General features: G+C 42.8%; 3 protein-coding genes and 1 long non-coding RNA gene across 4 annotated transcripts; 3 read left to right on the forward strand and 1 right to left on the reverse strand.

Moving 5' to 3' along the window:
- Positions 1–19,354: 19,354 nt before the first annotated feature.
- On the forward strand, positions 19,355–20,008 carry LOC117061414. The gene is made up of 3 exons (XR_004428090.1): positions 19,355–19,427; positions 19,552–19,624; positions 19,930–20,008. It is a non-coding gene; the product is annotated as an uncharacterized LOC117061414 (long non-coding RNA).
- An 18,398-nt stretch (positions 20,009–38,406) lies between these two features.
- ITM2B (integral membrane protein 2B) lies at positions 38,407–65,808 on the forward strand. The gene is made up of 7 exons (XM_033171592.1): positions 38,407–38,418; positions 38,465–38,596; positions 48,603–48,731; positions 50,851–51,057; positions 54,367–54,477; positions 57,529–57,679; positions 65,136–65,808. Exons 2-7 carry the CDS (start codon positions 38,477–38,479, stop codon positions 65,222–65,224), a joined length of 807 nt encoding a protein of 268 aa, XP_033027483.1. The 5' UTR covers positions 38,407–38,418; positions 38,465–38,476; the 3' UTR covers positions 65,225–65,808.
- A 2,434-nt stretch (positions 65,809–68,242) lies between these two features.
- On the forward strand, positions 68,243–117,011 carry RB1 (RB transcriptional corepressor 1). Its single transcript, XM_033171605.1, has 27 exons — positions 68,243–68,316; positions 72,165–72,279; positions 73,241–73,350; positions 74,149–74,283; positions 77,792–77,830; positions 78,273–78,334; positions 80,115–80,225; positions 83,353–83,495; positions 84,201–84,278; positions 85,364–85,473; positions 87,338–87,415; positions 89,101–89,188; positions 90,215–90,331; positions 91,267–91,323; positions 91,410–91,441; positions 91,531–91,607; positions 92,650–92,858; positions 102,868–102,986; positions 105,253–105,392; positions 107,448–107,593; positions 108,140–108,244; positions 110,046–110,159; positions 110,759–110,925; positions 111,635–111,665; positions 113,160–113,299; positions 113,933–113,982; positions 115,892–117,011. Exons 1-27 carry the CDS (start codon positions 68,255–68,257, stop codon positions 115,963–115,965), a joined length of 2,709 nt encoding a protein of 902 aa, XP_033027496.1. The 5' UTR covers positions 68,243–68,254; the 3' UTR covers positions 115,966–117,011.
- Positions 97,649–99,457, reverse strand: LPAR6 (lysophosphatidic acid receptor 6). The gene has a single exon (XM_033171658.1). It carries the CDS (start codon positions 98,901–98,903, stop codon positions 97,863–97,865), a length of 1,041 nt encoding a protein of 346 aa, XP_033027549.1. The 5' UTR covers positions 98,904–99,457; the 3' UTR covers positions 97,649–97,862.
- Positions 117,012–119,556: the final 2,545 nt, after the last annotated feature.

Consider the following 119,556-nt stretch of genomic DNA (forward strand, 5'->3'; position numbering starts at 1 on the left):
GTGCCACAGCCCAAAGTGTCACCCCTAGCAGGGTGCTGCCCAAGGCCCACCACTCCCCCTTGCTACGCCCCTGCCACAGCACGCTAGGCATGCCTATCCTTCACTGTCTCTCGCAGTTTGGCCAAACTCATGTTAGTAGCTTCGAGAACACTGTTCAACCATCTCATCCTCTGTCGTCCCCTTCTCCTTGTGCCCTCCATCTTTCCCAACATCAGGGTCTTTTCTAGGGAGTCTTCTCTTCTCATGAGGGTAGTCATCCAACTCTGGTTAAGTTATCCCTCTATAAAAGTAATACTTCATTTCCTCAGGTCATGTGTCCCCTGTGAAACTGGCATTGTGGAGGAGGTTGTCTCATATAATGGGGGGGGGGATTCTGCTTTATGGGAAAAAATAGGATTAAGCAAATAAGAGATCTAGGGAAGTATAGCCGTTAATGTTAAGAATGAGACCCAGGTTCAAATCCTTACTCAGCCAAGACCTTGGAACAGTTCTCTCTCAGCCTTGCCTAATACATTGCAAAATTACTAAAAGATGAAATGAAAAGCGTGTTTACTGTCTTGGACACCTTGGGGGAAATGGAGGAGTATAAATGTAGTAAAAAAAGAAAATAAATAAGGACTGTGTTACTTGAAAGGTGCCTTTTCCCAAGTCAAACCATTAGTCCATCTAGCTCAGTACCGCCTACACTGACTGGCAGCAGCTCTCCAGGGATTCAGGCAGGGGAGATTCCTCTCCGTACATGCAGATGCCAGGGAGGAAAACTCGGGTGCAAGGTGTTCTATCTAACCACTGAACTATGACCCTCCCCTTAAGACATACAGTGGTACCTCGGGTTACAGACGCTTCAGGTTACAGACTCCGCTAACCCAGAAATAAAGCTTCAGGTTAAGAACTTTGCTTCAGGATAAGAACAGAAATTGTGCTCCGGTGGCGCAGCGGCAGTGAGAGGCCACATTAGCTAAAGTGGAGTTTCAGGTTAAGCAGGGGCGGGGGGCGATCCGCCCTGGGGGGTGACACTCGCTGGTCCGCTCTGCGCCGAAAAAGCCCTTTTAAAAAGGAGGGGCGGCTGCTTTCCTCACCACCCTTTTTTTTTAAAGGGCTTTTTTCAGCGCTGGGGGGGAGGAAAGCAGCCGCTGGCAGAGCGGCTGGTTTCCTCCCCCCCCCTTTTATAAAGGGCTTTTTCGGTGCTCGGCTCTGCAGCCCAGTGCCGAAAAAGCCCTTTAAAAAGGGGGGGGGGAGGAAACCAGCCGCCGGCAAACAAGTGGCTGCTTTCCTTCTGTAGCGCTGGTGTGTCATGACGCACACTGCAGCCCCGGGGGGGGGGGTGCCTTCGGATTTGGCGCCCCTGGTGCTGCGGAGCCTTCCTCCGCCCCTGAGGTTAAGAACAGTTTCAGGTTAAGAACGGACCTCCAGAACGAATTAAGTTCTTAACCCGAGGTACCACTGTAGATACATTGGAAGCCACATTATGCAAAATCAAACTCTTGGTCCACCTAGCTCAGTATTGCCCACACTGACTGGCAGTGACTCTGCAGGAGTCTCTCCCAGCCATACCTGGAGATGCCAAGGATTGAAACTGGGACCTTCTGCATCTAAGCAGATGCTCTGGCACAGAGCTATGACTTCACCCCCCTGCTTTATTTGCAGATTAAATAAATAACTGGAATGTTGGGAATTAGAAAAAAATGAAACACCCAGTTATTCCTAACCTAGCTGCTGGTGGGGGGCACTCCAGCCATCCTTAGGGCCATTTGCCCCTCTACCCACCCAACTCAATTCCCCCTTCCCTACCTGGCTGGCTGGGGAGTGGGTTCCCCTGACAGAGGTTGGCACCCTCTTCCAACAGAGCCAAGCTTGCTCTAGTCTTCTCTTGTTTCCCCACCTGGCATTGGCCTGGGCTGGGAGGGATGAGATGGAGCTTTACTTCCCTCCTTCCCCTCCCTCTGATTCCAGGTTGTTGGGAGGGGGGTGTTTTCCCCAATGCATTGCCTTTTTAACCCTTCCCTGGCATTCTTGGAAATGGGTGGCCAGGAGGAAAGGAGGAAGGCAGAGAAAGAGATGGGGAAGTGCAGAGGAGACTCACATAGGTCCTCAAGGCAACCCTCCCACCTACATGGCCCATGTGTCCATGCTGAGTTTCGGCAGATCTTTTTCTAGAAAAACAGCACCGGGCCTAACACAAAGTCTGAATTGCAAGAAATCTTTTGTTTTGCAGTGCACTAGTTTCTGCCCTCGTTTGCCAGCCTTGACAGTGTAAGTCCTTAAACACCACTAGTACAGTTTTTCATCTCCGCACCTCCAAAACGTGGCTCTCAGCTGCACAGGAGACAAGATTTAATTGCAAGACATCTAACACAAAGCACACCAACAAATTTAAATGACACAAGTTCAGCTCATTGCCATTTTGAATTAGTACGGCTTATGAGCTTTAATTGTCACAATGATAAATGGTGTTTGTTGTGCTGCACTTTATACAAAGGCCCAGAGCCCTCTACGCACAAATGGTCATTCTCGTCTGAACAATTGCTTTGCCTTTTGGTTGTATCTAATAATTATCCCCTTCATGGATCACTGCCTTGTCGTGGCGAAGGGGCTTGAATTACTCAGGCAAGCTATGGACAGGTCAAGATGGACAGGTCATAGCGGAGAGACTCTTGAGAGTCCCATGGACTGCAAGAAGATCAAACCTATCCATTCTCAAAGAAATCAGCCCTGAGTACTCACTAGAAGGACAGATCCTGAAGTTGAGGCTCCAGTACTTTGGCCACCTCATGAGAAGAGAAGAATCCCTAGAAAAGACCCTGATGTTGGGAAAAATGGAGGGCACAAGGAGAAGGGGACGACAGAGGATGAGATGGTTGGACAGTGTTCTTGAAGCTACTAACATGAGTTTGGCCAAACTGCGAGAGGCAGTGAAGGATAGGCGTGCCTGGCGTGCTCTGGTCCATGGGGTCACGAAGAGTCGGACACGACTGAACGATTGAACAACAACAACAATAATTACAGATGTCTTGAAAACATGTACTTGATTGCAGCCATTTTTATTTAAACAGCTGCCAACTATTCTTTTCTCCATCAAATACAAAGTCATCTGCTGTCCAGTCCACAGAAAAAAAATTCAAACAGTGGCTTATCGGCTTGAAAGCAGAGGGTCCTCTTCATGCCGATTCATCTCGGGATCTCCTCCTGAGGCTTCAGGGTCCATAACAGTACATCCGGTTTTCTCCTGCTGTCTACTCAATAATGTCGTCAATTCAGCCTCTTTGCAGCGGAGCTGAGCTTCAAGGTCCTTCACACGAGCGACTGCCAGGCTTAAATCATTCTCAGTTTTAGAATTCCTGAGAACAAGCAGGTTGTGAGTGTAAACAGAAGGCTTTGCATCTCAACAGGTATGGCTGACATCTGAAGTCAGCCCTGTTTAGGGAAGCTTTTAATGTTTGGTGATTTTGATATTCTATTGGAAGCCGCCCAGAGTGGCTGGGGAAACCCAGCCAGATGGGCGGTTTATTATTATTAATAATAATAATAATTAATAATAATAATAATAAATAAATAACCATTTCTACTTTTAGTTAAGTATTTTTATTTAGTTACTTGATTTAGGAGGGGTGCAACTGCCCCTTCATCGGCTCCGTCCATGACCACATTTAACTTCAGAAAACTTGAAATCTATGGACTAACTGAAGAACCATAGTTTTAAGAAAGCCAGATGAAGGAAGGCGCGCCCTCTAGAGGCCCTCACCTGGCGAGCAGCTGCTAGTGCTCTTTGCGCAGGTTCTCCAGCTCGACCTGCAGATCTGCGCGCTCCAGGGCTTGCCTGTTGGTGGCTTCCATGCAGCTGCGGACGTGCTCGATGCAGACGGCTAGCTGGTCATTGAGCTGACTGAGATCCAGCGGTCTGTTCGGCGAAGCCACCGTAGCTCCAGCCAGGTATATATGCACCCATGCTTTGCAGTGCATTAGTTTGCCAGCCTTGACAGTGTAATTCCTTAAACATCACTACTGGTACAGTTTTTCATCTCCGCACCTCCAAAACGTGGCTCTCAGCTGCACATGAGACAAGATTTAATTGCAGGACATCTAACACAAAGCGCACCAACAAATTTAAATGACACAAGTTCAGCTCATTGCCATTTTGAATTAGTACGGCTTATGAGCTTCAATTGTCACAATGATAAATGGTGTTTGTTGTGCTGCGCTTTATACAGAGGCCCAGAGCCCTCTACCCACAAGTGGTCATTCTCTTCTAAACAACTGTTTTGCCTTCTGGTTGTATCTAATAATTACAGATGTCTTGAAAACATGTACTTGATTGCAGCCATTTTTATTTAAACAGCTGCCAACTATTCTTTTCTCCATCAGATACAAAGTCATCTGCTGTCCAGTCCACAGAAAAATTCCATGGTGGCTGGCATCGATCGCTACCCATGCAAAGTGACAGGCAGCATGGGCAAGTAGATTGCCAAGCGTTCCAAGGAGGTCTACAAAAAATAAATGTTTTTAAAAGCTTTTTTAAAAAAAAAATAATAATAATTAAAAGAATTTTTTTTCATAAACTTTAAAAATAAGTATTTTATTACATTAAAGAATAAATAATGAATAGCAAATTTCTGTTGAAACTAGTCATATTTCTAAAGTGTGGTGGCATAGAGATAAATTGAAACGTGTGTGGCTTTTCTGCGTGTTGTAGCAATTGTAACATGCTGAGATGTTAAAGATGTATGATCTTTAAGTGCATTTTTGTTTTTATTTATTTCATTGTACTACAGCTTGCATTCCATAGAACTCAAATAATACGATTAACTAAAATATGAGAAATAAAAGAAGCAACAAAAATTACAATTAAGAATTTAAGTGAATATTAAGGCAGACCACCTGAATGAACCTCACGGACCACAATTTAGCTATGCATATGAGGAAGCGCAGGACCCAGCAAATTCATAACTTTCTGGGATCCCGATTGCATGCTCTGCTGTGCCTGCCTTTTGCTTGCGTGTTGGGGTCGGCTAGCTGGTTGGCTGCAGAGAGTGAGTGAGAGAGAGCAGCCTTGCCCTCCCCCAGCCAGGCACAGTGGCCTGGCAGTCAGGCTGAGCCTTTTGCCAGCAACGGGGGGGGGGGGGGGAATCCATCTCCCCACTCCACCTTTGCACTGCTACTGCTGCTGCTGCAACAACAACAACAACAACAACAACAACAACTGGGAAGCGACAGGCGAGGCGGGGAGGAGTTTGGAGGGTTCCGCGCGAGGGTGTGGGGAGGTCAGGAGAGGAACGGCTCCAGAAGTATTCCTCCCCCCCCCCGCACACACCCCTTCTTGCCATTTGGACATGCACGTTGCACGCTATGCACCTCCGTGGGTACAAAACCAGCAGGAAGATCACGCAGTGGGATCCAAGTTGCTTTACACGGATCGCCTACTGCTCCTTGCCAGCAGCCACTTCCTCCAGCCTTCAGATCTGTGGCAGGGCCTGACCCAGCCGACTGGTGCATATACATAGAGCACATTCACACACAGATGGAATGAGAATCATGGGAACAGTAGTTTGATCAGTTGATGCTGCTGGTGGTAGCTCTGTGCAGCATAAACTACAGTTCCCAGGACTCTTGGTGGCAGTGTAGATGTGCATGGTGCTTTGGAGAGGGCTTCAACCCCAAATGGGCTTTCCCGCTGTATCCTCTTATGTTATGCTATACTGTGTTTGCTGGACATCCTACTTTCCTCTTTCTGCATTTCTCTCTCCTCCCACTTTTCTATTTCCTCCCCCTGAAACATTTTGCTTTTTCTGTCTTTAAAATAAACACACACACCCAAAATAAAACACTGGGTACTTGGATGGCGCTGCTGCATCTGCCACTCCCCCTGTAAATGCTTAATAACTTTGGGGATTCCTAAGGTCCTCTGACTGGAGAGAAGTGACTAGTGGGGTGCCACAGGGTTCTGTCTTGGGCCCAGTCTTATTCAACATCTTTATCAATGACTTGGATGATGGGCTTGAGGGCATCCTGATCAAGTTTGCAGATGACACCAAATTGGGAGGGGTGGCTAATACCCCAGAGGACAGTATCACACTTCAAAATTACCTTAACAGATTAGAGAACTGGTCCAAAGCAAACAAAATGAATTTTAACAGGGATAAATGTAAAGTACTACACTTGGGCAAAATAAATGAAAGGCACAAATACAGGATGGGTGACATCTGGCTTGAGAGCAGTACATGTGAAAAGGATCTAGGAGTCTTGGTAGACCACAAACTTGACATGAGTCAACAGTGTGATGCAGCAGCTAAAAAAGCCAATGCAATTCTGGGCTGCATCAATTGGAGTATAGCATCTTGATCAAGGGAAGTAATAGTACCACTGTATTCCGCTCTGGTCAGACCTCACCTGGAATACTGTGTCCAGTTCTGGGCACCACAGTTCAAGAAGGATACTGACAAGCTGGAACGTGTCCAGAAGAGGGCAACCAAAATGGTCCAAGGCCTGGAAACGATGCCTTATGAGGAACGGCTTAGGGAGCTGGGTATGTTTAGCCTGGAGAAGAGAAGGTTAAGGGGTGATATGATAGCCATATATAAAAGGATAAATTCACTCTGTTCATTTTTACACATGCTCATAAATAGCTATCATGTCCCAAACAATATCAGAATGGAGGGTCAATAATGGAGCAGAACTGGAGAAATCCACACACTCCTATGATTGACACCACCACCATGTCTTGGGTGCCTCTCAGGGTTGAGTCCTGCATTACCTTCCTTCCAGATGGTTCCTGGGCTCCATGTTCCAAGACAATGGCAAGCTGGTGCCAAGCGTATTGTTCTACTTTCATTTGGAGCACATCCTCAAGGCTGAGAGGGCACTGGTATCAGGATGCCAAGGATTTTCACTTTAATTCCTGAGATAATGGGAAGGTTCCCCCAACCCCTCCTTCCTTGCAGAGAAGCAGTTTATCAGTTTGGGAGTGAAAATTGGTGTGAGGCCTGTTTTTCCTGTGTTTGCTTGGTAAATTAATAATATATATTATATATATCAATAAAAGACCTTAAATTCTTACAACAAAGTAAAGGGACCCCTGACCATCAGGTCCAGTCGTGTCCGACTCTGGGGTTGCGGCGCTCATCTCGCTCTATAGGCCGAGGGAGCCAGCGTTTGTCTGCAAACAGCTTCCGGGTCATGTAGCCAGCATGACTAAGCCACTTCTGGCAAACCAGATCAGTGCACAGAAACACCGTTTACCTTCCCGCTGGAGCGGTCCCTATTTATCTACTTGCACTTTGAGGTGCTTTCGAACTGCTAGGTGGGCAGGAGCAGGGACCGAGCAACGGGAGCTCAACCCGTCGTGGGGATTTGAACCGCCGACCTGATCAGCAAGCCCTACACTCTGTGGTTTAACCCACAGCGCCAGGCCTCTGTGGTTTAACCCACTGCTAGGCCTCAGGAGGCAGCCAAGTCAGGGAAGGGCAAAAACCTTCAGGTGTTATTGTGACGTCCAGAGGTGACAAAAGGCAACGCAAATGGAGGGACACGGGAACCAATCTGTGTTTTAAAGGACAGGAGGCAACTCTCTTCCTTTCGCCCTACTGAGCCTGCTATTTCCCGATTTCAAATTGTATTATGTTGTTTGAAGGAATGGATTTTGTTAGAAAATGCAGATCTTCTAGATTTGGAAGGATCTGACAATAGATTTGGTTTGTACATATATTTATGGTATGACAAAACAAAAGTTCATAAAGGATTTGGAAACCACATATTCCGAAAATCTCTATATGAGGTTTGTGATAGGTATAAAAAACTATTAGAACAAAAAACACTATGGTGGCTGTCACCTTTGGAGGAAATGAGTGTGGAAAAAATAAATATGAGTAAAAATTGGGCCACCTATGAAAAGTGAGTGCAGGAGAAAGGTAACAATTGGAGAATAAAACTTTATGAAGAGGTTAAAGGATATGTAAATGATTGGTTGCAGTGCCGCCAAATCAATGAAATATTCAAAGAAGATTTAAAGAAAAATGGATTTGGTTATACTAAATAGAAATTTGAAATGGAAATGTTAAATAATAATGTTAAAATATTAGGCAGGCATGTCAGGGGAAGGCAAAAACCTTGAGGTGTTATTGTGACTTCCAAAGGTGACAAAAGGCAACCCAAATGGAGGGACAGGGGAACCAATCTTTGTGTTAATAAAGGACAGGAGGCAAATCACCATCAGCTCAAACCACGTGGTGCCAGAGAGCCACAGAGAGGTCAACACAGAGAAAAAATTAGGTAAAGGTAAAGGGACCCCTGACCATCAGGTCCAGTCGTGTCCGACTCTGGGGTTGCGGTGCTCATCTCGCTCTATAGGCCAAGGGAGCCGGCGTTTGTCCGCAGGCAGCTTCTGGGTCATGTGGCCAGCATGACAAAGCCGCTTCTGGCGAACCAGAGCAGCGCACGGAAACGCCGTTTACCTTCCCGCCGGAGCGGTCCCTATTTATCTACTTACACTATGAGGTGCTTTCGAACTGCTAGGTGGGCAGGAGCAGGGACCGAGCAACGGGAGCTCACCCCGTGGCAGGGATTTGAACCACCGACCTTCTGATAAGCAAGCCCTACACTCTGTGGTTTAACCCACAGCGTCACCTGGGTTCCAGAGAATAAATTAGGCAGGTCCAGAACCGGAGAAACAAAAGAAAAGCAGCCCCCCCCCCCAGCCCAAGAAAAAGACCGTTGTGTTAAATAAGAATAAGAAGAATGCAACTCCACGCTACAGTTAGTGGAGATAACAGCAAGAACAGTACAGTAATCCACAATACAAAGAAAAGGAACAGGCAGCAAGGGGTTAAGTCAGAAAGGACCATTGCCGCCCTCAAACAACATGGCGATCTTTACTTCAAATGAGTCACGTGGGACAGCTAAAATGGCCGGCCCTGCCACTTTGCCCTTAACTAAGATGGCGAGCAACGATTTGCCCTTACAGTAACAAAACCCACAACGATTTAAACCACCTTTAGCATGGCTTTAGCCTTGGAAAGATGCCTTACAAATAAAATGATTGATTGATTGATTGAGGAGTGTGCATAGCAGGCCCATGGAGAGCTCCGCCCACCCTAGAAGAGCTCTATTGGCCAGCCTGGAGCGTCAATCAGCTAGCTGCGGAGGGCGGGCTCAACTTCCCAGGAGCCTCACTGCTAGGCCTCAGGAGGCAGGGAAGTCAGGGAAGTCAGGGTATAAAAAACTGTTAGAACAAAAAACACTATGGTGGCTGTCACCTTTGGAGGAAATGAGTGTGGAAAAAATAAATATGAGTAAAAATTGGGCCACCTATGAAAAGTGAGTGCGGGAGAAAGGTAACAATTGGAGAATAAAACTTTATGAAGAGGTTAAAGGATATGTAAATGATTGGTTGCAGTGCCGCCAAATCAATGAAATATTCAAAGAAGATTTAAAGAAAAATGGATTTGGGTATACTAAATAGAAATTTGAAATGGAAATGTTAAATAATAATGTTAAAATATTAGGCAGGCATGTCAGGGGAAGGCAAAAACCTTGAGGTGTTATTGTGACGTCCAGAGGTGACAAAAGGCAACGCAAATGGAGGGACAGGGGAACCAATCTGTGTGTTAATAAAGGACAGGAGGCAACCCTCTTCCTTTCCCCCTTCTGAGCCTGCTATTCCCATCCCACCACCACCATTTTTGATGAATTTGAACCCGGGACATGTTGTGACAGGAAAGAAAGCCAGGTGAGGGCTTGAAAGGTTTGACATGCACTGATGTTTGCCTTTGGATGTATCGGACACAGGGATTATTGGTTTTGCTTTCCTTGTAATCAGGCTACTGCTTCTGTCCCAATTTCTCACATTTAAGTTTTGGAAATGGATATACCACCAGGTCACCCTCAATTTCATTTACACCAGTGGGTGTGACACGGTGGAATGTGGCCACGCTTTATGCGCGCATTTGCTTCTGTTCCCTCGTGATTCACTCACAAAAAAAGCAGGAAAGGCCTCTAGGCTGGAACAGCACCCCAAGAAAATTCACAGCATAAAACTCCCACGATTTTCTAGGTTAATAGGGTTGCAAATAGTGTGCCCCCCCCCCCCCGGAAGCAATTAAACGCAGAAATGATCTACATTTCAAAAAGTGGCTTTGACATTGTGTGGAAGATAAAAATATATGTGTGAGAATTAACACGTAAGAAAATGTCGGAGAAGGAATAATAAATCCATCGCAAAGAGGTATCTTTAAAGTCCACTCTTCCCAAAAACTTTGTATTCCATTGCTTTGGGGAGGTTAGGTAACGCAGATCCCGAAAAAAGGCTTAGAATATTGCCTCCCCTCCCCACCTTCCACCATTCAAGCAAAGCAGAAATTCGCATCTTTCATTCTTTCCACACCTTTCCAAAGAGATGATTTTTCTCCTTCAGCATAAATCAGGATCTTTTTCAATTATATCCAAATTCAAAGGTTTTCCCCCAATGAGCCCAGTGACCTCGCTCACAAACAGAAAAAGGCATTGATGGGTCCTGCCCTTTTGATACCCTGGAAAGGTTAGGGGAGACATGCCCCTTACCCCTTACCCCCATTAATCTCCATATGGGACCCTCAGGGGCACCAAGAGAGCTTCTGAGAGGGCGACCTACTGGGTTTGCGGCAAAACAGGAAGAATACAAAGGAAAGCCTGTGGGCTGGGAAGGTGGGCAGAGAGAAGTAGAAGTAACAGAAAGTGTTTTACAGGTAGGTTTAATAAGGAGACTTACACACAAACAACACACACACACAACACACTATTTTCCAGAAGCAATGAAGTAAGGATGGACAAACGATGGTGAAATAGTACTCTGAAAGCAAAAGATCAAAGGAAGGAATAAGGAAGAGAAAGGGGGTTTCTTACCGGTATGTCTCAAAAGGTTAAGGGGTTTCCTATCCATCTCTCTCTTACACACCCGTGTCAAAATCACATGAATTCAACCTCAAAAGCAGCTATCACCCCAGTAGCTCCCTACAGATCATTTAAAGGCCTGAAATAGTAATAATAGTATTAATAATAATAATAATCTCCACAGAACTGCGTAAGGAACTTCCTGGGGAGAATACCACCACGCAACTGCAGGATACTGTATATCCCATACCCAGCGTGGACAAATACCAACCGCCGAAGCTCCTTCAGGTGAGTAAATATCCTCTGCCTCCTCCTTTTTGCTATTGTTTTGGATGTTAGAGATATTATCAATTTATTCTTTATTAAATGTATATGCCGCCTTACACCCACAGGTCTCAGCGCAGTTCACAGGATAAAGTAAAAATATAAAACCACCAAAGGGCTAGGTGAGATGATTTTAAGCAGAGGCTGGATGGCCATCTGTCACAGATGCTTTGCAGGGGGTTGGACTAGATGACCCTTGGGGTACCTTCCAGCTCTAGACTTCTAGGATTCTATGGGATATATGTCATGTGGAAGAACAGCACCACCTAGCAATAAGGGCAAAATAGTTGCAGGGCACAACTCACATTACAAAACTGCGCTGATTTTTCGGTTTCTTGGAATTCCCAAGCAATGCCAGGCAGAGGGCTATGAGTTAAAATTAAGTCCACACTGGAGGACTCAGAATAATGTTTTCCTGCCTCTTTCCTGAGGCTTTCTTGATGGGTCTTTTTTGATTTGCCAGTACTTTCTTTATGGGTAGCAAAATGTTTTGGGGAAAATGAAGAGCTTTCTAAGGTTAGAATTGTATGCATATTTTTATATATTTCCTTGCAGTCTTTATAGGCTGCCCTCTGAGTTTTCAGGGCAGCGTACAATGAGAAATGCACAACAGTGTAGCATTGAGACACAGTAAATCCGCCTAAACATTACAGATGCGTAGAGTGGAAGTGGGCACACGGCTGCCATTTGTTCATACACAACACATTCTAAGTAAGCCACTATTCTTTAGATAGCCACCCTGGCTTCTTTAGGCACCTTCCATGTTTTCGTCTCATTGGTACTGCTTGAAGTTGTGCTTTTAATATCTCCTTTTTAACAAGCTCCCATCCATCATGAACTCCCTTCCCTTTTAGTATTACTGACCATGGGATCACACCCAGCATTTCCCTAAATTTTCTGGAGTCGGCTTTCTTAAAGTCTAGAATTTGAGTCTTAGTATGCTTGGTTGCTCCTTTCTGCTGTATAATAAATTCCAGAAAGCAAGGCAGATAGATATTTATTTTTCTGTTGCAACAGAGTTCCCTCCCCTCCTTGCAAGGAGGGAGAGACCCTGATTAAAAGTGCAGGAACCATTAAAGACTTTTGACATTGCCCAACCCCCTTAGCTAAAGACCACCGCAAAATCATCATACATACCGTACATCATAGGAGGTGGTCTACAGCAGAAATCCTGTCTGCCAGGATACCTGATAATTGTCACTGGTTGCATTAGCTGGGCAGCCTGGCAATTCTTTATTGATGGATACCAGTAATACTCTAGTTCTCAAATCCAGGTCACAGGCTCACCCTAGTCATACACAAATACCCCTTAAGACAGGATTAGTAAGCAAAAGGATAATGGGAAGACTTTCCCCATTTGCCTCCTTTACTGCAGAGGAATATTTGAGGTCATTGGGAGAGTCAAAAGGCTTCAGGATTGCTCTCCTGTACTCTTTCAGACACATGGTTTATATATTTAGATATGTGTGCATTTATGAATATTTATTCTATATTTGAGACCTTAAAATTATTATAACACAGTGTTTTGGAAGGAAACAATCACACATGCCTAAAAAAGCCATACTGGAACCTGCCTAGCAACTGGTACATAGTCAGGAAGGTAGTGCTGCCCAGTCATGGGCTTAGGATTTGTTCCTTGGCCCCCACAAACTGGGGGAGGAGCAAAGGAGTCAAGAAAGAAAGCAGGAAAAGGCAGGGTATACATAAGTGTATAAGAATAATAATACATAACTCAGGGACACAAAGGAAGATATAAACTGAGGGTGCAACAGCAAAGGAAAACCCAAGAGAAACCAAAGCACAGGAAGATAGTAAAAAAGAAGAAGGTAAAAGTACACCGTTATTTGGGGTGGGGTGAGGAGTAGAGCTTTATATTATTGTTGCTACCCGTCTGTCTCGAGAGACAATGGAATACACTTCCGAGGATCAAATCCAATTCCTGCGGTACCAACACCAAAGTGACCTCCCGGGGAGCAAGATGGCAGTGTGGATGGAGGTTCTGGGCTGCTCAGATGACAAGACCCCCCCCCTCGGCCTCAAGGATGTGCTCCAAATGAAAGTAGAACAACACGCTTGGCACCAGCTAGGCATTGTCTTGGAACACGGGGCCCAGGAACCACCTGGAAGGAAGGTGATGCTGGACTCAACCCTGAGAGGCACCCAAGACATGGTGGTGGTGTCAATCATAGCAGTGAGTGGACTTCTCCAGTTCTGCTCCATGATTGACTCTCCATTCTGATATTGTTTGGGACATGATAGCTATTGATGAATGTGTAAAAATGTAAGAGTGAATTTATCCTTCCTCTCTCATAACTACCAGTCCTACCTTGCTTTTCCTATCTATGCTCAGGACTGAAGCTCAGATCTTCACAGATACATTTCCCTTTTATAGTGAGCATCTGCTGACACCTCAGCAGACTGGAAAAGGCAAGCAGGAAACAGACAGCCATTGCTTCATAGCTGCTAATGCTCTACTATTCCCAGAGGCTGTGGTGTGAGCATTTTGCACCCAGGAAGGAGAGGTTTATGTCAGTTGCAGAAGCCTGCAAATACCTCTCCTCCTCTGCGCAGATTGGTTTTTGTCAACTCAAATGCTGATCACTTCTCCTGCCTGGGTTGTGCCTGGGTTACTGGCGACCTCCAGGCGCAAGTCAACTCAGCTGGTTCCCCAGCCTGTCCCTTGAAGTTTGGTGGCCCACCTGCTCCCCTCTAGGCTTCAGGGCAGAACTTGCAGAGCCCTTTAACAGGGGACCTGGAGATATCACACCTGCAGGAAGGAAAGAGAGTGATGCACCACTTCCCCCCTCCCAGAAAATAGACTCCAGGATTCAACCCAATGCTTTATCAACCCAAAGTTGTGGTGACTGATATGAGGAAGGCAAAAACCCTAAATGGGGCTACTATTATATGACCAATTTAGTTTATGACTATTAACATGCGACTAATTTCCAAATTTTTGAACCAACAAGTCAAAATTCACTAAATTTTTGGTCTCAAAATGTGAATTTTATTCATCCATACCACTGATGATACTGTTTCTGCACTCCTGAATTTTATAATTTCCTGTGTTCAATCAGTTTATTGCTGTTCACCATATAGAAGGTCCCAAAGTTTCCACTGTAATAAATATATATATATGAAGACCAATTACAATTGAAAATCCACTATGACAATACAGATTCAGGTCAAATCCCAGGGTAGGCTAAGCAACTCCTCCAAAGGCCCAGGCGAACAGATTCCCAGAGTCAGGGCACAATCACCTAGAAAGGGGGGTGGGTTGGGGGGTTGGTGACCATTCTGTAGATCAGCCCCCCCCCCACCTGCTGCCTTCCTGTTGTGCAGTCCGGGGGTTATGGGATCTGTGGTCCCCAACACCTGGAGGGCACCCAGTTGGGGATAGTTTGTCTGGCTTAGTTTGTCCAAAAATATATAGGAAGGAAAACAGGTCTGGCCTGGATTGAACTCAAGGCCCCATTGGCACAGAAGGCTGCTGCCCAGTTCAAAAAGGGTGAGGGTATGTGCTTTGTTGAACAGGAATTGTGGTGTGTTTGTGCTTTGACCAGAATGGGCACCTAAGCCCTGTCCTCGCGAGATCAAATCGCAGCGCTCAAGAACCGCATCTAGAACGCAAGGACCACTGGGCACCTGTGGAATGCGATGACATCAGACGACATCAGTTTAGAAAGAAGCACGGATCTTTTTCTTCAACTGTACTCCGTCCAAGTTCTTGTGCAGGTAGGTCATGGTACTGAGCTTGGGAAGGAAAGGGGGGCAGACCTGCCTCTGTGGGGAGGGGGTGCCACAACCCACAGGGACTGTCCTCTGCTGGGCCACCCTGCCGAGCTTCCGAGGACAGTGGAACTGCCAAGAGGGCTCCCTCTGCTGATCTCAACACCTGAGAGTTTCTGTAGAGAAGGAGGCGGTTGGGCAGATATTTGGAACCCGAGTCATTTCAGACTTTGAACACTAGTGTGAGCACCTTGAATTTGACCCAGAAACAAATTAGCAATGGCAACCAGGGCACCCATTTTAACACGGGGGTGAGTTGTAAGAGTTGTAAATAGAACCCGAGCCAGCAATCATTTCCTTCTTTTCTGAAACAATTCTGTATTCATTTAAAAAGAGAGGAACATGTGCCTGAGAGTCTGGCACTTTAATTATATATTTTTGTATTAGTACAGATTTTGTATTCCCTGGAAGGGATTCTCATATCCCCTTTAATCACACAGTCCTTTATATTCAAATGATATACAGTGGTGCCTCGCAAGACGAAATTAATTCGTTCTGCGAGTGCTGTCGTCTAGCGAAAATTTCGTCTTGCGAAGCACCAAGGGGGGAAGCGCGGTTTGACGGGGGGGAAACGCAAAATTTTTTCGTCTTGCGAGTCGCGCCCATAGGGAAATCCGCGTTGCGAGTCACCCTTTCGTTAGAGAATGCCTTTCATCTAGCGAGTTTTTCGTCTTGCGAGGTATTCGTCTTGCGAGGTACCACTGTAATGCTGACGTTTTATGCCCTTTCCAAATAAGTGTGTGTGTGTGTGTGTGTGTGTGTTTGTACTGTAAGTGTATATTTGCAAACACACATCTGGAGGGTGGGGTGCCAAACTGGGTGTTTGACCCAGGTGACAGAAAGCCTTGTATTGGCCCTGCTTTGTTATATCAGAATGCCTGTCTTCAAGTAGGTGCCAAACTCTCAGGCACATGTTTTCCTCTTTTTAAATAATTACAGAATCATTAAAATAAGTTATATTTTATAATGTTTTAGATAGTTTTTTCATAACTTTTTTTTCTATTACTGTAGACAAAGAAAAATGGAAGGCCGGAGGAAGATCAACAAACCAGCTGTGGAAGTAAGTAGAATTACCTATTTGGTCCCACATCTCCCGCCACTGACAGAATTAGGGTGTCTTGCTAAAGGCAAGATGGTTCTTTTAAAATTTAGATTCAGAAGCAATACAAATGCAATTGGGTAAGAAGATTAAAGATTTTATTCCAAACAACGTGTAAAAACATACATTACCAAGCAAAACACTCCAATCGGCCATTGAGGAGCCCTGAAATGGCAAAGCGACCCCTGGGTAGCCTTCTTTTGCACAGCACTCTGGCCACGAGTCTGTGCCAAACTCCTACTTGGCATGCTCCCCAACTAGATATTGTATAGACCTGGGTCCTATTGGATTAACTACTCTACATCAAAGGTTTTGCTGACCAGTTTCATCAACATGTCAAGGGCCTCTTCACCAAGGATATTGAAAGCAATAAGTAACCAGAGTCAGGAAAAGATAACCAGAGACAGGAAAGCTGACCATGCAAGATCACTGTCTCCTCGAAGTACAATAATCTTCCATGCTAAGTGTCCCATACACTCCACCCCTTGATCTTACATGGTCTGCTCTTCAGCCTAGGTAATTGTTGTGAAAAAATAAAGTTTATGGGACGGGATTTATTAAGGAAAGAAATCACTTCCCCTACTGCAGAGCCACCTCGAAAGTCCTGATGTGATCGCTGCAGGCTTCATTGACGACTGATAATATTCTCCAGGAAGTTGCAATAAAGTAAAAAACTGCGGTTCTGTAAATTCTCACCTGACAAGGGAAAACAAATATATCAACCTAAATAAAACTCAAGCGTTTTATTATATATCAAGAGTTTGATATATAAACTTGATCTTTTGCAGATACGTGGTAGGCAGTAAAATTGACATGGGAGTACCGGTAAGTATTTGTTATCTTAACATGCAATTTTTAAAACACCCAACTCTGTGCAGGGAAGAGCTAGACAGCTGGCTGTGTGTTTGCTGGTCACAAGCTTACACTGACCAACCCACAACCCCTGTATTAGTCATGGGTGCAGGACTGTTGAGAAGGATGAGAAAGGGTACATATAATGGATGAGTTCCTTGGATGAGATGAAGCAATTCCTTGTTTCCCAGTAAACTGAGACACTCTATGGCCATCAGGTTTGGCAGAGAGGTAGCCTCCAGTATTTTCAGACTGTAGCTAATTTGGACCATTTCTCCAGCATCCCTATATCCCTATTTATACTAAATGGAAATTTGAAATGGAAATGAAAGAGTTTGATATATAATCTTGATCTTTTGCAGATATGTGGTAGGAAGCAAGATTAACATGGAAGGAGCGGTAAGTATTCCTATAGCTCTCATGGCATTTGACCTATCATGTCACAGGGCAGGAGAGCAGAAGGCCCCTCTGTCAATACTGCAGCCTAGCCAGACCCCACCCCCTTCCAAGCCAGGTATGTAAAATTCATATTTTGTTAACTTCCTTGGGTTGGAATAGCTGCACCTAGCCTTAACCCTGACATGCTGACTTTAATTGTGAATAATTCTCAAAAATATCAACTCCTACAGACACAGATTTCCCACCTCAGTGAGACGTAGGTCTAAATTGTATCTAATTCTTGCAGAACTGATGTTGGTCTGAAAAGATGGCACCCAGCCTTAGAAAGGCTGTCTCCTCCTATAGTTCTCATGGCATTTGACCAACATGTCACAGGGCAGGAGAGCAGAAGACCCCTCTGTCAATACTGCAGCCTAGCCTGTGGCTTCAGGGCAGCTTCCCACAATGAAACCCAGTCACCCTTCTCCAGGTGCCTTGTTTCCCTAATCTCCGTGCCACTTTGTGACACAACAGTAGGTTAATCACCCTGTTCAGTCTGAATTCAATCCATGTCTTCTGAATCTGCATGAGACACTGAAACACAGGTGCTCCCTGGCACTATTTCACCTTGACTCACTTAGAGGCTAGTTCTTGGTCCTTGCTGAACCTTGCCCTTCCTTTCACTGACGTCTCAAATGGTGTCTTGGTGTGGGAACAAGGAAAGGATCTATTCTGACACTGAAGGCTAAATGAAACAGACAGGTAACAGTGCTCTTTCCTTTTCTTACTTTACAGCCAGTCCACCAGTTGAAAAACCTCTCAGACGAGTAAGTAAGAACAAATTCAAATGTTAGAATCATAGAGTTGGAAGGGATCCTGAGGGTCATCTGGTCCACCCCCCTGCAGTGCTATCCCATACAGGGATCAAACCAACTGACCAACTGAGCTTCCAGTTTATGCTCTTGGGACAGTTGCAATAGTATAACCCTCTAAGTGTCCTGATTTTCCAGGGACAGTCCCGGAATTACAAAAGCCATCCCGGCTTCTGATTTGATCCCTATTGGAGGGTGAGGGTGGAGGGTGAGCCAGCGCTTGTCCCGAGTGGCAGCAGAGAGGGAGAATCCCATGGCCGTAGGAACAGGTAGTGCAGAGTGTGTAACAGTATTTCGACTGGGCAGCTTCCTTGACCTTTGTTTGGAACTGCTAATACCAAGCAGAATGCGTGTTCTGGAAATGCCTCAGAACAAGATGAACGTTAAATTCAGCTATTTATTTAGGAGAACTATCAAGTGTAATTGTTGACTTTTTAAAATCCATGACTGAGCCAGGCCTCGCAAGGGCATCATTTGAAAGCCAAGGGTGGGTGGCAGATGTCTAGTTTGTTTATTACATTTTCACCCCACCTTTCTGCCAAGGAGAGAAGGCAGCACAGATGGTTGCTCCATCACCACCGATTTAGGGTGGGATCCTGAATTTAATTGTTGTGTGGAATAGGGGGTTCCTGGAGGGGCAGCTTGTCCTGGTCACTCCACCTTTTGCTGTGAGGTGTCTTTAGGCAGATGAAGTCTGAGGTTTCTGCATAATCACATTCATTTTTATTTTTTACTTTCAGGAGAGAAATTTCAAATTCCCCCAGATTGTAACATCTGGGGAAATTTTGGAAGTCGAGGGGAAGAAGATAGATTTATTATTTGAAATGGCAATGAAGGTGAGTCACATACATGTAAACACATATAACAGCTTAGCAATAGTACCTTCATAGGCCTACCGTGTTTCTCCTAAAATAAGACACCGTCTTATATTTTTTCCCCTCAACAAAACACAGTATGGCTTATTTTCAGGGGATGTCTTATTTTAACTGCGTCACATCGGTACGCTGCATAGCCACGCCTCTCCAGGCTGTTTTAATGGGAGGTGCTGTGTCACTATGGCTTATTTTCGGAGTATGGCTTATTTTCGGGGAACGGCTTATATTTCGCAAATGCATAGAAATCCTGCTATGACTTATTTTATGACTATGTCTTATTTTAGGAGAACCACAGTATATTCCCTCAACTGGCCTGATTGTGAACTGGTGCTCTTTTTCTACAGGAACAGAGGAAGAAGGAACCTCCGAAAGACTCTCCAGGTACGGTACCATCTTTTATGACAAAGTTGTACACTGAAAAGCCTCCAGCTGAAGGGGCCACAATCTGGTGTTGAAGCAAGACAAAATAATGCTTCTTCTCCCCCCACCATTTTGTTTCCAACAGCTCCCCCACCAGAGAAGGAAAAGAAAAAAGAGGATCCCTCTGTGTGGGAAAGATTGTCCAAGCCAAAAAGGAGGTAAGAGTAACAAAAACCTGTGCACTCTTTTTTGGTGATGCAAAAGCTGCTCCCCTCCCTGCCTAGGCAAGGGCATATCCTGCACTGCGCTGGTAGCTCTTCTAGATACCTTAATATGCACTGCTACCAGCTGAATAATGTTACATTTTCTCTCTCTGTTTCCTGACTTTAAGAAAACAAATTAGCCTTCCCCTAAATAAATTTTGTGGGTGGAAACAGATCCACGCTACAGCCATTTCTTAGCTTAGGTTTAAAACCTAGAGTGCTATATGTTCATTCAGAGCCATGTCCATGCTTGCCTTCAGATTTCAACCGAAGATAGAAATAGAAAAAAGACCACCGCAAACCGAAAAGAATACAGAACACGCCCATATTGAACCCGTCCCCTCCTTCCCCTCTGGTTATGTCCTTTCTTTCCTGCCTCCCCTTCCCCGGTAATCCCCCCCCCCCGCTGCCTACCTGTTTTTTGTTTTCCAGTTTGACGAAGAATTGTTCTGCAATGCCCTTTAAATGTTTTGGTTTTAGATTTTGAAAAATGATTTAAACTTTTTTTTTGAGTGTTCAACATTTTACAGCAAATATTCAATTGGCATTTGTTTTCTGTACTGTTTAAACCAGATCAAAATTATGTGTAGAGATTAAATGTATTTATTGCTACAATTTAGTTGACAAATTGATGTTACTGTAAAGCCATACGTTCTGTTAAGTCTTGTTTGCTGGAAACGCTAGAATATTTTTGAAGTGCACATGGCTTGTTGTGTATTTTAAGTGATTTTAACCCAAGATTCACCAAGATGTACTTTAATTCAGGGCATTATAAAGTTAAACAATTTTGGAACAATCTTCCTGAGTGATGGGCTGTGTTTTTGAAGTTGCGAACAAATCAACAAGGCGACTCTTTCCTCCTCCTCTCTCTCTATCTACCCCTCCTATCTTTCACATCTTCCCACTTAACTTTAAATCCTTTCTCACGTGGAAAGACACATTTGGGAAGCAATTTTGCCCTTTCGGCTCCTTTTCCCTGGAATTATAGTATTGCAGAGTGGGAAGGGACCCTGTTGAGGATCATCTAGTCCAGGCATGTCCAACTCACAAGAGACTGCGATCTACTCCCAGTATAAAAATTCTGGATGTGATCTACCCATGAAGGGGGTGTGTGAGAAGCCAAAGTTGTTGAATTTTTTTAAGGAGGGGCCAAGCCAATGTTGTTGAGCTCTTTTTAAGTGTGTGGGGGGGGAATTGCTCATTAAAAAACAACAGCACAGCGGTAACAACTACTTCTGTTTCCTAACTCATAGGCAAAATATGATTAAAGACCACCAATTTGACACAATGGAGGCACACAACGATGGAGGGGGTGGCGGGGACCTTCGCTACATTACTTTTCAATATCACCAATGAAGGGGAGGGAGAGAGAGAGAGAAACCGTGGTCAACCACAATCATCCAGGGATCCACCTGTCAGTCGCGGTAGACCTGTTGGACATCCCTGATCTAGTCCAACCCTCTGCAATGCAGGAATATGCAGCTGTCCCATCCTTTTTAAATTTGCTCTCAGCCCTCGTTTACCCTTCTCTTCCTTTGTAAATTTACATATCTCCCTCCCTACCACCCCCCCCTCACACATGGTTGCCTCAGATGCTAGTCCTACTCGGAGTAGACTCACTGAAATGAATTTAAAATCCAAACATTAATTTCAAAGGGTCTGCCCTAAGTAGGATTTAGTTGGATGTAGCCTGTTATTATGACCAAAGTATCTGACCCAAAAAGATCTGCACATACCAGTTTATCTGAGTGCATTATTCTCAGGGTGTGGGGACTCATTTATTTATAATCGCTTAATCATATGGGACTAAATTACAGTATGTTTTAAGGACCTTTCATAAAATTGTAGAGCTGGAAAGGACCCCAAGGGTCATCTAGTCCAACCCCCTGCAATGCAGGAATCTCAACTAAAGCCTCCCTGACAGATGGCCATTGACCTCCGACTGCAACCTTCCAAGGAAGGAGATTGCAATACCTCCCAAGAGAATCTGTTGCACGGTTGAAGGGCTCTTGCTGTCAGAAAAGTTATTCCTGATGTTTCATCAGTATCTCCTTTCATGTAACTTGAAGTCATTGTTTTGTGTCCTACCCTCCAGAGCGGGAGAAAACAAGCTTGTGCCATCTTCCATGTGGCAGCCCTTCAAATATTTGAAGGTGACTGTCCTATTTCCTCTCCGTCTCCTCGTTTCCAGGCTAAACATACCCAGCTCCTTCAAGCACTCCTCATAAGGCTTGCTTTCCAGACCCTTGATCATCTCGGTTGCCCTCCTCTGCACACGTTCCAGCTTGTCAATGTCCTTCTTGAATTGTGGCGCCCAGAACTGGACACAGTATTCCAGGTGTGGTCTGACCAAGGCAGAGTAGAGTGCTACTTGATCTAGAGACTACTGTTCATGCAGCCTAGAATAGCATTAGCTTCTTTTGCTGCAGCATCACAATGTTGACTCATATTGTGGTCTACTAAGACTCCTAGATCCTGTTAACATATACTGCTGGTAAACCAAGTGTCCCCCATCTCAGACTGGTGCAGCTGGTTATTTCTGCCTATGCTGACGGGGACTAGTGGGACTCAGAAGAACAGAAAGGAACATGCCTTCTAATGGGCTCCAGCGTCACTTGCTGCAATTGGGAGATTTTTTTGAAACATAGAATTTTGTAAAGCACTTACCTAGATTAGGGAAGGTTTAAGAAGGCAGTCCTCATCTGACCACACCACCCATAGGCACCAATTCCCTATGGCTGAGGGGACCTCAGACCACCCCACCCCCCACAAAATTGGGATGGGGCTAAGCCCACCCTTTCACCTTGAGGGGCCAGACCTCACTGTGGCGGATCTCGATGGCCTTCCCACGCCTGTGATCATCCCCATCGGGCTCTCCCATACCTGCATTACACTGGGCAGCACCCAGCACATGCTGTGCGCAGAGCAGCGTGGTCAATCAACCTCAGTGTTTCTCACACTGGCCGTCAGCCAGTACCACCTGTGTGCTGAGCAGCATGGTCAACCAAGCTCAGTTTTGCCAACACTGGTTGGAAGTCAGATCCACCCGTGTGCAGAGCAATCTGGTCAGCCAAGCTCCATAATCTCTACACTGGCCAGCAGCCAGTACCACCTGTGTGCAGAGCAGCATGGTCAAGCAAGCTCAGTAATGTCTACACTGGCCCAAAGCCAGCACCACCAGCGCCCCATGTAACGTGGCCAACCAAGCTCAGTATTGCCCACACTGGCGAACAGAGAATACCCCCTGTGCACAGACCAGAGTGGACAACCAAGGTCAGTATTGCCCACATTGGCCAGCAGCCAGCACCACATGTGCACAGAGCAGTGTTTTCCAGCCAAGCTCAGTAATGTCTGCACTGGCCATTAACCAGTAATTCCACTATGCAGAGCATTGCGGTCTACCTAGCTTTGTATTGTCCACACAGGCTGGCAGAGATCACCCCGTGTGCAGAGCAGCGTGGTCCACCAAGTTTAGTATTGCCCACACTGGCCGGCAGTCAGAACCATCTGTGTGCAGAGCAGTTTGGTCAACCAAGCTCAGTAATGGCTAACATTGGCCGGCAGCCATCACCAACTGTGCACAGTGCAGCGTGGTTAACCAACCTCTGTATTGCCCACACTGGCCGGCAGTCAGTACCACCTGCGCCCGGTGTAATGTGGTCACCCTCTGTGCGCAGAGCCGTGTGGTCAGCCAAGCTCAATATTGCCTACATTGGTTGGCAGCCAGCACCACCTGTCCCAGAGAATAAATTAGGCAGGTCCAGAACCAGAGAAACAAAAGAAAAGCAGCCCCCCCCCCCCGCCCAAGAAAAAGACCGTTGTGTTAAATAAGAATAAGAAGAATGCAACTCCACGCTACAGTTAGTGGAGATAACAGCAAGAACAGTACAGTAATCCACAATACAAAGAAAAGGAACAGGCAGCAAGGGGTTAAGTCAGAAAGGACCATTGCCGCCCTCAAACAACATGGCGATCTTTACTTCAAATGAGTCACGTGGGACAGCTAAAATGGCCGGCCCTGCCACATTGCCCTTAACTAAGATGGCGAGCAACGATTTGCCCTTACAGTAACAAAGCCCATAACGATTTAAACCACCTTTAGCATGGCTTTAGCCTTGGAAAGATGCCTTACAAATAAAATGATTGATTGATTGAGGAGTGTGCATAGCAGGCCCATGGAGAGCTCCGCCCACCCTAGAAGAGCTCTATTGGCCAGCCTGGAGCGTCAATCAGCCAGCTGCGGAGGGCGGGCTCAGCTTCCCAGGAGCCTCACTGCTAGGCCTCAGGAGGCAGGGAAGTCAGGGAAGTCAGGGTATAAAAAACTGTTAGAACAAAAAACACTATGGTGGCTGTCACCTTTGGAGGAAATGAGTGTGGAAAAAATAAATATGAGTAAAAATTGGGCCACCTATGAAAAGTGAGTGCGGGAGAAAGGTAACAATTGGAGAATAAAACTTTATGAAGAGGTTAAAGGATATGTAAATGATTGGTTGCAGTGCCGCCAAATCAATGAAATATTCAAAGAAGATTTAAAGAAAAATGGATTTGGGTATACTAAATAGAAATTTGAAATGGAAATGTTAAATAATAATGTTAAAATATTAGGCAGGCATGTCAGGGGAAGGCAAAAACCTTGAGGTGTTATTGTGACGTCCAGAGGTGACAAAAGGCAACGCAAATGGAGGGACAGGGGAACCAATCTGTGTGTTAATAAAGGACAGGAGGCAACCCTCTTCCTTTCCCCCTTCTGAGCCTGCTATTCCCCTCCCACCACCACCATTTTTGATGAATTTGAACCCGGAACATGTTGTGACAGGAAAGAGAGCCAGGTGAGGGCTTGAAAGGTTTGACATGCACAGGCCAGATTTCTTCTATTATAATTATAATTATTATAATTATAATTATAATATAATATTATATTTTTCATATGCCTCCATTCCATCTAGGTTGCCCCAATGCACCTCTTGGCAGCTCCCATAAAAATATTAATAACATAATGAACTATCAAATAACCGTTTTGCTCTTTTTCTATAGGAAATGAGAAAGGAGACAAAACAGGCTCCGAAAGAAGCACCAGATAAGGTACCATCTTGTATCAAGAAGATCTACATTGTGATCTACAGTGGAACCTCGCAAGCTGAATGTTGCACCCCCCAAACTCCGACAAACTAGAAATGAATGCTTCTATTTTCAAACGTGCCTCAAGGCATGTTTCTCTTTCTGAATGGGGCTTGCTGACCGCCCCATTGAGTCCCAGTTTTTGAACATTTTGGAAGCTGAACAGGCTTCCGGAATGCATTATCTGTAAATTTGACAGCCGGGGTTCCACTGTAAATAATAATAATAATAATAATAATAATAATCTGAAGAAGTGTGCATGCACACGAAAGCTCATACCAGGAACAAACTCAGTTGGTCTCTAAGGTGCTACTAGAAAGAATTTTCGATTTTGTTTTGACTATGGCAGACCAACACGGCTACCCACCTGTAATAATAATAATATATTTATACCCCGCCCATCTGGCTGGGTTTCCCCAGCCACTCTGGGAGGCTTCCAACAGAACATTAAAATGCAATAATCTATTAAACATTAAAAACCTCCCTAAACAGGGCTGCCTTCAGATGTCTTTTAAAAGTCTGGTAGTTGTTTTTCTCTTTGACATCTGGTGGGAGGGCGTTCCACAGGGCGGGCGCCACTACCGAGAAGGCCCTCTGCCTGGTTCCCTGTAACTTGGCTTCTCGTAGTGAGGGAACCGCCAGAAGGCCCTCACCACTGGACCTCAGAATGATGGGGGTGGAGACGCTCCTTCAGGCATACGGGGCCGAGGCCATTTAGGGCTTTAAAGGTCAGCACCAAAACTTTGAATTGTGCTCGAAAACGTATTGGGAGCCAATGTAGGTCTTTCAAGACCAGTGTTATGTGGTCTCGGTGGCTGCTCCCAGTCACCAGTCTAGCTGCCGCATTCTGGATTAGTTGTAGTTTCCGGGTCACCTTCAAAGGTAGCCCAACATAGAGCGCATTGCAGTAATCCAAGTGAGAGATGACTAGAGCATGCACCACTCTGGTGAGACAGTCTGCGGGCAGGTAGGGTCTCAGCCTGGATACAGAATTGACCTGCGCCTCCATGGACAGCTGTGAGTCCAGAATGACCCCCAGGCTGCACACCTGGTCCTTCAGGGGCACAGTTACCCCATTCAGGACCAGGGAGTCTTCCACCCCTGCCCGCCTCCTGCCCCCCCAAAACAGTACTTCTGTCTTGTCAGGATTCAACCTCAATGGTTCATATTAAAGAATACAAAGTGTTTGCTGCCTGCAGCTCTCTGGTCACATTAAAGTAGGACATCTAATTCATTTTCCTCTTTCACCGTCAACAGGCTGTTTAATCTGACCATTTTGTTTCCAACAGCCCCTCTGCCAGAAAAGGCAAAAAGTAAATTGGACCCCTCAATTTGGGATCGACTAGCACAACCAAAGAAGAGGTAAGAATAAACTGTCAAGTCTGCAGAAACACAGTAAAATCTACAGAAGGAAATGAATGTTGCATTCATGGGTTTCTCATTTTATAGCCCCTGGATATGGCTTACACAACTACCTGCAAAATACAGTGGTACCTTGGGTTACAAAGAAGAAGAAGAAGAAGAAGAAGAGTTTGGATTTGATATCCCGCTTTTCACTACCCAAAGGAGTCTCAAAGCGGCTAACATTCTCCTTTCCCTTCCTCCCCCACAACAAACACTCTGTGAGGTGAGTGGGGCTGAGAGACTTCAGAGAAGTGTGACTAGCCCAAGGTCACCCAGCAGCTGCATGTGGAGGAGTGCAGACACGAACCCGGTTCCCCAGATTACGAGTCTGCCGCTCCTAACCACTACACCAAACTGGCTCTCGGTAACTCTGGGTTACAGACTGCTAACCCAAAAGTACTACCTCGGGTTAAGAATTTTACTTCAGGATGAGAACAGAAATCGTGCAGTGCTGCGGCGGGAGGCCCCATTAGCTAAAGTGGTACCTTAGGTTAAGAACAGTTTCAGTTTAAGAACGGACCTCCGGAACGAATTAAGTTCTTAACCCGAGGTACCACTGTAACTACAAAGTTGATGCTCAGAAGTTCCCCCCGCTCCTGGCATCACTCAGCCTTGAATGTTGGATTGTTCTTCTGCTACCATAAATTTTAAAAGCGGAGAATGTAGTCCTTGGAGACAAATGAGCCAAGAGGAAAGTTATCAGAAGAAAGCCAAGATTAGGATACAATACCATAACAGGGATAAAAGATCTTGGTTTTCTGATTGAGCACGGTGATTCAAAGTTTTGTGTTTTAATCAGATAGGATTTAATACTTTTCTTGTAGTCTCCCAAACGTATCTCAAAGCAGAGCTGCTTTGCAGCAGCAACCCATAACAATATAGTGTGCTATATTGTGATTCTGAGCCATGTCCATGCTTGCCTTTCAGATTTCTACCAAAGATTGAAAAAAAACAAAAACTGTGCTGTGAGGTGTCCTTAGGCAGATGAAATCTGAGGTTTTAGCATAAGCAGATTCATTTTTCTTTTTTACTTTCAGGAAAGAAAATACAAATACCTGGAAATTGTGACATCTGAAGAAATTTTGGAAGTCCAGGGGAAAAAGATAGACCTCCTCTGGGAGATGGCCATGAAGGTGAGTCACATACATGTATAAGACGAGGTTTCTAATTATGTCCAGCTGAACATTGCTAGATGATTCCTAGAAACCTTTCTAGGCAAGATTAAAAGTTGGAAGGGGAGGAAATGTTGGGATAGGAGAGCAAACACCACAGGATGTTGGGGGTGGGGTGGTGCACGTGACCTGATATAGTTTTAAACCTCCCCATGTGTTCTTTGGGGTGAAGCATATCACAAAGATTCATAGATCCAATCAGTACAAACACCAAACTAAAAAGACACGTACAACAAAAAAACTTTAACAACACAAATTTTTATTGTGATTCTGAACATGGAGGTTACCACAGCTTAGCAATAGTACCTTCATAGGCCTAGATTCCCTCAACTGGCCTGATTGTAAACTGGTGCTCCTTTTGTACAGGAACAACCCAGAAAGGAAGAACAATTGGCCAAGGGCACTCCAGGTAAGGTACCATCTTGTATGAGGAAGTTGTACATTGAAAAGCCTCCAGCAGAAGGGGCCTCAATCTGGTGTTGAAGCATGACAAAATAATGTTTCTTCTCCCCCCACCATTTTGTTTCCAACAGCCCCACCACTGGCAAAACCAAAAAAGAAATAGGATCCCTCTGTATGGGAAAGGCTCTCAAAGCCGAAGAGGAGGCAAGAGTAACAAAAACCTGTGCACTCTTTTTTGATGATGCAAAAGCTGCTCCCCTCCCTGCCTAGGCAAGGGCATATCCTGCACTGCGCTGGTAGCTATTCTAGATACCTTAATATGCACCTCTACCAGCTGAATAATGTTACATTTTCTCTTTCTGTTTCCTGACTTTAAGAAAACAAATTAGCCTTCCCCTAATTAAATTTTGTAGGTGGAAACAGATCCACGCTACAGCCATTTCTTAGCTTAGGTTTAAAACGTACAGTGCTGTATGTTCTTTCTGAGCTATGTCCATGCTTGCCTTTCAGATTCTTTCCAACGGAAGAGAGGAAAAAAAGACCACAACCACACAAGAAAGAACAAAGAACAAGTGAAGATCGAACCCGTCCCCTCCTTCCCCTCTGGTTATGTCCTTTCCTTCCTGCCCCCCCTTCCCAGGTAATCCCCCCCCCCCGCTACCAACCCCTACCTTTGTTTTGTTTTTCAGTTGGCGAAGAATTGTTCTGTAATGCCCTTTAAATGTTTTGGTTTTAGATTTTGAAAAATGATTTTTAAAATTTTTTGAGTGTCCAACATTTTACAGCAGATTTTCAATTGGTATTTGTTTTCTGTACTGTTTAAACCAAATCAAAATGTAAGTCTATGTGTAGAGATTAAATGTATTTATTGCTACAATTTAGTTGACAAATTGATGTTACTGTAAAGCCATACGTTCTGTTAAGTCTTGTTTGCTGGAAACACTAGAATATTTTTGAAGTGCACATGGATTGTTGTGTGTTTTAAGTGATTCACCTTTTTTAACCCAAGATTCACCAAGATGTACTTTAATTCAGGGCATTGTAAAGTTAAACAATTTTGGAACAATCTTTGTATTTAAAACAATGTAATCCTTTTGACAAATAAACAAAATATAATGAAATGTCCATGCTGTTCATGTAATTACAGTTCATGTCTTTTAAAGATATATCTTTTAAATATCAAAATTGAGCATGTTAATTGTTACACTTTCACTGTTTTGATCTGTGTGATTGTGTGTGTGTGTGTGTGTGTGTGTGTAGTGACTATGGAAACTAATTGTAATTTATAATTTTCAATGTCATATAATTCCAACTGCCTTCTCAAACAAGCAATATAATGTATATTGCCACACTGTCTGGTGGAAATGTTAAAGTACTTCACCTCTTCCACTTTTAGATGCAAATCCATTTTTATTTCTTTTAATCAAAAGTTACTCATCTATTTTTACATCATTTGTTTTCCTGACCAGTATTTAAAAGCCAAAAGGATACTCTAAACAATGGCCAGTGACTTATTTTAGAAAGTGTCCCAAGCTACGTGCCTAATACTACATTGCATACAGAAATAAATACAAATGTATACTGGTAAAACAAACAAGCAAACAAACATTTACCAGGTTCAGTTCGTTCTTTGCAGGATAGAGCACCTGCCATGTTATCTCTGCAGAGCTTCTACTGGTGCATCATATTGTTACATTTCTCCAACCAGTCTTATCTGACCTCGGATCCTTCAGTTCCTTTACATTCTTCTCTCTCTATGTCCCATCAGCAAATGTACCTTTAAAAAGCATGCAGCAAGCAATGATATACAGAAGTAGATATTCAGCATGATTAATTAATTCTAATAAGCACAAATAATTGCTATTTCCAATTGATGTTCTAAACTTCCTTGGGGAGAGTCTACCTATTGGATAAGGTGAGCAAGGAAATGGTGGAAACAAGATCCTCTCCGCACCTTCCTCCTCTTCTTCCTTTCAGGTCGGCCTTCCGCTAGGCTGGGCCAGGCTGCGCCGCTTCTCCCAATGCCTCTCGGGTTGCCTTGCCAGCAGTGGTGAAGGAAGGGGGTGCAGTGGGGGTGGCACACCCTGGGTGTCATCCCTGAGGGGGGTGACATACGGCGCACCATTGCCCTGCGCTCCCAGCTGGAGGAGGCAGGCAGGTAGGGGAAGGGAAGGAGGCAGGCGAGCCAATGAACAACGGAGGGGAGCGGGGAGGGGAGAGGAAGGAAGCGGGATCAGTGGGCGCGCCTTTCATTCTGCCTGGAAGACGATAGCCTTCAGATGGAGTATCAAGTGGATTTAAAGGGTCACTTTGGGGGCGGCACTGCAAACGCAGAAGGGATCTTGCAGTATGTTGACACAGACCTACCGGGTTTAATAACACTCAGATAATTTAATATCTGATTGAAGCTGCCCAAAGGTTAACATTTTCTATATTCAAGGCAGATTAATTCCCTAAGCACAAAGGACACGTACTGAAAATCGGAATTTCATACTCCCTTGTAAGAAATTGTGGCACTACATAACCACAGCTGGCTGCACCACTGTAGCATGTGTTCTCTCTCTCACACACACACACAAACACAAGACACCACTCCCATAAACACAGTTTATGGGGCAAGTCTACCCTTGCCTGCTCAAAAGGAAGTCCCATTGTGTTGGGGACCTGGAAGGAGAGAAGCAACAGCTCCATCGACTCAGGACCCAAACCCTGGAACGCACAGGAGGAGAGGTGGAGTGTGAGGGAAGCGATGGATGCAGCCGGCGCTTAAAAGGGGAATAAAATGGTTGCTGCCTTTCTCTCCGTATGCTGACTCCCTGCCGGTTACGTTATGTGCGGGAAAACCGTGTCGGGTAGGTTCTTCTCTGTGTAAAGTCTTCACGCTGTGTCTGTGCGCACCTGCCTACACTCAGGTATTCATGGGTTTCTTTTCCTGAGTAATGGGCTGTGTTTTTGAAGTTGCGAACAAATCAACAGGGCGACTCTTTCCTCCTCCTCTCTCTATCTGTCTCTGCCCTTCCCATCTTCCCGCTTAACTTTAAATCCTTTCTTCTCTGTAACTCCTTGCTCCTGCCTGTGACTACCAAAGCAGTTTCTGATTCAGTTTTTCTTGGTGAAAAGCATGGATCACTGTACCATAGAAGTGTAAACATGGCTTTATTTTAATTATCAATAAGTTTTTCTATAGGCCATCTTTTGAGGCATAACTTGCTCACAGAATTGTAGAGTTGGAAGGGAACAAGGGAAAATCTATGCATTGTTGATGCTTTAGCCTGAATGCCCCCAAAGACACAAATGTTTTGTTTGTTACATATACTGGTAATAGTTTGCTGAACAGCTTGAATGCTATATTTAAAAAGAATTCAGAGAAAAGAAAACTCAGTCTTGTTTTGGAAAATAAATAATAAGTATTCATGGAATAAGCCAGTGTGAATAAATAAATGAATACAATTAAAATGGCGACTAGACATTCTTTTTTGGCAGCCACAACCCAGGTTCCAGGAACCACATGGCTCCTACCTTTTCTATCCCAGTTTCTAACACTGCTCTTAGCCTGTGCATTAGAGCCTAATGTCTAGCGCAACCCAGACGCATGGAATGCCAGTAGAAGCCATGGGTAATTCGGCATGTGTGGTATTGCTAACTCCCCTAGGAGGCTGCATAGGATAGGGCAGGGGTCAGCAACTGAAGGCCCATGGGCCACAAGCAGCCCATGGGGGTCATTTAACCAGCCCACGAGACGCCCCTGAACCAAGCCGCCCACTCGGCGAGTCCCCACGCACTGTGCTAAATCAGCGCAGCGTGGTGACTCTCTTATGTGGCGCTGGAAATTGCAGATGCTGAAAATCCATTGTCAATCCTTTTTTCCTTCAGCTTATCCTATTTTCTCTAATTTGTTATAAATATTATTAACAATTTTCCATTGTATTTTGCCCATTACAAACATTACTCTAATCCTGCCAAGGTTTTTAGTTGTTTAGTGTTATCTTAAATACATTATAATTTTTTCCCATTCTTTCTTGAATTTCTTCTCTTCCTGGTTTCTGATTTTCCTAGTCAGTCCATCATCTTCATCGGCCATTCCTCTCTGGTTGGAACTTTGTCTTCTTTCCATCTCTGGGCCAGTAGTATCCTCACTGCTGTTGTCGTGTACATGAAAAGTCTTTCCTGCTCTCTCAGAATCTCTGTACCTAAAATGTCCAATTTTTAAAATATTTCTGAAATGAATAATTATTTTTAAACAATTTAAGCCTGATTTGATGTACTCATGTTTGTATATAATACTCATTTTTTTTATTTTTTTGGAATATTTTTCTTGCTAGGTCTTATTTCCTTACATGTCAGCATTTAATGTTCTACTGACTGTAAATTCTTTTTCTCTCCCCCCCCCATAGCCAATTTTCATAACTTCAAATTCAAATATCCTAAAATTAAAACAAGCCTGCACTTTCAGGAAAAAACTAAAATGACCAATATTTTAATTTTTAAGATGTACAACTTTGTTTCATTATTTTTTTCCTATTACAACTATGGATTGTAGGAAAGTTGTACATTCCCACCGATGTCCAAAACTGTAAAATTTTCGTTACAAGGAAAACCCCCCCCCCAATAAATTTCATTCTTTGTCGAGATAGAACGTCTTTGCAATAATTTTCAACATCAAAAACTTTTGCTTACATCATGCCCACACGCTGTAAATTCAGGTTTTCTAAACCTAGTTTTTCCACCAAAAAAACTAGGCTACAAATACATTTTTGAAATACTTTTGAGTGCTGGTGTTCTGAAATCCTCATCATTTTATTGAGCTCTGTGTAAAATTTCAAAGATTTCAAAATCTCTAGCATCCACACAAGAATTTCTAGCATCTGAAGAAGTGGGCATGCACACGAAAGCTCATACCAAGAACAAACTTAGTTGGTCTCTAAGGTGTTACTGGAAGGATTTGTTTTATTTTATTTTGTTTTGACTATGGCAGACCAACACGGCTACCTACCTGTAACTACAACATGACCAGTTCAACAAAGTTGATATTGAAGAGTAATTGCTTTGATACTTATGATCTTTGCTTTTTCCAGTACACTGGCCTGTCTTCCAAGTGATGTGTAAAAATGCGTTTATAAGTGGTCCATGTTTCACAAGCCTACAGTAATGTTGGTAGTACAATAGCTTTGTAAACAAGCATTTTGGTTTTCCTGCAAATCTCCCAGTCCTCAATCGGGAGAAAGCTGCACTCACAGAGCTCAGGTGATGTCGGATTTCAGCATAAATGTCAGCCCTTGTGGAAAGGTAGCTGCCCAGGTAAGAAAAGTGATTGACGCTTGTGGCGTTCACCCAAACTTCAGAGTGGCATAGAAGGTGTTAAAAGGGAATAACCAGTAAGAACCTTGAGGGGGCGGAGTTATGTGGGCTATATAAACCCCTCCCGGGGAAGGAAGAGAGTTCTTTGGTTCTTAGTTCTTTGGTCTGGGGTTCGTTAGTCTTTTGGTTCTTTAGTCTTGTCTTTAGTCTTTAGGCTTGTCTTTGCCTAGGGGGCTTGTTGTGGGTATTTAGAGCCTGGAAGAAGGGTGGCAAGGGAAGGAGTAGGAACAAGGGTGGGAGAAATCGTTGGGCACTGTTGTTAACAAGAACACAACCAAGAAAGTACTGTTTATTCAGAAACCACATGCGTATGTACTAAACTTCAAATAAAACAGTTTTGTTCCAATATTCTCCTTGCCTGAACTGAGTGAAGTAAATACCAGACAAACTGGTTGGTGGCAGCGGTTAATTAATAAAGTGGTGAGTGCAGGTATCAACGGACCGTTAAACGTCTGGGGGACCTGTGCAGGTGGAGCGAACCGCCACAAGTGGTGGCACAGCGGTGGGATCAAAAAGTCCAGTGACTGGAAAGAGAGGAGCAATACACCTGGAAGGGGGAGAGGATAAATCTGGAAAGGATATTATCCCGTCCTAGGGTGTAATTGTGGAGACTCTTGATCACCGTGAGGCTGAGAAAGAATTAAGAACTGGTGATCTCAAAAGTTATTCTGGCAGAAAGGTTTAAGTGTGGTCGGGGGAAAGTACGCTGGAAAAGGTTAGAGAAAGAACCTTAGGCGTGACTTTGAGACCATAGTCTTGGAGAACCTAGCCCAGAAAACAGAGAGAGAAAAACGTTCTTTTCTTTAATAGACTGTTCGAACTCCTATTTTTAAGAAAATGCCACCCAAAAAGACTAAGAACCCAGTGAGAGAAATCTCTTACGAAAGCTCTGGTGAAGAGAATGGGAATCCTCAGGGGGAGGAAACTAGAGTAGAAGAAATGACTACAACCCCACCCGAGGTAGAGGTTCCACAGTTCTCAGAGGATTTTGAAAAGTGGAAATTAGTACAAGAATATAACTTCAAATTAGAGCTTGAAAAATTAAAAGCTGAGCAGGAAAAAGAAAAATTAAAAGCTGAGCAGGAAAAAGAAAAATTAAAAGCTGAGCAGGAAAAAGAAAAATTAAAAGCTGAGCAGGAAAGGGAAAAATTAGAAGCAGAGAAAGAGGAGCGAATGAGGGAAAAAGAAATGCAGTTTCAATTAGAAATGAGAAGATTGGAAGTGACTGCAATAAAAAAGCAGAATAACAGTAACAATACCAATGGGCAAACACTTGTGAAAATAGAGTTAACACGTTTCCCAGAATATAAAGATAGATACCCCACAAGCATTGCAGCAGCTGCACGGTTAGGAGATGAAATTAATGAAATCCGAGACTATGTGTATGATGGACCCATATATGGGGGGAGGAATTGGGAGAACCATAAAAATAAAACTGAACAAAATCGAGGAAAATTTACCTCAGACTCCAATAAGGGAAATTACTCCTCAGAGAAGGGGCCCAATGAAAAGACATCCCTACAATCAGGGAGTGCTGAGGGAAAAGTTAATAAACCCAACAAGACAGATCCTCCTGAAATCTTTTGTGGGAAATGTGGGGAAAAGGGTCATCGGAGGGATGAATGTTGGCAAGGAAAAGAGAAAATAAAAAGTCCCACAACTACAAAGAAGACATTTGGTGTCCAGGCTGTAGAGCAGGGCCCAACTGACTCGGTTGTCGTGGCAACCAACTGGAATACAGTTGAGCAGGGGCCTAAGGAGGTAGCTGAGGCCAAGGTGCTACATTGTAATGCAATCCAACATGATGGACACCTATTACAAAGTGCTGGGGAAAACATTTGGGTAGAGGGGAAAAAATACCGTGGGCTGAAGGATATGGGCTCACAAATCACAATCCTTCACCCCGATATAGTAAAATCGGAGGCCATCATTCCCGGGAAGACTATAAGAATAAAGGGAATTTTCAAACATCCTGAGGCACTACCGATGGCAAAAGTTAAAATTGGATATCAGAGTTGGTCAGGACAGTGGGAAGTAGCGATCTCTGAAGAGATTCCCACTGCAGTTCTTATTGGCTGGGATATAGTAGAACATGTGCAAAGTGCTTTTATAGTCACCAGAGCACAAGAGAAGTTATTGTTGCCCAGGCCTGAACAAAATGATACAGTTGCTGTAACAACTAAGGAAGGAGAGCAGCTGGGGGGAAGGGTGTCTATGGAAACAAGAGACGCTTTATTATTTCCCCTGACTAATAGTCAAGCCTCAAGCTTTATGGAAAAACAAAAGGAGGATTTAGAATTAAAACCCTATTTTGGGGCGGCAGAGGTAAATAAATGCTTAACTCCTGAGAGCCCAGAACAATTTAAGTTGGACCAAGGTTTATTATATAGAGAAATTCTTATCAACCCAGCAAGGGGTGGTGGTGAGATACAACAACGATTGGTGGTTCCAACTAAATATAGGGGCAAGATCCTGCAAAACACGCACAGCAGTGTGTTTAGCGCACCCATGGGGATTAATAGCACAAAATACCTGACATTCAGGATGGACGATGAAATCCATAGTGTCCAACTGAATGCCTCAAAACCAGTTAAGTCACTAAACCATGAACCCAATCTAGACTACAGTAGGCACGTTGTTGAAAAAGCCCGTGAAGTTGGTAAAGAAGGGTATACCTGCAGTGTGACCAGTGACCTATCTGTGAGATCAGTTAAAACAACTAGTCGTATTTATGCTAAACCATTCCGCAGTTGGAAATATAGAAAGAAAAACGTCCTGGAAGTTATAGCTGGCATGGTGTCCCATCAACTTTCTATGAAAGTGAAAGTGTTTCCTACACTAGAGATTGTGTGGTGGGAAGATGGGTACCCTGCTGCTTACGCAACACAAATAAATGTCCAAGATAAACGTGGTTACACAGCGTTAATGTGGCCACCACAGCAAAGACTTTAAAAAGTAGTCTTCAAATTGCTCAAAGTGGGAACTGTTAAATCAATACAGGGCAAAGATGGACTGACAGCAAAGGAGATTGTTATGAGCAATAAGCAATCAGAGCTTTTAGCCTACTTTCATTAAGTGATCACGCTTGTATAGAAAGCTTCAGCAAGCTGACTAAAAAAGAAGCTATCCATAAATTTATGAAAACAGTTCCCAGTACGTTCAAAAGCCAGACAACCAGTTCGTATGCAGCTGTTGAGGACATGGAGATGTGTGTACAAGGCCTCGAGCTTGAACCCTTAACAGAGATCCAGAAGGAGGGAGAAGTTGGTCCAAGAGAGCTTTTGACCCTGAGATACAAGGACTCCACACAGCTTGGAATCCACAATCGTAACAGATGCATCGAGTGCAGGGATCGGAGGTGGACTGTGTCATACGGCAGAGAAAAGACTGGTGCCAGAGAAAGATTCTTCTTACAGCGTTTAAGGACACTAAGGAGTGTGAAAGTTCCCTTAACATCGTCGCCGATGCCCTATCCAGGAGACCGGAAATGGAAGAAGAAGAGTGAACTACTGAAAATAACCGTAGTAAAATTGTATATATGTTGTTTTGGGGGGTGGACATCCATGAATAATGAGGTATGTTTATGTGTAGCAACTGACAGTTGATCAGGAGGTCACTTGGCAAAGTGAACCCTCCTGAATCAAACTTTCTAAAGGGGGGAGGTATGTGGCGTTCACCCAAACTTCAGAGTGGCATAGAAGGTGTTAAAAGGGAATAACCAGTAAGAACCTTGAGGGGGCGGAGTTATGTGGGCTATATAAACCCCTCCCGGGGAAGGAAGAGAGTTCTTTGGTTCTTAGTTCTTTGGTCTGGGGTTCGTTAGTCTTTTGGTTCTTTAGTCTTGTCTTTAGTCTTTAGGCTTGTCTTTGCCTAGGGGGCTTGTTGTGGGTATTTAGAGCCTGGAAGAAGGGTGGCAAGGGAAGGAGTAGGAACAAGGGTGGGAGAAATCGTTGGGCACTGTTGTTAACAAGAACACAACCAAGAAAGTACTGTTTATTCAGAAACCACATGCGTATGTACTAAACTTCAAATAAAACAGTTTTGTTCCAATATTCTCCTTGCCTGAACTGAGTGAAGTAAATACCAGACAAACTGGTTGGTGGCAGCGGTTAATTAATAAAGTGGTGAGTGCAGGTATCAACGGACCGTTAAACGTCTGGGGGACCTGTGCAGGTGGAGCTCAGGTGATGTCGGATTTCAGCATAAATGTCAGCCCTTGTGGAAAGGTAGCTGCCCAGGTAAGAAAAGTGATTGACGCTTTCCAACATTACACCACTGAGTTGGATTTGTGGCGCTGCAGGGGGGTTGTTTTGTGCTTGTTGGTGCAGCACTTTGTTTTTGTGGATGTTGAGTGATAGGCCAAGCTTTTCATAGGCTTCTGCAAATATATTTTGGATGGTTCAGAGGTCATCCTCCGAGTGTGCACACACTACGTTGTCATCAGCATATTGAAGCTCCATGACAGAACCTTACTCTTTGATTTCAGCTTACTCAAATTAAAGAGATTTCCATCTGTTCCATATATGATTTCTACCCCGTGGGGAGTTTCATTTTGACAATGTGTGGGATCACGGCAATGGCAATAATAAACAAGAGTTGGGGTGCCAACACGAGCCTGTTTAACACCTGATCCCACTGTGAATGGCTCACTTTGAAAGCTCTGGACCTGCCCTATATGCGGGCTAGGGAGAAAGACTCTGTCGCTTCTTCTTCCGACGGCCAGGTGCAGGTTTGGGCGGAGGCAGCCGGGCGAGCTGTCCTCTCCGCGGCCCTGCTCGTCCCACCCGCCTTTGTTCGCCCTGCAGCTGCCCATCCTCTCCCCGAGCGCCTTTGGGCGAGGGGCCGCGCTGCGCCCAGGCGCACCACTTCGGCGCGGGGCGATTTCCCGCGGCTGCCCCAACGGGCCCGGCCAGCTGAACACCCATCCACAGGCGAGGAGCACACGTCCGCCTGCGCCTCTTTTGCGGGTCGCTCCTCCTAAGGCAGCTTCGCGCTCGCTCCGGGCGCCGCCTCTGCATCGCGACGCCCAGCTCCGGCGCTGCGCCCGGCGGCTCCCCCTCGGGCCGGTGCAGCCGCAGGGCCTCGTCGGAGCGGGCGGGCGGCGCGGCCTTGGCTCCTCCCTCGCCCCTCCTCCTTCCGCTGCCGCGGTTGCCGGGCTGGTTGGGCGCCTGAGCGAGGAGGAGGAGGCGGAGAGCGAAGGGAAGGGAGGCAGAGGCGCAGGAGCGAGCGGCGCGCACCTAGGCCCCAGCCGCACCCTCCTCCTCCTCCTCCTCCTCCTCCTCCGCCGCCGCCGCCGCCTCCTTCCCAGCGGAAAGCCGGAAGCTCCCGGGATTGCTGCTCAGCCGCCGCCGCCATGGTGAAGGTGTCGTTCAACTCGGCGTTGGCGCAGAAGGACGCCGCGGGCAGGAAGGAGGAGGACGAGAGCAAGGAAGGCAGCTGCAGCCAAGTGCTGATCTTGCCCCCCGGCGCCAAGGTGAGCGGCCAAGGGGCGGGCGGGCGGGCGGGCGGCCTGCTGGGCTCCGGGGCGGCGGCTCCGTCCGCAAGGCCCCTTCGGGAGGCCTGCGCCGGCGGCCCTGGCAGAGAGCGGCGCCTGGTTCCCGGCCGAGCGCCTTCCAAGCGCCACCGAGAGGCGAAGGAAGAGCTCGGGGCGGATCTAAAATGGCTGACTCGGGAAGAGCCTTCCGAGCTTCGCCCCAGCGGCGCCTTTCGGACGCTGCCTCTTCAGTCCCGGGGGGCGGCGGGCCCTTGGGGGTGCTTAGTCGGCCTCGGTGCGCCGCTCCTGCCTCGTTAGCAGGGAAGGGAAGACGCGCGTGGGCACATCCCTAATGCTCCGGTCGACGCGTCTTTCGCAGCAAGAGGGAGGAAGGGGAAGAGTCTTTGTGCCAGCTTCCCAGATGGGCAGTATGTTGCCGCAAAAACAGCGAAGACGAACAGATCTATTATGTCGGAAGCTTTTCTGGGCGGGAGGCCGCTTCATGGCTGGCATTTCCTCCAAGTGCAGGGAGTGTAACCGGTTTTCTTTACACCTATATTTCTGCCCGCTGAAAAGCACTCTTAATGTAGCTGATGAAGTAGTCAAGGAAAACCTATGTTAAAATTAATAGATTGGTCTTCACATTGCCACATGATGGTCATATTGTACCAAATTGTGACGACATCAAGTAAATCATTAGTTTTATGCAGTGAAGCAATGAATTTTATCTCCAATAAAGCAGTGGATGAGCCATTTAATTTCCTTAATCCCAGTCAAATTAAAACTGTCTTGCAGCATCCTGGTTAGTTTTAGGTTACCATTTTATGATGATGGTACATGGTAGTTAAAATAGTCTGGCGTTTTCTGACTTTCTGAAGACTAAAAAGTTCATATTTACCCTTTATAGTTCTCTAAGCTGCAACTGTACGTATGTACTGTACATTGCTACTGTACAGCAAAGAGGAAATACAGTAGGATTCATCAACTCAGTACACTGTGTTAGATTCCAACTGTCTATCTTCAGCTCCTCTGATAGTTTAGCTGCAGTAGACTAAAGATATTTTGCAAAGTTGGTGCTATCGTTTGATGTGGAAAGGTTAGTTTGGTCTTTGTAATAGCTGTTCAATAAGCTACTGCTTCCCCCCACTGTTCCTTACCTGGGATCCAAGATCTAAACAGTTTATTGTGGGGTTGAGGTAGGGATGACCTTTTTTTTTTATTTCCCTTGAGTTGCTGGTTTGTGTTATCCAGCAAGGGCCTAGCATTAAGGAAATTAAAGGAGGAAATCAAGCATACAAACTTTCCTGGTATGTTGATGTTGTTTCACTCTTCCTCTCTGACTCAGTTTAATCTTGCTTCATAACAAGAGCTACAGAATCAACTGGGCAATGCAATCAGCTGGACTAAGCCAAAAGCAACCCCCTTGCCAACACCTTTCACTGTCTGCCTTGCCTGGAACATTACCTGGAAAATGAACAGATTTGTTGCCTACACTTCTATACAGTGGGCCTGCCACTTACACAAGAGTTCGGTTACAGGAGTCCGCGCACAAAGGCAAAATTGGGAACCTCCAGAACAGCCCTCCTGTGAGATAGAGGGCTGAATACTGGGGTCTGGGGAGGTCCTGGGAGGGCCCCGAGAGCTTTCCAGGGCCCTCCTGTGACTTTCCCAGACCCCAGTAAGTGAGATGGTGCCTCCTTCACCAAAGTCGTGTCACTGAGGGAAGGAGGCATGAGGGCTCCAGCCTTGTCCCAGAGTCCTGCCACCTCATTTGCAAAGTCTGGAGACTGTTTACTTGGCTGTAGGAAGGTGGCTGAAGGATTTCTGCTCTCCATTCCACAACAATACTTTTAAAAATGTTCAGCTGTTTCAGAGATTTTTCCTGGGGGGGGGGGGAGTCTAAGCTGTGTAAAACTTACTCCAGATAACATGCTAACTACAGAGAGAGGCTTGATTCATTAAAACATCAATCACAATCAATACCAAAATACATTTTTATTAGCACAAGCTCAATGATGGATTTCCTTCACTGGGCAGGCTCACAAGTGACCCTACCATTGCCATAGCATGGCTCAGATTCACTGGTCTCAATTAGGTGTTTACATATGATTGCTGCCAGGAAGTAGACTAGGAGTACAGTGGCATAGCAAGTAGATTTTGACCCATTTGCTGTTAATTTACTCAGTACAGAGGTACCTTGGTTCTCAGTAGAGATGTGAAGGCCTGGGAAAAATTCGGGGGGAAACTGTTTTTTTCCCCTGAAGCCTTTTTTGTTTTTTTCTGAAAAATTGAAAAAATAAAAAATAGATTATGGAATGTTTTATTTTAACGATGAATTAAATATTTTAAGATTAGGGGTTCAAATATTTTATAAATCATTTCTAAAAAATGTGTATGGTATCAGATTATTCTAATTTCTGTGAGGACAAGCAAGTCCTAGGTTACAAACTGAACTCTCCAATGCGAGAACAAGATACATTTCTTCCTTTAGGAGGTGCTGTTGTCACCAGAAAAGAAAAAGGTTTCAGTTTTGTTTTTGCATGCGTGTGGTATGCATTGGTTCTGTTCCTCTTCACTAGGCCTCAAAGCACTGGAAGAAAATACAGAGCAACAAAAAGGGCCTGAAAGTATATACTTAATTACAGCTCAGAAAATGATTCTGATTAAATTTCATGCCCATTCATTGAAACTTAGTCCCACTTCCTTCTTCAGTTCTTTTTATGAGAATGTTATTTTAAAAAATACTGTGGAGAGGAAATATGAATAATTGTTACTTCTGGATTTTTTTAAAAAATTGTTTTGTGGAGTTTTTTTGTTCCACATAAACTAGTAAACAGTTCAGGAGATGGTTGCTTCATTTGTTACAAATACAAATAAATATTATTTTAAAATTAAATTCTGTTTGTAATAATTGTTTGGATACACTATATTTTTAATATGCTAGTTGTGATAATTTTGTGCCCATTAAAATTTTCCATATTTATATTTTATCTTTCTAAAGTAACAGAATGACTTTCAATCTGGAAAAGAAAAAAGAAGTGCTAATGTAGCATTTTTTCAATTTTCCCGAATATTTCCGTTTTTTCCGAAAAAAATGGTTTCCCCCCCCGAGCTTCAGAATTTCCGGAAATTTTACATCTCTAGTTCTCAGACTTAAGCCGTTCCAGAAATCCATTCCAAAACCAAAGCGTTCCAAAACCAAGGTGTGCTTTCCCATAGGAAGTAATGCAAAATGGATTAATCCATTCCAGACTTTTAAAAACAACCCCTAAAACAGAAATTCAACATGAATTTTACTATCTAAAAGTGACAATTGATCCATAAAACAAAAGCAATAAACAATGCTAATGGTTCTCTTGCCTTTGCTGCTTTTATTCATTTCTGCAGTCGCAGTTAATCAATCAGTAGCTGACTGTAGGTTCCACACAGTCACAAAAATGAAAAAGCCACACAAGCAAAAACACAAAAAATAGAAAAAACGAAAGCACCAAATATAAGATCCAAATATCACCTCAGAAACTGAATACTTCTTTTGGAATGGTAGGGCGCAAATTAGCAGCGCAATACTAAAAACGGAAGCTCAGGACTCAAAGCGGAGCATGTTCAGCTTCCAAAACAAAGTTTGAAAACTGGAACACTCACTTCCGGGTTTTCAGCGTTCGGGTTCCAAGTAGTTAAAGAACTAAGCTGTTCAAAAACCGAGGTACCACTGTATATGGGGTTAAGTAAAGAGACACGGGTGGCACTGTGGTCTAAACCACTGAGCCTCTTGGGTCAGCAGTTCAAATCTGCACGATGGGGTGAGCTGCCGTTACTGTGTCCCAGCTCTTGCCAACCTAGCACTTTGAAAGCACACCAGTGCAAGTAGATAAATAGGTACCGCTGCAGCCGGAAGGTAAATGACATTTCCATGTGCTCTGGCTTCTGTCACAGTGTCCTGTTGTGCCAGAAGCAGTTTAATCATGCTGTCCACATGACCCAGAAAGCTGTCGGTGGACAAATACATCCTCCAATTTAGGTTGCTGTCCTTATCTACCTGGCAGTGTAGACTCAGTACCATGCTAATTGCTGAAAACGTACTGGTCCACTTTCCATGTAACACACTAAGCCAATTTAATGAGTGAGTGTGAGTGTACTCAGCAAAATTTACAGCTGCTTCACTTCTTTTGAAATCCTGCTGCTGCCATGTTATGAATGGGACGAGACAAAGAGAGAAGCAAAGCAGCTCTGACCTTTGCTGCTGTGCCGGCACTCTTGCTCATTCACACTTAACTATGGTTTGGTTTAGCAGAAAATGCAGATTAGGCCACAGACCTAGGTCATGCTTAGAACAGGCCGTTTGAAATGGCTAACCTATGAGTGTAACATGTTGGGCACCATGCACTGGATCCCAACACCTTTCCATTAGCAGAATGATATATGTTGGTGATGCAGTTCCATTCAAGTGTACCTTTTGGAACTTCACTTTGGAAAAAAGTTATGTGTAGAACTAAAATAACCCTAGAGACATCACTCCCTGTGCTAGGCCTCAGCCCAGTGAAGTAGGTGGTATCAAAAGGCAATCCATCTTCCTTGTGTTGAGGATTCTTTCGGGAAACAATCTCCAAAGAATACGAGATAGCTTGGGTACAGCTTGTGGTTAGTGAGCAGAATTTCACCAAGAGTCCTGGCTTGAATAGCTCAGTTGGTAGAGCATGAGATCCAGCTGAACTTCCCAGTAGAGGAGGGCAAACTGCAACATGGTACTTGCTGTGTGGATATGGAGATCTGCACAGTGTACCTAACCAAGGATGCTGGGGAGACAGACTCTCGGCCTAAGTTTTGGAAACATCCCTGCTCTCTGGGTGACTATGGGGAAAAGTGGGGAAGAAGAGGAAGAGACATGAACATCCTGTGCTAGATGTTGGAAGCAACTGGGTCTGGTCCGACTTGCAGGTATAGGGCAATATACTACCGTACTATTAATAATAAGACTCTTAATCTCAGGGTCGTGGATTTGAGCCCCACAATGGGCAAAAGATTTCTGCATTCCAGGGGGTTGGACTAGATGGTCCTCATGGTCCCTTCCAACTCTACAATTCTATGAACATGGAAAGTAAAAGTGCTTAGCTCAGCACAACAGCAAAGAGGATTGGGAAGGAGCAAAGTTGCTACAAGCTCCTCACTGTGAGCTAAACCTTTGTTTGCCTAGTTTGTTGGGTCAACCAGGCCAGTGAGTGTGTCTTTCAGTAAGAGGTACAAGCAGGACAAATTTCAAGGTATTGTGGCAACTTTCCTCAATTTCTTTAGATGCAATAATTAAAATGAGAATGTGAAGAAGGATCCACTTACAGGTGGGTAGCCGTGTTGGTCTGCCATAGTCGAAACAAAATAGAAAATTCTTTCCAGTAGCACCTTAGAGTATGAGCTTTCGTGTGCATGCACACTTCTTCAGATACACTGAAACAGAAGTCCACTGTCACTTCTAGCATAAACTCAGAAGGGGGGCGTGTAGAGTGATCCCATCCATGTTGACTTGGGGACCAGATTACATTGTGACCTCGACTGCATAGTTTTGCCTTTGAATGCAGGCTTTCCCTCCCCTCCCCCACCAAAATTCCAGCACAGGCCCCCAATCTGGACCAGGGTTCTAGCATAGGGGATGGGGGACTTTATCCATTGTTGTTGACAGTAGTCCTGATCCAGCTTGGTTATCACCCCATCTCTGTGTGTTATGCAAACAAAGAAAAAAAAAGCCACATTAATTTATTAAAAGTACTTTTTTCCTAGGAAAATAAGCAGTACAGTAGTAAATAAGCTGTTTTGACTGCTTGCATTTTCCTGCAGAGATGCTTTAATTTCTAATCAGTTTGAGCACCGCTTTGGGAGGTTTTTATTTCTTTCAGTGTTAGTGTACATCAGGGGTGGCCAACTCCCAAGAGACTGCGATCTACTCACAGAGTTAAAAACTGGCAGTGATCTATCCCATTTGGGGGGGGGGGTTCAGGTCAAAGAGGAGCCAAAGTTGTTGAGCTGCTTTGGGGGGAGCCAGTGATGATCTACCACAGGCGCCCCAGTGATCTACCATTAGATCACGACCTACTTGGCCGTGGCTGGTGTACATCAAATATGCTAGAGCAAAGCGGCCCATCAGTAGACCAAAAGAGCTTCATGTATAATTGTTTTATTAAAAAATCTAAATGGATCCAGTAAATTGTTTTGGTTTGGCTCACTGTGGTGTTATCCACATTGAAGTGTAATGTGGATTTGAAGCTGGTTTGGTCTTTTTTGTGGTGGCAGCTATACAGTTGTACCTCGGAAGTCCGTTCAACTTCCAAAATGTTCGAAAACCAAAGCATGACTTCTGATTGGCTGCAGGAAGCTGTGGAAGAAGCCCCGTCAGACGTTTGGCTTCCAAAAATAGCTCACAAACTGTAACACTCTCTTCTGGGTTTGCAGTATTCAGGAGCCAAAATAGAATCATAGAATCCTAGAGTTGGAAGAGACCACAAGGGCCATCCAGTCCAACCCCCTGCCAAGCAGGAAACACCATCAAAGCATTCCTGACAGATGGCTGTCAAGCCTCCGCTTAAAGACCTCCAAAGGAGACTCCACCACACTCCTTGGCAGCAAATTCCACTGACCAACAGCTCTTATAGAATCATAGAATGTTTGAGAACTAAGCTGTTCAAAAACCAAGGTATGACTGTACTGTTAAAAGGGGTTTCTTTGGATGGGGAGTAGTTTGAATGATGTGCTGTGCTCCTTCCAAACCTGTCATCCTGTATATGGGGCAGAATATATAAGAGGAAACACGCCAAACCAGTTCCTTTGGCTGCCTGTTTAAGTACTGCAATTTACCAGTCAAAAGAGGTTGCCATAGAAATAAATGGGTGGGTCTCAACACCCTACCTGGCTGGAAGATAGAAGTATGTACAGTGGTAAAAGGTAAAGGGACCCCTGACCAATAGTTCCAGTTGTGTCCGACTGGGGTTGCTGTGCTCATCTTGCGTTACTGGCCGAGGGAGCCGGCGTACAGCTTCCGGGTCATGACAAAGCAGCTTCTGGCGAACCAGAGCAGCGCACGGAAACGCCGTTTACCTTCCCACCGGAGCGGTACCTTTTTATCTACTTGCACTTTTGACGTGCTTTCGAACTGCTAGGTGGGCAGGAGCTGGGACCGAACAACGGGAGCTCACCCCGTCATTGCGGGGATTCGAACCACCAACATTCTGATCAGCAAGCCCTAGGCTCTGTGGTTTAACCCACAGCGCCACCTGCTTCCCAGGTACAGTGGTACCTATGGTTAATTCGTTCCAGAGGTCCATTCTTAACCTGAAACCGTTCTGAACCGGAGGTACTACTTCCGGGTTAGCGGAATCTGTAACCCGAAGTATTTGTAACCTGAGGTGTTCGTATTGGAGGCTGGCTGGCAGCTGGAGACACAGAAAAATGTTTGTTCTGTGCTGGATTTTGGGGGCTCCCTTGGAAACCAACGGGGAAGCAAGAGCTAGGTAATTTTAATCTGCTTCAGTATGTTAACTTTTGTTTGTTTTAAAGTAGGGTTGTGATTTTTTAAATTGATTTTACTGTGTTATCTTTTTGTAAACCACTTTTAGGGTTTTACAATCAAGCAATGTATGAATTTTATGAAATAAGTGAATATAAATAAGATTTGCTGCAGATCTAATGCTGACCTTCATTCAAAGAAAACCAAGCTTTGGGTAAGCGCAGGAATCCCTGGATTCTCTCACTGCTTAGAGATTGGAGTGGCACGTAAAAGTATATTTGCCTCACTAAATTCAGATTTTCCCAGTCTGAAGATAATCTGATATGGGAAGAAAATCAAATATAAATTTGAATGTTGTCTGATAGTAGACACCCTGGAACATATAGTATTGGCGGGTTCTTTATCGTATGTGGTGGCATTCCGTTGGCCTCACCCCCTCCTCCCATTTGGGTTTCATCAACCCAACAGAAAGGATGCAGCTTGCTCTTTTTATACTGGCTGTTGCTGAAGGCGCATTCATAGTGATTGTTGTTGGTTTTTAAAATCTGTTTTGCACAGAACTGCTCTTGCATGAAACAACTGTATTTTTTAATTTTTAAAATTGCAGGAAATGGAGTCAGGAAAGGAAGACAAAGGGGTGCAAGGAAGTGACAGACTATTCTGCAAGTAACTCCCAAGTTCTTGGCTGCTTTGCAGTAACACACGTGCACACGCACATGCGCGCGCACACACACACAGAGTTAAATTCTCGAGAATAATCTTTTGGAGAATATTCTTGAGAATATTAGAGAATTTTCATTTAAAATAGGAGAATTCACCATTCTAAGGTGATGGCACCAGTAACTGTCATATTAAGGTTTGGTATAAGGAAACTCACTAGTTCAATCATATTTTATTCTTCCATTAGAACATGTATGTTATAGGACAAGTCAAAAAATACAATTGGCATGGTAAGGTTTGATACAAGTAAATTCAGTAATAGGCTATCTTGTGCTTCTAATAGCTCTAACAATAACTGTTTTGGTGACTAAAACACAGCTTGATAAACAAAACTTTATGCATACATATAAAATGCACACGAAAGCTCATACCAATAACAAACTTAGTTGGTCTCTAAGGTGCTACTGGAAGGATTTTTTAAAATTTTGTTTCGACTATGGCAGACCAGCATGGCTTACCTACCTGTAACTGTTCCATCTGAGTTCACTCCAAATTGTACACAGAATCCTTTCTTTCTTAACACTCTTTCTGCCAATTTAGGATGTCTCTTGATCTCTCCGTCCATGGCTTTGTTGCACTCCTTGGCTGTTTCATTCCTCTAGACACTGAAGGACCTTTCCATTTCACCATCTATTGCCTTCAATTATACCATTTCACTCTCCTATTCTGGCAGTCATTTATTAGTTTTGTTTTCCATAGCTTTTGAGTCCTCTTTAATTCCATTTTCTATTTCATCCTGTTTTCATTTCCCATTTTATCATTCCAGCTCTAATTTCTCTTAATTACTCACCCAATAATTGCTGTAAGATGCCAACAGTCAATGGAATGCCCAGCAATGTATTTGCCATACTGAATGTACTCGGGTCTTGTTAATGGTTCAACCCAGCCACTCCCTTAAGATATTCACAGTTTCTACCTTAAGAACTTCAACCTCCCACCTCCACCATAAGATCTTCACAGCATTCTCCCTTATCAGACCAAAATTCCTTTCCCACGGGAGGAACTGTTAAGTAGAGAAATTACTGGTACTTTCCATTTCAAGGCAAATCTTCTGTAGGGAAGCAGAAAATTAAAAACAGAACACTTAGAGCTCCTTTGCCCATTTAAAAACTTCCTTGGATTTAAAAAGTAAAGCATTTTTTTTGTTTTGCCTTTAGCCTTTTATAATGGACTCTTCTCAAAATCAGAAAGTAGCTCACACACCAGATGTAAATTTCAACTGACATACAGTTAAACCTCTCAATTTCAGAGATAATTCATGATAATTAGGAAAAGGGAGGCTTTCTGACCTTTATTGCCAGTGACACCTCTGCTCACAATGCTGGTGCCTCACTCTTAAGTGCCCCCCCACATCTGGGTTTCTAGGACCTGGCAGCTTCTCAGTCTTCTGACTCAGGCAGCAGCTTTTTCAGGTTAACCCCCATTTACTCTTTATCTCTAGAGTGAATTTCAATAACCAGGATTGCTTTGGCTTTCATCATTTACCACATAATTGGTCAATTCACCATGATACTCCCCAGAAGTGTCCCCCCCCCCCGTTATATAGCAATTTCAATATTAAAAAATATACAAGATAACAATTCAAAGCTCTCATACTAATCACTTTTACTTAGAAGTAAACAATGTATATACTAGAAGTAAACAATGTATGTACTTTGATTTCAGTGAGTGTACACTCTCTGATTTAGTTTGGTATCACCCTATGCCTTTACAAAGAACCACATATCCATGCATCTATATGGCCTTATACAGCTTGATGGACACAACTGATTACTGTTGCCCTTTCTATATTTATAGGATCCAGAGGGCGTGGTACCTATCGCACAAAGGAGGGCTTGGTGTTGGTGTATGTGTTTTGGATTAGCTTTTATGCTTGCTGTGGTGATACTTGGGGGTGCCTATCTATACAAGTATTTTGCATTCCAGGTAGGTTGAATATATTACTTAAATGAGTAAATTACTTTAATTGTTCTTTTGGTACTATTTTGACAATTTTCTGTTAGTTGCCCAACTTAAAAAAAAGGTGAAGGGAAAATCCCCAACATATTTTAACCACTATCCCTTGTATACTTAGAGCTGCTTCACATGCTCATTTTAATCTTTTCATAAGGAAAGTTCCTGCATTTAACATGTATGGCCAGGGATCATCAGTTTTGGGGAACTGGTTTTACTTGCCAGCCCCAAATCAGTTGTTGTTAGGACCACTTTTCCCCAAAGCTGGGTCTCTGAAACTTTTCATGAGCCTCAGGGATAATAGCTGAAACAAACCTTCCCCCCAACAAATTAGAGATAGAGGGAGGATAGAGGCTTCTGCATCTGCATCTAATGGCTGCTAAAAGCTCAGCTACAGATAGTGCTTCACGCTCAGAACTGGGAGAGTTGAGGCACTATCAGGCACAGATGCAAGCCTGTGTAAGCTCTCTTCTTCCATCGAGCACAGAACACAGATTGAGACAGAGGCAAGATGGGAAGGCTTATGGGTATGAGGGAGAGGTGATTGGGAGGTGATCTGTTTATCCCCCCCCCTGAACTTTTCCATTAGAAAATTGAGAAAATTGAGAGAAAATAAAAAATTGTGCAAAGGTCTTTCAAAATGATATATGAAATCCTCTTTCAATCATTGTTTTGAAATATTTTTTCAGCCAGCTCACTGTTTCAAAACAACTAGATGCAAGCTTTAAAGGCAATAATGTTAGTGATTGCTGATTGAATTATTCTCTGAATTGCTAAGTAGGGATTCGGTGCTGGAAACTACTTTAAAAGCTTCAGAATGCAGAACACTTCAGGTATTTGATCTAAAGGAGGAGTTTTATAGCAACCATATTGCCCCTGCAACATGACGGCTAAACATCTTTACAGTATAGCCTATAACACCCTTCAGATTTCTCCATATTGTGTATCAAATGAAAAATGTGATGCATGTTTGGAAGTGCATATGTGCAATCAGGGAATAAACTTAACATGAAAAACTAGGGAAACGTCTTTCAACTTTTTCAAATCTTTGAAGCTCAAAGTTAAAGTTCAAAATCCAGAGCTATGCATCTGAAAGATGATGATTAGATGACACAAAATAAATGAGTTATTCTGTTATTTTCAATTATATATTATTGATGGAGTAGGATATAAATAATTCAGGGTTCAAGATAACTAATCAATTATGTGCATACATGACATCAGCTTCCTGTTTATAATTATGCTACAGTATTATTCAAATTTATTGCAATTCTTTAAATACATTGAGTTGAATCCAGACTCAGTCAAAACTGAATTAACACCTATGGATTTCATACTTGAAGCATGACTAACCATTATAGGAATCTTTTTTTTCTGTAGGAAAACTAAATACAAGAATATTTAGAAATTTTTCCTCTAAAAATCAAAGTTTCTTCAGCATAATGCTGGTCTAAATATTGGTTCCAAACCCTCATAATAAAACTTTCCTTTATTTTCTACAGTGTTCATAGTTTCAAATTTAAACTGTTAAATTTTATTTTTAATCTAAATTTTCCTGTTAAGAAAATATGATATAATGAATATTTATAGCAAAGCTTCCGGGGCGTTTTGCAAAAACACAGTAAGTTATATGTGATATATATGTTATATTACTTTTAAGAACATGCAATAATAATAATTTTACCCCACCCATTTGGCTGGGTTGCCCTAGCCACTCTGGGAGGCTTCCAATTCATAAAAGCATAATAAAAATCAAACATTAAAAATGTATGCTTAGGAGATGTAAGTCTAGGTTTGAGAAGAGAATGTCTTTCTCTTTTCCCAAACCACTCCCACAGTATTTTTAATTGACTTTAAAACTTCCAGATATTTTTATTGATTTCCCCCCAGAAATTTCCTGTCTCTAGCTGAATACATGGACCTGCCTGGGTTACACCTGCTCTTCACACCCTTGAAATAGCTTTGAGATGAAAGAGAAAATAGCACCTTAGTGCATAAGGAAGGGCTCCGGTACATATTACTGGTTTAAATGTGATTATAAGTGCCTTAAAGCTTGCATAATATTTGCTTCCCTTTTAACTTTGCCCTTTAGGAAAATGGTGTTTACTTCTGTGGAATAAAGTATATTGAGGATGGCTTGACATTAAGTGAGCCGGATTCAGGTGCCCCAGCTCCCCGTTACCAGATAATTGAAGAGAATATTCAAATCCTCAAGGAGCAAGAGGTTGAGTTCATCAGTGTGCCTGTTCCAGAATTTGCTGACAGTGATCCTGCTGATATCGTTCATGATTTCCACCGGGTAAGGACAGTCTGAAATGGGAGTGAGAGTCTCTTGCCATATGCTTGTTTGTAGCCCTGGATTGTTTGTGTGGACTTTCAAAAGCAGGCTGTAGGGCTGTAGTTCAGTCCCTGACAGGGCTGGGAAAGGCTTGTATCTGAGACCTGGAGGGCTGCTGCCAGTCGGCATAGACTAGGGTGGGCAACGTATTTTTGGTTCCTGATCCTGACCAGTCCTCTGGAGGCTGCATGCCAGGAGAGGGCAGTGCCATCATGAATAAGGCCACTGCTCACATGCATCCACAAGAGACACAAAAGTGATGCATACACTCAAGCAGCACACACACACCAGCTTCTCATGTGCCATGCCCTGTGTAGCCTTTGGGAACTGCCACATCAAGGTGTTCCAGGGGCTTTGAGAGGGCAGCTTCATGCCATGAGTTATTGCAAAACACTCCAGCTGTCTTCTCTACCCTTTCATGATGGAACTGCCATTCCTGATGAGTTCATTGAAGGTCCAGTGCTCAGGCTGTATTGGAAATGATGGCCTTTCCCAATAATGCTCAGATACGGACACTGATTGCTGAACGTTCTGGCGCAGAAGTTCTGTTCTGAAATTGGAGAGAGGCCAGCGTGGAGCAGGTGAAGCCAGAGGAGGGCCACTAGCTACTGACAGTTGACAGAACTTGTTGTAGATTTGATTTTATTGCCAATGCCACAACGCACTCAAAATCAGAGAGTGTCTTAAGCCCAAATAAAAATATGTAGTAGAGAATATTCAAGTTAGCTGGACTGATGATACGATTCAGTTTAATAACAGCTTCCTATGTTCCTGTGCAATAACATAGTTGCAATAACTGCAACCACTGAACATGTTCTAAAGCCTGTGAATAACAGGCTTTTTAGGAACCTGGGGTTTGCAATGTGGCAGCTGTGGAAATGGGAATTTTCAGTCCTGAACAAAAGTCCTGATTTTCTTCCCTAATTCATGTCCCAGAGAAGGAAATGATGGATCCCACTCCCACCCGCCACCACTGATTTTGGTAAAACAATTACGATGCAAGTACAAGGGAGCCCTGCAGCAAAACATTGCAGTGCATCTCAAGCCCAACAGAAGTACTGTTCTAGGCTTCACCCAGCCTGAAAAAGGAACCTTTGCACTGCTTGGAAATTACCATGGGCACTTTGCCACCTTTTCCTGCCAGTGCCAAAGGGCTTCAGATTGGTATGGTACAACATTTTATTGCTGTACTGTGTAGTGTAGTGAGGAGAGTAATTCACTGCTTGCCATAATGCTTTTAAGGACTTGTGAAGGTCAGCATCCTCACTCCCTTTTTCATTGTCTTTTCTGTTACTAACTTTCAATATTCCATGGTTTATCTTCCCACAATTATCAGACTTGCATCATTTGCCCAAATTCCAGTTCCTTTAATCTCCCTTGCAGTGGAAATAAGAGGTGCCCATAGAAAGCAATTGTAAAGCAAATTGTTTTAAAGTGGCTATGATTGAGCAGCACTGTTTATATTGTCCTCCACCCACATTGTTTAGGGAAGTTTTTAAATTATTGATGTTTTAATGTACCGTATTTTATGCTCCATAAGACACACTTTTTCCCTCCTAAAAAGGAAGAGAAAATCCCTATGCACCTTATGGAGTGAAGGCTTCGCTCCTGCTGCCTCCCTCCATCCCCCGCCGCGTTCGGCGGGAGGTGGGGGGAGGCAGCGGCGATGTTGCTGGATCGCTGAAGCTTCTTTCAGCGAATGGAGGTGCTGGCACGATCCAGCAACATTGCTGCTGCCTCCCCCCACCTCCCGCCGAACGCTTCTTTCGGCAAACGGAGGTGCTGGCATGATCCAGCAACTTCCCCTTTCCTTCCCGCTGCCTCCCCCCATCCCCCGCTGCGTTCGGCGGGAGGTGGGGGGAGGCAGCTGTGATGCCTGCTTTTGGGATCGGTGGGCAGCAGGGAGGTTGGTGGAGGATTTCCTCCCCCACCCCACGCGCTGCCCGCCGATCCCAAAAGCAGGCTTTTGGGATCGGTGGAAGGCGCAGGGTGGTGGAGAAAACAGCGGGGATGCTGCTGCTTTCTCCACCACCCTGCGCCCTGCGTGCCGATGCCAACAGCAGGCTCATCCCCTCTTGCTTTAAAGGGACATGGGGATGAGGGGAGAAACAGAGCCGCTGTGAAGGGAGAAGGGGCTCCCCCTCCAGCGCCCCCTCCCTGCCTTTTAGAGGAGGAAAACCAGGAAAATATTTTTTCCTGGTTTTTCCCCTTTAAAAAACAGGTGCGTCTTGTGGTCCGGAGCACCTTATGGACCAAAAAATACGGTACTTTTATGGGATGCGGGTGGCGCTGTGGTCTAAACCACTGAGCTTAGGGCTTGCTGATCAGAAGGTCAGCGGTTCGAAACCCCGCGACGGGGTGAGCTGTTGCTCGGTCCCAGCTTCTGCGCACCTAGCAGTTCGAAAGCACGTCAGATGTGCAAGTAGATAAATAGGGACCGCTCTGGTGGGAAGGTAAACGGCGTTTCCGTGTGCTGCTCTGGTTTCGCCAGAAGTGGCTTAGTCATGCTGGCCATATAACCTGGAAGCTGTCTGCGGACAAACGCCGGCTCCCTCGGCCAGTAAAGCGAGATGAGTGCTGCAACCCCTAAGGAGTCCGTGACTTGACCAATGGTCAGGGGTCCCTTTACCTTTACCGTAGTAACTGAAATCCAACACATAATTATAGAACCCTGCATATTAATCTGATATTTATTTTAGTGTTGAATAAGGAAAATCACATTAAGCATACTTTGAGTGTCATCTACAGTTTTGGATAGTTTGCATGTGACTTGAGATGCCTGGAACTTGGGAGTTGTACTTTATAATAACTATTCTCCTTCAAATAGTTGAAATCACATGCCCAGAAAACCATCACATTTACAATTTGAAAACATTTAGTACATAAAAAGCACTAGGTTTTATTGTGTCTTGCAGTTCTTAAATTAGGCCTGGGATATTCATGCAGCAAAATGGGGTGGTGGGAACCTCAGTTGGCAGAATGGTTTGTGCCACTTCAGGTAATTGGATCACATTTTTTTAGTGCTTCCCAATGTGAAAGACACTGCTCCCCACCCCCCACCCCCAAGGAAGAAACAACCACAGAAAACTAGCAAAGAAGGCTGGACTTTTCTTAGTGCTAGTTTTGTTATATCTGAAAGGGCATTACAAATAGTATCTGCAAAGGCAGGCATTCAGCAGGAAAATGAAGTAGTCAATTAGAATGATTACTCATACATAATTTTGTGTGTTTAAAATTACTAATATGCTATTTGTGACATCTTCTCACCAGAGACTTACAGCTTACCTTGACCTCAGCCTGGATAAATGCTATGTTATTCCTCTAAACACGTCGGTTGTTATGCCGCCTAAAAACTTTTTGGAGTTGTTGATCAACATCAAGGTATGATTAAAATTCACGTTTCTTTTTGAATATATTCAGGCTAGATCATGAAACTTTCATACTGGAGATATAAGTGTATGTAAACATGAAAGAGCACATAATGTACTACAGGACAGCAGAATGTTATAACTTCATTAGCTAAATTTTTATTGATAAAGTTTTTCATTTCTTTTACGATAAAATCATTTTAAGAATTTAAAAAATAATTACACTGTACACAATTCAAAACATTAATTACATTGTTTGAACAATGTGGTTTATGTCTACCCTGTCTATAATCAGTTAATTTTTACATTATAGCATATATAGTGGTACCTCACAAGACGAATGCCTCGCTAGACGAAAGGCATTCGCTAACGAAAGGGTGACTGACAAGATGAATTTTCCTATGGCCGTGACTCGCAAAACGAAAACGTTTTGCGATTCCCCCCCCGTAAGACCGCGCTTCCTCCAACCGTGCTTCGCAAGACGAACTTTCCGCTATACGACAACACTCGCGGAACGAATTAATTTCGTCTTGCGAGGCACCACTGTACCTAAAACTTGTTTATACATTCAAACAACCTAAATGTTAACGGCTTCTAGCATATTGTTCAGCAACTATTCTATGTGATGCTATTCTGTTCATCTCTTTATAGATGTTTACTGAGTGGAGTGCTATCCCTTTAAAATTTTCTCTCCTCACGGGAGCAACTGAAATGTGAAGGTGTCTGTCTTGCAAGGGAGGAGTCGCCAGGGTGTGGGGAAAGGATCCTGTTGCCAAGCACAGTTGGGAGTGAGGTGGTCTTTGGGGAATGTACCAGCAAAGGCCATGGAGCCTTGCAAGCAGTTGACTTTCCAACTGCTCTTGTCTGGTGACTGGCAAGCATTTTGAAAGTAGCAGACAAAAACAAACATGGCTAAGCCAGGTTTGGACATAACTCCAAGCGAACAACAAACCATGGCTTCTGATTATGGTTTGTTGGCAGAAAACAAAGCATGGTTAATTTGCTGGGCAGGTTTCAGTTGATCACATAAACTATAGTTCAGCTACGCAAACCATGACTAACGTATGTTAACCAGGCCATGGGGATGGATTGCACTCAGCTGAGTTTTGCTTACGTGGTGCTCTGCTGCAGGAAGGGGAGGCAATTTCCACTGATTCCTTCTTCCCTCTGCAACCCCCTGTGCCTCTTAAGTTCTTCTGGAGGGTTAGGGGAATCCCCTGAAATAGCTTAAGAGGTGGTTCTTGAGGCTGAAATGGAATCAGCCAAAAAATACCCTTCCTCCAGTGGGAACCTCCTCTGGATCCAAGCCCCACCTGTTTATGGAAGGACAACTCAGGGTCCAGTCCTTTAGCCCTTATCTGTAAATATTAATACCATGGTGAATTTTGACATGTTAAACATTGTAGTTCCATATGAGACCAAACCCGACTATTTACCAGTAATGAAGCATAACAATGAACATTGCTTGCCTTCTAGTGTCTAAAAGATCTAAGCCTAGGGCTTGCCGATCAGAAGATTGGTGGTTCGAATCCCCGCAATGGGGTGAGCTCCCGTTGCTCGGTCCCTGCTCCTGCCAACCTAGCAGTTCGAAAGCACATCAAAGTGCAAGTAGATAAATAGGTACCGCTCCGGCGGGAAGGTAAACGGCGTTTCCGTGTGCTGCTCTGGTTTGCCAGAAGTGGCTTAGTCATGCTGGCCACATGGCCTGGAAGTTGTATGCCGGCTCCCTCAGCCAGTAAAGTGAAATGAGTGCCGCAACCCCAGAGTCATTCACGACTAGACCTAATGGTCAGGGGCCCCTTTACCTTTATATCACTAGAGTTAAAATCTTGACCATATATAATAGATGCAGATGTGGAATTGCTGTAGCTCATTTCCCCCCTATACTTTTAATTATTTAATTTATGAATCATCTTCAATATGTGTACCCAGGTATTTACAAACATATCATAAATACAGCTAAAAATAATTTTAAAACAATAGAAAGTGAGCATCTAAGGCGGTGACTTTTTCACCTAGCCTGTCAAGGCTGGTCAGAACAAAAAGTCTTCAGTTGTTTTTGTAAAGTACAAATGGTGTTTCACAGAATAGGGGTAGTCACACTAAAACCAATGCTTGGAGCTATGGTTGACTAGGCTTCTGATATTTTTGATATATCAAGGCGAAAAACTGCCCTGCAGAACACAGTGACTTACTGAGTAGATAAGAGATAAGGGGGTCTCTGAAGTAACCTGGTCCTAATCAGTTGTTTTGAATAAATCTTAATACAAATTATTAATTTTAGGTTTTTCTAAAGTAATCTTGTTCTGAGGGCAATTTTTCCTAGTAGCCCAAACCTTTCAGTTTAAACTAGAGTTCCCCATTATGTCCAAATTGAGAGAACTGCAGTTAACTTTAGCTATGGAAGGGTTGCCATATGTCCGCAATTTCCTGCACATATCCAGAATACTCCTGTCTCTAGCTGTGTCTGGGCAGAAATCGGTCAAATGTCTGGGAAAATCTGGATGTATGGCAGATCTTGTCGGTAGCGCCATTTTTGCTTATTTTATTTAAAAAGAATTAGTGAAAAAAGCTCAACAAGTTTGGCCAAACAAAAGCAGAACAACTTTTCTGTCTGGATTTTCACTGTTTGAAATATGGCAACCCTAGCTATGGTTATTTTCAAAAATAGTGTTATAATGATAGCATTAAGCCAAAAACCTTTTGGCAGCTTTGAGAGATCTTATTGAATATATTAACAGGGCAAAACTGCCACATTCCTTGACATTAGCCTTGGCAGAAATATATGATACAATAGTTATCTATTATTATTTATATCTACTGTCCATCAACATGTGACTCACCATTTCTCCTCTTATGTTTTATTGTTTTCTAAACTTTGCAAAATTGATAAAGTATTTTTTAAAAGCAATTTCCTTCTACCTTCTGCAAAAGTCCCTCCCCTCCAACACACATTCTGCAGAACTGAACTTTCTTTTTCACAGAGCAATTATAAGAACAGCTCATCTGACATCATTAACATTATTGAGATTATACTGTTGCACTTTTATTTGGGTTGATGTAGGCTGGAACATACTTGCCTCAGTCCTACTTGATTCATGAGCAGATGATAGTTACTGATCGTATAGAAAATGTGGATCAGCTGGGCTTCTTCATCTATCGCCTCTGTCGTGGCAAAGAGACCTACAAATTGCAGCGCAAGGAAATGCTGAAAGGTATGGTTGGCATGTGGATGGAAAAAAGAAAGGTCCCTCAGCTCTGTTAAGTGCCACATAAAATAGTGAAAGTGTAGCGTCCCAGTGCTCTGTATTCATATTGTGACAGCCTGAGACATCAGTGCAACTTTGCTGCAGTTCAAGTGTACTGGCATGCACTTGTTGGCCCTCATGCTAAATAGTTACACTCTTACATGGCAACTCTCTAGCATTGAAGACAGTTTTTTTTGTGCCATTGAATATTGTGCCTTGTACATTGTTGCGATATCAGTAATTGCATGTTTAGCACTGTGGTCTGAATCAGAGAATATGTTTCACTAAGAACTGTAATAAACGTATAAATGGAATGGTAAACACATGGACAAAATACATAGTACCTATTTCACATGGTACTTGATTATTTAGTTTAACCAGTTTGCCAGTTTGAATCATGCTACTTTTATGCATCAAGCACTTTGCATAAGATTTAACAACAATGCAGTGGGCACCACCCAGTCAAATGTAAGCCAAGTCACCATTATTTTCAATGGGTGGCAGTCATGAGGTTAAACACTTACCATTCAAATCAGGGGACTAAAAATTGCTTAACTTGGGCTGAATCATGAGTTGCAGCATCTCGCGATATGTTGGAACAGAATTGACTATTTTTGCTGGAGCATTGTTTGGGACAGAGAAGAAAGGAAGTGCCTTTCAATGAAGAGTAAACTTGATATGGGTCTGAAGAAGTGTGCATGCACACAAAAGCTTATACCCTGAACACACTCAGTTGGTCTCTAAGGTGCTACTGGACATCATCATCATTATTATTATTATTATTATTATTATTATTATTATTATTATTTTGACTGCATCAGACCAACACAGCTACTTAACCTGAATCTTGATTACTCACAATTTTTAACAAAAGTAACTGTGTTGAGGCTTGCACCACAGCTCTTTGGTTGGGTAGGAAGACTGTGACAGGGATTGCTGATCTGTGGCTCTTCAGACATTGTTGGACTCCAGCTCCCGTCAGCCAGAACCAGCATGGCCAATGGTCAGGGATGATGGGATGATGCAATATCTGGAGAGCCAATGTTAGCTGCCCCTGATATAAGGTGGCATTTCTTGCATCTGTACCTGAGCAGCACCCCCGGACGTTTAACGGTCTATTGGTAACTGCCCCAACGACATATGGTATAACCGCTGCCACCAGCCAGTATTCACTCTGGCAATGAATAACTCACTTCAGAAACAGATGTTGGTAAAATAAAACATAAGTTTCTTTATTGTGTGTACAAAGCGTAATGGTTTCGATTGACTTGGTAAAACGTTTAATATAACTGTATGGTTATTCAGATAAGTATATATCAACTCTCTACCTAGTATTCCAATAACTATCCCTAATGCCTCCTGTTTATTATTCACTCTGCTCTAGCTCTGATCATAGGCTCTATCTCCCTCTCTCTATCCTTCCCTAACTCAACTCAACTGTCTCACTTCTAACCTCTAACTGCCTTTTCTATCCTCTCTAACTGCCATCCTTCCACACTCTATTTGCCTGGAGAGCTCCCATTGGTCAAGCTCCTCCCTGCCAAATTAACCCTTGGAGAACCTTTAGGGGTGAACGCCACATCTCCTCCCCCCTTAATAAAGTTTGAATCAGGAGGGTTAACTTAATACAGTTACTCTCCTGTTCAAACAACAACAGCTCAAAACACATAACCTTTATAACTTTTACATTTTCTCTATCCCCTGTTTACCTTTTTTTTTTTTAACCCATATCACATTCTCCTTACTACCTCCCCGCCACATTAATTATATACATACCTCTGTTAAATGCATTAAATAAGCATACTATTAATAAACAATTTTATTAATGCGCCATCAGTCTTCTTCCTCTGGTCTCCTGGACAAAGTATCAGCCACGATGTTCAAGGTCTCTTTTACTGTACTTATTGTCCTTAACCGCCACAAGAAGTGTCTTTCTCTGGGCACCAGTCTTTTCTCTGCCAGATGACACAGTCCATCTCCGATCCCTGCGCCTGTAACGATTGTGGATTCCAATCTGTGCAGAGTCTTTGTTTCTCTGGGTCGAAAGTTCTCTTGGATCCACCTCTCCCTCTTTCAGGATCTCTGTTAAGTGTTCAAGCTCGATGTCTTGCACAAACATCTCCATATCATCAAAAGCTGCATAAGAACTGTTTGTCTGGCTTTTGAATTCATTGGGAACTGCTTTCAGAAGTTTGTGGATAGCTGCTTTTTTAGTTAGCTTGCTGAAGCTTTTTGGACAAACGGGTTTACTTAATGAAAGTAGACTAAAAAGCTCTGATTGCCTATTGCTGTTAGCAATCTCCCTTGCTGTCAGTCCATCTTTGGTCTGTATTGAATTATCAGTTCCCACTTCAAGCAATTTGAAGACGACTTTTTTATATCTTTGATGTGGTGGCCACATTAATGCTGTGTAACCACGTTCATCTTGGGCATTTAATTGTGTTGCCTGAACAGCAGGGTACCCATCTTTCCACCACAAAAACTCTAGTGTAGGAAACACTTTCACTTTTATAGAAAGTTGACGGGACACCAGGGCAACTATAACTATCAGTATGTTTTTCTTTCTATATTTCCAACTGATGAATGGTTTATCATAACCTTGAATAGTTGTTCTAACTGATCTCACAGATAGGACACTTTTTAAAACAACTCTGACTCCTCTTGAATGAGCGTAACCCATAAGCTCTGGTTTGTATTTTCCAAAAATTGCCACTGTGGTAATATGTGACCAGTTATAAACTTTCCAGGCCTGCCCCCCAATGTCAAATATAAAGACCTTGCATTCTAAATATGGGGCTTCCTGTTCCTCCTCCCACAGGATCCCGGAAATAAAACTGTTTACTAGATCCATATTTACTTCATCCACATACTCCCCAGTTATTCGGTAGGGGTTTATTGCTATTGGCTTGGCATCTCCCGAGTCTATACAATGCACCACTCCCTTGGCTTTTCCTGGGGTGTTACTGAAAGTACTGGCATAATCTTGCAGGATTGTGAATGCCTCTTTCTGCTGTTGTCGGGGTAGGGTAGGAGCCATTTTTATTTCCTGTAGTGTACAGTTTTGCTCCCCTGTCTCCTCCCCCAACATTTTATCTTAGACTTTTCCTCATCTTCCTTTAAAGCATTTCCCCTCTGTGTTGCTTTAGGTAAAGTCCCTTTTATATCCAGACCCAGCCTAGGTGTGGATATCACTGGTAAAGGACATAACTTTGCCTTAGTTTTATCATTGCCTGTGCCCTTTCGCTGGCAAATGTCACAAGCTTGACAATATTGTTTAATCTGCTTGCCCATGTTTGGCCAATAAAATTTTTGCCCCACTCGCTGTTTGGTTCTGGTAATCCCCATATGTGCCCCAAAAACGCTGTCATGCGCCTGATGCAGAATCTTTTCTCTATAGACTTTAGGGATCACTAGCTGCCTTTTAATCTCACTTCCCCCTCTAGTTGGTCCAACAAGGACTTCCCGATATAATAGTCCATTGCTCACGCAAAACCTTTCAGGGTTCTCAGGGGTTAAAGGAGTAATTGCCTGGGCTGCCTCAAAACACTTTATCAATTCAGCATCACCCTTTTGTTCCTGACCAAAGTTAGGTTTTATTTTACTTCTAAAAGGAACCAACAGGGCTTCATTTTTCCCTTCACCAACCTCCTTTGCAACAGTTGCCATCTCCTCAGAGTTGCGTAACTGCTGACTCCCTGTCGAGCGTGTCACCACAAACGCACTCTGTACATGCTCTAGGAGATCCCATCCAATTAAAACTGCAGCGGGAATCTCCTCAGATACCGCCACTTCCCACCTTCCTGACCAGTCCTTATATGTTATATGTACGTCTGCCATTTGTAGAATCTCAGGGTGTCGTGAAATTCCCTTTATTTTCACTAGCTTGCCAGGGATTATGTTAGTGGGACTAATCAAGCTTGAATGGATAAGTGTCAGTTGTGATGCTGTATCTTTTATTCCCACAACTGTCTTCCCTTCTACACAAATAAATTCCCCAGCTTTCCTTAACAATTCATGGTTATATGAAATCACATAACAGTGGGCTAAAGTATCGTGAGCTTCGGCCATAGCCTCGGCCTGTGGAGAAGCTGTGGTTGCCATGGTAACCTCACTAGCTTGAATGGCCTCAGCGGACTTGATACAATAAGCCTGCTTCTGGGAGTTAACACTTGGAGTTTTATCTGTCTTATGCCTACACTGATAACCTTTATGTCCAAATTGATTACATATCCAACACTTAATTTCTTTGGAGTTAGTGTAATTAGGTTTCCTCCCCTTATCTTCACTACTACTGGTGCTACCAGTTGCTTTTTCTTTTGGTTCACTGAGCACTGATCTGTCTCTTTTTTCTGTTCCTGAGGTAAAGTCTCCCTTCATCGGCTGAGTTTTGCTTTTGGGAGTCCCCCAATGTTTCCCGCCAAAATTTGGTTCGTCAAATTTATGGTCTCTAATTTCGTTTATCTGGTCAGCTAAATCTGCCGCCTCCTGTAAAGTAGCAGGGTGTCTTTCTTTAATTAAATATTTGAGATGACTGGGTAGGGTATTGTAGAATTGTTCTAACGCAATCACCTCTTTGATCTTTTCGACTGAATTAGCCTCCTCCTGCTCTAACCATTTATTTAAATAGTCGCGGGTTTTCGCTCCCAACTGAGCAAATGTCTCTTCCCGCACTTTGCATACATTGCGAAACCTTTGCCTCAGTTGTTCAGCTGTTATTCCAAATCTCACAAAGACCATCTTTTTAAAAACTTGGAAATCTCTAGACTGGTCTAAGGGTAGTTGAGAATAAATTTCTGTCAGCTTTCCGCTGATGCGTGCCCTTAATATTGGCATTTGATCCTCAGCTGACACTCCAAAATCCTGAATAGCCCTTTCAAAAGCTAAAATGTAAGCTTCAGGGTTGTCAGTGTCCCTATATTCAGGAAATCGTTTTAAATCTATTTTGTTAACGGTTTGAGGCGTACTGTTGTTGCTGTTATTTTGATTGCTCAGAGCTGACAATTCCATCCTCTTCATTTCTAAATTATATTGTCTCTCTCTCTCCTCTCTTTCAGCTTGGATTCTCAGTTCGTTCTCTCTTCCCTCTTTTTCAGCTTGCAATCTCATTTCTTTCTCTTTTGCCTCAGCTTGCAATCTCATTTCTAATTCCTTCAGTTTGTATTCTTGTTCTAACTTCCATTTCTCAAACTCTTCTGAGACATTAGAACTCATTCCCCTTGAAGGATCTATGATAGAGGCCTCAGTACTGATTTCCTCCCCTTGGGAAATCCCATTCTCCTCCTCAGAGCTTTCGCCATTAGCACTTCTCAGAGCAGTCTTAGATTTTCTAGGTGGCATCCTTAGTTATTGGTGGGTGGTTTTACTTCACGTTTAATATGGAGGGTTTCAGTTAACTATTTTGTTTGGCTTGGTTTTATCACTCAGGTCACAAATACACGCCTAAAGTTACCTCAGAACTTTCTCCAGCGCGCTTTATATTGCCCTCTCAAAACCAAACCCTTTTGCCCAAAATAGTCTAGAGTATAACGTACACCTGGCTTCCTCTTACAATTCTTCACTATTGGGAATAATCACTTCACACCACAGGGCTGAGTAACTCTCACAGAATTCTCCCTTTCCCCTTCCGGTGTTTGTGATCCTCTCCCTTACAGAATTGTAAAGTTGCCTCCTTTTACGTTTACTCCCTTGTCACACTACCCTCACACCTTTTCCACCCTTTCAATATTTATTCGTCCCGCCGCTGCCGCCACTTTTGTCGCGGTCACTCTCTCAGACCTGAGCAGCACCCCCGGACGTTTAACGGTCTATTGGTAACTGCCCCAACGACATATGGTATAACCGCTGCCACCAGCCAGTATTCACTCTGGCAATGAATAACTCACTTCAGAAACAGATGTTGGTAAAATAAAACATAAGTTTCTTTATTGTGTGTACAAAGCGTAATGGTTTCGATTGACTTGGTAAAACGTTTAATATAACTGTATGGTTATTCAGATAAGTATATATCAACTCTCTACCTAGTATTCCAATAACTATCCCTAATGCCTCCTGTTTATTATTCACTCTGCTCTAGCTCTGATCATAGGCTCTATCTCCCTCTCTCTATCCTTCCCTAACTCAACTCAACTGTCTCACTTCTAACCTCTAACTGCCTTTTCTATCCTCTCTAACTGCCATCCTTCCACACTCTATTTGCCTGGAGAGCTCCCATTGGTCAAGCTCCTCCCTGCCAAATTAACCCTTGGAGAACCTTTAGGGGTGAACGCCACACTGATCTGTGGCTCTTCAGACATTGTTGGACTCCAGCTCCCGTCAGCCAGAACCAGCATGGCCAATGGTCAGGGATGATGGGATGATGCAATATCTGGAGAGCCAATGTTAGCTGCCCCTGATATAAGGTGGCATTTCTTGCATCTGTGGCTTGTAGGTGCTGCTCATCCCTGCCAACTTCTTCATCAATGCCCTAGTGCCGCTGAGGGGCCTGAAGGAAGGTGGTGGCTTGAATTTAAGCCATTTTCTCAGGAGAGACAAAAAAACACTCCAATTAAAAACTGAACTTTTCTTTTCATAAAAGCAGTTTGCATTCAAAACATTTTTTCCAGCACTTTGAATACTTTCTGAGCAGAGGGCTTCCTATAACTGACTATCAGCTAAGAAAAAGTCACAGGGAACCTCTTTTAAGGCCCAGCACCCATCAGCTGGGAGCAGCTCTAAAGGAGGTTGCTGTAACAGTTCCAGTTACCACCTTGAACTTTGGCACACACCAGGCACATGTCATTGTGATGCCAAGCTATTGATGGGTGGGTGGTCCCATCCTGTCAAAGTTGGGGGTGGGGGAGATAAGGTGCTGGCCTGCTGGCCAGAGCCAGTTCCCTATTAATGACCTCCAGCAGGGGTCAGCAAGCCTTTTCAGCAAGGGGCCAGTCCACTGTCCCTCAGACCTTGTGGGGGGGCTGGACTATTTTTTTTATGCCCCACAAAGAACCCAGAGATGCATTTTAAATAAAAACAAACATTCTACTCGTGTAAAAATACCAGGCAGGCCCCACAAAGATCCCAGAGATGCATTTTAGATAAAATGACACATTCTACTCATGTAAAAACACACTGATTCCCAGACCATCCGCAGGCTGGATTTAGAAGGCGATTGGGCTGGATCCGGCCCTTGGGCCTTAGTTTGGCTACCCATGACCTACAGAGTCTCCAGTTTAGCAGAATCCCTCACAACAGTTGTCACTGCAAACAAAAGGTAGCTATCATTTAAAAAAATCTTTATATTCTATTCTAAGGTTACCAGATTTTTTTCAATAAATCCAGGGGCACTTTTCAACTTCAATTGATTTTGTAATGATTTGTAAATCCAGGGACTGTCCCCGGAAAACAGGTGCCTGGTAACCTTATTCTATTCACTTTCCCACAACAGGAATACAGAAGCGTGAAGCAAGTAATTGCCGAAAGATTCGACACTTTGAGAACAGGTTTGTCATGGAAACACTCATCTGTGAAGAATAGACATACTGTTGTGACTGAAAATACACACATTGACCCCGCCCTTTATATTATGTGCAGTGATCTTTATTTTAAGTCATTTATGTAAGTAGTGGACAAGGTTTTATAGCTGAATGCCAACACTTTTTATCTTACAATAAACCTTTTTAACGTTTTCCCATATTTTGAAGCATGGTGCCCTTTTTATATGTTTGAATAGCTGCTATATAAAGTCTTAGTTGTTAGTGCATTTCATGTAATGAACCTTTAAGTAATACCAGGTCAATAATTTATCCCATTTTAGAATAAAATTGGAAAATAATTCATCTGAATTTATAACAAAGAATACATGCACAAATTGACTGCAACTCTTGAGATTTTTAATAGCATATTACTTGCAACGTTGGGGAAGCATTGGGCAAACAATTTATAATAAAAGTGCAATTCATTTTCTTTTTTTAATAGTCTCATTTAAGTTTGATTTCCAAGTCGCTGTTCTAGTATAAGCATCTGCTGTAACTAAGTTAAGCAGTAACAGAATGTTACTGACGTGTATATATGCTCTGTATGTGCAGTGAAAATAAATATTACAAACCTGTTTGTCTAAATGTTTTTGTAACTTTTCTTTGTGCAGTTTTCTTTATGTGGACAGTATCTCTGGGAATGTTTAAATTGCTGGATTTTAATGCTAATAATATTTTAGAGCAGACTTCAGACTAAAGTACTATAAATCACTGTATGGGTTAAACAATAGAAACCATTATTAAATGGGAATTCCTAACAAGTAAACATAGAAAATTGCTTCATGTTCTCAATTTTGTTTGTCCTTTTTCTACCGCAGTTAGTTACCACAGTTGCCCCAGTGAAAGGGCGTTGCTGAGTTGCCAGTTGTGTTGCTAGAATGTGCTCCAAAATCATCCAAGTGACCTCAGCGAGCATTTCAATTTCAAATATTCTGATTATTTCTACTTTGAGTTAAGTATTTTTACTTATTTACTTGATTGGGGAGGACAGCTGTCCCCTTGGCTACGCCCATGTCAAAGTATTCTGTGTCCACAGCATTCCCCTGATCCACCAAACTTGTAACTATCCAAAAAAAGAAATGAGATTTGTCTGGCATGGCTTAGTAATTACCACATCCTTTTCTAAAGTGCCCACAGACTAACTTGAGATTAGCTAGGTTTTCCCTTACCACCTTGTTTTCTATCTTGGGCTGCAGCTCCCTCCAGATGTCATTTATTATGTTATCACCAGGTTGGGTATTATTATTTTTTGGATGAAGATGGAGGCAAAGAAGGGTGGAATCTACACACACATAAGCACCTGAAAAGGCTTTTTAAAAGTTCTTAAAAATACATTGAATTTTCCATAAGGCTCAGAATCACCATCTAGTGTCACATTGTATATTGCACGTAAAACACACTTAAAATGTTTTTTAATTTGCAGCTGTATAGCTGAGTCCTAAGTGTTGAGCAGTTCTGCCTTCTGTCACCCAATAGCATTTTTTTGTCTTCATCACACAAATGACATACCACTTGCTTGTTCATCCTCTTGCTTCAAACACAGGCAAAGAAACCTTTCTTACGTCTCTTTCAAACGTGAGCTCATTCTGAGCTTTAGCCTGGCTGACAGTCACCCTGCAACTGTTGGCTTCTCATGTGATTTCCCCTTTATTCCATTTTTATACTGCCCTTCTTAAAACTCAGCACATCTGTAAAGCAGTCACACCGGTTTCTTTAGATGCCTCCCACTTTTCTTTCTTGTTGTCATTTGGGCCTTCAGTATTTCGCCTTTAAGAAACTCCCATCCTTCTTGGACTCCCTTCTCTTTGAATACAGTGGTACCTCAGGTTACGGGCCTGATCCATTCTGGGATGCCGTTCATACCCCGAAAAGGCCGTAACCCGAGCGGTGATAATGTGCATGCGCAGAACACTTCTGCGCTTGCACGCGTGGCGAAACCTGGAAGTAAACACTTCTGGGTTTGCTGCGTTTGCAACCCGGAAAAACTCAACCTGAAGTGAACACAACCCGAGGTATGACTGTATTTCTGACCATGAGATCTCACCCGGTAGCTCCTTTTTGAAATTGGCCGTCTTAAAGTCCAGATTGCCTGTGACTAAATGCAGCTCTCCTTTGCTTCTGAATCATGAAACCCAGGAGGACTTGATCACTCTCTTCCAAGTTTCTGAATACAGGTGGTGACCACTTTGTGCACGGGTTCTGCTCCTGGCCCCTGCAAGCTCCACCCTGCCCGTTCTGCCTTCTTCCTGGTCCAAAAGGACCCACGTGTCGGTAGTCACACATCAATGGGGTGCACACAAAATGGTTGCCACCTTTATTTCCACTTCATCAGTCATCTCCTCCCTATTGATGAGGACAAAGAGGGACTGGAAGCGTTCCAAAAAACGATTTCTCCAGATTGAGTGACTGGGTGGTAAAATTTCAAATGCAATTAAGGGTAAACAAGTGCAAAATGATGCATGTTGTTTTTTTTTTGGGGGGGGGAATTAATGTCACAGATGTGATGGTGTCTGAACTGGTGGTGATGGACCAGGAATGAGACCCTGAAGGGATGGTGGATAGTTTGATGATGTGCAGCAGCAGCAGCAGCTGTCAAAAAGGCAAATTCCATGTTTGTGATCAAGGAGCTGAAAATAAAACTGGTGCACAGTTCTGGCCCCACCTCACTTCAAAAGGGACATGGAACGAAGCTGAATGTGGGAAGGTTCGGGGCAGAAGGAATAAAGTGCCTCTTGGCGCTGCGCTGCCGCTGGCCAAAGGCTCGGTGCCACGAGGGATCACGGCCGCCCTCTCCCCCGCTCAGAGCCGACGGACGGGGACTGGGGCCCACGACCTCCCGAGGCTCCTCCGCCGCCCCGGGCCTTGGGGAGCCCGGCATGCTTTGCGAGCGGCAGCGCCTGGGCGGTGTCCTCCTGCCCCGGAAGTGACGCAGGGGGCGGGAATCTGCCGGAAGAAGGGGCGGGAGCCGCGGGCGCCGGTCGGAGCCTGGTCCGCGCTGGTCTCGCTGTGGGCGGCGGCAGCGGCGCCCGGGATGGCGACCCCCAGGAAGGCGGAGGCGCCGCCCACGAGCCAGGCGACGCCGGAGCGGGACAGGTGAGGCTCGCGCGCGGGGGGGGGGGCGCGGGAGGGAGTCTCGCCCCGCTCGCCTTGGCAGAGAGAGAGAGAGAGAGGGGGGGGCGCGCGCGGGGCGTTTTCTCTCCGTTGTGGCAGAAGGCAAAGCGCGAGGAGCCAGGCGGGGCTGCGCGGGGTCCGGAGGGGCAGCTTCGTGTCTCCCCGGAGCGAGGATGCCCGCCCGTCTCCCTCCTCCGCCCGCCCGTTCCTCGACTCACCTGCGACCAGTCCCTCGTAACTCTCCTGTGGCTGGTTGAAGTGGCCCTGCAGACTGAGCAAGGTATCCTGAAAAGGAGGACGATGTATGTGAAACGGAGAGAAAGGAAACGGCAACAGGGACACCAGGCAACAGGGACTTGGCAAGTGTACAGAGATCCCGAGATGGATCTCCCCTCTCTCTGGCCGGCAAGGAACTTTTATTCTGACCCAGTCCTGTCCTAGGGAGGTGAGGATTCACCTGGCATCCCTGCTCCCTCCACCAGACTCCAGCTGTCTCTTCCTGGGCCCCCAGCCGCCGCCGCTGCTGCCATCCTGGCAACTACTCACTTCCCCACTATAGCTGACACATCTGCACTCCAGCTCACTTTTGATCCTGGTGAGGTCTGGAATGTCATAGAGATAGGTTAGAAAATCCGTAGAGTGCCCTTGCTCCTTAGCGTGCTCTATCACTAGAGGTTAAGTTATAGGAAGATGGGAGGTACGGTTGGCCAGAAATACAGATCTTATGGATGACATCTCATGCCTTTCTCCCGCCAAATGGAAATGGAAATGGATAAAATTAGTGTCTAATCAGAAAAGCATGTTCTGGCCCAGGCAACACATGTAGTGCTTCAGGGGGAGTCCAACATATTTTTGTTACGACCCACCTTGGGTACCAGCCCACTGGTTGAGGATCCGTGCCTTGTCCCTAGCCTAACCTCCAAGACCTTTATCTATTTCTACCATTCTCCCTTGGCTAGGTTTAATCAGACATGAAGGGCAAGGCTTGCAACTGCACATTGTTAGGTGCATAGCCAGAAGCACCTTGTCAAAAACTGAAATGAATCCCATAAAGTGTGATTTGATGAAGCATTGGAAATCTCACTTGGGGCTGCATCAGTCGTCGATACAGCCAGCTTTAAAATCTAAATTTCAAAAATTATTTCTATAATCAAAACAAAATCGAAAATTCTTTCTAGTAGCACCTTAGAGACCAACTGAGTTTGTTCCTGGTATGAGCTTTCGTGTGCATGCACACTTCTTCAGATACCCTGAAACAGAAGTCACCAGATCCTTAAATATAGTGGGGGAGTGGGGAGGGGTATTACTCAGAAGGGTGGTGGGAATGGGTGATAGGTAAAAATTCTTTCTAGTAGCACCTTAGAGACCAACTCAGTTGGTCTCTAAGGTGCTACTAGAAAGAATTTTCGATTTTGTTTTGACTATGGCAGACCAACACGGCTACCCACCTGTAACCAAAAATTATTTCTGTCTGGTTAGAAGCTTTCTTGTGATCCAATAGTACTTTTTATTTATTATAGCTATCATTTTGCACAAAAGTTACTAATTTGGTTTTGGTATCACTGAAACCTCAGTTGCATCTGCAAAGGTTTGCAAGGAATTTGCACGCTTACTTCAAAAGGTAGCCAGACTTAAAGGCAGCTCTTGGTACAAGACCTTTCTTTAGATGACTGCTTGTTCTATTCATGGAAAGATTTTACAAAATGAGTAGAGTGTTGTCCCAATAAAACAAACAAAACAAAACAAAACCCCAAAGCATCCAAAAATAAATTACAATCAAATGGTTTCTGAAATTTGTAGATTTTAATAAAGTGCAGCTGATGTTCTTTAATGTATTTACCAATAATTTTATTTAAACTTTTACTCAAAATCGTGGTCCATATTTTGTAATATTGGTTTAGTAAAGCAGTGTTTTTCAACCACTGTTCCGAGGCACACTAGTGTGCCGCGAGATGTTGCCTGGTGTGCCGTGGGAAATTACTTTATATATAGTCAATATAGGCACAGAGTTAAATTTTTTAACATTTTCTAATGGTGGTGTGCCTCGTGATTTTTTTCATGAAACAAGTGTGCCTTTGCCCAAAAAAGGTTGAAAAACACTGTAGTAAAGCAATGGGTTAATAATACTCTATTATAGAGAAATAGTGGTTCTTTTTTGTTTTACCACCTGTTTGACTTAATCCCTTTTTGAGGGGAAAATACTGCATTACTTAATTTATTTCTTCTAATGAATTATATGATAATCCCTCAATAAATGTTTTGTAATATTATTCTGTAAAATCATCTGGCCCTGGTACGGTGCAATAACTTGATAACATTCAGTAATAGTCTCCAGGTTTCAGTATCTGTTGCAGGCCCATCTGCACTGTACATTTAAAGCAGTATCATACCACTTTAAACAGGCATGGTGTCTCCCAAAGAATCCTGTATACCTGAAAGAGCGTTTCCGCCACCAGCTCCGAGGGCCTTTTGGCAGTTCCCTCATTGTAAGAAGTGAGGTTACAGGGAAGTGAGGTTGCGGAGGGCCTTCTCGGTAGTGGCACCCTCCCTGTGGAACACACTCCAATCGGATGTCAAGGAAATAAACAACTACAGGTGAAACTCTAAAAATTAGAATAGTGTGAAAAAGTTCATTTATTTCAGTAATTCAACTTAAAAGGTGAAACTAATATATGAGATAGACTCATGACATGACATGCAAAGCGAGATATGTCAAGCCTTTATTTGTTATAATTGTGATGATTATGGCGTACAGCTGATGAAAACCTGATGAAAGCTGATGAGATTGTGAATTTGGGGTTTTCATCAGCTGTACGCCATAATCATCACAATTGCTTTGCATGTCGTGCGTCTATCACATATACTAGTTTCACCTTTTTAAGTTGAATTACTGAAATAAATGAACTTTCCCACGATATTCAAATTTTTCGAGTTTCACCTGTATCTGACTTTTAGAAGACATCTGAAGACAGCCCAGTATAGGGAAGCTTTTAATGTGTGGTGTTTTACCATGGTTTTATCATTTGTTGGAAGTCGTCTAGAGTAGCTGGGGCAACCCAGTCAGATGGGCAGCATATAAATAAATAAATAATCCTCAACCTCATCATCCTGGGAACTGTAGTGGTTTAACACTTACTGGTAATCCTTCTCGCAGAACTCTCGAAACTGTAGCTCTAAGCAGTAGTGCAGTGCAGCTGCAGTATATAATTTGTGTTTCTTGTTCTGGTGTAGAGTACGAATACTGTTGATAAAAGCTGGTTCATTATGTGCTGAAGTTGCTGCAAACATTCTGTACATTCATACCCGCATGGCATGATTATTTTAAAAGTTCTAATGTTTTTATTTCTATAAAGGAAAGCACTTCCCTGTAAATGGTACGGGAGCAGTGGTGTAGTGGGGGGGGGGTGTAGCTGGGGAGCCTGGCCCTCAGGCACATTTTTTGGAAGGGAGCTCCCCACCCCTGCAAAAATCCTCCTTTTTGTCATCTGCTCTCCCTACACCCATGCTGCTCAACCTGCATTCCTAGAAAGAGAAGATGCAACAGATCCAAATAAAGGGAGCAAACCTTTATTCTTCCAAGCAAACCAGCAAAAATATTATTATGAGAAGAAGTAAAACGCAAAGCAAGAGGGATTGCTTTACTGCTAGAAGCATTTATTTTTGAGAAACAAGGTCACCATTAGAAGCCCCTTAAATCATCAGCCAGCACAGGAATCAGCAGCAGAAGCCGAAGCCCCACAAGCTTGTTTGCAAACCACAGCATGTCTCAGCGGAAGATTGGAGGGGATGGGTGAAAATCAGTCAGATTTTGATACATTTTTCTTCCTTAGGCTTCCATGTGCTGAAAAAGCCTTTTTTGACCTATGTGATACTTTGCATGTGACAGATAGTGTGCGAGTAACTGCTTGGAAGACTTACGAAAAAGTGTCTCTGGATGGAGTTGTAGTAAGTACTATATATGTTTTGTTTCTTAACAGAATAATGGCCATTTATGTTAGAATGTGCACAAGATATAAAATAGTTAAGAAGATTGAGACAATAACACCAAACCAAAAACTTTACTAGCCTCTTTTATACTCAAAACATTTTTTCTGCCTTTGTTTCTATTTCATCTATCTTGTGCAGTTCAGTTGGTTTGCAAACAAACAGTATTGGTACAAATCATGCATATGTAACGGTCTTCTAAAAAATGATAAATTTAGTGTGAACCTTCGCTATTTCCAAAATTGCATTAATCAAATGCAGGCATTTATGACCAGTAACTTTGAAACTGGGTTCAGTTCTTTCCTGTATAAGCACAATACTCAGGTGCAGAAATACCTTTTCCCCTCTCCGCTTGCTGTGTGCAGTTGGGCCCTCAGCAGACCAGGCAGGTCTGGGAATGGGAATCCTAGGCCTTCTGCCACTCCCATGCAGATGTTCCAAGCTCACATTGTTGAATAAGGTGCAGAGGAGAAGCTGTATGGGCACGTGGGAAATACTTTTGCTCCTCACCATGTCTACATATGCCCTGTGCATGTGTCTATAGGCACCCTGAAGAGGGAAACCTGGGCACAATCCCCTTCTGAATTGTTGCCCTGACAGTTAGAGTGCTTCTGTTTCCTATTGATGTCCATGGGAGAGCCTGGGATGTGCTTAATTCTTTCACATTGACATGAATGGGGTTTCAGTATCCTAATCTTAAAAACGAATTCCACTGATTCTGAGGGGGTGCAGGAGAACCTCAGCTATTTTTATATCAGTCATATCCATTTGACATTTTCTTCTTGGTATCTTTTGCCAAATCATACTAGCATATGCATATTCCTAAGAAAACACTCAAGTTTTGTCTTAAGAAACAACATTTACTACTCTGTTCTGATTCTGATTTACAATGAACATGAAAACTACTATTTGTTTTTTCTAGGAGGGCCATCTTAAAAAAGAATGGTGGGGGATCTGTATTTTTACAGCAGCTATTGACCTGGATGAGGTGACATTCACTTTTACAGAGCTTCTGAAATGCCTAGGTATTAGGTAGGTTGGTTGTATCAGCTGAGTTTGATACAATTCATCAGGTATGGGATAATTCTGTGTGTGCATTTTGTCGGAGGCTTATTTCCCAACTACTGTGAAGGGGTCTATTGCTGTGGTTTTGCCTAAAGCAATGTCTAACCAGGGTCTAGGATTTAACAAGATAAATGTTTCCTCATTTCACTTGCATGAAGAGGGGTCTGGGATCAGTTTTTGTCAGATTGTACTTGAGAATGGCTGGGACTGTTAACCTCCCTCCCTATTTCCCATATCGAATCCTACCCTGCTGTGGAAGAATACAAATCCCGGCATTTCCTCCCTGCTGCAAAGCTTAATAGCAGCTTGGTGGGTCTGCACTTTGGGTCATGGAAGTGCTGTGCTTCTACCCTGATCACTTTTATCAAGCCCTCCATGCATTGCAGCTGCATTTAAATAACGGCTGGTGGAGTAGGGAATCGTGATAGCAGCTTTGCCATCTCATGTCTGTTTTAAGCCAGGGAAAGAGAGTGGTGTGAGTTGGCTGAAGATTGAAGTGCGGTGAGATAGTTTTTTTTCCCTTTGGGACTCCAAGGTGAGGTGCTGGATAGGCTGCCTGGGGCCAGTTTGCCTCTTTCCGTGCCTCGCTTGGGGATAAAGCAAATATTTTAAAGGCCCTAGAGAGCTTCACTGCTCTGTTAGCTGAGCAAAGCTTAAAACCCTGTAGGGCTCAAGGAAATTTGGTCCTTTTTGAGAAATTGGCTTTCAATATGTGCCTTGAGCCTTATGGAAATATTTGATTATTGACTTATGTTATTCTTGCAGCGTTTGCAAATTTGTGTACATGATTAAAGAAATGGATGTCAACATGGACACCATTAGTACTAAAGTGGAAAGTACTGTATCACACCTGAAGAAAAAATATGATGTCCTGCTTGCACTATACCACAAGTTGGAAAGGTAAAGTGCTTATTGTTTGCTGCGTTCTAAAACCTAGTTTAAAGAAACTTGGTTTTTGCTTAATCAAGGCTTTCTGAGTCCTTAATTTCAAAAATTGACTGTTTTGAGGGAATTACAGCATTAAAATGAACATTGTGTTTGGGGATTAAGAATGGTGTAGTGGCTGGAGTGTTGGTCTGTGACCTGGGAGACTGGCGTTCTAGTCCCCACTCAGCCATGAAGCTCGTTGGGTGACCTTGGGCCAGTCACTGTCTCTCAGAAATGATAGGTCAAGATCACCACAACCTCCAGCTTAGTCTTGCTATTATTGATTGACATATCCCCCCAAGGTCCAAAGAATTGACAGTCTTCCTGTTTGTAGCAGCACAATCCCAAATCACACAGATAAATGAACAGAATATGGTTAATTAGGCTTTCCGAATGTCTCACTTACCGTGCCAAAATTATTCAAGGCACTGCTAAGAAAGATTGTTTTGAGTCTGCTTGGTTCACCTTTTTGAGTTAACAACCTAAATGTTAACAACCTAAATTGCTCAAATCTCACTGTGGAGAGGTTTAGTTTCTCATAAATGAAGAGGCTTGACACAGGTAATATGTTTATGATCTTAGCTTAGCTTATCTCTTTTATTTCATTGTAAAGGCAATAAAAACAATTTGGGGGGAAATCTCTTTATTGCCCTGTGTTTGACTGTAACACAGTATGCATTGATGATACAGTATGATAAAACAGAAAAGCAAATAAAAATTGGATTTTTTTAAAAAAAACCGAATAAAAATCTTTACAGTTCAGCCAAATTAATTCAAAATTACACAAACACACACAGTGTCTTTTGAAAATTGATAGTACAACAATGCTTAAGTTTGTCTGGATCATGTACTACTACTACAATATTTTTATTTGCATCCCGCCCTCCCCGGCCGAGGCCGGGCTCAGAGCGGCTAGCATCATAAAAACAACACATTATGCATAGAAACAGACGTCAGTTAATTAAAACACACCTTAAAATTAATTCAGACAAGTTAAAATCTGGGCAGGTGGCAGTTATCAGGTTAGAATTGAGAGTGGTTAATACTTGCCAGGATGAACTGTTTCCACTGAGCATACAAGGACCTGTGAGCTGGTTGGAGACCTCCTTTGGGCTTGTTTTTATACAAAGGAAAGTAAGTCTGACCAGGTCAAAGAACCTTCTGTAATGCAAGATGAAAGACTTGTTGTTCTCTCTGAGGATTGTCCTCTAGCCAAGTGTGCTTTCTATGGCTGCAAAAGCTTAAATATCAAGAATAATTTAGTCTCCATCAGGGATGGCCTCTTGAGAGCCACTTTCTGGATGAAAGTTGAGATCAATATTTAATATTCTAGGGGGAAAGTAATACAGGCTTGCATCCAACCAAGTTCTACTAACACAGCAGGAATCGCCCTTTCTCTCCTCCTAAGTCTTCTCTGGGGGGTCGTCCAGCCTGCAAGGAGGGGCAGTCCCATGGCGTGAGCAGAGGTCTGCTGTGTTTGTGCGAGGGCTGTGTGAGATACAACCCACAATCCTGAGCACTTGCCTCTCTGACACGGACAGCTGCTGGATCAAAGGGTTTGGCAATAGATAGGGACAGTCTCATACCAACGTATGTTAAAGAGCAGCTTGGGTCTAATGTGACATAATTTTAATGTAGGATTTCCCCCTTCTCTCTACTTGGGTGCCAATTCTCCATTTTTAAATTAAATACCTGATGGGCCAAAACATTGTTTTAATGCAGATTCATATGTTGGTTTTCAATAGTCAGTTAGAATCCCCTCCAGATGACCAGGCAGGAGAACATGGCAAAAGTTGTTGTTTTTGACTCTCTGCATGTTTGTGTGTGTCGTGATATATCGCTGACATGTAGATAGGAGGGCTATTAAAGAAAATTGTAGGCTAGTCGTCTTGTGGACATATTTGTTGGCTAATGTTTACAGAGCCAGAACTCCACCCATGGGACACTCGCCTGCAGGAAGGCAGGGGTGTCTGTTCTCCTTTCCCACTATGGCCCTCCCAAACGTGTGTGTATGTGTGTGTGAAGGGGAGATTGGCAAGAATCACTCTTTCTTCAGCAGTCGTAAACAAATACACAATTCACATCAGTGACCCATTGTTAACATCACATTTTTTATAGCAGTTGTTAATAGGACAGCACAAACATAAATGGGTCTCAGCAACAGAGGACAAAACCATAAGTCTTTTGAATAATATTTGCAAATACTGGCATGTAAATGTGTGTGTGTGTGTGTGTGTGTGTGTGTGTGCGCGCGCCCGCTATAATTATGTAGATTATTGTGCTACACTTGAACTTGCATGTTTAAATTTGTTCATACAATAAAGATGCTGGTACCATACTTAAGATTGCAAAATACTCTACTCTTTATTGCTCTTGAATGGCCATCTGTCATGGATCCTTTAGCTGAGTGAGATTCCTGTGTTGCAGGGGGTTGGACTAGAGGACCCTTTGGTCCCTTCCAACTCTGCGATTCTGTGTTTCTAATATGTCCTTTAGCAACATCCTTCCACCACAAATTTGCAGCATTGAAATCCTCCAGGCTGGGAGGGGGTGTTTGAATGGTGTGAAAGGGAATAAGGAGGAGGAGTTTAAAACTTCATGTTAAGTCACTCTAAGATACCGTACTGCAGTACATAAAGGGAACAGAACAGCTCCCTTGAGCTGCCAATTACCAGCATGCCTCTCAAGCTGAGCTGAAGAGTTTGGATAAGGGAGAGGAATAAGCAACTCTACTACACACACACAAAGTAAAAACAAAAACCTGGTATCATTCCTATTTGGGGCTTTCACAACTAAGCAGTGTTGTCCAAGAATATCCAGGTAACCCTGAAAAGACGCACCCCAAGTTACTGGACATGCTGTGTTTGTGTGCAAGGGATCTCCCTCCTTCCACAGCCCAGAGGGGCTCCATATCCACACTGTGCTCTTCCTCGGAGGAAGCTCTCCTCTGCCCCCCTCAGCCTCACACAGGAGAGGTCCGTTCCCTGGTGTGCTTCCCTTCCCTTCCCCAGCTCCCTCCAGCCTTGGGAGGCATTTCTCTTCCCATGGCCTCAGCACCAGCAGCGACAAGTTGGATCTGAAGTCTTAGGTGAGGCATAATGCAACAAGACTTCAGAAACTGCTCACACTCATAAAATTCCTTGTTGCGGAACATGCCCAACACCGTGAGCTTTTCAGGTGCTGCCTAAATGGTACATGTATTATAATAGTGTTTAGTATAATATTATATAGTATAGAAATAATAGTAGACAGATTTTAGCATTCATATGATAGTATAAGTTTTCAGCATAATTGGAAAAACCCCTGCAGAATTTCATTTTGCATCCCTGTGGCTCCTGCAAAAACCATCTAGGATCCAACCCTCTCCCAGCAAACACATTCTCTTCAAAGCAGCTGTGTTTAGAATACTCTGGGTATGCTGAGTTGAAATCTTAAGTTTTAGAGTGCACTGATATGCCTTTTTTCTTTTTCTTTTTAAAAGAACCTGTGGACTTATCTATGTTGAGCATCCTGATGATCAGTAAGTTTGTCTGTTTTCATAAAATCAAAGAAATGTTGATATGTGAGCTGCTAGCTAGTGCATAGGTTCACAAGATAGCAGTTGGCAAAGGGTAATTAACAATCTGTGGCCTTTTAAACTCTGTTGGGGGTGTGGTGGTGCTGTTTTTGTTTGTTACTATGTTACGTATTTTTATACTGTAAACTGCCCTGTCATCCTCAGATGAAGGGTGATACAGAATTATTATTATTATTATTACTACAGTTTTAGAGAAAAAATCCATGTCCCAGAGCAAGCAGTTCAAGCAGCCCCAAGTATAACTGTATTTTTGGCTTAAAAACTCACAGCCACACAAAACATTAAACCCTTGGTTTAAATCACTTCAGCTGCATACCTTTTAAAAAGTGTTTTAAAGCAGGAAATGTGGAATCGTCACTGTAATGTTTTTCTCTTCTGTTTGTAGAACTGAACTAAGTTCTTCACTAGTTCTAAAACTATGCTGGATCATGTTTCTTTTGGCAAAAGGTAAGTAGTAGTTATCCTTCAGTGTTTAAAAGAAAACAGAACCCCCCAAAATTGGTTTGACTATTTATACTCTAAGCTTTGCATTAATATTATAAGCCACCTGGAGAATGCTGTTATTGGGACCTTATAAATGCTGTAGGTACATCAGTCAGTCAGTAAAATAATTGAAATCTGAGAAAAGCAGTCATAGGGCTGGTTCCTACCCTGGACGGGGTGAATTGGGCGATATTCAACTGGTAAAGTGATGACAAAGCTTAACTCAGCAATACAATTGAAAGAAAAATAGCAGAGGAAGATACTTTCCAACTATCAGTCGAAAAAAATTTCTAGGCATATTTGGCTTAGAGAATCTATCTGTCGATTTTACCATATAGTTGCCAAGCTAAGCAGTCATATTACCAAGCTGAATTCAGTGCTGCATTTGTGCCGAAAGTGATCACCTGAAATAAACCACCTGATCTTGTATAGTGGAGCCCTTTGTGTGATGCCTTGGTGTGCTGCTGTTGTTTAGCGTGGGCATATCCTAAATCAGCAGGGACCATTTTGGATGAACCGTGATGACCTGCCAGTGACTGATGTCATGATGTCAGGCGCAAGAGAGTTAAGGGGAGCTCTTATATCAAATCTACATAAGCACCATAGCACTAAGGTTGGAGGGAAGCGTTCAATGAGGAAAAGGTAGCAATGAGATCTCTTATCTCTTCTAAGCACCACTGTCGTCAGATCAGAGAGAAGCTGTCAGCTTAAGGGAGAAGTTTGTGGAAACACTGGTTTTTGCTGATGTTCTTATCCCTGTGGAAAAAGCAAGCAGAGGAATCTCCACCCCAGAGCTTAAGTGGAATGGACTGGAAATGCTAAGTGTGTGTGTGTGCGTGCGTGTGCGTGACTGTCTGGCTGCTTGCAGGTCTGGTGTGTGTGAGAGGGAAAGAAATGTGTGCTTGGTGCACATGTGTGGGACAATGGAAGAGGGAAGAGGCACATACATTTTTCTTGTTTTTGCCTCCTTGCCTTTACCTTGCCAAATTTTGCCCTGCTCACCATGGGAATGTGACCCTCAGAAGGTTGGACAAGCTCTGATCTGGTCCTCAGGCTGAAATAGGTGCTCAGTTCCTGTCTTAAATCTTTGTTTGGGCAAGGTCTTGAATACTAGGCATTGAAAATTGTAACCTAGATAATTTGCAGAAGAGCCATAAGATACAAAGTGTTGCATCCAGATTGTCTCTTCTGCAAAAGGAAGAGCTCCTTTCATTCACAGAAGCACCTGAGCTCCAACAAAGGCCTCTGCTGGAGGGTGGGGGGGGCAATGTCTGCTGATTCCCCCGGTCACCCACCCACCTTCCCCCTGTTCTGGAATGTCCCCAAACTCTCCCTTGTAGCTTTTCAGGAAGCAAAAAGGGCTGCAAGGGAATGGGGATTGTGCAACAATGGCCACCCTCCCTTCATTCAGCAGGAGTGTCCCATGAGCTCTAAATCCACGCCTAGAGGGCAGAGTCAGCTACTTAGATCCATTAGCAGAAGCCAGCCCAAGGGCTCCTGCTAACCCAGTAGGGTTTTGCATCAGGTCCAACTCTGCTCTGGATGATTGGGAAAACCCCCCAGAACAGCAGGAAAGCAAGCAGAAATGCTTGCACTGACAGAACGCTCTCCTAAGCCCTGTCTTGAATTCAGCCCTATGTATTTCCAGCTTAGTTTCCCCCAATGTGAAACATGGTACATTTTCCACCTATGGTTTAAAGAGGTGTCGATTGAAAATGTACTCTCATTTTTCTAATGTTTTCAGGAAAAATACTACAGATGGAAGAAGATTTGGTTATTTCCTTCCAGTTGCTGCTTTGTGTCCTTGATTATTTTATCAAACTGGTGCCCTCGGCAGTCCTCAACGAACCATACAGTAAGGATTTAAACTTTTCATTGAACACAACAGTAAACATGTTTGTAGTCCACATAGGAGATTGTGTGTTCTGTCCTGAAACTGCCAGGTCTTTCAAGAGAATTAGATAAGTTGTTTAAACTGACCCTACTTTCATTTACTGTGTTGCTTATATTTGTGCCCCTCAGTGCATTCTGTGCCAGAGCCACTACTTCAGCCTTGCAGATATATGTTGCTGCAAAGGAGCAGGCAAAAATGTAAAAGCTTACACATTAATTATACTTGGGAATCATGCTTGAGCTTTGAAAACAATAGCTGCAATATTTGCATTTTATAATACAGTACTTGCATAACTTTTGTATTGCTGCAGTGCTGTTTAGAATCATTTCCCCATATTCTCCACATCTCTGAAAGACTAGCTGTGGTCACAGACAGGACTTTGAATCAGAAATGCATAAAGTACATTCCAAACGCAAAGAGAGTTTGTACTGAAAATGACACAAAGAAAATTGATATGTCTGAATGATACTGTTTTATTCTGAGTTTTGCTCTTGTATTTTTGCATCCTGCTTAAAAATATTAAATTATTATTTACAAATCCTTTTTTCAGGTAAATAATAAATATTTACCTATGAAAGTTTTATTTGCACTTTTCCAACTGGCCTGGTGGATGCTTGAATATATGTTAGACTTTGGTTTAAAGCAGGGGTCAGCAAACTTTTTCAGCAGTGAGCCGGTCCACTGTCCCTCAGACCTTGTGGGGGGCCGGACTATATTTTTTGGGGGAAATGAATGAATCCCCATGCCCCACAAATAACCCAGAGATGCGTTTTAAAGAAAAGCACACATTATGCTCATGTAAAAACACGCTGAATTTAGGGCTGGATTTAGAAGGCGATTGGGCCAGATCCGGCCCCCGGGCCTTAGTTTGCCTACCCATGGTTTAAAGCATCCCTGTAAATTGTTTTGTGATTTTGTCCTCTGTATAAACTGATATTCTGGCATCAAAAATACATGGTGATTCATATCCTATAAATGTACATGTCATGTCAATGTACGCTCTGAATTTTGTACTGATCCAAGTCAGACTCCGGGGACGCCAACTTTTTTGGACCAGTGGGCACGTTTCAGGTTTTGAAAGAGTGCTGTTTTGCTGTAACAAAATGGCTACCATGGAGGAGTGGCATAACATTGCAAGTCACTTAAGAAAGTCAACCAATGTAAGTGCTGCCCAATTACAACAGAAAGCCTTCCCCAGTACCAGGGAAAATGTACACAGTAGCCACAATCACTCTCTCCCTCGCACTCATGCCACATATGCAGACCACAGACACACAGGCCTCTCTCTCTCTTGCGTTCACACCCCCTTCAGGTATGCAGCCACACCTTCTCTCTCTCTCTCTCTCTCTCTCTCTCTCTCTCTCTCTCAGACCAAATGCATCTCCTCTGTCTCTCTTTCTCCCTCTTTGACCATGCAGTCATGCCCCCCCCATCTCACACTGCACACATATCTCTCCCCAAGTACATGACTCTCAGTCACACACATGGCCCCTTCCAGGAGTGATTCACTGCCCACCTCCAGCTCTGCATGGCCAGTGGGCAATGAGCAAGCAAACCAGATGGGTCACTTGATGAGCAGGAAGCATCCCTGCCTGTTCTCCCCCCACCTCAAATCTTTCCAAACCAGCCAGAATCACTTCTGCCATTTCCAATTACGGTATTTAATTTTTTGTGGGTTACCTGGACTGGGCGCCTTTGAGCTCAGGTGCCTAGGGATGCCAGAGAAGGCCTTTGTGAGAGTCACGGAACCCAAGGGCACCAAGCTGGTGATCCTCACAGTAGGCAAAGGGCGCCAGTCTATAAGGCTATTGCTTCATGCTGTTCTTCGTTACTGTTGAAAGAAAATTCTGAAATAGTGCCAGTTGCAGAATAGTTTTAGATTTCAAGATGAGGCAAAATTGTTTTGGTTCGTGGCTGAAAAACCAGACACATTTGATTCAGAAATACTAAATTCTATTAATTTCTAAGTGTGAGACTAAAATAGTGTTCCTGTTTGTAGAATGACATAGAAAAAAACACAATGATCAGTTCTAGAACTATCTAAAATGCAACACAGATATTTCCAATACAGTTTTTTTGTTTTAATATTTCTTGCAAAACCCCTAAAAGGGACAAAAAAGACAGATATCCAGATCTTTAAAATTAGGGACACCATTTTCTGATTATACTGTAAAAATGTGTGTGTGTGCGTTGGCACACACACACACACACACACACACACACACACTTTTGTCCCTTTTAGGGGTTTTTCAAGAAATATTAAAACATAAAACCAGTACGTAGCTGTAAGGTCCTTAGTTGCTCGTGAGTAACCAGGCAGGACTCCATTGTTTCCTTTTATAGTTTTATTGTGCAAGCTATGTACAGTGCAGAGCTAAAAAGTTCATGTCTGTATCAAGCAGCGTCAGAATCCGGGAATGGCTCCTTCCGGTTCTGACCCCAACAAAAGAGTTTAGGGATATGAAAACCCCGCCATCCATCCTTTTGTTTCACCCCACGACGCCTTTGGGGCGACGGAAATTGCATACCCCCTGTATCGCCCTTGGGACCAGGGGAGTGTTGGGTCTCTCTTACATCCCCAGAGCCTTGACTCCCTGCCCCCTGAGAACCATGTCCCTCCTCTCCAGAAGTCTGGCCGCTCCTTTCACTGCCAGAGGAGGTGCAGCTGGCCAGGTGAGACTGGGGCTCTCTGTAGCATCCTGGCGCTGCGCTGGGGACAGTTCCCTGAAAGTATTAGAAATATCTGTGTTGCATTTTAGATAGATCTCGAACTGATCATTGTGTTTTCTATGTGATTCACGGGGAGGCGGGGGGGAGAGAAAAGCCAAGGGATATCTGTGAATGCAGCTGAGTGTTGAGGATTAAGGGCTTAAGCCAAAGTTTCAAGGATATTTTAAGAAAGCAGGAGTCTTCAGAGGGTTATGAATAGTGAGAGTTACTTATTGTTTAATAGATGTTCTCATTTCCTTTTCAGATATACAGATACAGCTTTTAAAAACTTACTTCCATATGCTTAAAATATTGCTCTTTTGCATTTTGCTTTGACTTAATGATGTATGATGAACAAATGCTTACCTTCTTCCCATAGAATCCCTGAGTGCAATGTCGATTAATAGCTCAGCTCGAACTTACAGGCGAACTCAGAACAGGAGTATACGTACTTCAAAAACAGATACAGAAATAAAGGTTATCGAAGAGCTTTGTAAAGAACATGATTGTAATTTGGATGAGGTAAAACCAGGTTGTTGTTGTTGTTGTTGTAGTATAAAAAAACAGTTTTCTGCAATATTCTCCCCTGCCCCCCCAGGTGCCCCACTCCCTTCCTCGACTGCCTACAATCCCCCACTTGTCCTACTAGTTTCTCAGGCTGTTATTGCTTCTGTCCCTCTCTCTGTGATCTAATGCCTTCTGAGCCCTTTTATGTTTGTCCTGGTAAAACGGATTTCTCACATCGCTTAGAGAAGTTGCCCTGCCCTGTTGCCAGACTTCTCTTCTCCCTCACATCTTGACCTCAGCAGTTAAATATGTGTGAATGTCCCATAACCTCATAACCCCCCAGTCAGTGTATAAGTATGGGTTGAAGTCCAGGAGCAACAATCTGTTATTTATCTATTACAGTTTCATCTACTCCTAACATTAATGACATAATAGCATTTGGCACTGAAGGATTCCCTTTCTTTCCTCTTTGGAGATTGTAGTGGGGTCAGGAAGAGTGCCTTTGAACAATGAATTTAGCTCTCAAAAGTTAAAGCAATTGAAGATACTTCATAAAGTAATTTAAAAATCTAATGTCTGTATGTGGGTCCCTGCTCAGATCTGGAAATACCAGCAAATACCGGTACATCATAGTTTTTCAATAAGCATGTTTTGCTATATTATGCATGAAACTAAGAGACCACCTAATAGTGACACTTTGTTTTTTTTACCCTTTTTAAGGTGAAAAATGTTTACTTTACTAGTTTTATTCCATTCCTGAACTCTTTGGGTATTACACCTTCCAGTGGACTTCCAGAGGTAACATTAGTGTAATTTTAAAATCTTTAATTAAAGGTTGTCAAGTGAATCCTAGTTCTGTTTTTGTTAGTTTTATTCTATCTAATTCTTATAAATAGTTTATATAGGAGTAGCTACTTCACAGCTTTTTGATATGATAGGTCCTTGGAACTGTCAGATTAAAGAGATTAAGAAGAACATTAAACTGACAATCAAAGGGTTGTCATAGATGATGGAGCAAATTTATTTCCTGTTGTGCCAGAGGGTAGGGCTCAAACCAGTGAGTTCAGTTACAGGAAAAAGGACTTAGACTAAACATCAGGAAGAACCTCCCGGTTGTATATACCAGCAGAATACCTTGCAAAGAGCTGGACTGTTGAAAGTTTTGAAGTACAGTGGTACTTTGGTTCTCAAATGCCTTGGTACTCAAACAACTTGGAACCCAAACACTGCACTCGGAAGTAAGTGTTCCAGTTTGCGAACCTTTTTCGGAAGCCAAACGTACTCCATTTTGAGTGTTTCGCTTCCGATTTGAGTGCCACACTTTTGAGTGTTATGCTTCCGTTTTGAGTATTATATTGAGGTCTGTTTTTGCTATTTATTTTGCTTTTTTGCAGCTCTTTTTGTTTTGTTTTTGTGACTGTAGAACACAGTTCAGCTACTGATTAATTGGTTATGTGACTGCAGTACATTGTTTATTGCTTTCATTTTATGGATCAGTGGTCCAGTTAGATAGTAAAATTCCTGTTAAATTTCTGTTTTAGTGGTTGTTTTTAAAAGTCTGGAACGGATTAATCCATTTTGCATTACTTTCTATGGCAAAGCGCCTCTTGGTTTTGGAACAGACTTCCGGAATGAATTGAGTTTGAGAACCAAGGTACCACTGTATAGGCTCTTGGATGCTGTAACAGTAGATTTTGTTCATCAGCAGTGGGTTGGTGGAGTAGATTATTTTGGAAGTCTCTTCCAACTGCACAGTCCTCTAATTACTTTCAGGAATGAATTGAATTGCAAATAAATAGCTTGCATATGAATAGTTAGACAATTGTAACCCTAGGTCTCAGTCTTAGTTTTTTCCTTTTGTCCCCTTTTTGTTGAAACCCAAGGTTGAGAATATGTCGAGCAAATATGAAGAAATGTATCTGAAAAACAAGGATATTGATGCCAGATTATTTTTAGAGAAAGATGAAACTTTGCAATATGATCACACTGAATGGTAATTTTTTTTTAATTGCTTTTGTTTTGCATTGTAGTAAATTCTACTAATTCTTGAAGCAAAGTGGAAACCTGGGGGGAATGTTTCTTAACTAATCTATTTTGTGGGATTTTTTTCCAATGATAAATGAGTTAAGAGCTGTAAAATTCTATAAGAAGCACTATTTGAGAATAAATAATAAGGCTTTAAAACCACTGCTTTAGAATATGGCTTCTATGGATAATAATATCTGTATGAGTTCTTTCTAATCACCCTCCTTCTCCCAAAATGTCTGGTCATTTTTCCACTTGCTTTAATTAATATGTTCAGAACTGAGATTCTCAAATATTGATAACGAGCTTCTCTTCACTGAGTTGTCATCCTGGACCTCAGCTGGAGGCCTGATGTTACTTTCTTGGAGTTGCAGCTGGAGTCTGTCATGGCAGCAAGTGAGCGCTCCATCCCTGTGTGCCCAAGGAAACTGGCATTTCCCCAGCACCGGCCAGCAGGGAAAAGCCTTCCCTTCCCCTGCAGACGGATTGCTTGAGGTCCCACCTGGCTTGACTTTTGGGGGAGTTAAGGCTATAAACCAGAGTTTTGCTAGGAAACTGGAGGTTAAACCAACACCTTTCCAGCCCCAGGAGGAAAGTGGGAGTATTCGCGCAACACACCTACACAGCCAACACACAGTTTGTAGCTCCACTACAAGTGGAAAGGCCACTTTTTAAGAAATCTTCCCTGGGTCCTAAAGACTTAAATAACTATCACCAAGTTGTGAATGTCCCCTTCCTAGGTAAGGTTTTTGAGCAGGCAGTTGCTAACCAGCTCCAGGCTCTCTTGGAAGAGACTGATTTTCTAGATCCATGTCAGTTGAGGTTTAGGCCTTGTTTTGGCATGGAAAATGCCTCTCTTGTCTCTTAGGGAGTGCAACCCGTCTATCTATCCACCCAACCACCCACCCCTTCATCCAGGGCAGTTTACAATATAAAAAGACAAAAATACACATTGTAATAACATCACAGAGATGCAGGTGGCCTGTGGGTTAAACCACCGTGCTGCTTGGGCTTCCCAATCGAAAGGTCGGCAGTTCGAATCCCCACGGCAGGGTGAGCTCCCGTTGTTCGGTGCCAGCTCCTGCCAACCTAGCAGTTCAGAAACACGTCAAAGTGCAAGTAGATAAATAGGTACTGCTCCGGCGGGAAAGTAAACAGCGTTTCCATGCGCTGCTCTGGTTTTGCCAGAAGTGGCTTAGTCATGCTGGCCACATGACCCGGAAGCTGTCTATGGACAAACGCTGGCTCCCTAGGCCAGTAAAGCGAGATGAGCACCGCAACCCCAGAGTCGTTTGTGACTGGACTAAATTGTCAGGGGTCCTTTTACCTTTACCTTTTAATAACAGACAACACACACACATACACTCACAGTTTAAAAGGGCATAGATTACGGTAGATAAATTAGATAAAGGCCTGAGAGAAGAGAAATGTTTTTGCCTGGTGCCTAAAGGTGCCTAATAAAGGTGTCACACAAACCTCCCTGGGGAGAGCCTTCCACAAACAGGGAGCCATCTCTTCACTGGAGAAGAAGTGACCAAACCACAAGCTCTTGTATGATTCTAGTAAACCATGATTTCATATCCTGGCTTGTTTGGAAGCAGTTCACTGTAATTTCCTGGTTTGAACAAAATGGGAGAGCATAGTTAATGAGAAGACTTCCTGGTTTGTTTGCTCATGGGCATAAAGGGTAAAGCAAGAAGGTTTTGTGCAAGATCAAAATGCTCATTCATACCTACCTACCAAGCCAAGAGTTTATTGTCCAAATACAAGCATCTTTGCTGGAATACATCAGGGTTTTATGTAGACAAGTTAAATTTTTTTCTCATGTTAAGTTTACAGTTGGAGAGAACCCCAAGCAAGAATAACCCAGGTTATGATCCTTCTGTTGTATTTCCGCAGACCCCGGTTCGGTAAGAATAATTGTCCTAATTTTGAATTTAGTTGAAAAGGTTTAGAAAATTATTTCTATGGGTATAGGAAATACAGTGAGTTTATCTGAAATTCTGTTTGTCCTGCAAGTGCTTCAATCCTGATTTAATGCTTCTGCATAAAAAAGCATTTGCAGAGTCCCTACAGACAAGTCAAATGGTATGACTGGTCTTTCCAGCAAAACCAGCCTTCAAGTTCAGCTCACAATAGTAGACAGTAGTCAATGTCTTCTGGCTGACAACTTCTCTCCACAGTTAGAAGGCGTGTCAACATTGGCTTTAAATGAGTTTAGCCACTGCTCCCCAGAAGCTTAATCAGAACTTCCACAGCTGCCGCGAAATTAAGTTCATAGATTGTATGAAATGTTGCTGAGGATACTAGTGATATGAATGTAAGGAAGTACCAGCTCTGTTTTTAATAATGTTCCAAAGAAGGTTATTTGTGGTAGTTGTGTTCAGCTGATCAAATCTTGGCTTAACTAACCTCTGAGTCAGTAAATTCTGACTAAATTGGGGAGTCACAATACTTCTAGAGCAAATGTCTGAAGTTGAGGAAAACTGAGCTGTGGAACACCTTGCTACCAGAAAAATACCAAACTCTACCTCCATTTGCTGCTATTTGGTGACTTCTGCCTCTGCAGCGCCATTTTGTGATTGATGAATTTCAGTGAGTTAAGCTGTCTCTAGTGTGTCCTGGAGGTAGAATTTTTGAGAAGCCCTCTTTTAATCTTTCCTCAGGCAGGAGTTGCTCCAGCCCCCATATCATTTGGGTGGCTCTAGTCTGAAACTTGCCCAGATCTACAGTTTCCACATTGAGCTGAGGCATTTTCATATTAGCAGATCTGTTTTAGATCCCTTTTCCAGTATGATCCCTAGGATGGATTTTAGTGTGGACAAAGCACAATGCATTATGACTTAATGCTGCCCTTTGCATTTTATTTATATTATTGTCATTTTATTGTTGCATTGCTTTATCACTTTCATCTCCTGGTTATAATAGGCATTATATACTGTTACTAATTTAATTAATAAACACAAGCTAAGAAGCTATGGTTAACGACTTCCAAACAAGCCTGAATATAAAGGGATGGTTCGACATTGGCTGCGTGTCTTGGTTTGTTTAGAAGCCATTAACCATAGTTTCCAGTGTTGATGTAACAGGAAACTACTGTCACGGCGCTGTCAGACAAGAATGTCCAGAGACAAGAATTAACTCTTTATTGTCAAAAGTACACTTGCAAGTTAGGGGAAGGCAGGTCTACCAGTCCATGTCCCAGCTGCTACAAGGTGTGCACCCGATGAGGCAGTTGCCGCAACAGATTCCTGGCCCCAATCTGAGCTGTGTGCAGGCAGGTGCAGACTGTGCCTGTGTGTAACGTGCTTCTGCTCCTCCCTCTGCAGTCCTCTTCTGGACCTGGGGAGCAAGGGAACTGCGGCCAGGAGGAAGCAGTGTGGAAGCCTTGGGCTCTCCACCAGCCTCTTCCTTCTCTCCCTACATGCTCCCTCAGATCCTGTCTTCCAAGTCAGTCCCAACCCACCTTCTCCCAGTGCCCACTCCTCAGCATCCAGCCAGTCCCAACAACTACGATTTATGTGGTGGTTTTTTTTCTGTTCAAAGGCTTCTTCATTTCAAAAAATAGTAATAAAAATACTTTCACTCTCTGTAGTGCTGCGATGAATACTATCCAACAGTTAATGATGATTTTAAACTCTGCAAGTGATAAACCATCAGATAACCTTATCTCATATTTTAACGTAAGTAACATTTTAACCAAAGGGACTGGTTTGAATGCAGTATTAAAAAAAACACCAGAATTTAATGTTATTTTATGCTTCATAAATGTTGCATGTTCTAACATGCCCTTTTCATGCTATTTCCCCCACCCCAGCTTCAGGGAATATAGCCCTGTTTATCTCCCAGTCTCCAGAGGTGGTGCTAGCTGCTCCAGCACCCGTAGCGGTGCACATGCTATGCACTGGGGGGGGGGGCGAACCGCCTGTGGGGGCACCGAAAGCAGCTAGTGTCCCAGGGGTGTGGCTAGCGATGTCTCCCCCCCCCCCCAGGGATGACACCCAAGGCGGGCCGCACTCACTGCACCTCCCTTGCTCCGCCAGTGCCAGTCTCTGTGCCCTTTTCTCACTCAGAATATTCTAAAGTAGTAGAAGGAATAGATGATAACTTTTAAGCATCATATTAAAGCTCTACTAAGTATTCTAGTACGTTTGTTTTGCCAGCAATGTAACTTTAAATACAGATTTGGGTAAGAGTGTAATGGGGATGGAGCAGGGGTGGTGGTTGTTCCCAGAAATGATAGAATGATCCCATCACAAACACGCTTAATAAGTAGACTTTAATGTCCTTTGAATAACCGAGAGGCATCTGCGAACACAGATATTGTAGTGAGAAAACCCTTTTTTGCAGTGTTTTATTTAGAACCTCCTTGTTAGGTGCTAGTCTCCTGAATTGTGGTAAAGTAATTGGATGTACTTATTTAGACTTTGGAGGATTTCATAGAAGCCTTTTTTGCTGCCAGGAAAGACCTTAGCCCATTTTCCGCTCTCAAACTTCCTTCCTTCCTTCCTTCCTTCCTTCCTTCCTTCCTTCCTTCCTTCTCTCATTTTCTCTCTCTCTCTCCCTAACCTCCCAGTTTTCTCACTGAAAATCAGTTCTTCATGACTTAGCAATTCCACAAAGCATGAGCACTAGCAGAGGATAGTTCTTGTTTATCCAATGTATTATATCTGTTCATCTAAGGGGAAGCTTCCCCTATCTCATTACAGAACTGCACTGCAAATCCTATGCAAAGTATATTGGAAAGAACAGAAAACCTGAGCCATGTCTTCAGAGAGAAATTTGCTGAAGCAGTTGGGCAAGGATGTGCTGAAATCGGATCCCAGGTGGGGTTCTCCGTGGTGGTGCAGGCACCCTCCCAGGCTGCATTCAAATGCACATTCAAGCTGCCCTTCTTGCAGGACTCAAGGAGGCTCTGCCACTGCTGCTGGTGCTCACAGTCCAAGTGTAGAGTGCTTTTGCTTGCGCTCTTTACAATTAGCTGAGATTGACCAGTGCCTGGCTTATACAGGCTGTGCTGATTTAATTTCTAGCGGGAAGCTTCTATCTGAATATCCCAGGGCTGGTGTGGGGAGTGTGCACTCTAGTCTGGGCAGTACAGTTTACTGCAATTATGAAGCTAAAGTTGTTTTCCAGAGGCAAACTCGCAACTTTTCATTTCAGATTCTTTCTTGATGTATCATTTGCTTCTAATTCTCTGACAAGGAATGTTAATTGAATGGATATTATGCAAAAATATTGCATTACACTTAGTGAGCCATACAAGCCCATGCAGAGCTTGCTTGAGTCTTGTTAGAATAAAGTTATGAATTCAGAAAAAAGCAGCTGTTCCCTAGAGGGCCCCCGCTTACCTCTACAAGGTCCAGGGCCAGTGTACCTGGTTGCCCCCCCCCCCCGGTACAACAGGCCTGGAGCCATAAGGTTGGGTTGAGTTGCAGGACCGTAATGTCTTGCCAATAGGCATCTAGCACCCTTTCTCCCGAGAGTTTGCTTTGATTTCCAAATAGCGTGTTCCCAAAAAAAACCATGCAACAAAAACATTTGTTGGGGATGGATTTCTACAAATATCCTAGTCTTGGATATGCCCTTTTTTCTTTTCTGGGGTGTGCATGTGTCTGCTGCAGTAGAGCAGTTCTCTCTAAATGGCCCCATCAAACCCATTAATCACAAATAAACTGAAATGTATTGCAGAAGGTCATTCTCTTAAAGCAAAGTATTGTTACAACTTACTACATCAGCTTTTAAATTGTTTCTCCCCTAGAGGTATAGGCTTGGAGTACGGTTATACTACAGGGTGATGGAAGCCATCTTAAAGTCGGTAGGTTTTCAACATACAGAATTCTTAATATTTATATTTCCTTTTTAATGGGCTAAAGTATATCTTCATTTATTCATTTATCTTAGGAAGAAAAACGCCTATCAATTCATAATTTTAGGTATGTTTGGCAAACCTACTTCAAAATTATATTTTAAATGCATCTAAATGTTGAAATGCTGAAAGACTGTCTTCTTTCTTTTTTTATAGCAAACTTTTGAATAACAACATTTTTCATACATCTCTGTTGGCCTGTGCTCTTGAAGTTGTCATAGCTACTTACGGCAGTAAGTTGTATATCTATGCCCTATTACGGAAGGGGCTGTTTCCTCCATAGTCATCAGTGCTTCCCTCTGCCCCCTTGCTTTTTCCCACACAGCCATGACTGCCCTAGACCTCCCTAGTATTTACTTTGTTTCACCTAATCCTGGTAAGAGTCTGTTGTGGTGTTTTGTGTGTGAGTTTTATCCTTGCAACAATGCTTTTAATATCAAATTATTAAAACTGAGTTATTTACATTTGAAATACGGATTACTACAATGTTTGCAAAAGGAACACCAGACAGATTAATACTAGAAGGCTTGGGGTGTGTGTGTTAATGTACCCCATTTCCTAAACTGTTACAAAATTGCCACCTTTTGTATAGCATTCCTTCCCCAGTCTCAAGTTAACAGACTTCCAGTTTCCTTCAAAAACACTGAACCATTAGAGTATGTTGGATTTTTCAGATTCCTTAGAATGAGAGGTACTGAAACACGGCTTGGGAATTCAAAAGATATTTCAGTTAAATTAATATAATTTAGTTTTGCTTGGTAAGTAAAATGTGTGTAAAATTGCATGGAAATCATAAAAAATGATTGCCAAGTACTTGCAATAATATTCTATATTAAAATTATTATTAATAATAATATTTATTATCATTTGGCTGTATGCTATATTTTCAGAAGGTAAAATTAAAATTCTTAGATTTCTGAAAACGTAAATGTAGACTCACCAAGCTAAATGTGGTCCAGTTACCAAAAAATAGAAGATTTGAATTCCTCACACCCCAAAATTATTTTTAAGACCAGACTCTTCAGTGAATTTCCCCCCCAAAAAAGAAAGTTTAACCCCCTAAAATAACATGCTCTAGAACCATAGTTTGTGTGTGAATTTATTGTGTGATCTCAGATCTTAAACGCTGGAGCAAAACTTGTTTTCAACCGGACTTCCTTGGATCTGGAACTTTGAGAATAGGGACATGATAAACGGCACATCTCAGTGTGTAGGAACAATTTATTGAGGACTTGTGTTATTCAGCAAAAGAATAATCAGTTGTGTTCTCTTTAGCCTCAAGGAATGCTTCACAAAGTGAAAGTATGAATATGGAAACAGATTTGTCTTTCCCATGGATTATCAACATATTTGACTTAAAAGCCTTTCACTTATACAAGGTTATTGAAAGCTTCATTAAAGCAGAACCAAACTTGACAAGAGAGATGATAAAACACCTGGAATGCTGTGAACATCGTATAATGGAATCCCTGGCATGGCAATCAGTAAGTTGTCTTCTCCATCCAAATACTAGCAAGGTCTAAACCTGCTTAGCTTGAGACTTCAGGCAACATCAGGCGTGTTCAGGGGGCTATGGCCTTAGGCACTGGCAAATTGCTTTCTAAACATAAAAATGTAGTGTATCATAGGAGTATAGATACATAAGATATATGTTATTTAAGAAATACCACCATTTTATCTCTCCCTCCTATATTTTCACTTGTCTGTCATCTCACTGGCAGTGTAGTGTGCATGCCCTCTCAAGTTAAAGCCCAAGAACCCCTTGGCCGCCCTGGTGCCCATGGCTCATTGGCTTACGGTTGGGTGAGGGGAGCAGCCACTGGCCGTAGTGGTGTTTGGAACTGCAAAGGGTGGGGTGGGGACATTGTGTACCTGGCTTCTGACACCAAGTGCTGATTCTTGCCAGACTGGCAGGGGGGGGGGGAGGTACAGGGATCTCAGTGTCATGCAGGCACGGCAGCAGAACCAGTCTGGTCACCTGCTGCTGCCCCCACACCACATGCATCTCCCTGTGCCTTGCCCACTCCCTCTTGGTACGCAGCAGCCCCATCTCCACCAACCTCCTGGTTGCTTCTGCTAAGTGGCCTCTTCTCTGGGGGGCAGGGTGAGGAGGAAGGCCACTCCTGGCCTTCAGTTGGGCTGGGCGATACCAGCTTTTCAACATTACGGTATATCGCCGGGCCAAACATCGCAGTTTGGCGATATTCCACGACGTTGAAAAAACAAGCTGCATTGGCCTCTTCCCACGAGGCACCTGGTGAAACTGCCCCGGCTCTCACCTCGGGAACTGTGGCGGTTTCACCCAGGCGCTCACAGGCTGGAAAAATGCAGCTTGTTGGCGCAGCTCAGCTGGGAATCGAGAAGGTTCCCCTTCCCCAGCTGAGTCAACCCTGGTGCTCCCCCCTCTCCCCTAAGCTGAAAAGTTTCACGGAGCCCCCACCCCGCCGCTGGGTCACGGGAGCTCATTTAAGTGTGTGGCTGTTTGTTGCTGCTGTGCTTCCAGCACCCCCCGGCTCCAGTTCATTCCCCACCAAACTTTGATATAGACATGAACTGTGGAAAGGCTTTCTGCCTCAACTTCAGTGTTTCTTTGTGGTTACACACCATTCTAAGCATTCCTGTTGATGGAATATTTATTTGACTTCTATTAGTCCGTGACTTCTTGCACGTATTATATGGCTTTTGTTTATGAATTAAGAAACAACTGATCGTGTTTCATAAATATTGCCAATACATTATTAGCCCGCGTGTTGCCTTTTGTTGATCAGATCACTCCTCAGTCAAGCAGGTTAAAGACCCCTCTGCATCATAAGAGGGCAGAGTGCAATGGCGGTTTCCCTCCGCGTTACATCGCTGGTGAAGCTGCTACTGCTCCCAAGTCCCTCTGCTAGCAGCGCCACTGGAGGAAGGAACTCTAGCAGAGGGACCCAGGAACAGCAGCAGTTTCACCATCAATATACCGCTGAGTGAAGCCGACACCACGTTCTGCTCCTCATACTGGTCCTGGGCCATTGATTGATATATCACCTGGGCCTAGCCATCAGTCGCACCTTTGCTAGAGCCGTGAAAGTGGCAGGACTCCTTTCTCCTCTCCCCGTGTTGCTTCCAGATGGGCCTTCTCTTCAGGATATTTGAATTTTTGTTGTTGAGGCGGGCTTCTTCACAGTTGGTTATTTCGCAGTAGGGTGGGGAGCAAAAATAAATTCTATCAAAACCATTACAGATGGAAGAAATTAGGACTGTTGTTCTTAAAATTAATTCCTGTAAAGCACTGGGGCCAGATGGTTTTCCTGTGGGTGGTACGATGCATATCTAGATTTCTTGCCCGCTAAGCTTCTTTCTGTTTATCAAAATGCCTTTGAAGCAGGTATCCTGTCAGCTTCAATGTCAGTGTATGAAGCACATATTTCTCTGAAACCTGGCAGAGAGCATAGGTACTAATGGTGAAAATACAGACCAATTTCTTTAATTAATGTTGGTGTTAAAATGCCGGCAGCAATTCTGGCTAATATCTTGATCAGTGATTTCAACAGTGTGTTTCATTCAGCAGAGAGCTGACCATCTAAGATGGGAAACCAATTTAGTGGCTATATATAGTCTTTGAATGGGTCTGGCTGCACTTAACTTCTTTGGGTGCTATAAAAGCATTTGACAAAGTATATTGGCAGTTTATGTTGGTACTTTGGAAAAGTTTGGATTTCCTCAAGAACTTATAAAATGGATTAGAATTTTATACCAACTTCCTAAATCTTAAGTAAAGACAAATGGAATTATTTTTGATCCATTATTTGGAGAAAGTTACAAGTTAGTGTTCTCCTCTGTCTGCAATGATACTTCCAACCCTACAGTTCTGTATTTCTGTCAGGTATCAGTCCACATTTATCCAACGTTGTAGAACATCCCCCCAAAATAAAAACAAAACCTGTTCTGTAGAATATTACCTATACAGTGGTACCTCGCTAGACAAAAAACTCGCTAGGCGAAAGGCATTCGCTAGCGAAAGGCTGTCTCGCAAGACGAATTTTCCAATGGGCTTGCCTCGCAAGACAAAAAAAATTCGCGATCCCCCCCCCCCGTCAAACTGCTCTTCCCCCGTTGGTGCTTCGCAAGACGAAATTTTCACTATACGACAGCACTCGCAGAACGAATTAATTTCGTCTTGCGAGGCACCACTGTACTGTATTGTTGGTAAGTTGGCTTCTCTTGACTGCAAAATTATTCTGCCCAGTAGATGTCAGGCTTTTCCATCTTATACTTTATAGTTTCAGGCATAAAAAACACACTCTTTCTCTCTTCCTTTGTAGACATTACAGTTAACCTTGGTTGTATCCTTCCTTCTCCACATGACAGATGTGACACAGCTGTGATACTTTACATCTAGCTTTCACTCGCTTTCTCCTTTACTGACTGTTTCTTTGATCTTTTCTATTATTTTTTCTACAACAAACCCGTGAGGTCGTTAAGCTAAAAACAAGTTCTTTGCGCAAGGCTTCCCTGGGAGCCTCATGGCTGGGAATGAATTTGGCCGTACATTGTTTTTCATAGGAGGCTATTAAATTAGCCATGGTTAAAAAAATCATGGTGGTTTGGTAGATGAGCATGTTGCCATAAAATTCTCATAACTTCAGTCTTGGTATCTTTTGATAAATATTCTGGATCATAACATAGCTTGCAAAAGGAAAATAAAACAGGCCCTGAAATATAAGTCAGTATTAAAATGTGTGTGTGTGTTAGTGGTACATGATTCAGAACATGGTGGCCACTAGTAACGTGCATTATAATCAAATGTGAGCAACTTTTTGCGCAAGAGGGAAAGGCTAGGCAGGAGAACAAATACTGTTCTGTTGGGCACTGGGCACCTATGGGGAGCACCATTTGATCATTTCCCTCATCCACTCTTTCCTGAGAGATGTTAGCAAACCTTGCAGCTTCAGTGAATTAGATTGGAATAATCACTTAAAATTTCTGGAGTCCAGAGTCTTTTTTCACTCAGGAACTATTTACAGAATGAGTGGAGAGGAATAGCAGTCATTTTGTCTGAAGAGAACAACAAAACGGCTCAGCATTTAGGGATGGAGTTACAAACAAACCATGTTCTCATGTGGTTTAAAACAACACATGCATTAGCTGGTAACTCAAGAGAAGGAAATTTATTTGCTTTTCTCCAACAAGGGAAGATCTAAAAGGAAGCATATGCGAATAGCCACTGATTTAGTGCACTCCGCACACTTCCAGAAGGCATTGCCAGACTCTCTCTCTTCCCCAGTTGTCCTATCTGAGGGGAAGAAGGTGTAATTTCTAGCTGCCTTTGCCATTCTGGCCTAGCCTGTAGGTGGTGGCTGGCAAAACCAAACGTCACTGAGCTAATTGTAATTGTTGTAATAGCACGCTATATGTGTGTAGTATACGTTCTGAAATACTTAATATTTCTCAGCTTCTCTCTAAAAGCGTTTACAGTTATTGTACTCAGTGCATTTTTTTCTGTTGAGGCTAATTAACAGAGCGTCCTCAATGGAAGTACACAATGTAAACAGCAAACTATTTGCATTACACGGATGAATTCATAGAATGACTCTCACAGGGCTAAATTATCAACACCCCCCCCCCCGCCGCCTACATAATGCAAGGGAGGATTTATGGAAAAATTACTTTCAGTTTCAGTGAACTGCTTGCTTGTGAACCAGAAATTGTGTTTTAAAATAAACAATTATCTGCTAACAAACCAACTTTATGCCATGAATTACATGAAGCTGCTTTCTTTGTTTACTAGCTTGCTGATTTATATGAACCTAACAGTTTGCTCCAGCTTGCTGAGACTCAAGTTCCATTTGTCCTCTGTCCAGCATGTAAAAATAAATTCTGAACCAAAGCAGCAAGTTCCTTGACTCGCAGAAGCAGACATTTCAAGCAACATTAATCTGTACTCTCAAAGTGTAATTAAATGTCGTTTGCAAAGAAGTGAAGACTAGCCTGGATAATTAATTTAGCATTAGATTGCTTGTGATCAGGCCATTCCCCGTCACAAGGATCAGTCCTTTTGTGTCTAGGGGTCTTACAATAGGTAGGATTATTGTAGGTACAGTATTAATCTTCACAAGATTCTTTGAGCCTCTGGTGTACACAAATTTGCTACAAGAACATTGAAAATAAAGGGGATTGATAATCTTGCCAATTTAGGTTTTAAACTTGCAGTGCAGCCAGTGTTAAGGTACGGTCACCTTTTCTGACGTACAAAAAGGAAAAAATAATGCAAGGTGGGTAAGAATCACTTTTCATGTTCGTTATTCCAATAGGAATAATATTTGAAGCTTTTTCTCATTAGAACATAATTTATAAATTGCGAGAGGCTAGTTTTAAATAATTGCTTTAATCAATATAATCTTCATCGTTATATGTACAAGCATACAAGCAACTCCTTATACAAAGAAACCAAAAACCTGTATATTTTTTGAAGGTTCATTCTGTCTCTCCCATTCTCTCGTGTCCATTTATATTGCAGATTCACTGTCAAATATTCTTGTTTTTATGCTTTGGAGGCCATGTTGAACGAATTGGTCAGAACCCTTAGTTTCAGGGAATCTATTGTCATATCGTCTAGTTGACCAGCTCTTCATTTTTATTGAATTTTGAATAGTCTCTGAAGTGAAATAATAAACGATGGGGTCAAAGCAACAGTTTGAAACTGCAATACATAGAGTGATTGGATACATAGTCCTGACAGCGACAACTACTGAACAGTTAATCCACGTTTGTGTTCTGATCAGGGAATAGAGTATTAGGGTAATGTTATATGGCACAAAACAGAAACAGAAAATCAGCAAGTGAACAAAAATCATTTTAAGGACTTTTTTTTTGCTTAATTTATTCCGACTTAGCGTAACTGGCTTATTTAAAGTTCTTAAAACCATTGTGGAGCAAGTAACATTCAATATCAGTGGAATTAAAAATCCTACAATTTCAATGAAAATTATAATCCTTGAAAGATAGGTTTTCCAAATTTTTTCAGAAAAGTTTTCAAAACATGTCTTTTGGGGGAGTCCTTCCACGCTGACTTGGTCATTGGTGGATTGGAAAAAGCTTGCCGGTGTGCTTCCTCCTATCACAATGATCCAGACAGCAGCGCAAACGATCTTGGCATTTCTTCTTGTTCGAATAGCCTTGGATCGAAAGGGGTGTACGATAGCTAAGAAACGGTCAATGCTTATGGCAGTCAAAAAGAAAATGCTTCCATACATGTTTATATAGAAGAGTGTGACCGAAATCCTGCAGAGTATGTCTCCAAATGGCCAGTCTTTGGATGCAAAGTAATAAATCCTGAAGGGTAAGGTGAAAACGAAAAGTAGGTCTGATATTGCTAAGTTAAGCATATATGTGGTTGTTTCATTTCGTACTTTTAAAACGCAGGTGAAAATGTATATAGCAACACAGTTGGATATTAAACCAAGAACAAATACCATACTAAACATGCATCCGTACAAAGTATACTTGAAGGAGTCTCCGGCAGAACAGTTAGAGCTTAGCATTGTCATGCAATGAACTGCTAAAACTAGCTGCTTCTTCAGTCAAGCCGTACCTTGTATTTTGTTGTAGTCACCGTGAAATCCTCAGATGGCGCGTAAAACCAGTCCTTGAGTGATTTCATATGGGTCCAGCTTGACTTTGAAACTTCACAGCTGAATTTCAGTATTGAACAGAGAAGATACCATTCTGCTGGTCACTGGCAAATAATTATTTTCTTCCAAATGCCGTAGTAGTTCTGGATGACAGGGAGCATCTCCTCATCCACAATGAAGGTGTAATTAAGCTTAACTTCTTCACATATTTCTGTAGAGGTTGGTACTTCCTGTGGTGCTGTAGAAAGTACTTCAAAAAAATCCGTTTCAAAGTTATGTTCCGAGTTACGTGGGAACAGACTTCCTTGTGTTAGCAATATGCTAGCATTTTTCTTGCCTTTGTGCTGTTGAGTAAGTTCTGACCCCACAGGGTAGAAAGCAAGCCAAAGAATAAAATTCCTAAGCAAGTATTTTCTTGCTGATCTTAAGCCCTCCCCACAGCTCCCAATTAAGTGGTGTGTTTGCTTGTTGAGAGAAGGCGAACCAAAGAGCACGCAAAGCCAAGCCCCACCCATGCTTACTCAGCTTGCTAAATGACATGGCAGGAAGAGGGGGCTGGGCTTCAGAAAGGAAGGTTTCAACTACACTACAAATTCTTTAGCAAAAGTATTTTTTTAACCTTCCATGCCAGAAATATATTTGAACTGAGAGCCATGCAAACGATGACTGCTTGGCTCAGAGTGGCAGATCAGAACCTTATTAATACTTTTAAAGGTTAGGTGTGCCTTAGGAAGTATCATTAAGTAAGCAGTTTTTAGTTACATTTCATTTTTATTTCTATGGCTTTCAACCATTTTAATTACTCATTCTGTTGATTGATCTGTTATTAGGTTTACATATAAGTGAATTTACATTTTAAATGCTCAGTGTAGGTGTAAGAAGTGTAAGAACTTGCAAAGTTGCTTAGAAGTCATCTTGAATGTTTTCTTTTTCCATTCTCTGTTATAGTAACTCAAAAATCAAAAGTCATTTTCTCTCTCTTTTTTAGATTACACTGAAATGCCATATCTTTTTTTTACCTCTTGACAGTAAAGTGAATCGCAGCCTTTCCTTTCAGAGGGGGCCCAATAGTAGAGAAATGAAACAGAAAGTGCTGTATTCCTCTGAGGTGTCCAGCTGTTCTACATGCTTTCAGGCCCTTGCTACCAGAGTGCATTTATGGCAGGAATTCTGTACTGCTAAAGCTAGTAAAAGATAAGGCTACTTAAGGTCTACTGCTCAGCTCCTTCCAATAAGCCAGGATCACTCGCCTAGAGAACTTTAAAACAAGACTGGACATTTGTTAAAAGCCACACCAGAATTCACACCCTGTTTTATTGGGGCAGAATACCACGGATGACCAGATTATCACCAGACAATTGCTCTTTCTACCATGTATAGCTTACATCCCATAAAAGACAATCAGATACATCTTGGAAGGCTGTATGAGTGCTGAGCTAAGGGGGCCTCCAAAGGAATCCAACAAAGATTTTGCTTATTTGATCATTTATTCAAAATAAATGAGCCAGTGTGGTGTAGTGGTTAAGAGCGGTAGACTTATAATCTGGTGAACTGGATTCGCGTCTCCACTCCTCCACGTGCAGCTGCTGGGTGACCTTGGGCTAGTCACACTTCTCTGAAGTCTCTCAGCCCCACTCACCTCACAGAGTGTTTTTTTGTGGGAGAGGAAGGGAAAGGAGAATGTTAGCCACTTTGAGACTCCTTAGGGTAGTGATAGAGCGGGATATCAAATCCAAACTCTTTCTTCTTTCTTTCTTTGACTTATATCCTAAGATAAATTTATGAAGTATGTGCCTTAAGCTAAGTTCACGGAAAGACAGTTCAGCTTTCCTTCTATGGACTACCTTGATGGTGTAATCTTTTGTGCCTACTCAGAAGGAAATGCCACAGAGTTCTGTGTGCATATGATTGCAATCTTAAGACGCACTGACCTTTGAGTGAGCCCCGCCTTGACCATTTTTTATGGGTAGACAGACATTCATAGACTGATTGCGCTGTCCACTTGCGCTGTGTGAGAGACAAGGGCTTGCATTTCAGCATCAGAAAAATGCAAAATATAATGATCATTTATTCCTTTTTGTATTATCTTCCTGAACCTAATTGGGAAGACTATTCCTGATGTTCTCAGCTGACATCCCAAGGCTTTTATTTCAGTAGGAATTGTTTGATTTAGAGGACAGAATAATATTCAGTCTTGTTTTTTGTGGCCAAGCTACCTTGGGCCTTAGGAACTGAACATTTCTTTTAAAATTGTAAACAATTTGCCAATCTTACTTGCAAGCATAGGTAGTGGTAACTTAAAGTGCATTGTTAGGATTCTTTTTGTCTTTTGAAAAGAGTTCATGGGTTAGAAGAGTGAAGAAGAGGAGCATGCAAGTAAGATGTGGGTTTTCCTCCTCCTATGTGTGCCACTTACTAATCTGTAATTTCCTTATCTATTAACTCTGGCCATATTTACCTAACTGAGCTGAGGCTTACAGGTTGACTCAAGTGGAACTATGAATTGGACTACTTTGCAGTCAAATGTTGTCCTGTAACAGAAGGTTTAGCAAAAATATCCCATAAAATAAATCATGTTTAAAATAATGTGCAATTTGGCACCCTAAAGGGTCACTTAAAAGCTTTGAAAAGGAATTTAAGATAATGAAGTTTACACAAAAACCACAATCAAGTAATATTTTCTGTAGTTAGAAGTGCATAGAATGGGTGTACAAAGTTCTGTTTTATGGGTGTGATAGTGGACTCTGCATTATTCCTCTAAAAGGCTTTTCTACAAACTACCAAAGGTCTTGGGTTCAGTCCCTTTTGTCTCTAGGTAACTGAGAAAGGGTTTCTGTCTGCAACCCTTGGTGGAATTATTTACTTACTTAACTAAATACTTCACCTTTATTAGTTGGAAGTAAATCATATTTCAATGGAAGTTACTTCCAGGTAACATTAGAGGCTGCAGGGAGAGGCAGCACTTTCACTGTTGAACCTCTCTGACTGCGTTGCGCATTCAGAGTCACGAGCTCTGAGTCTCGCCACCGTGACGTGAGCCTGGCTTGTGATTTCCTTTCAGAAGTTGGAACAGTTCCTCCTTTAACAGGCAGTTAATGGTGCATTTTAAAATAGCTAAAACATTGAGCCCGGTTCTTTTCAAATACAACGTTCTTCCGTCTTTGTCACATACTGGCTACCTCCATTGAACCGCCAGTCCACCATTACAAAGAAATAAAGAATTGTTTGAAAATAGTTTTTAGTATTTACCTGTCTTGGTTCTTAACTGAAAGGTCGGAAGGGAGCAGCTTGAGAAAACTGGAATGCTTCCGGTAATTCTGTATTTCTGATGGGCATCCAGACCAGTTTAGAGAAATTGCTAAGTTCTATCATGTTCCAAGTTCATAAGTGTATTGTTCTAGCCAAAGGCCATGACAAACCTAGAGCAATAATGCAGAACATAACAGCCGTAATAAAAGCCAACATCCATGATGAGAAAGAGAAGGTACCCAAGACACAAACAAGATTAAATCTAGGTTGATTTCAGATCAACCCCCCCAAATCACCCAAACAACATACAGCTATTTTATCTAAAGCTCCCCCCCCCCGATTTATCTTGCAGCTCGTGCATAGACAGCTGCTCTGTGTATTACAAAGCTGCTATTGTCACTCAGACTCAACCGTTTATGTACCTGCTTGCTTATGCAAATAATGATTTCAGAAAGCCATATAAGGGCGAGGCTAACAGATAAGGAATGATTTCTTCCACCTGAGATAAAATCTAAATACATGCCTACTATTGTAGTAGGCTTTTTATTTTCTAGTTATTTTCTCCTATTTAAAAACTTAAAGAGAACTCCAGTAACTAATCAGATTCTTATGTCTCTGGCTTTTGTTTTAGGATTCACCATTATTTGAGCTTATAAAGCAGTCTAAGGAGCAAGGTGGGCAGCCAGACCAACCTGAAACTCCCAACTGTTTCACTCAGCCTCTTCAGCATAACCACACTGCTGCAGACCTGTAAGTAAAATTATGGGCAGATTCCTATGAGAATATAAAGGTACTCAGCTGGTCCATTGACTCTTTCCCTACTCTAACTGGAAGCAATTCATCTTACTCCTTTTAAGTTTACAGACGTAGGCAGTGATCACATATGAGATAGCATCTCTATAGGGTTCCCGTAGGGAACACCTTTTTCCAACTGAGCTGGCCAACCTGCCACTACTGTTCAGAGATGGAGACCGTCTGACCAAGGGGTTCCACACATTGCCAATCTTGAGATTGCATTACTGCAGCGGTAGGGCATGTTGAATTTTTCAACTTTCAAAGTTCAAAATTGAGGGGTGCTAAAAAGTTGTAACTTGACTTGGGAATTCAAAAGATATATTGGTTAAATTAATATAATTTAAAACAAAAACAAAAATTCCTTCCAGTAGCACCTTAGAGGCCAACTAAGTTTGTTCTTCTTTAGTTTTAGTTTTGCTCAGTAAGTAAAATGTGTGTAAAATTGCATAGAAATAATAAAAATGACTGCCAAGTGCTTGCAGTTACAGGTGAGATCTGGGGTACAGAGCTTTAATACAATTTTATGGAAAGAGAGAGAGTCCCTCACTTGTTCAGTTAGTGCCTCATTGGCCCAGGGAGTTGGTTCTCTGAGAGCCTCCATTGAGCAGTTTCTCCAGGACTTCCTCTGTCTTCAGGCAGGAATAGGGAAGCTCCTCCGGTTGCTTCAGTCCAGGGTGTCTGTCTAGCCTCAGTGTCCACCCACATGTCAAAGATTTCTTGGAGAAGCTACACTTATTTCTCCACTAAGAGTACACAGATCCCCTAAATGGCAATTACATGCAATACTCAACACTTTCACCATGGGTGTAGCCAGGATTGGGGGGGCAGGCATTATGGGGGGGGCAGCACCGAGTAATCTGTGACGCAATCTGTCAGCGAGTTATTTTTATTTATTTGCTTGACTTAGGGGGGCTGCCTCTCTGGCTATGTCCATGTATTTCACTAAACTTATTTGAGTCACTGTGTGGAACTGCTCTGCTTCTGTCCTTCAAGACACCTTTTCTGAGGGCTATGCCATTGGCACAAGGAGCCTCTGCATTCAGTGTGTTATCCATCCCTAAAGATCTATGTATAGTCCACTGTGACTCTAAGGATTTGCTTCAAGATAATAATGATGATGATGATGATGATGATATATTCCTGATTTCCACAGAGAACAGGAGTCAGTGCTGCCCTCCTGATGTCTCCATGCTCTCTCCCCTGAGCAGGCATGGGGCACCTTAGGTGTCTGTAGAACTCTGTGTGCGCACACAGGCACACAATCATTTCACATTTTCATCCTCGCTCTGGGGCTGCCTGGGAAGCTGTGGCGTGCCAGGCTCCTTATCTTGGGCCTCCTGTGGGGCTCACAGCACATTCTACAAAGCAGCCGTTGCAACTGCAGCCTTCATTACCAATACTGATATTCAGGACATTTCCAGGGCAGCTCTCTGGGGCTCCAGTGCCCACATTTATGAGACACTACAGAGTAGATCTACATGCATCAGTTGCGGTGGTCTTTGTTTTTCTGCCTCAGTGAGTGGTGTTTTGATTCCTACCCTATGTCCCTACAGGCCCTGGTACATTGCAGTGTCACATTTTGCTAGGAAAATGGAACACTTACCATGCACCTCACCAAATGGTACTTACCATGCAGGGGGGCCAACTTGAATAAATTTTGGGGGGACTCAGGGAAGCCCCACCCCACGTAACTGATCACAAGACATGGTGCATGCACACCATTTGAATGGTGATGCCCACCAACTTTGAGGGAGCCTATCCCCCTCAAATATTTTATGGGGGGGCTGAAGGGACCTTGGCCCCTAGGAGTTGGCTCCCAAGTTACCGTGAATGCAACATATCCAGCAGAATAAGTGATAACCACCAGCAGACCCTGCATACAAACTGCTCCAAACCTCATGCAGCAATCACTGAAGGATGGGGCATTCCTACCCTTAACAGAGTTACATTAGAGGTCTTGTTTTTTGACTAGTTTTTCCATGCTATACTCTGTATATGTATTATTTCCACACGTTATCTGTGATCTTGGAGGAGCTTCCATCTAGGCTTGGGGAGGAGCAGTGGAGGAAGTGATGAAGTTTAGCCACATGTTTCCTGCCTAGAGCAAGTGGGAGGATATAGTTAGCCCCCAGTAGGCTCACTCGCTTATTCTGCAAGAAACGTCCCATTTATGGTTAGCATCCAGTGTTCCATTCTTGTTGATTTTGTGTTGTTTCCATAGATACCTGTCCCCAACAAAATCTCCCAAGAAAAAGGTTTCTTCCGCTTCAGTATATCCTCCTCCAGATGGTCAGCACGCATTGGCAAACCATCCTCAAAAACCTTATAAATCTACTTCTCTCTCGTTGTTCTACAAAAAAGGTTGGTGTTGTGTGTGTGTGTGTGTGTGTGTGTGTGTGTGTGTGTGACACATTTTTATTTTCAGGCAGTGGGCAGAATCCACTGCGACAGGATTCCACCTTTCTCTCCCTCCCATGACTGCCACCTTTGCACCCCAAAAAGCTGCTCCAGAAGGTCTTCCTTCCATGAGCTTGTAAAGGGCTGCAAGGGGGAGAGCAAGAAAGCGGCAGGAGTGGAATTCTGTTCTGCTCACACATGGGCTGCCTCACTTGGATCTGCTGGATTCCATTACAGACATAATCAAGAGAAAGGGAAGGAATGCAGTCTGGAGCAGGGAGGGGAGGGAATGAGTTTCAGTCCAGAACATTTGAGGAGGAAGATTGGCAATTCATAATAATGGAGAAATAAATACTGTTGCTTGTTAAGAACTGCATGCAGTGTTCTACAGATCTTTTGGCTGCAGCAACTTGTGTTCCTCAAAGCTTCCTAGGAGTGAAAGGATGTGGTAGGTGGGTAACTCCTATCAGTAAGCAGAAATTCTTTTTGTTTATGCAGTGGGCACTCACGATGCAAGCATATATATTTGGAAATTGTAAAACACTTATCCTTATCTCTCTTTTACTGCAATTTAAAAATAGTCCCGATGGATATTTATCTTTTTTGTAGTGCAGTTAATTTTGAATCATCTTGTGGCTAGTGCAAACAGGACAAAACTCCTATAGCAGAATATTAATACATTAAAATAGATTTACAGGTTATCAAAGAAAGAAACTGAGCAAGAATCAAAGTTATTGTGTGTTAAAATACCTTTATTATTCAGATTCATACAATATCTTAGGCTTCACTTGTCACCATTAGTAGCATAACAAACAGCAACAAGGAAAGACTCGGCAAACTATTGGGCAGACTTTTTTATGTAAACAAAATCTAATGGAAAATATCCAAGACCTAATAACTGGATAACCATGTAATGGTTAGTATGGCAGACGTGAGACTGTCTCTGTTCCATTTCCTTCAAATCAGACACAGCTTAAGATCTCTTGAGCAAAAATGTTCTACACAGTATCTGTTAATCAGCATCTGAAACTTGCATAAGAGATTCTTCTTCACTGAACCTTATTAGCAAATTTCACAATTTATTAAAAATTGAGCAGCTTTCTTTTTCATTTAGAAAGAAATGGAATAAAGACTTTGTTCAAGATATAGACTGGATATCAATATTTAAACATATTCCAGCAAATTTAATCCATGCCTGTTAAAGGAAAACGTTAATGCAGTATACCAAAGGCATCTAAATTGCATAAATTCAGTATGGTTTATACTTCTGATATTTGCTAATTATGTCCGCTCTCGAACGTTTCGGCTCCCGAACGCCTAAAACCCAGGAGTAAGTGCTCTGGGTTTCGAACATTACTCGGAACACAAACGTCCAACACGGCTTCTGCTGTGCAAAAACATAGTTATCAGGCAATCAGAAGCCATGCCTCTGAAGTCGAACAGACTTCCGGAATGGATTACATTCGAGTTCCAAGATACCACTGGACTGGACTGTTATTTGGCAAATTATATAATACCACCTTCCCCCTGTATCTGAAAGAGATCCTACTACCGGTAGGTGATTTGAAAGGAGAAATAGAATTAAATGATTTATAGCTAGTTCTTACATTATTTTCAGGGGCAAAAACATATTGCCATATTTAAACCTGCAAATATCAAATATCCAACTGGCTGGTTAATAACTGGGAAACAACCATTTTAATTAACTCTATAACACACATGCATTTTAATACAGTAAATATTCTTAAACCCAAAGCCACATAATTTCTTTAAAACGAGTAGATGCATCAAAAGCAGATCTATTTTTCTGAGCCGTTCACTTCTGTACATACCACACTCTGCTCAAAAGTGCAAAATGCAACAATGCATTTGAGAAATGCTGCACTGTTGCCACTTAATAGGCTGATGGCTGGAACTTGGTACTATTTAAAATCAGAGTGCTTTGCTTTAAATTTCTGCAACACTAAATAATATGTGCCAAGCAGTGATTTGAAGATGATTCTCCTCTCTCCTCTCTAGTGCATTGGCTGGCTTATATGCGATTGAAAAACTTATGTTCGCGTCTTCTGTCTGAGCACCCTGAACTTGAACATTTGATCTGGACACTCTTTCATCACACACTGCAAAATGAATATGAACTTATGAAAGACCGGCACTTAGACCAGGTAATGAATGTGGCGGGTGTGAGCTGATTTCAGTCTTGTGTAGCCTATGTTTCTTTCTTTTTTTTAGCTTCTCCATGGTTCAGAAATGTGCTTAATTTGTGAAGTAAGTGTTTATTTTTGAGCAACCCAGTAGTGTTTCTCAATCTTCTCCACAGAGGACCTCCCACTTGCTTGTTCTTCCTCTTGCTTCAGACATAGTGAACTAATAGTGAACTAATTTTATATATAGATTCCCCACCTCTATAAATAAGAGGAGCCCCCCCCTTTTTTTTACAAGTGGAGTATTCAAGTGCTTGCTGGTTTTTGTGTTTGTGTTATAATTTTGTTTGTGTATTTATTATTTGTATAGCTGCTTTTAATAGAAAATCAACATAGGAATCTGAAATGAAATTAATTAAACTTTTAGGTAATTCTAAATAGTGTGTAGTTTCATTTGTTGAGTGGTTGCTTAGAGTTCATCTTTTATAACCTCTGTGAAGGAGCAAAATGGAAGTGAGGGGCTTCATTGATGTCCAGTTCTGATAGGCACTCTCTGTTTTTCCATAGATAATGATGTGCTCCATGTATGGCATCTGCAAGGTGAAGAACATTGATCTCAGGTTTAAAACTATTGTGACAGCATATAAAGAACTCACTAATGCAAATCAAGAGGTATGGGGAATATTTCAGAATCAGTTTTCTATATAGCTATTTTAATTATAGCTGCTAGTTGGGTTTAACATTTCTTTGAAACATTATGGCATTGTGAAAATGTGTTGCCATCCCATTTTGTCCCAGCAGAGATAGACATTTAAAACAAAAGAGAAAAAGACTTTTTCTCTGTTGTCGAAAACATTTGAATATCATGATAAGAAAATGGTAGCATTAAGAAAGATAAGGACACTCTGGATGCTTAAAAAAACATATCTTCATTTTATATTGCTTTTAACTCTCCATCATGTTTGGGAGGTGCTGGCTGCAAAAGTAAAACTGGATTCTGTAGTGCTGGAAAGGAACACACTGCTTACTTAAAGAGACAGATATAAGTTTTCAAGACAGAGACTGTTAATGGGGAGAATAACAGAACCCAATATAGCAAAGACACTGTTGAACACCCCACTGATTATTGATATCATGCGGCAATTATTAGATGAGCGACTGAAAGAGCTCAGAGCTGAGATGCACAGAATGGTGAAAGAAAGTAGATCAGAAAAAGAGCAGACCAAAGAATACACAGGGCCTTTGGGGAAATAATACTGACCAGGATCTGCCTGAATATGAGAGTGGAATGGTGTCTAGAGGAGTGAAACAGGTAAATGATGGAGTTGTGGTGCTGAAGGAAAGGAATGGAACCATTGATAGAGACATTAAACATCTTGAGGTGGCAGAGATAGAAGTGAGAGGGAAAGGATCCTGTGTACAAGTGGAAGTGAATTCAGAGGAAGCTTCTGGTGATTCTAATGGGAAAAGAATGGAAGAAACGGAAATGGAAGGAACATTTCTTTCTAAAATAGGATGGGAAATCAAGGCCAGCAGGAAAGGTGGTTGGAAGACAGGGAACAAATTAAAGGTGTCATGCTGGATTGGAGGAAGACTATTCTTGACATTTAGCGATAACAACAATTGAAGAGCCCCTTTTGGATTTTTTGTGTGGAAAGGAAAATGAATGAACCTGAAGTGTCTGGGATTGAAAGATTGGGGAGGAATTGTGGGACATTGCCCTAGAAGACAGTTGGATAGCACCCTGGAGTGAACACTTTGAATATTCTGAATAATCTTTATACTGTATACACAATTGACAGATGAAGAATCAGAAGTCCTCTTTTATTTCTTCCTCTTTTTCTTTTTTATTCTATCTCCTATTTTCATTCTTTTCCCCACTCCTCTTCTTCTGTTCACTTTATTCTTGCTTATGTCTTTTCGATGTTCTCAGTTCTGGGTTAATACACACAGGAAGGTGATGGTTGACAAAGGACTCTGTGTGAAAGGCGGGGAAGGGAAGACCTCCTTGGGGGGTGGGGCTGGGAGGAGAAAGGGAAGCTCCCAGGTGAGAGCTGGGAGAGTCCACCCCCTTTTGTTTAAAACAAGGGTTAAGATCTACCTTTGAGAGAGGGCTTTGTAAAAAATAAATCTATTTTCTCTTTCTCATTTTGTTTCCTTTTCCTTTTGTCTCCTTTCCATTTTTTATTTAGATTAGTTTGTATTTATTTATTGTATTGTATGTGGGAAAGTATCAATAGAAAGGGGGGAGAAAGAAAATGATAGCATACGCTGAACAGTGTGGATGCATTAGTTACTTAAAGGATGAGTTAGATCCAGGAATGCCCTATCTAAAGGCAATTTTAAAGCTAATTCAACCTCAGGATGGACACCACAGAGGGACACCCTTCTATTAGGACTGTGCTATGGAGTAGAATAGAAGAAAACCCAAATACTAAAGAGAGCTTATATATAACTTTCTAATCCTGTCCAGACTTTCAAGTGTGTTTTGGTTGGGGAAGGAAGATATGATTCCATTATAGTCTTCTACAACTCAATATTCATGCAGAAGCTGAAAACTAACATTTTGCAATATGCTTCCAATAAGGTAAGTAGTTGTGCTCCTGTCCTGAGTCTAGTGTAAATTAAAAGAAATGAGCAAAAATTAATTGGATGGATTACAGAATGCCTATCCTGATATGAAACTACATTAGCTCTTCATCTCATGCCTTTCTCCAAGTCCGTTCTGAGGGTGATGACCAGGGAGGGGGCCTTTTCAGCTGGGGATCCTCATTGCGGGGGTGTGTGTGTGTGTGTGCTCTCTGCAGGTTGGTCTGCCTGGCACCTTTGCTGACATCTCTTTGGTGCCAGATAAAAACGTCAGGCTTTGGATGGGACTGTGATGCTAATTTTTCACTACTGATGCTCTGTCAAAGCTTTCTGCTGCTGTTAGGTAGATTATTTTGTGCATTTTTAAACCAACAACATGAGTTTTTATGTGAATGTATCTATATTATAAACTGACACACTTAAGACCATATTCATGGAAGACAATCTTACTTGGCTACGAGTGATCACCAAACAATAAGGTTACCCTTATGTTTTAAAATATGCTGCAAGTAGCTTGGAGTCCTTTTTTGTGTAACTAGGAACTAGCCTATTTAATTGATTGTGATGTTGTTAATAACCATGTTTTCATGTTAACAGCCTCCAGCATTATCGTCCCTGCCACACCTTCCTCACAGCCCTTACAAGTTTTCTCATTCCCCTTTGCGTGTCCCTGCGGGAAACAACATTTATATCTCACCTTTGAAGAGTCCCTACAAATTCTCTGAGGGGCTGTTGTCACCCACTAAAATGACACCCAGGTCAAAGTAGGTAACCTGTTTCTTTAAGCAAATAACTGAATCAAACACAAGCTAGATAGAATGTTTCTGAGCTGAAAGGATCAGACTCTTGCTATACTGTCATTATGTGAATGCTTAGGGGGCTCTGTCATCTCGTCCCCCTTCCCCATATCTGCTACAGATAGGGGGGTCTTATGATATGATATGATATGATATGATGCTACTAGTAACTAGTAAACTTACAAGCAATACTTGCTTTTGCTATGTCATATTCCTTACTGATTTATGTGAAAACTTTTTCAAGATAATGTGGAAGTATTATTGATAACCTTAAAAAGTATTAAGGAGCCCTGCTTCTCAAAGCCCAAGTCTGGCTTCAGGAAAGAGGCGTAAGCGCTCAGGCAGGGTCCTAGAGTCCTTGTGCCTCCTTCCCAAAGGCAGGCAAGCGCTTGCCCAGTTTTAGGGAGGAAGTGGGAGGGCTCTAGGACCCTTCCACAGCCCTTGCGCCTCCTGCCCAAAGCTGGGTAAGCCCACAATCATAGCTTTAGGCAGGTGGAGAAGATGAAAATAAATAAATGGAAAGTGGGTTTCCTTCAATTTCCATTTATTCATTTATTTCCCACCCATCCACACAAAGAAGTAAAACAAGCAGAAGATGCAAGTTACCTGTATTCTTTGGGCATCAGTTTAATAGAAAAATGAAAGTTATATATTTATCCCATTCTTGTTTTTGCAGAATATTGGTCTCAATAGGAGAATCCTTTGGGGTGAGTTTTGTGTTTGAAATGATAATTGCTTTAAAATGGATTTAGAGTATTATGGTCAAGATGCACATTACAGAGTTACAACATGTTCCTTACATCTTTTTAAATAAAGAACATCTGTTAGACACACTGGAAGGAGTATGTAATCAGTTTAGTGGTTGGCTCTTCCCCTCACAATTTGCACCCATCAAGCTACATGTCTTCCTTCAGGGGAAAAGATACAAGAATCTGTTTTTCTTCCCCTATAGTGAGGTGAGACAGGAGCAGCCTGAGATGGGCAATTTTGAGAGGAAATTTACCAACAGGGAAAGGGATAAACACTCCCCCCCCCCCGGTCATCTTCCTGCCCTTCTGATTTCAGCTCCATCATTAATAGCGAACTAAAGTGGTTGAATTCCAGTTGGTTTGGAAGTGAGCAGAGCCACACAAAAATGAGATACAGTCGTACTTTGGTTTTTGAACAGAATGCATTCTGGAAGTCCATTCGACTTCCGAAATGTTCGACAACCAAAACACTCACTTCCGGGTTTTGATCATTTGGGAGCCAAAACATAGGAGTACCAAGGCGTTTGACTGTAGTGGTTTCTACATACTGAGTGGACCACCTGGGTTGGAACCCTCTTTCATCCTGAGGTCTGGCTTCCCTCATGGGCAGCCTTCCAAGGGCCACATGCCAGGGGTGAGTGGGGCTAGAGGCAAATGGACAGGGCTCTTACTTTTGCCCCACTGGCTGCATTCCAACCATGCAAAGGTGAGATCACAGGAATCTGCCTTCCAGCCAGTCAGACTACTGGCCCCTCTATCCCAGTGAGTGGTTGCAGGTTTCCAGGGTCTCAGGCAGGGATCTGCCACCTCACTTCCTACCTGAGCCTTTTAGCATAGTGAAGGGTAGCAAGGAAGAGTGGCCTTCCTGCCCCCTGTGCTAAGCTTGAGCAAGGACTACAATGCTCCTGCTCCATGCTGGGGGGGGACGGAACGACGACGACCCTGAACAAGTTCACGGTGAGCAAACTTCCATTCTCTCCTTGGGCTCAGGTTTTTTTTTGTTTCCTCCCTCCATTAACACACAGCAGCTTACAGTACAGTATCCTGGAAGGAGTGCTGGTTAGAGTTTGGAGAGTAAGTGCTATATTAAAAAATAAAAACAAATAAACACCAGCTCCCTATCCTAATCTATGTGAGGCTGTTTCGGGAATAAGGAAAGGAAAAAAGATGTACCGGTATTTTCCCTACTGAGACTTTGATGAGTTAATCCAGTCTTGTGCTTGGTAGAGGTCCATTCTTGTGATGTTCAACTGGAAGAAGGGAAGGAGAAGCGATCTACCCGTTTCTCCTTTGCCCTCAGAAAGGTGGAAAGACCTCTGGAGCACCATGGGAGGTTGTGATGGATCTGTTCCTTCCACAAGCAGAAGGGCAACTCTGGATCAAACCCATAGTGCTGTATTTCTAAGATAAATTGACGGATTTCAACTTTTGTGTGGTTCTCTGGCATTCTAGACTTCTGAAAAGTTTCAGAAGATAAACCAGATGGTGTGCAACAGAGATAATAATCTAAAACGCCATGCTGAAGTGAGCACAGCGCCCAAACCTCTGAAGAGGCTGCACTTTGATATCGGACAAGATGAAGCAGATGGAAGGTGAGCTTGTTTTTAAAGTGGTTGGATTCGATTGTCTTTATTGATATAAAATACTTTCTAGAAGGAGAATGGAACATTTGGTTAAGTGTATGTATGTGTAATTATGGCAATTAACATGTTTTATTTTTATATAAAGTGATAAGGCGGTTTCTGATTTTTCCAAAGCAGCTGCTTGGCTGTATTTTATATTGAAATATGGCTTGTTTCTTCTACAGTACAAATGATGACACTGGAAATTTTGGTGAAGCCTCTATGTGTTTCTATGGTTATATAACTGGTTTCATACAGTAAATGAAATTATGCAAATGCCTAAAGTGCAGTGTAGACTGTGTATTTCTCTCTGTGTGTACACACATTAAACTTGAATGAGAAACTCTGTCTGGTTTAAATGTTTAAATGATGTTCTGATCTGCCAAAGGAGATTCCTTCACTCCCTTGGAAATTCCACACAGAGATTAGGTGCAATGTACACTGAAAGTCATTCGGTGCCATTTGCCAAACATGTATCCATGTTCTCATCTGGTTTGCAGTGGGAAGGAAAGCACATATGCATTTGCTGCCCTGGGGCACTAGTCAGCCAACCATGCTTTCTGGATCAGAAATCTGTGTAACTGGGTTTTTCTCTCTCTACAGGGAACACCTCTCTGGAGATTCCAAGTTCCAACAAAAGCTTGCAGAAATGAGTAAGTTCTTGTCCCCAGGAAAAGATACTGTAGTTCTCAATATAATAGAGAGTGACATTCTCAGGAAAGGAGGAAGAGGGGAGCAATCCCTTACAAAGGACCCATTCTTTGAGGCATGAGCAGTTGTCCTCCCAGGCCAAAGCTATTCCTCTGGGGGAGTGGAGGTATCTTGGTCGTGGTTGAATCAGTCATTAGTAACAAGAAAGCCGCATGTGATGGGGATACAAGACTGGTGCGAAGGTTGTGGATGCTGCCTGTTGTCTAGTGCTGGAGAGGAGTCAGTGGTCATAGTGCACATAGGCAACAATGACAAAGGGAAATGTTGCTGTGAGGTCCTAGAAGTGAACTTTAGCTAGGTAGGATGTTGAGTCAGGGCTCTCAAGGTAACTGCCTCTGAGGTGCCCAGGGACAGCTTGAGAGCAGATTGGTCTCCATGTGTGAATGAGACTGCATTGCGAGGAGGAGGCTTGGACTTATTTGGCACTGGGGAATATTTTGGGACAAGCCAAGCCTGTACAAGAGAGGCAAGCTGCCCTTGAACCAGCATGGAACCAGACTATTGACACTTAAAATATAAAGGTGGCAAAACAGTTTTAAAACAGATTGTAGGGGGGAAGTTGATAGGAACCGAGGAGGGTCCAGTTCAGAATAAATCTTTCCCCCGCGATGAAGGTGAAATTTTGTTCAAATGTATTTGGCACTTGGTTTTAGTCTGTGGTGCTTTGACCTCTTTGAACTGCTGTCATGCACTTTCCAATGCCTAGATTCTGTCCCTCTGTGTATAAATGTTTATATGCCAATGCTAGATGCTTCTGAGTCTGTAAGTGTGAGCTTGCGTGTTTGGTCTTAGAGGAGAGCATTGATATAAGGGGCATATGGAGAACATGGTAGACTGGAGAAAACCAGTGGGATGCAGTTAGCTCTCCATAGTAAAGGCAGGGAAGGAAGCACTGGAGGGGGCATCACTCTTTATGTCAAAGAGGGCACAGAGTCCAGCAAGCTGGAAATCCCCAAGGGGGAAGATTTCTCCATAGGAATGCTGCACATGATGATACTGCATCCCAAAGCTAATTTAGTGCTGGGGGGATGTGCCATCAGCCCCCTGACCAAATTGCTCAGGGTGATATTGAGAAAGGCTGTATGTAGTAGTAGCTGATTTCCATACCCTCATGTAGACAAGGTATATGTGTGCTCCAGTCAAGATGAAGAGGTAGAATTTTTGATGCACTGAATGACTCTGCTGTAGTAGTTCATGGAACTGACCAGAGGACTTAATCTTAAGTGGCACTCAAGGACGCCTTTTCCCCTGAAAGGGAATCAAGGCAGCTTACAGATAAAATAGAAATAGCTTAAAACATTGGGGGGGGGTTGTCATTAAAAACATTTAAACATTAATAGAATTAAAAGGTGTGTATGTATATAAGTTCTATTAAAACACAGAGATCATTACAATAAAAGCAGCACAGTACCAGCCTTTTCCTTAGAAACAGTCAGTTCCCAAAAGCCTGTTGGAACAGTAGATTCTTCACCTGCTGCCAGAAGGAAGCCAGTTTAGCCTGTATAGGGAGGGAGATCCAAAGTCTGGGAGCAGTTTAAAGCAAAACATTCAAAGTCTGGGTTTCTTGATTTCGACTCTGTGAGTCTCCGGTGCTGGCATTCTAGGACTCAGGTGGGTTTCGTGCCCCCTTGTGCTCTCAAGTCAGGTCCTTTTAATAACTGATGCAGTCCCAAGTTTTTCTGCACCAACTTTTCATTATTCCTCTTGATACTGTTTTTATTCATTCAGTTCACATGTCCATTGTAATGAGCACCGTATTTGTAGAACAAAGGCCAGATTAGCTGCTTATTTTCCTTCCGCTTATTTTTCCCATTTAATGCCCAAAATAAAACTGTTATGCTTGCTTTTTAGCATCTACGCGAACCAGAATACAAAACCAGAAACTGAATGATGGAGCTGATACTTCAACCACTGATCAAAAGTGAACTTCCACATTATGTGAATTGTGTGTTTTGCTGTATCTTTATTGTCTACATTATCTTGTCATTTGCTAATTTGAAATAGTTGGGCTTTATAGCCATTGTTTTATAGCAGTATGCAATATTAGCTACTTAATTGCCATATATATGGGTTTTTTAAGTAAAAATTTCTTTGCTTCCAAATGCAGCATTGGTGGTTTAATACTCTTTCGCTTTATTTATACAAATTCCTTAGAGCAAAGGCACCTGAGATTTAAGTAGACAGTCAAAATGCACTTGTGTTTTATGAAATGCTATTTCAGTTTTAGACTTGCATGCACTATTTACCTATTTATGCATTAGAAACAAACAAGCGAACAAAAAAGCAGTTCGTACATAATTTAATTACACATGCAAGGACTAAGACCTACAATGATGTGTATAACTTGAACATGAGGTGTAGAAGCTGATTGTACTTGAGTAGGACTGGATCCAGCTCACTGTGCAGCCTTACTACTGAAACAAAGATGCTGTACCTCATTAATATTCCCACCTTCATTCCTTTTGTCCTCAAGCACTTACTTGCTTTTTGTAATCTGGTAGGCTTCTTGAATTTTACTGAAACATACTGATAGGCATATTCACCATTTTCTTTTCTACAGTACAAAATACTAAATGTGCTCTTTTCCATCCATATAACAAAAAAAAGATGTTAAAAGCTTTCATGCAAATAGGTGGTTGGATTTTAAAGCTTAAATAGGCTATGAAAATGAAACCCTGGGGTTTTATTAGCAATAAGTTTAAGATTCTGGCTACTAAAGTTTAGCTATCCTATTATAATTATTGAAGCAAAGGTGACTACTGTCCATTGGAAGTATTATTCTTTATACAGATAAATATTACTGCTTCAAGGATTAATTTCACTTTTTCATGTAAACAGGGATAGTCTTCATGTAAGCAGCAGTATATAGTTTTCCTTGTAGTTATGACCTTGAGTTCTCATAACCCTGCGCATTTGATTTTGGTCCTAGGATGGCTTAGAGGTGAACTATAAAAATGGATTTTTTTACTCATCTTTGTCTCCAAGTATGGATTATTTTCATGCTGCATGATTTATGGGCTTAGAGAAAAAAAACTACATTCTTGAAATTTTTATTTCAGTACAGTACAATAAACATTTACAAACATTGGTAGTATAATGTTAATAGTGACTTCAATGCTGTCAGATTGCTAGCAAAATACTAGTGTGTAACTATTTTTAGGGCTTTTTCACCTTTAGTTTATAGTTTCATATTCACCTGCCATCCTGGTCCCTTTCTCCCTCCCTCTGCCCTCGTGCCCTTTTGTTGTTGTTACATTTTCTCTTCAGTTGTTTGGCATCAGTGTTCCGGCTCACATGTTCAGATAAGGGTTAGGGTAAGAGTGTCAGTGCTCTGAGTTCCGGATGCAAATAGGCTGGAGAGGTTTTCAGCTGCCTCTTATGCCTCCTCCTAGCTGTGGCCTTTGCTTGGTGAAACTCCAAAGATGCCATTCACATCCCTTGAATGTTTCTCTTTTCATGCAGTTTGCAGAGCAGAATTTGTTCCCTGTGTGGTCTTGGATCCAGCTTTCCACACTTCCCAATGGAGTGGTTGTTAAAGGTGACATACAGTACTACCTAGTGAGGTGCCAAATCCATGTATAGCTTTCCAGTCACAAGGTATTTCATGAGTGTTACTGTGCAAGGATGTGTGCGAGAGAGCAGGTGTCTTCCTCCTTTTCTCATGCTCTGCCAAGCTGTCACCAGCACTGGAAATGAGGGTGGAGGAGCACTCAGCTGGTGGACATGTTCAAGGACAGCAAATGCACTAGCTCCTTTGGGTCACTTTGCTATGCTTGCTGGCCAGCCAGCAGGTCCCTTTTCGGCCCTAGAGACATTGGATCTCCAAGGCTGGTCCGGTCAGGGCAGTTGTGGCAGAAGCAGGAACAAGGGATCAAACAATAGATCTCTCTACAGCCTCAAACAGGGAGAACTGATGCATTCTGTGGCCATGTGATGTGTTTCCAAGGATCACAGCCACAGTATCACACAAAAACACCTTAATTTGGTTTGATGGCACACAAGGATGCTGATTTTCAGCAATAATGATTAAATAAGCAACTTTTATAGCATTATCTTACATAGGGTTTACTTGGCAGTAACACATGTGTCATGCTGTCACTGGGTTGGGTGGAGGTGTCCTGGTGAGGAAGAAGGTAGAGGGTTATAAAGACCAGGACTAGCTGCCTGAGAAAGTTTCTATCCAAAAGCGATTTTGATTTTAAACTCAGTGTAAGGCAGTCTCTAAGGGAGTATCTGTATTTAGTTTGTGGGGCATCAGAGTTTTTAGTTTTTCAATTTCGTTGTTCTGTATGGTACAATGACAATAAAGATGATCGTATCGAAGGCAGGAGCGATAAGCTCTTCAAGAAGTGGGTGCTCCCCCCGTTGCCTGCTCTTGGCCTCCCCTTTTGCTCCTTCTACAGTCAGCAGTACTTTCTACAGCAGAACTTGAGCTCGGCGAGTCGGGGGGGGGGGGACTCACTGTGAAGAGCTTATCGCTGCTGCCTTCCTCACCAGGACAACTCCACCCAACTCAGTGACAGCATGACGCCCTTACAAATCTACTTTTCAGGTAAATACCAGTCATACTTTCTACCAATGGAAAGTTTAAAAGCTCTTATAATTTACCTTGTAGAATAGAAACACCAATTTCACTTTGGTGACGAAGACAGAACAGTACTGTGGCCTTTCTCCCACCTAAAATATGCACACATATGTATCAGATTTTGAAGCAGTTTTCAAGTTCCCACATACATGGAAGATCTTTAGAAGACTAGTTCTAAAAATACACCTTAGTCAAACACACTTGAGTATTTTCTACCAGTTTTAACAGTGAAGGAACTAGCTCCTGATGAGATTTCCCTGTAAGAGTGTGTGATTAGAGAAGGTTAAATTTAGATATCTGAAGCCGTAGAAGTGGGAGTGGAGGAAGAAGAGTTAAGCAAAGTTTAGTAGTTAAGGGGCAAGAGCTCAGTGCCCCCCAAGATCTGCAGAATAAATTATACATAATTTATACAGGTTGGCAGAATTTAAAACCAGAGTTAAAAAAGGTAAGTGAACACAATCTCATACTACAGACACCTCTAGATATGAACGCTGTGTGTTGCATTCATCACGGGTTACAAATGCGCAGAACCCAGAAGTACCGGAATGGGCTACTTCTGGGTTTGGCGGTTCGTGCATGTGCAGAAGCGCCAAATCGTGCTTTGCACATGCACAAACACGGTGCTTCAGGTTGCGCGCGGGGCTCCGGAATGGATCCCGTTTGCAACCATAGGTATGACTGTAATGTAAAATATTTACCTGTCCTCCACCACCCACCCTTGGGTAGATGGAAGTAGAGAAGTAATTTCTGCTGCAAAAGGCACTCACTGAAAGATGACTTTGTAGCTTGGAGTACAAGAGGTTTACAATGCTCCTCTTGCCTCTGAGGATTATAGTGTGTGACAGGCTAGAAATGACAACCACAGCAGAGGCTGGTATAATTTACCTGCAAATGAGGAAAACGCCAGTTGCTCGTTTTTTTGTTTTGTTTT

Source organism: Lacerta agilis, chromosome 1 (assembly GCF_009819535.1).
Source record: "Lacerta agilis isolate rLacAgi1 chromosome 1, rLacAgi1.pri, whole genome shotgun sequence".
Taxonomy (NCBI): Eukaryota; Metazoa; Chordata; class Lepidosauria; order Squamata; family Lacertidae; genus Lacerta; species Lacerta agilis.

Excerpts from the sequence above, each read along its gene's own strand:
- RB1 (XM_033171605.1), top strand. The coding sequence starts at position 68,255 with ATGGCGACCCCCAGGAAGGCGGAGGCGCCGCCCACGAGCCAGGCGACG. Across the intron at positions 74,284-77,791 it reads CTATACCACAAGTTGGAAAG|AACCTGTGGACTTATCTATG; the intron begins GTAAAGTGCTTA and ends TCTTTTTAAAAG. Across the intron at positions 83,496-84,200 it reads ATGATTGTAATTTGGATGAG|GTGAAAAATGTTTACTTTAC; the intron begins GTAAAACCAGGT and ends ACCCTTTTTAAG.
- LPAR6 (XM_033171658.1), bottom strand. The coding sequence starts at position 98,903 with ATGACAATGCTAAGCTCTAACTGTTCTGCCGGAGACTCCTTCAAGTAT.
- ITM2B (XM_033171592.1), top strand. The coding sequence starts at position 38,477 with ATGGTGAAGGTGTCGTTCAACTCGGCGTTGGCGCAGAAGGACGCCGCG. Across the intron at positions 38,597-48,602 it reads TCTTGCCCCCCGGCGCCAAG|GATCCAGAGGGCGTGGTACC; the intron begins GTGAGCGGCCAA and ends CTATATTTATAG. Across the intron at positions 54,478-57,528 it reads AGTTGTTGATCAACATCAAG|GCTGGAACATACTTGCCTCA; the intron begins GTATGATTAAAA and ends GGGTTGATGTAG.